General features: G+C 34.3%; 20 protein-coding genes and 1 pseudogene across 25 annotated transcripts in view; 9 read left to right on the top strand and 12 right to left on the bottom strand.

Moving 5' to 3' along the window:
- Positions 1-1,394, bottom strand: part of LOC118041841 (OVARIAN TUMOR DOMAIN-containing deubiquitinating enzyme 12) — a 4,816-nt gene extending 3,422 nt beyond the window's left edge. Inside the window, exons 1-4 of one of the 2 annotated variants that reach the window (XM_035049359.2) lie at positions 1,235-1,394; positions 783-1,015; positions 520-593; positions 27-81 (exon numbers count right to left, since the gene is read on the bottom strand). In XM_035049359.2, the coding sequence (XP_034905250.1) occupies positions 27-81; positions 520-593; positions 783-947 (294 nt within the window). In that variant the 5' untranslated portion in view covers positions 948-1,015; positions 1,235-1,394. The remainder of the gene's footprint in view (positions 1-26; positions 82-519; positions 594-782; positions 1,016-1,234) is intronic. The other variant, XM_073404180.1, reaches the window with a different exon arrangement.
- An 871-nt stretch (positions 1,395-2,265) lies between these two features.
- LOC118041839 (DEAD-box ATP-dependent RNA helicase 41) lies at positions 2,266-4,651 on the bottom strand. 3 transcript variants are annotated; one of them, XM_035049358.2, is made up of 3 exons: positions 4,530-4,651; positions 4,307-4,369; positions 2,266-4,093 (listed from the first exon to the last, which is right to left on the bottom strand). In XM_035049358.2, exons 2-3 carry the CDS (start codon positions 4,335-4,337, stop codon positions 2,547-2,549), a joined length of 1,578 nt encoding a protein of 525 aa, XP_034905249.1. In that variant the 5' UTR covers positions 4,338-4,369; positions 4,530-4,651; the 3' UTR covers positions 2,266-2,546. The 3 variants fall into 3 exon arrangements, with proteins under 3 accessions (XP_034905249.1, XP_034905248.1, XP_073260294.1); XM_035049357.2 differs by having other exon boundaries at positions 4,307-4,359; XM_073404193.1 differs by having other exon boundaries at positions 4,307-4,411; positions 4,530-4,645.
- Positions 4,652-6,433: 1,782 nt separating this feature from the next.
- LOC118041842 (uncharacterized) lies at positions 6,434-7,589 on the bottom strand. The gene has a single exon (XM_035049360.2). It carries the CDS (start codon positions 7,351-7,353, stop codon positions 6,721-6,723), a length of 633 nt encoding a protein of 210 aa, XP_034905251.1. The 5' UTR covers positions 7,354-7,589; the 3' UTR covers positions 6,434-6,720.
- A 5,479-nt stretch (positions 7,590-13,068) lies between these two features.
- Positions 13,069-14,135, top strand: LOC118041843 (uncharacterized). The gene has a single exon (XM_035049361.2). The coding sequence runs from the start codon at positions 13,242-13,244 to the stop codon at positions 13,875-13,877; it is 636 nt and encodes a 211-aa protein (XP_034905252.1). The 5' UTR covers positions 13,069-13,241; the 3' UTR covers positions 13,878-14,135.
- Positions 14,136-15,720: 1,585 nt separating this feature from the next.
- Positions 15,721-18,943, bottom strand: LOC118041846 (putative pentatricopeptide repeat-containing protein At3g05240). Its single transcript, XM_073404493.1, is given in 7 exon segments — positions 15,721-16,646; positions 16,937-17,494; positions 17,497-17,596; positions 17,599-17,744; positions 17,747-17,826; positions 17,828-18,297; positions 18,299-18,943. Coding segments are annotated over 6 exon segments (1,023 nt in total). The 5' UTR covers positions 18,377-18,943; the 3' UTR covers positions 15,721-16,646; positions 16,937-17,345.
- Positions 18,944-19,148: 205 nt separating this feature from the next.
- On the bottom strand, positions 19,149-25,055 carry LOC118041845 (probable magnesium transporter NIPA8). The gene is made up of 14 exons (XM_035049362.2): positions 24,805-25,055; positions 24,157-24,456; positions 23,161-23,248; positions 22,985-23,046; positions 22,753-22,838; positions 22,560-22,633; positions 21,618-21,720; positions 21,385-21,513; positions 21,188-21,287; positions 20,969-21,088; positions 20,354-20,444; positions 20,211-20,280; positions 19,718-19,814; positions 19,149-19,621 (listed from the first exon to the last, which is right to left on the bottom strand). Exons 2-14 carry the CDS (start codon positions 24,247-24,249, stop codon positions 19,400-19,402), a joined length of 1,335 nt encoding a protein of 444 aa, XP_034905253.1. The 5' UTR covers positions 24,250-24,456; positions 24,805-25,055; the 3' UTR covers positions 19,149-19,399.
- Positions 25,056-26,496: 1,441 nt separating this feature from the next.
- On the top strand, positions 26,497-29,589 carry LOC118041848 (DNA cross-link repair protein SNM1). 2 transcript variants are annotated; one of them, XR_012167822.1, is made up of 9 exons: positions 26,497-26,999; positions 27,085-27,265; positions 27,361-27,600; positions 27,676-27,820; positions 28,261-28,395; positions 28,482-28,548; positions 28,672-28,749; positions 28,830-29,010; positions 29,140-29,235. XR_012167822.1 is itself a non-coding variant. In XM_035049364.2 (9 exons), the coding sequence occupies exons 1-9, from the start codon at positions 26,564-26,566 to the stop codon at positions 29,236-29,238; spliced, it is 1,434 nt and encodes a 477-aa protein (XP_034905255.1). In that variant the 5' UTR covers positions 26,498-26,563; the 3' UTR covers positions 29,239-29,589. The 2 variants fall into 2 exon arrangements, 1 of the variants encoding a protein (XP_034905255.1); XM_035049364.2 differs by having other exon boundaries at positions 26,498-26,999; positions 28,958-29,010; positions 29,140-29,589.
- A 126-nt stretch (positions 29,590-29,715) lies between these two features.
- Positions 29,716-33,661, bottom strand: LOC118041847 (ATP-dependent zinc metalloprotease FTSH 2, chloroplastic). The gene is made up of 5 exons (XM_035049363.2): positions 33,537-33,661; positions 32,076-33,260; positions 31,682-31,995; positions 30,648-30,888; positions 29,716-30,255 (listed from the first exon to the last, which is right to left on the bottom strand). The coding sequence occupies exons 2-5, from the start codon at positions 33,258-33,260 to the stop codon at positions 29,914-29,916; spliced, it is 2,082 nt and encodes a 693-aa protein (XP_034905254.1). The 5' UTR covers positions 33,537-33,661; the 3' UTR covers positions 29,716-29,913.
- Positions 33,662-37,423: 3,762 nt separating this feature from the next.
- On the top strand, positions 37,424-39,488 carry LOC118041849 (uncharacterized). Its single transcript, XM_035049365.2, has 3 exons — positions 37,424-37,683; positions 37,900-37,982; positions 38,674-39,488. Exons 1-3 carry the CDS (start codon positions 37,537-37,539, stop codon positions 39,242-39,244), a joined length of 801 nt encoding a protein of 266 aa, XP_034905256.1. The 5' UTR covers positions 37,424-37,536; the 3' UTR covers positions 39,245-39,488.
- A 6,476-nt stretch (positions 39,489-45,964) lies between these two features.
- On the top strand, positions 45,965-47,502 carry LOC118041850 (adenylate isopentenyltransferase 3, chloroplastic). The gene is made up of 2 exons (XM_035049366.2): positions 45,965-46,219; positions 46,350-47,502. Exon 2 carries the CDS (start codon positions 46,354-46,356, stop codon positions 47,329-47,331), a length of 978 nt encoding a protein of 325 aa, XP_034905257.1. The 5' UTR covers positions 45,965-46,219; positions 46,350-46,353; the 3' UTR covers positions 47,332-47,502.
- An 8,326-nt stretch (positions 47,503-55,828) lies between these two features.
- On the top strand, positions 55,829-59,589 carry LOC118041851 (uncharacterized). The gene is made up of 9 exons (XM_035049367.2): positions 55,829-55,963; positions 56,150-56,225; positions 56,593-56,758; positions 56,898-57,313; positions 57,644-57,817; positions 57,934-58,050; positions 58,314-58,493; positions 58,599-58,645; positions 59,030-59,589. The coding sequence occupies exons 2-9, from the start codon at positions 56,178-56,180 to the stop codon at positions 59,301-59,303; spliced, it is 1,422 nt and encodes a 473-aa protein (XP_034905258.1). The 5' UTR covers positions 55,829-55,963; positions 56,150-56,177; the 3' UTR covers positions 59,304-59,589.
- Positions 59,590-59,939: 350 nt separating this feature from the next.
- LOC118041853 (small polypeptide DEVIL 14-like) lies at positions 59,940-60,515 on the bottom strand. Its single transcript, XM_035049368.2, has one exon. It carries the CDS (start codon positions 60,381-60,383, stop codon positions 60,246-60,248), a length of 138 nt encoding a protein of 45 aa, XP_034905259.1. The 5' UTR covers positions 60,384-60,515; the 3' UTR covers positions 59,940-60,245.
- A 4,848-nt stretch (positions 60,516-65,363) lies between these two features.
- Positions 65,364-67,535, bottom strand: LOC118041857 (probable glutathione peroxidase 4). The gene is made up of 6 exons (XM_035049373.2): positions 67,374-67,535; positions 67,189-67,265; positions 67,036-67,097; positions 66,810-66,928; positions 65,652-65,819; positions 65,364-65,568 (listed from the first exon to the last, which is right to left on the bottom strand). The coding sequence occupies exons 1-6, from the start codon at positions 67,425-67,427 to the stop codon at positions 65,536-65,538; spliced, it is 513 nt and encodes a 170-aa protein (XP_034905264.1). The 5' UTR covers positions 67,428-67,535; the 3' UTR covers positions 65,364-65,535.
- Positions 67,536-77,852: 10,317 nt separating this feature from the next.
- On the bottom strand, positions 77,853-89,591 carry LOC118041854 (protein HUA2-LIKE 2). Its single transcript, XM_035049369.2, has 12 exons — positions 89,055-89,591; positions 88,841-88,923; positions 81,743-83,890; positions 81,065-81,527; positions 80,443-80,551; positions 80,257-80,369; positions 79,987-80,174; positions 79,424-79,895; positions 78,865-79,303; positions 78,572-78,751; positions 78,341-78,391; positions 77,853-78,242 (listed from the first exon to the last, which is right to left on the bottom strand). Exons 1-11 carry the CDS (start codon positions 89,181-89,183, stop codon positions 78,366-78,368), a joined length of 4,350 nt encoding a protein of 1,449 aa, XP_034905260.1. The 5' UTR covers positions 89,184-89,591; the 3' UTR covers positions 77,853-78,242; positions 78,341-78,365.
- Positions 89,592-89,756: 165 nt separating this feature from the next.
- On the top strand, positions 89,757-93,870 carry LOC118041858 (isoamylase 2, chloroplastic-like; annotated as a pseudogene).
- Positions 93,871-94,599: 729 nt separating this feature from the next.
- LOC118041856 (protein PALE CRESS, chloroplastic) lies at positions 94,600-96,400 on the bottom strand. Its single transcript, XM_073404399.1, has 6 exons — positions 96,193-96,400; positions 96,017-96,096; positions 95,715-95,909; positions 95,533-95,619; positions 95,316-95,366; positions 94,600-94,983 (listed from the first exon to the last, which is right to left on the bottom strand). Exons 1-6 carry the CDS (start codon positions 96,305-96,307, stop codon positions 94,750-94,752), a joined length of 762 nt encoding a protein of 253 aa, XP_073260500.1. The 5' UTR covers positions 96,308-96,400; the 3' UTR covers positions 94,600-94,749.
- A 759-nt stretch (positions 96,401-97,159) lies between these two features.
- On the bottom strand, positions 97,160-106,261 carry LOC118041855 (mediator of RNA polymerase II transcription subunit 33B). 2 transcript variants are annotated; one of them, XM_035049370.2, is made up of 12 exons: positions 105,882-106,261; positions 105,686-105,796; positions 104,433-104,780; positions 103,909-104,228; positions 103,716-103,807; positions 102,792-103,140; positions 102,042-102,252; positions 100,844-100,958; positions 100,599-100,760; positions 99,548-100,199; positions 98,898-99,104; positions 97,160-98,543 (listed from the first exon to the last, which is right to left on the bottom strand). In XM_035049370.2, exons 1-12 carry the CDS (start codon positions 106,148-106,150, stop codon positions 97,429-97,431), a joined length of 3,951 nt encoding a protein of 1,316 aa, XP_034905261.1. In that variant the 5' UTR covers positions 106,151-106,261; the 3' UTR covers positions 97,160-97,428. The 2 variants fall into 2 exon arrangements, with proteins under 2 accessions (XP_034905261.1, XP_034905262.1); XM_035049371.2 differs by lacking the exon at positions 105,882-106,261 and having other exon boundaries at positions 104,433-104,671; positions 105,686-105,802.
- A 5,411-nt stretch (positions 106,262-111,672) lies between these two features.
- On the top strand, positions 111,673-118,140 carry LOC118041859 (uncharacterized). The gene is made up of 5 exons (XM_035049375.2): positions 111,673-112,084; positions 112,986-113,166; positions 113,845-114,259; positions 115,080-115,160; positions 117,612-118,140. The coding sequence occupies exons 1-5, from the start codon at positions 111,995-111,997 to the stop codon at positions 118,102-118,104; spliced, it is 1,260 nt and encodes a 419-aa protein (XP_034905266.1). The 5' UTR covers positions 111,673-111,994; the 3' UTR covers positions 118,105-118,140.
- A 745-nt stretch (positions 118,141-118,885) lies between these two features.
- Positions 118,886-123,660, bottom strand: LOC118041860 (elongation factor Tu, mitochondrial). Its single transcript, XM_035049376.2, has 12 exons — positions 123,375-123,660; positions 123,063-123,138; positions 122,886-122,978; positions 122,631-122,705; positions 122,059-122,163; positions 121,858-121,948; positions 121,554-121,759; positions 121,056-121,139; positions 120,769-120,834; positions 120,611-120,673; positions 119,807-120,047; positions 118,886-119,430 (listed from the first exon to the last, which is right to left on the bottom strand). Exons 1-12 carry the CDS (start codon positions 123,554-123,556, stop codon positions 119,360-119,362), a joined length of 1,353 nt encoding a protein of 450 aa, XP_034905267.1. The 5' UTR covers positions 123,557-123,660; the 3' UTR covers positions 118,886-119,359.
- A 4,224-nt stretch (positions 123,661-127,884) lies between these two features.
- Positions 127,885-132,294, top strand: LOC118041861 (E3 ubiquitin-protein ligase SP1). Its single transcript, XM_035049377.2, has 11 exons — positions 127,885-128,227; positions 128,307-128,359; positions 128,475-128,599; positions 128,687-128,782; positions 128,948-129,085; positions 129,171-129,236; positions 129,640-129,752; positions 129,853-129,963; positions 130,224-130,264; positions 130,342-130,450; positions 131,751-132,294. Exons 1-11 carry the CDS (start codon positions 128,151-128,153, stop codon positions 131,851-131,853), a joined length of 1,032 nt encoding a protein of 343 aa, XP_034905268.1. The 5' UTR covers positions 127,885-128,150; the 3' UTR covers positions 131,854-132,294.
- Positions 132,295-136,964: 4,670 nt separating this feature from the next.
- LOC140954505 (uncharacterized) lies at positions 136,965-138,171 on the top strand. Its single transcript, XM_073404333.1, is given in 2 exon segments — positions 136,965-137,248; positions 137,250-138,171. Coding segments are annotated over 2 exon segments (729 nt in total). The 5' UTR covers positions 136,965-137,068; the 3' UTR covers positions 137,799-138,171.
- The last annotated feature ends 369 nt before the right edge of the window (positions 138,172-138,540 follow it).

Below are 138,540 nucleotides of genomic sequence, written 5' to 3'. Positions count from 1 at the left end.
CCACGTGACTTCTAAAGTCAACATACCTGACAATTTCCATCCCCAGAAACCTTCACTTCATATAAACCATAAACATTTAGCCTGAAAGAAAAACATAAAAAACACGTTATCTCTGAGCATCTGCATAATAACAAACTCTAGCATTAGCCCATTGAGACCCCAAACTAAATAGTACTGTTTTAAAGGAAAATTCTATTCGATATCCTGAACAGTCTCCAGTGTAAAATACTAAAGGCTTGAAGGTAGTCGATGAGATTTACCGATTATTTTACCCGAGCTGAACTCTCAGAACATAAACTGGCAGTTTCTCTAAGCCTACCCCCCCCCCTCCCTCTCAGTACTATATTTAAAAGCTGTGCTTTCCTTCCAAATGAGAATCAATAACTTCTCATTAAACCTAGCAGTAAGAATTCAAACATTTCCATGCAAGTGTATGAGTGCTGTCATTTATCCTATGAACCAAAAGAAAACGACATTTTATCTGCCTTTTGGCGATTGGTTACCAAATACAGGACATACCTTTGAAGAAGCCTTTGATGATCCAAACTGGCGTCGCTCAGGTTGGGAATGTAGGAATTTATCCGCGGAACATGCTGAACATTTAATTAAAATCTTATCAAAGCCGAGAAACAGATAGATCATGCAAAATCATAAATAAGTCACGGACATTTTCTAACTCTACGAGTATTGCACAACCTCTTCTTGAAAAAAATAGATAGAGAATCATTAATTAAATATATAAAAAAGGCATTTATTAATTAATGGAAAAGTGGGTAAATTACAGGAACAGGTGCAAGGTTTGAAAGGCGTTTAGCGACTCCTCCATCTAGGTTGGCATACTCCTCGGTTAACACAAGAGCAATCATCCGATCATCCTCATTATCTTGCTGACTGCTCAAGGAAGTTGAGCTGGAAGATTCACCCACGCTCCATGTCCCATTTCTCATGTTGAAACGGCGCAAACACTAACCGTTCCTTCTTCACCCACCTTATGGCACAAGGACAACTGAACTGCCTGGTAGAAAATCATTAACATTTAACAGATTAGAAAAAAATAAAGAGGCAGTATATCTGATGAGAGAAATTTGTTTGATTTGCAAGGCATGTTGATGTTCAATTATATATATATATATATATATATATATATATATATATATATATATATATATAAAGAAGAATTGATAATGGGAGAAAGAGATGGGAGTTGTGGAGGAAGAAGAAGAAGAGAAGTTACCTGTATGTGTAGGTGAAATGATCTGGTGTTGGAAATGAAGGGAAGAGATTAGAATTAAGTGCAGATTTTCAAGCATTGACTCATTATTAAACTTTTTTGGATGGATGATATCGTACGGTTGTTGTTGTTGATGATTTTCGCGAGGGAGTTGAAACCTGAAACCAAAACACGCAAAATATCGTTTATTTTCGGGTATTCGTTTCCGGTTATTTTTAAAGTGATATTTTTTAGAAATATATTATATATTTTTATTTTTAAAAATTATTTTCAATACCAATATATTAAAACAATTTTAAAAAACACAGTAAATAAATAAAAATTATATTTTAGAGCACCATTTGAAATGTAATTTTAAACTGTCCAACAGGCTTTTTAGTTTATTAACAGAGAATTAAGTTAAGAGATTATTAAAATTTAACTATTAATTTTTGTTGTGATAATTAATTATATTAGGTAGGAAGCAACTGCTAGGAAGATTAAATCTTCCACGTAACGCGTCTGCCCGAACTGATGATTTTTATATAATTGATCTTGTGTGGACCCGCGCGCAACTGTTCTTCTTTTGGGTTACGCGGTGGCCCATTGAGTTACGCTGCTAGCACTGGATTTCAAGTATAATGGGCCATGAGCTGATTTCCCCGTCCTTCCTGCATCATCCATTTTGGCGGCTGTGTATTATTGGTTTTGCATTTTAAAAATATTTCATTTTTTTATTTTAAATTAATATTTTCATATCATTTCAATACAATATAGTAATAGTAATATTAAAAATAAATTTTAAAAAATAAAAAATATATTATTTCAACATATTTACCCAATAATTACTGCCACTGCCATTCACAGTAAATGTTCATCGATATTTTCAATTTTTTTTTTTTAAGCAGCAGAGGACATCTTGTCACCCAATTCTTAATGTCCATTGTCCTCCTAGAATTAAAAAGCTTGGACTAGGGGTGTTCAAATTTAAAAATACAACCAATGAAAAACCGAACCTAAAAAAAACCAGAAACGGATTGGACAGAAAAAAGTAATTGAGCTTGAAGACTATGGAAATAGTCGTCGACCAAAACATGTTGCATGGCTATTAGCAAATTTTATGTGGGCCACTTCTCCCTCTGCGAACATCATCCTTGAAAACTCAAGGGTAACGATTCTTGCTCCACTAAGCGGTCATGAAGTTGCTCTCAAGGTAGTGTGTTTTCCTTGGTCCATGCACTCAGCAAGGCCAGGGAATTTAGTACGCAGCAGTAGAGTAGACTTTCCATGTGTGGCAAGCAAATAGAGCCAGTTACATAACAAAGATTCTGAAAACTCATGAACCATACTTTCGCTTTCTCTGGCCCTTGACCATAGGAAAAGAACGCTTCACATACCTTGAGTTAACAAGCTCACGAGGGATCACAGCTCCAGAAGATTTTAAGACTTCAACCAAATCTGGAAATAAATTTCTGTTCTCCTCATTAACAAATACAATAGATGTACCATCCTCTCCCATTCGCGATGCCCTCCCAATCTGATGGACATACTCCTTAATGGAATTGGGCATATCAAACACTATCACCTGTCTCACGCCCAAGAGATCAACTCCCCGGCCCAAAACCCCGGTAGCCACAACCAGAGGAACCTCTCCAACCAAAAATGACTTCATTATCTCTCGTCTCTCCTTCATAGACTTCTCTCCATGAATTGATAGGGCCTTCAATCCAGTGGTGACAGTGATTGCATTAGATAGGAGATCTGCCCCGATTCGGGAACCCACGTATACAATTGATGGTGGTAGAAAATGCTGCTTGCTCATCAATATGTCAAAAAGCTTTTGCTTCTTTTGTTTTGACTCCACCCAGATAGCCAGCTGCTTCACGGCCTTACTTGGTCTGTTAGGCTGCCCAATGGAAACAAAAATTAAATCTTTTGCCATAGAGCTTGCCATCTTCTCTACCTCTTGTGACATTGTAGCCGAATACATCAACACCTGGGGTTGTGAGAGAGCCCTGAAAATCTGCATAACCTGATCTCGGAAGCCCTTTTGAAGCATGCAGTCCACCTCATCCAGGACCAGTATCATTATGTCATCTAGTTCAATATCGTGCTTTGCTAAGAGATCAATAAGCCTACCAGGAGTTCCCACAATGAGTTCCACACCCTGCTGAATGCGGTACAGTTGTCTAGGCATGGCCTCACCACCAATCACAAGGGCAGTTTTAAAAGGCAAACCCTTTCCTAGCAATTTAGCCTGTTCCTCAACCTGTATACAAAGCTCCCTGGTTGGAGTTAAAACCATCGCTAGTGGCTTTTTACTTTTAGACAAGTTCCCGTGCCGAAAAGTCGCACAACGAGAAACAACAGGAACCAGAAAGGATGCAGTTTTCCCTGAGCCAGTGTCAGCTGAAGCAAGCAGACTTTTTCCGGTCAAAGCAGCCGCAATACCTTGCATCTGTATAGGTGTCGGCATGTCATATCCTAAAGTCTGCATGTTGTGCTGGAGTTTCTCAGGAAGATCACAAGAAGAGAAAGACAAAATGGGATCTGGAACTGAGTCTCCCTTCACATGGATTTCAAGTTTCCTCCTCAGCAGTTCTGTTTGATCGCTAGTTAAAGGAAGAGATTCTGAGTCTCTAACATAAAAGCACTCATCAGTTGCAGCCAGTCGTTTAGGGAGTGGGTGGCCAACTGGAAGGTGGGTGTCAGCAGCCCTCCCTAAGAGAGTTTGTTTGCATTCCAAACTGCAAATATCAGAATCAGTCTGATCACATATATACTCACCATAGCGACCACAAACAACACATATAGGCTCCCCGGGCAGCGCTTCTCTCTGATCTCTAGAGGTCTTTTTCACATCATCTCCCGCAGCCTCAGACACTAAAGGATAAGAACACGAAATTCATTCAACCACAATCTAACAGTAGTCTAGTCTTGAAATTCAAAAAAACAAACACCCAACAAACATAAGATATTTAAATAAGAAGCAGAACACACCCGGTTATAGAAATCTGAACTCAATTTACAATTAAAAAGAAATAAAAATTGAAATCAGCAATCAGGTGAAGAAATTGCAGCTGAAAATTAAGATACCAGTGAGTCCATCAACAAGTGGTGTGCTCATTGAAGTTCGGCCCTGATTCCCTCTGTTAACGTCTCCCATGAATTGAAGAAGTAGAAAAGAAATTAGAACAACCTCTTTGGCGTAGATAGATGAATGAAACCCAAAACGTAAAAACAAATATGTAAATAAATTGCTTGCAAACCCCTTCTCTATCTCCTAAAAAACAGAAGAAAAGAGAGAATTAATGCGTACCGATTTGGATTTGTTGACCGCAGTTCGGTTTTGGCAGATGCAGAGGACAATTTATTCAAATCCTAATTGTTCCAAACCCGGAGCTTGGAGGATTAATGGAGGGTAGGTTTTAGTTTTATTTCCCTGGGTGTCTTACGCGCACCACAACTAATCTCAGGGCCTACTGAACATCCTGCAAGCCCAGTAGACAGGTTGGTACTCTTAGGATCGATTGTTGTTGACCAATGAGCTAGGAGTGTTAGTTTTATTTCTTTCTTTCCCAAAGGGAATGTTGAGGGAAAAAATAGGTTAGCTACAAAAATATCCCTCCTCTATCAGATCGTTTACAATGTTGCCCTTTATCAATTTGGAGAATCAATCAATTTTACTTTGGTTTTTTGGAGTGGATCTTGTTAGATGATTGAACCTATAAAATGATTATTTATTATTTTCTATCGTTTAAAAAAAATAATTTGCTAAAAAATTCTTTTATTTTTCTTTTTATCAAGATATACGAGCTAAGTTGCACACACTTTGTATGGTTATTAACAAAAATTAATTGGGCATCGAAAAATACCGTAGATTCGGGCTTCTTTTTATTATTCAAAGGTGTTTTTTTTTTAAATCAAATACTTTAATATTTAGGATATTTAAGTTTTTTTATATGATTGATTAATTATTAAAAAATTAATCGGGAGCGTGTGTGTGTATTTGTTAATTTTTTTAAGCACCTTGAAACCATTAAAATACTTTTAATGTTAGCAAAACCTGAGTGTCTTCTCTTTTTTTTTTAAGAAGGGTATTATGTCTAGCTTGGGCGTAATATATTAAATTTTTATTTTCTAAATAAAGCTTTTTAATAACAGAATATGCTTTTTTTGAACAGAAACCACCAAAAAAACATATAAAAAAAATATTATCTTGCCTCTTCTACTGTGTTTATTTTTAAGGTTGCAGTTTTAAAAAAAATAAATTTTAAAAAATTATGATTAGGTATGATTAGTTGGATTTAGATATTTATTTGATAAAAATTATAGTTGGAGTTTATGTACAACAAAAAACATATATAAAATATTTGGTAGTATAATGGTTGCGGTTACTTTGTAAAGTATTTTTTAATTGAAAATATATTAAAAAAATATATTTTTATTTTTGAAATTTTATTTTTGATATTAACGCATCAAAATGATCTAAAAACACACAAAAAAAATATTAATTTAAAGTAAAAAAAAATAAAAATTATCAATTTTTTTTAAAAATACTTTTAAAACCAAAAATAAATAGTATTTTACAAAACTCAATTAAAAAAATATATAAAAATATACTTTATAAAAACTACATTTTCAAACTCAATTTTTTTAGTAAATTTTTTTAATATAAAAAACAGTTTTTATAATTATCAAATATGTTACTGTATTTTATTGTAACACAAACTCAAAAGCAATGTAAAACAAACGCACTTCACCAACTCCACCATTCATTGATGGCAAAACCTAAGTCTCCCAGTGCTATAAAATTGAATAATAATGAGCGAACTTTTTTTTTTTTTTTTCTCTAAACGGAACTAATTAAAATATTTATCTGATATTAATTCTTTAAATTTTTATAAAAAGAAGAAGAAGAAGAAGAAGAAAGAAGAAGCATTCTTAACAAAGAAGAGAATGTTAAGTAAGTAAGAATGCCTTTCAATTCTGTTTACTAGAAAATTGAAAGATTATTGACAAGTAATTAAATATTAGGTTTTCTTAACATCCAATTAAACTCCATTCCCATACTTTCTTACTTCAAATTCACGGATCATCATCTTGACAATCTCTCGTTCTGTTCTTCTGATTTATTTCTGGCAAGAAACATTACTGTAACCAGCATAAAACCAATAATAAAATACAAACTGCTTTTAATTCTTTTGTAAGGGTTGAGAGAGATTGACATTAATTCTTATTAGATTTATTTTTGGAACTACTGTGTTCTATTTGAATATGATTTTGGTTGTATCCATCACAAGGAAAAGCTTCGATGTATCTGGATTTTCTGGTTTTATTATTGAGCTATAAAGCTTCAAGTACAACACTACAAGATCTACAAAAAAAAAAAAAAAAATCCATTCCCATTCCAGCACTTGGGATGTTGCAGCCATAAAAACACAGGCTGTAGTTTTACGAGTATTTTCACCATTTATGGTTCTTGACCTTCGCTGTAAGGCTTTGAAGTTTTAAGCAGTAGCCCCTTGAAGCATCTCCTGATACCTCTTCATGGATTGTTGCTTCTGCAGCCTCATCTGGTGATGGAATCTCTTGATGAACAAATCTGCCACGTGGTCTATCTCGTCTTCCAAGCTGAACGTCTCCCCTACTTGCTTTGAATTCTTTACCATATCTATCACAGACACTCCTGAATCTTCAAACTCCACACCTTCAGAGTCAAAAAGCGAGTGGGTGAGGTCTGGATACTTCTCCTCGTCATCGCCAGCTTCTTCAAAGCCATAGCCAATAACATTATCTTGGCCATCCTCTGCAACAATATTCTCCATCAACTCGGTGTGAGTAGGATTGACCAGGAGGGGCGACATAGAGTTGAAGTGGTTATGGAACTCCAAGGCCTTGTTTTGATCTAAGCATTCCAATTCCAATGCTTCTTCTTGATCTTTTTCATGTTGCCCCATCAGAGAATGGAGCTTCTCAGTAATGGAGCTCATCATGATCTTCTTGTTTCCGAGTAGAGAGAATATTATCAACCGCGTCCTCAAGGCATTGGTCTTGCTCTTCAGAGCCAGAGTTTTAGCCTTGGCCATGGATGCCAACACGGACATTACCCTCTTCAAGAAGCCACCTGCTTTCATCTTCATCGTTATTGCTCGAAAACTTTCAAGACACAACTAAACCAAGAGAGGAGGATGACTGAACAAAGCTCGCTAAAAATATACAGCAGGGCTCAAGCTTCTGGAGATATTTAGGCTGCAACCAATCTGTGCGAAAAGACTCAATGGTCTGGTTTGAAATGGCATGAAGGGGTTCGAGAGCAGGGAAGGGTTTATATAGCTGAATTAGACAATAAACAACGCCTTTCTATTTCTCCATGTTTCTATTGAGAGGGTGAGATACAGAGAGAGACAATGTGTGGGGACTATAAGAAAAGAAAAAAGAAAAAGTGCCCTGAAGTGAAAGTGAAAGTTGAAAGGGACATGGTGAAGGACACGTGTCGGCGTCCTGTAGCTTGGTGTGGTCTAAGGAAGGCACAAATTTTGGTTTATTCGTGGATATAGTGCCCAAGAGCTGGCTTCGCCTTTTCTTTTCCAGCCTCTAAAAAGCGAGCCTTGTTGTCGTAATGCTTCCTGAACTCTGGACCTTTACATATTACCCCCTGAACTTTAGAGTCTTCAAGGTTTCGCCCTTAAACTAGTTTGATTTGACAAAACGGTCCTTCTTACCGGCTAGTCACGCTAGGTTTCTGTGTGGATAATTAAAGAAAAATCATATTTAAGAGATAAAAATATCTTGTCAAGAAATTAATTATATAATCTTCAATAATTAAAGAAGAGTCTAGAAAGAAACCTTAATTCCTCTTTCATTTCACTTAATCTGTGTTTTTTTTAAAAAGAAAAAATCGATAGCATCCATAACAATAATACTCAAAGCAACAATTTCTATTATAATAATCACGAGAGGGATTTTTTTCTTTCCTTGATTAAGAGAGAGAGAGAGTAGGATATTCTTAAATTGAACACTATTATTTTTTTGAGGCCTTTTGAGTTCAAGTGTTTCCTTCGAATTACATTGTTTTTCAAGGCATTTTTTTTAAAAAAATATATAATAAAATAACATTGTATTATTAATTTTTAAAATTTAATTTTAATATTAATATATTTAAACATTTTAAAAATAAAAAAAAATTTAAAACTAAAAAAATTAAATATTTTTAAAAACACGGTTGTATCGCAATCAAATATCACTAAAAACGATGAAGGAATGGTAAAGTTGGTTAATCAATGGAGTAGATTGCAAAGAAACTAGAGTTACGGGGGTGAAATCTTGAAAAGTTATAGTATAGGGAGTGATTTGACTTAGGACCAAAGTTCAGGAATATCGTTAGAATGGACCACTCTTTAGCCCTACGGAGAACTTTTCTTCTCTTGTTTATATTTTTTTTTTTTCAAACCCCAACGTAGAGAAACCAATCTTCAAAACACGGCTCCAATTATTGATTTAAAATGTGATAAAAGAGTTTTGATCGCGAGGGGGGGGATCACCTCCATGTTCAACAACCTCCACGTACTTTCCCCCAGCAGATAATTCCTTGAAGAAACCAGAAGCATCCACCATCGCCACAAATGGCGACTGGTGATTTTACAACTTTAGCCTTGTACGTCAAACAAAAAGAAGAAGAAAAAGTAGTCTTGTAGTGGCAAGCACAGGCACAAGCACTTCGGCGCTTCAGCCAGTTGTCAGTGCTGAGAGATATTTTGTTGTGGTTGCTTAATGGAGCTGCGTTTGAGTCCACGAACAAAAGTGCTAATCATAACAACAACAGTTGCCTCTGGAGTTAGGTGGGAGTGGTCAAAAAAGGTGCTTCCTTTCACCCATCTCTATGCAGTAGCAGCACGGTATTACTTAGCCAGTAAGGCTACTAGTTTTATCCCTTTCTCTTCACATTTTTCTTTTATCCGTGCGCCTGCCTGCCTCCAGCCCATGAACCACCATGGTGTGCTTCTGCAATTTTACCATGAGGGTATGTTGATAGGCCTGGGGCCTATCACCCTGCTAGCATGGGCTTGTAATCCAGTTGTATCTGGGTTTATAACACGGCCTATAAAGGACTAGATCATTGGCCTGCGCTGTGTCGCATCTCTCTTGCTTTGTTTTATAATTAAAAAATTAATTATGAACTTAGAATAGAATATAATGTATATTGGATGATGTTTGTTTTTTAAAAAATATTGATATGATGAAATATTGCATGATCTTATTTTTTAAATATTGAGATAACAACATATTAGATCGACTAGAATTAACTTGCTAAATATATGACCTGGATTATGAGACTGAGATAACTTTGCAAAAAGCAAATTAAAAAAATTATAAAGCTCAATTCTCAAACAACCTATGATGAAATTAAAAAAAAAAAGAGTAATAGAGGGTCAAATTGAAAAAAAAAATATTAAACTAAAAATAACCAAAAAAATAAACTGAGTCAACATGTGAAATATGTTATCTGAATCATGAGATTGAAATAACCTTATAGAAAGAAAATCAAGAAAAATTAAGAAACCCAATTCAAAAAATCCAAAAAAATAAATATAATTAATTCAGGTCAACCTGCAAAATCCACAACTCTTTTTTTGAACCCGAGTTTCAAACCGGCCTAGCTTTTTTTCTGGACTCAAGTGTTCTACTCGACCCATTATAAAGTGTTTGAAGATGGGTTAAAAATTCTGTACCATGACCATTATGAGTTTGGTGCTAACAAGGGAGAAACACTGGTCACTCATAGTCAAAGAAAAATTAGTATTTAAAAAAACCCTTAAATTTATTGTTGTATTTTTATTTAGTCAACTAACCATCTAATCTCTTCGATTAAACCTTGTTTTTTTTTTCTCTTAATGTTAACTATGCATGGGAATGTGTAAGAAAAATTAAAATCAATGTTTCATTTATTTGTTAGAAAATAGTTTTTTAAGTGTTTTTCATAAAAAATAAATTTATATAAAATATATTATTTTTTGATGCGTAACAATAACATAAAAAATAAATTCAAAAATATTTTCTAAATTAATGATACAGAAGCTTTGTGAAATAAAAAGAAGTATTGTGCTATTCCCCGTAAAACGGGCCACTTTACCTGCTGGTTTTACGCCGGGCGGGTCGCTACTCAATCATGGTCCTACCTGAAATAATAGTAATGAAATACGAAGAGAGGCTCCGGTGGGTTTGCTTGAAAAAATAGTATTTTAAAAACCCTTAAATTGATTCTTGTATTTTTAATTTAGTCAATTAACCATCCAATATCTTCAATTAAACCTTGTTTTTTCTCTTAATGTTAACTATGTACGGGAATATGTAAGAAAAATTAAGATAAATGTCTCATTTATTTGCTAGAGCGTGTATTTTTATGATAAATTAATTTATATAAGGTGTATTATTTTTTTATATTTGATAGTAACATGAAAAATAAACTGAAAAATATTTTCTAGTATTTATTTATGCTATAAAAAATAAGTTGAAAAATTACTTATTAATATTTTTTTTTCAAGATTATCTTATATATATAAAACAACAAATGTAAATACTTGATCATTTTAAAAAGAAAGGAAAAAGATAAAAAAAGGTGTAATAGTGCATTTTTCTTATTATATCAATGTATTTATATATAGCTTATTTTTATAAAATATAACTATACATTTTAAAAAATATTTTAAATAAAACATTATAGACATAACCATTGGAGAACATTGAAAATATATTTTTTTTCTATTGTATTCTAATTTTATAGCATAATTTATATGATTTAAAATGTATGATTATCGTGTAATATAACATGTTTTGTATTTAAATATATTTTCTAGCAATATTATATAAATTAAAGTATTATATGCACAAATACATCAAATTAACATACATTTATACTGTATATTAATACATTTCGATATACTATTATTTGTATAAATAAATTATTAATTTATTATTTTTGAATAATATTATATTTTAAATTATTTTATTAGCACATTATTGTTTATATATGTATATAAAAACAATGAAGTATCATACTAATGAGGCTACAAAAATCACAAGGAATATTCCAGGGAAGTATTCCTTTAGATACTTATAGATTATTCACAAAGTATTCTATGACATTCACTTCCAGATTACATTAACTTTTTTTTTAATGGATTTCTTTAGAGGTTGCAATTCTTGTTTTCAGTAAATATCTGCACAATGTTTTCTAGAGACCCCTGAGGGTGTTGATGGAGGATTCTTCAAATATCAAGTTAGTACGGGGTATTTTTATGTTGCAAAATGATATTAATGAGATTTTATGATAGAGATGAAGAAGGAGAAGAAAATGTAGAAGTTAAAAAAAAAAAAAAGAATGACTGTGTTTACGTCTCAGAGCATAAGGTCTTGAATATCGTTTTTGTATACTCAGAGCATCCTTTTATATTATTTGACAATATAGGAGGGGCAAATATGTAATTTCATAATGATAAAATAATATTATTCAACGGCTCGTGCCATCACATCTAATTAATATAAGCATATACTGCCTGTTTGTATTTAATGGGATATGATGAATATTATAATTACTAGGCGGGTATGCTGCACTCAAAGAGGAGTTGAGTATCCTAGTTTAGTTGATACACTAACCCAAGCGTGATCGCAGCATGGACGGGGAGGGAAGTTCAGCCCGGAAGCGTCATGACCTAACTTAGAGTTGGATGTTGAAAAAGATATAACTACATTTTAAATTATAACTTTTGTATGATGACTTTTAAACGGGATGTTTGGAAAACCATGACCCATTATATATCACTTTAATTTTCTAAACTAGAAAATAATTTCCTCTATCTAAAAACTTGTTTTCCTTTGAATGTGAATTTTACCAATCAGTTTTTCAATAATGTAGCTAAATATGAAAAAAAATCAAGAAAATACTATTAAGAAAAATACTTTCCATCAAAATATAGAACCTTTGTGGAATATAAAGGAAGCATTGTGCTAATCCCCATAAAACGGGCCACTTTACCTGCGGGTTTTACGCCGGGCGGGTCAGTAATCAACCATGGTCCTACTTGAAATAATAGTAATGAAATGAGGAGACGCTCCGGTGGGTTTGCTTAGCCAGATAATATGCCCTTCGAGCCGTTGAAAAAAGCGAAGCATCCTCTGTCCCTCCGACCACAATGTCCCACGCAACATTCTTATATTTTTAATACCATTGTGTTAACACATGTATTTTTTGACTCTTGTCCTCTCTTAATTTCTTTTTATTTTTTAAAAATATAATAATTATTATTTTTTTTAAAGTATTTTTTAATTTATAAATATATCAAAATAATATTTTTTAAAAATTTATTTTTTAACACCATCACATCAAAATAATCTAAAAATAATAATTTTAATAAATCTCCATCATACTCCTATACTCTCAAACAAGGCGTAATGATATTCAGCTTTATACATTAAAAAGCTTTTTTTTTTCAAAACTTGATATTATACATATCTATAGTTTATATAATTCTTATGATTTATTACGGATTTCTCTAAGATTTAAATCCTTAATAAGAACAATAATAATGCGGGAAAAAGAACAGTACAACTGCAAGGCTTCAGCAAATCCTCCTTGAAATAGTAATATGAAAGCAAAGAGTTGTCGGGTCCATTTGAATGTGGTGATGTTTTTCTTAAGGCTCCCCCTCCTTTCCATTTCCCAGCTTCTAGATGGATGGATTAACCCACTTTATTTTATTTTAATTTTCTTGGTGAAAACAAATTAAAATAGAAATGTTTTTTCTCGTGTTTAATGAAATGGGAAGCTCTGCCTATAAATCGACAGCCCTCATCTTCAAGTTTTCTCACAGGGTTTTCTTTGTTTTGCGAGGTCTAGCAAACCTCGCGGAAACAAGAAAACCCACTTGCCCTCCTCCTCTCTCTCTCTCTCTCATCTCTTATCTTCACCTTTAGTGTTAATGTTACCAAGATCATACAGGCTCCCACAAAATTACAAGGAGAGTATTGTGCAATGGAGGTGCATCCAAGGGTGAACTCTATGTTAGCCAAGAGGCTATGGAATGTTTTGAGGGTTACCTTCTTTATGATAAGGAAGGGATTGGTATCAAAGAGGAAGTTGATAATGGACATGAATCTCATGATGAAGAGAGGGAAGCTCTTGAGGAAGTCCTTAAGCAACCTCATGTCCCTCCACCACCACACCCACCACCATCACTCAAAGGATTTGGCACGCTGTAGCTTCGGCTTACAAGAATATGAATTCTCATGCAGCAACAGTCCTGATCTTGTTTTTTTCCGCATGCCAAAGCGCAAACACCATTACTTCCCCTGTATCAATCTCCCGGAGGTCATAGAAGAGGAGCAGCTTCAAGCAGAGGAGAGCAAGGGCGCAGTTGTCATGGTTCCGAAGACTCCTGAGTACACTTTCAACATCCATTTTGATCACGCCTCTGAGTTCGCCCCGGGAGAGATGCGTAGCCCTCTTCTCTCCCCGTTCTCGGTAAGAGTGTCAGATTATTCATCAGAAGATGAGAATGATGGTGGGAATGTACAGGTTGACGATGAAGCTGAGGAATTCATCAGAAGGTTTTATGAGCAGCTAAGGGTACAGAGTCGCATGCAGTTGCTGCAGTATCAGGAAGCCTAAAAACGTACAGGAGATGCTCGCTGTAGTGGAAGATAGGCTAGCTATTTGGCTCACGGTCCATCTCTCCATGGTTTAATAACGGATATTAAATGGAATTAATGCAAATTAGTGTAAAGTTTTGTGAAATTGTGATTGTTTCCCCCACTCCCCTAATTGCTGTTAATATCTCTGTTGGTTGGTGTCTTGGATTTTTATGGATATACTATGAATTAAATTAAAAACATTGATAATGTGATGGATGAACTGGCATTTTGGAACGTTGGCTTGTCTTGTCTTGTCTTTTCCCTTTATTTCAATTCTGAGTGGCGAGCCATGATAAAGATGGGTTTGGTGTGAATCGATGATCTCTTTACGAAACAGTACTGTTTGCAAAAAGGAATCAAAATCATTGTTTTTTCCCTTCTGCTTTAGCTTTCTTACAGTTGTTTAGGCTTCTAATAATTAGACTCACAATTCTGCACATTTTCACCGACTCCTCCTTCACTTTAACATCATTTTTGGACCGACCCAGAATAAAAAATTGCTAATCCTTTGCCTTTTCTTCATTTATATTTGCATCTCAAGAGCATGATATCAGGCATGTGAAAAGCAGAAAGCCCACAAACCCCCCACAGGTTTCCTTTCTGGGCGATATCAGCAAAAAGTTGTAGCTAAAGCACAGTGCTACTCAAGAACAGCAGCTCATTGCATCGATCGATTAATGATTACACATTGCCATTTTAGCTGTTAGGGTGATGATTGGCTGTACTTGCAGTGCTTTCGTCAACACTTTGTATTTACAAGACTTCAACACTTGCACGCTAGCATTCAGAAAGGCGTTAATACTGTAGAAAATTGAAGAGGGAGAGGCGAAAGGGTGGCCATGAGGAGCTAGTCGTTAAAAGAGAGATTGACCTAATAAAATATATGATGACGAGCATGGGAGGTTTTTGGCATGGAGTGGGGATGGCATAATTTATTTCTTCAAGCTAGGGCTTCTCTTTGTGCTTTAATTCCAAGGAAGGATTGATTGGATTCGGAGCAAAATGTTGGTGTTTTCTTAATTGTGGTGGAGGCCAAACATCAAGTCTAAAGAATAGTTTTTTTCTTTATTCGTGGGAAAGCAAAGCATAAATAAATAAATAAAAAATACAGAAAATTTAAATACTAAGACTTAAAACATACTTCAATAAATGTGCTCGACACACAACTATTAAAACAAGGGGTGAAACATGAGAGGTATAATTTAACTGATCAAATTTTAAATTTGCTTTCTAAAAATCACCAGTTTGAATATTACAAACTTCATATAGTTATTAATTTTAAAACCTGTTGGATTAGTCGAGATATACGTAAACTGATTCGGATACTCACATTAATCAAAAAAATAAAACAAGGGGAGGTTTTTGGAAGCATGTGGTAATAATTGCTTTTTAAAGTTTTTTTTTTTATTAATACATTAAAATAATATTTTTTTAATTTATTTTTTATATTAGCACATCAAAAATATTTAAAAATAAACATAAAAATAATTTGATGTATTTTTTTTTAAAAAAATTTTTGATCAATTTCTTTTTGAGTTGCAATCCCGAACAGAGACAAAATCTATGCCTACGTATATCCAAATCTAAAATATAGTTTAAACCGAGAAACATATCTTGAAGTTCTTACAAGACTATCTATATAAAAGCCGAGTTAAATTATTTAATCTAATGTAATTAAAGTTCAAATAGAATCTAAATGTTGTTAATGCAAATCTGAATATAAGCTATTAATGATAAAGTTCAACGAATAGTACTAATCCAATTAATCAAAGTAAAGACAAATTCAAAATCAAAGTGATATTCATTCGAATCATTTATTTGAGTTTGTTTGAAAGAATTAACGAAAAATTCGAAATAAAATTAGTCATGATCAATTATGTTTCCAAAGAATCTGTGATGATTTCTCAACCTTCTGATTCAAATCCTGTATCAATATTCAAAAGAATTATTAAAATTTCCTGATTAGATCGGACCAATATAGAGATGTATCTCCAAAATTATTCAAGAAGAGATTCAGATTGAAGTAATGCATAGGCTAAGCAAGGATATGCTTATATATTGCAGGAAAAAGAGTTTGGTATCCAAGAAGTTTTCGAGGAGTCACAAGTCAAACGTTTTATCACCTCCCTGTGCTCGGTGGGTTTATTGGTGCCGCTAAGGTTGTCACAGCAGTTTTCTAGCAGCCACCAGGACAGTATGTGGTGAAGGAGTCGTTAGCTTAAGAAGGAAAAATATGGAGTTAGGTGGCTTGTCTCCCAACAGGGCATCAAAATTATGAATGGTGGTGGCATCTGGGTCATGGATGTTGACCTGAGGTTTGCCTGAAGGATCTCAGCTTTGCCGCCCTTTTTTGGCGCATTGAACTCCAAGGCGAAGAATCTACCAGCCGACGGCATCTCATCGGTGTCTACTGCACTGTGAAAATTTGACAAAGATGGTGAGTGACCAAGCAACCAGTCATGCTCCGCCCTTGAAATGGTGGAATCTACGAGCATCTCTCACAGCAATCTCCCTTCCGGTAACCTTAGAGATGAACTCAGTAGCAGTATGGCAATCCCCCGCGTACACTAGGACTTTCCCTTGTCCTAATTAATTACACTCTCAATTTAGAGACCAAACGCAATGGCCAACTTCTCGCTATGCAAGTACAGCATGTGAACTCCTTTGTCTCCTCTCCTCCACAAAATGCAATAAAGGTTTGTATCTGGTGTGTACCCTTCTTGGCGAATCCTGTCCATCAATCTATCTTTCCATAATAAAAAAGAGAAAGAAGTTAAGAATTAAAAGCGGAAAAAGCCAGAAAAAAAAGACAATTTTGAAAGAAAAAAGTTATCATTTTTATTTAATCATAAAAAATTGTTTCACATACTAAAAAAATAAAAATAAATAGTATAACCCTAAAATATCCAACTATTGAGCCCAATTTATCAATTAAAATTATCTAACATAAATAATTTAAATAAATAAAATAAACCAATAAAATAGGCTCATTATACCGTTTTATATCGTTTCCGTCCATATATTTATGTAATTTACCGTATTTCCCCGGCTGTGAACGTATTGAGCTTGTTTTTAATCTCTATAACCGCGTATCCAGCAATTATTTTAACCCCTCCGTTCTTCATTAGAGTTGTAATTGTATAAGCTTCTTCTCTTTTCCCATTGAATGGGTAAGGTTGTACAAGATGACGTATCTCCCTGGTTTCCTGGATCCAGATCAAATAATGCTCTTGCTGCTATTTCAGTAATGTCTACATTTAAATGTATTCTACATGCCCCAAGAAGTGCCCCCGAGATAGCTGCATTAGACCCTAGTGGCATTCTCTCAATAAAATCACAAGCTTCGTCTAGCTTTCCAGCTCGCCCTAGGAGATCAACCGTACATGCATACTCCAAAATCTCTAGCCATGGAATTGAAGCACTCCCATCCTCCAGCAACTAAACCTCAACGACTGCATGCTGACAATATTGACACAACTGTTATGTAATCCGGCTTTACAGAAGCCTTCATTTGATCAAAGAGATTGGGAGCTTCTCTTCCCCAGCCATGCATCCCTTAGCCTGAAATCATGGCACTCCATGTGATGATATTAATTTCTCTACTGTATCAAATAAAAAAACTTTTCTAGCTTAAGTTAAGCTTCCACATTTCACATAAAGATCAACCAGGGCAGTCTCAACCACTAGTCTTGATTGTAGAAGAACCCACAAGTTTTGATTCCATGAACAGCACGTGCGAGCTGGAAAGATGCTAGAGTAGAGCAAGCTCGGATCACACTAAGGAGGGTGATGGCATCAGTGAATATCCCTTGCAACATCATTTGTTTTAAAAGCCTTAAGCTTCAGAAGGCAAATCAGCCTTGTCATAAGCCTCCATCATTGTTGCCCATGCCTTTAAATCCTTATTCATAATGCCATCAAACAACTCTTGCAACTTCCATTCTCCCACATCGTGCATACATCCCCCCGGCCGCACTCCGGACGAACTAAACAAAATCAAGTCCATTACCTAAAACTACTCTTCAAACATCATCAGCTTCCTCATCACTACGAGCACAGGCCATCACATTCAAAACAGCACCACTGATGGTTCTAAATCCCTCACCTAACATCTGCCAAAGCAACGAGAACCCTCATTCACAGCGGTCATTCTGCGAGCAAGCGCCAATTATGGCACTCCACGAAACAAAATTTCTGTCAGGAATTTCATCAAACACGTGGCGAAAAAGATCATACTGCTCACATTTACTATACATGGAAATGAGAGAATTGGAAATAAAAACATAAGACTGGTACCCAAATTTAACAACATCTTGACGAACACGAACGCCGAATTCAAAGTTCCGAAGACAGCAGCAGGCCCTGATAACAAAAGGGAAGGTGATACGGTCGGGTTTGAATGCCCAGTTTTAGCATTTGTTGGTACAAAAGAAGGGCTCGATGGTAATAGGAATTATGAACAAAGCCGCGGATCATGACGGGAAACAGGTTCGATAGAATGGAATGGTCCAGCAAACTGAACGAAGTCCTATCTTCACTAAAGAAGAATTTTGTCCTAACAGAAGTCTCCGTCAAGCCTCTCCCCACTATTTGTTTTTATTGTGTGCAGAGACACTCTCATCACTGATTAGAAAGGAAGAGGGGTGATCCCCGAAGGGCAGAACAATATTAGAAAGTGTCTATGACGATTTAGATGAAAAGGCAAGTCGGGTTTCATTCCAGAGGAAGAGACGGGTGGATGGGGTAGAATTAGAGAAGATGGAGCGGGCATAAGAATGGAGTCCACAGAGGCGTATTGGGCAATGAAGCTGGTGGTAAGAAAGTGAAGGTCGTGGGGAAGGTGGTATTTGAGCATGGACTGTTTAGATGGAATGGAGCGAGGTTCCGTATTGCTTGATTAGTGATATATGCAAATGGTGTTTTTGCTACAGACACAGCAGAAACCAACGACTTGCGCTATTGAGGGAGGGAGGGAGGGAAATCTTCTTAGCTTACGGACAAACCTGCACGATGAATCATCATATACTTGGTTCTGTAGTATGATGCTGTTGGGCATTTTCCTTCCTACTTTAAATGCAACGAAACAGCTTAATCACGAAGCCAAGAACATCCAACGACAGCGTTTCCAAATCACAACCAATTCAACCAGCTCAAGTGTGTCTGAACAAATTAAAGGGAAGTGAATATCATAAAAAGGATTTGAGCAATGAATATGCCCAAGCTCTACTTCCTTCTCTCGAAACAAACATAAAAAGAACTATGCTCTTTCATTGAATCAAATGAGAGCAAGTATATACAACAACAATGCCACCCACACCTTTCCAAAGCTAACAAGAATGCTTCATCCTTGACATAAAATCAGTTGATCCTAAACCTCTAAACAATGCGTGCTCCTTGCAGCAATGGCATTTTTTTTTTCCCAAAAAATAATAATAATAATAAAAAAACGATTCATTCCTGGGGAACTTGCAACGTTGTTTGCTATTTGTACTACTACAATCAAAGGGTTTGAGGAAGCACGGGGTTTGTTTCTAATACATTTACACCATCATCATCCATTGAAATCTTACTCCAACCAGAATTTCTTAGGGAAAAAAACTTAGGTCGGTCAAAGACGGTTCCTCTGAAGCCAGTTATTTTTGAAGACACCATGGGCATCACAAGAACAGCAGATGCATTGATGGAATCCTCTCCGAAACCTAGTGATAATGAACAAGCAGTCTGCAAGAAAAAGCAGGGTTAGCTTCCGTGAATAATTAATTCATATTTATCCGCATAAAGTTTCAGAAGAAGAGAGAGCGTTTCAAATGGTGGCACCTTTGCCTTGGCTAACACCTCTTTAATTTTTATCACCATTGCTTGAGCGAATGATCTCGGATCTTTATTTTGTGCATCTTCAGATGAGATGACCAGCCTGTAAAAGATAAAATATGCAACAAAAACCAGTGAAAACCATATATAGACAAATATAGTGTGGCCTATATATATATATATGAAGTCCAACAATGGAACACGCGCCAAAAACTAATTCCATCTGGCGGTATACAAGTTGAAACCATGCCAAAACATAAAACTTCTACTCTAATTTGTTCACATTGCACAGTACATAAACAGAAACTGAATGAAGTTCCAAAGAAATTTAAAAAAGATTTTAAGATACAAGCGTAGAAGTATTGAAGAGAATTCCCATTATTCATTTAACTAAATTTCCCTTCCCATATTATGAACTGAGCAGAATATGGGTGGTTCAGAATAGAATCTTCATCAATATCTGAAAATGTCATTTCTATAGAATATATATGTACAGTACCTGTCTGTTTCAATTGAAATGCTTGAAGACACAACGGGAACCAAAGATGCATTATCTTTGACCTCTCCACCTGAAAATATGCAATTAAGTTCAAAATTTTGTTCTCTGTAGACAGAAACTGTCAGAAACTTTATCAAAACTACCTTTGGACTCATCTGGTGCAAGCAGAGAAATTCCAACGAATACGGATGTCATCCCTAGTATGAACATTGTTGTCCTTAGTGCATCAAATACCTGTTCCAAGTACCAATAAGTTTGCCAGGTGAACTATATCCTACTTTTTAGGCTACACGAAACCAGTTAAATAAATAACCTTCCAATGAAGGAGATACCAGCATTATACATACATTAAATACAACACAATGTACATGGACTAGCTATCTGCAAGCAGATCACACTAATCCAGGAATTCTACATATTAGGACATGAGGGTGGACACCTTCTGTGTCAGATCAGTGCTCTAACATGGGAATTGTACCAATTGACAGGTACTCAAATGAAATAAAACCGAGATAAACAGGTTGCTCAGTGTTCCATGCAGAGATGTGCTCGGCTAACTTCGATTAATGGAAAGAGGAAGGGGAAGAAAATGATCACTCAATTCACCACTAGAATTCATAGAACAGATAATTTTTTTAAAATAAATTACAAAGGATAAGCTTTTCCACTGGTTGCCAAACTCTCTTTGAGGTTCACCCTCAATACAAGCATCAATGACCAAACTACATTAACTCAACAGAGAGTGAGAGAGGGAGAACCTGGTATTCCTGAAAATATACAAATCCTGTACAAATGGAAAAGAAAGTCCAAACAATCTGAAACATCGGCACAATGAGAATTGCATCAAAGAGTGCCAATCCTTCATTCAACCTTGTCATCTGCGCAAGTAGGAAGCAGGACAGAATTAGATGACTGGTACATTGCTATCTCCACCATATTGCAAATAAGAAGAAACAAATTGACTTATATTATCTTACCCAAAATCCGGCTGTACTAAGAAATAGAAGCAGTATGGAGTAAGTAAACCAGCTGTGCAGCTGATAATCACTAGACATGGCCAATCTTAACAGATTGGAGCTGTAAGCAAAACACTTGCCATCAGAATAAAACATGAATGCCCAATTATAGTGCTCTCATCTCAGAAAAGACAGGGATATTTTACGCAAAAACTTACAGAGATTTGGCAAACAATACTGAGCACGATCCTACTGCACCCGAAACTACAGCATAGGAGAAAGGAAGCAACATTTGCCAATAAGGTCTAAGATCTTGTCCTGAAATGGCAAGTATAATTTCTCCTCTCCTGCATATTATTGCCAAGGTTAAATGTGAAAAGCAGAAAGATTGTGACTTGAAAATTCATCCCCCAAACAAATGCAAAAATGATAACCAATCTCCAAATCTCACCTGTAAATGTAGTGGTGCAAGGCAACAAGAAGTATCAATACCAGACAGTAAAAGAGGAATGTCATATTGCTGTATTTCTCTGCCAACTGCTCTGGCGTGTACACTGATAAGAAACAAATGGCAAGAAATTTAGTTTTCTAACCATAAAATAAGAACTAACCAAGTTTTATAGCTGTGGCTTGTAGGTACAGCCATGTGGATAAAGCAGAATAATGTGAATGATTTATACTTATCGATCAAGTGTGGTGGAAGAATATAAAGAACGCTGGAAATGAAAAACACACAATTAGAAGCATTGCTCTTTATCTAAGATGGGATATCCATTTTCTAAAACACTCAATTAATTAATTCTCATACTTCTACAAAAAAAAAAAACTAAAGGAAAATAAAGGGCATTATAATACATGCATATACTTAATTATGCCATTCTAGAAAACTAAAGGTGTGTTCGCTGTGGGGGTAGAAGGGGTGAATAGTTACCATAGCAACTTTCACCTTAGATATTTTTGGTACAATTATGGGGACAGGGAAAATTTTAAGAAGGTTAGGGAAGAATAAAAGATTTTTCAAGGGGATTTTTTTTTTTTTTGGTTTTCATGCCTTTTCTCTCTTTTTTGAATTTAATTCTACCTTCTCTTCTTTTTCTTTCAACCTCACATCTTGGACAATCAAATATACTATATTTTTTTTTTAATAATTGCATTTAATTTAAATTTTTTTTTCACTTATATTGGGATTTGAGACCCACTATTAGCTGCATAATTTTTTCAACTCCTGCCAAAGTCCTTAACACTTAACCCCTCAACACTTTTTACACACTTTAACATTTCACCATTGAATCTTACTCCCTTTACATTTCCCATCCAACCTTTTCACCCGATACCAAACCCAAGAGACAGTAAGGACATTAAACGTAACATGTTTCAAGAGCCAGTCAAGTACCAGGAGACTGATGGTTGCCAAAAGCAACAAGAAATATATTTCCAAGAACAATAAAGGCTGTGGCTACCAGGACTCTGAAAAAAGAAAGAAAATATCAATCAATTGGAATCAACTTAGTAATAGCAATGTGGTGACTGAAATGTTAAATTGTGCTATAATCTTCAAAATTTGTGTCACTTCTCATTTCACATACTTGACAGTGACCATTTTGTTCAACACGAAGTAAGCAAATGCAATGTTTGATACAAATTGAATAGATCCCAAGGCTGCAAGAAGTGACTGCACAGAAAGAAGAGAAGGTAAAGAAAAATAAAACGAACAACTAATAGAAAGGAGGGGAAAAAACATTTTCACAAAGTTCTAGAAAAGGAAACTCCATCATTGCATATCAGGAGGACTGTGGGAATACATGATCTGTAACTGACCTGAGCAGCATATCCAAAGGAAATGAAATTAAGGCAATTCCCAAGAAAGAAAAATAGAATACCTGCATAACACAAAGCACACATATTTAAGCTAAAGATCGCATACAAGTCATTCCCTTGTACTTCTCAGAGAAAACTCCCATGCATAACTAAAAAACAATGAGACAAGTCCATACCAACTCTCCATGTCTGGAAATATATGATAGGCTTCACAGGAACCTTCCCACTTGTTCCCACATTGTCTTGCGTGGAATGCCTCTCTCTCTGTGAATAATTTAGCCAGATTCTTTAAAGCTTTCTAAGCTATGTGAAGATGTAAAGTGAAGCTATTAAATCAGTAGTTGATGTTGGAAATTGAACCCAGCAGTTCTAGGATATTTGGAATCCAAGTCAATATGTAAGTAGGACTTGTACAATGTAATTGTCTGAATAGGAGTTCCATACTGGTTGGTTTAGGACTTTTAAGGGTCAATAACTCTAGTATAAAAATATGGGCTGGTCCTCATTTATTTGTGTCCAATCTGTGTAAAACAAAAGAAAACCATGTGTGTAGTAGTGGTATGGACAAAGAAATAGAAACTACGTAGAGTAAAATTAAGGATCCTGCCACTGTAAGTTAAGCTGTGTGCGGCAACCTGTCTGTGTGGGTTGTCTAGGTTGTGTGGCAACCATGGTGCAAGCTGTGTGGGCCACAATTTGTGTGTGTTGAGTGTGGCAGCTCAGTTCCGAGAATTAAAATTAAAATGTCAGCATTCATTTCTACTCGATAAATCAGTGTTTGTGTGTAAGCACTTTTTACTTCTCTGCAATTGGCATCAGAGCCAATTCGCAGTGCATTCAAGGAAACATAAAATTGTGATTTCCTTGAGTTCATGTCTCCAAGTGGCGCGTATCACAAGAAAGCTAAGTCAATTAATCTCCATGCTAAAATTAAAGGTTGATGACAGACTAGAACTTAACATCAAGTGAGCCTAAAATCAGTTCAGCTCATCTTCACAGTAAACTCGTACCAAAGTGAAATGCATATTATGATGGAGCTGGCCACAAAGACAGTAGATTTTATTATGTATATGTCATAGCATGCTTGAGCAGCATTGAACCCCATAAACTTTTCAGTGATGGAAAAATGATAAGTCAAAGAACGGAGATGAATTGTTACAAAATCAACATACCTCATTATGACCCAATTTAAGAAGGTTAGTCCCAAAGTTGATAGCAATGCTGCCAAAAAGATTGATAAAAGCTCCGATGACCCACTCCCCCATGGCTTACAAAATCTAAAGCAGTGAAGCAGGCAGCCCACATGCAGTTGAAATGCCAAGCAATGCAGTGCTGTGAGATTGATTATTAACTATTCAGATGCAAGGAAACCTGACAAAACTCTCTCAGGTTCGTAACTGATCCGGTATCACCCAGTTCAAGCAAACAATTTGCCTAGAACCCACATTGATGTGCTTTCAATTAATAATAACCTGAAAATATACATAGAGCAGATGATGGCATGAAAATTCAAACCCAGCACAGAAAGATCATATCTAAACCAAACCCTTTAATGTTTTTCCATAAAAAGAATCAATAAATAAATAAACACAAATGAAAGGCATGGTTGTTGAGATTTATTAGCTAACACTGATTATATGGACGATCCACCAAAACGAGAAAGAGAAAAATTGGAATAGATCTAAACTACTCCGTCGATCAGAGAAATAAATTTCCAGATCAAATAATAAATTAATCATCTTCTAGTTTAATCCTCCGATTAAAAGTAAAGAGCGGATTTTTAACCGAAAGCAGAAAAAAAGAAGATTGCGGAGCCTTACCTTGAAATGATCCAGAAAACAGCGTCTCTTTCCTTTGTTGTACGTGTTAACTAGTGTATAAAGAAAAATTATGAGAAACCAATCAACGTGTAGCTCCTCAGGTACGGTCGTGGCAAAGATGAAGATGAAGTTGAAGATGAAGAGTCAATAGCAAAATCCTGAGAACTCTGCCTCACCGACCGCTCTTCTCTTTTACCTCCGCACTCAACTGTCGGCTGAATAATCTTCCACGCGTGGTCCTGCCATTATTACCATATGTCCCTCTTTTTTTTAACATCTATGTCCTTTTTTTATGATAACAAATATTTTTTGAATTAATTTATACATCTATTAAAATTATTTTTTTCGAAGGATGTAATAATGTATCCTTTTGAATGTAATAAAATTTTAAACTTTTGAATGTAATAAATTTTTAAACTTGTAAAATTAAAAAAATAGAGCAAAATTTATCAATTACCACATATATATATATATATATTTAGATACAGTTTGGGAGCTCAGTGTAAACTGTGTTTTTCAAAAATTAATTTTTTTTTTGTTAAAAATTAATTTGTTTTATATGTTATGAATATTTTTTATACACTGATTTTAAAAATATTTTTTAAAAAAATAAAAAAATATTATTTTAATATATTTTAATATGAAAAACACTTTTAAAAAATAATCTGCAACCACACTCCCAAATATATATATATATATATATATATATATATATATAGAGAGAGAGAGAGAGAGAGAGAGAGATATGCATGAAGTACTTAAATTTTTAATTTCATATTCTTACAATAAATAAATTTTCAATCTTATAATAATCATTAAATAACTTAAAAATAATTATTTAATATTTATGAAAATTATGTAAATTTCACCATTGATAAATAGCCTCATTCTAGTATATTCATCAACAATTTTTATTAAAAAAACACCAATAAAAATAAATATTTATAAAATCAAGTAATAACAAAAATAATAGAATATTTATTGAGATTGTGATAATTTTATAAAAAAAATAAAATAAAATAAATTATCAAAATAAATCAAAAATTAAAAGATGGTATTAAAAAATTAAAAATTAATTTTAAAAACAACAAATATATATATTTTAAAAGTAGATGAATAAATATGTATTTAGCGCTAAAGTTTTAATTTCATGTTCTGACACTTAATAATTTGAATAAATAACTTTTCGATTTTATAATAATCATAAAATAACTTTAAAATGATTATTTAAAATTTAAAATTTATGATAATTGTAAATTTTTACCATTAATAAATCACCTCATTCTATTATTTTTTTCAATGATTTGACCATTCATTGTCAGAAAAGAAAAGAAAGAGGAGATAATATTGACCATTCAATTTTGCCACCCTAAGTGATGACAAAAAGGAAAAAGGAAGAAAAGTAGAAAAGAGAGAGGGAATATTGGTAGGCTAACACGAGCGTACCAACAAGCACGTGCGAGATGCAGAACGGGTGCGAGACCACTATCAAACCGGGCTCCTCCTGTTTTTTTTTAAAAAAGGTTTTGCCGCGGCATCGTTTCATCTTTAGAAAAATTTAAAATTTTTTTATTTTATTTTTATTTTTATTTTAAATTAATATATTTTTGATATTTTTAAATTATTTTAATATATTAACCTCAAAAATAATTTTTAAAAAATAAAAAGTATTATTTCCATAATTTCATGAAATTTTTTTTTGAAAAACAACACTAATCAAAATTCCAAACACCCTCGAAAACTGGCGTGGGATACGGAGATGAGCACAATCGGCGGCGCCGGAGGAGATTATGATTACAAAGAAGAATGGAACGAATTTGAATGGTCGGAAGATGCGCTCTCAATTATAGAGAATATTGAGGAGCAAAGTTACCAGATTCATCCATCGATTAAACAAGAAGAAGAAGAAGATGGAGATGGTGGTGATGGGAGTTTCTCTGCCGAATTCTATCGGTGCGGAACCGATTGGTCTTGCCTGTCGCCGGCGAATGAAGTAGTTGAACCTTCCCATTCAAGAAATCTGAAACAGGCGAATCTATGGCAGATGTGGGGCCAAAACAAACCTTCTTCCCTTTCGTCTCCGCCCCCGAAGAAGAAGCTGAAGCCAACTCAATTTTGCAGCCAAGGCAAGGCGGCTTCCTCTTCTCCTAAGCATAACCGCCCTCGCGCTTGCCCTTTCTATAAACGGATTCCAGGTAATTCCTCTGCTCTTATTTCGCTATTTTAATTTTGCTTGTTGCTTTAGAGATTTATTATTATTATTATTATACAAACAAACAGATACAGGTTTCTCAGTTGATGCATTCCGGTATGGTCCGATCCCAGGATGCTCTGCGTACTTCCTGACCCACTTCCATTATGATCATTACGGTGGCCTTACCAAAGGATGGTCTCATGGCCCTATCTATTGTACTCCTCTCACTGCTCGCCTCCTTACAATCTGTCTCTCCCTTAATTCCTTGTAATCTTCCACTCAAAATTATTTTTATTTATTTATTTATGCTTTGATTGATTGATTGAGGTTGTTTTTACTTTTAATGCTTCCGAAACGCGCAGATATATTCATCCATTGGAACTTGACACAGAATATGTTATTCAAGGAGTTAAAGTAACATTAGTAGAAGCTAATCACTGTCCCGGTGCTGCTCTCCTCCATTTCCGTCTCCCGACTGGACTCTGCTATTTGCACACTGGAGATTTCAGGGCTTCTAAACTTATGCAGGCCCATCCACTTCTAGCAAAGAACAGAGTTAACGTGCTTTACTTAGATACAACCTACTGCAATCCAAAGTACAAGTAAGATATACAAGCTTCTTTGATTTTTTTTTTTGATGTTGTTCAGATATGTTTACATTGCAATTTCTGTTTCAGGTTTCCTTCTAAGGAAGATGTGTTGAGTTATGTTGTTAGAGTTACTAAGAGTTCCCTCAAAAAGCAACCTAAAACCCTTGTTGTTGTCGGAGCGTATAGTATTGGCAAAGAGAGTGTTTATCTTGCCATTTCCAAGGCATTAGGGGTATGCTTCTTGTTTCATCAGACAACATTTTTATTTTCATTTGGTCGATCTTTTGCATTTTCAGTTTCCTAGATCAATCAGGAAGCCACTTGCTTCACAACATTTATGGCTTTTGTAGTCTGTGATTATCATATACGTAGACATCAAGTATAATTTCATCTGCGTGTTTTATGGAATATAAATGTTATTGAAAAGTTGTCATGATTGTCTGTAGCATGTGGTCGATATTTTTTTTTCAGGTTCCCCACACGAAAACCTAATTATGATATTTGGAAAACAGAACACCTTTCCTCGGCTCTAGACCATAAAGTAGCAATCGTTGGAAGGACTAAATGATAACAGAATTCATGAATTCAGTTTCCTTCATTAAGAAAAAAGAGGACCAAGAAATAAAAAAATCTTGGAATCAGTTGAATGTTAATTGTTTCAAATCATTTCAGGTTAAAATATATGCAAATAATTCAAGGAGACGGATTCTGCAATCTTTTGGTTGGCCTGATCTTTCGACGAATCTTTGTACACAAGCTACAGACACATGTCTTCATGTGCTGCCCATATCTTCCCTGCGATTTGAGGTCTGATTCCAGGCTTTTAACCTTTTTGTCTTGAGAACTACATCTTCATTGTGTTGATGCATCATCAAACTTTGTTGTTCCTTAAGACCTTGAAGGATTACTTGAAGAATCATGTAAATCAGTATGCAGCAGTTTTGGCATTCCGGCCAACAGGTGAAAATATACTGATTTTCTTATGTGTTCAGCTCTGATTTTTTCCCCTCTGTTTTGGACAGCTGCAAGAAAATTCTGCTTTACAGAAATATATGTTTTCATTTATTTGGTTCATTCCTCCAGGCTGGACTTACTCAGAAGGTTTAGGCAGACAGCTTGATCTAATTAGGCCTAGCACTAGAGGCAACATCACAATATATGGTGAGAAAATTTGGATTTGCAGCTCCTTGAACTAGCATAATATTTTACATTCTGATCCAACCTTCTGTACTTGCTTCCAGCTGTTCGAGAGGCTGATTTTTAGTCCTCTAGTGTTTCAATGTTTTAATTGAAACAAAAATCCCAGTTTCTTTGTAAGAATTTCTGTTAGCCATGATGATTATCAAGGTTTCGTTAATCACTTTTGCAGGAGTTCCATACAGTGAGCACTCTAGTTTCACAGAGCTGAGAGAGTTTGTCGAGGTCTCTCTCTTAAATCTAATCATCATATCATATCCATCTCTACATTATTAAGAAACGCCAGCTATTGTCGTCCATACTCTGCACATATTGTATGCTAATGGATCTGCCATTTTCCGTTCTGATTTCCAGTTTTTGAAGCCTGACAAGATAATTCCTACAGTCAATGTTGGGAATCCAGATACTCGAGATAAGATGCAATCTTATTTCCGGGAATGGCTTAAAGGGTAGTGCCCCTGCAGGAATCGATGATGTAAATATGTGGAATTAAAGAAATTTGGACTAGACTAAGCGAGTTCTATTGTGCATGGTAAATTTGGGTTGCCAAATGATTAGCCTTGATGTAAAGCTTCACCATTCATCTACAGGGCGTGTTCAAAGTAGTCTCTCTTACGCGTGTATATTTTGCTGGAATTTCGTAAGAAACAAAAGTGAAGTATCCATGATCCAAGCTGCTGGCTTTCCCCTTGATAGAGAGTTATAGATAATCTTGTAGTCAATGTTCATTTATCTGACTATTTAAAATTGTTGGAGAATTTATACAATGAGCAAATGAAATCCTGCTGGTTAAATTTTTTGTTATTTTTCTTATTGTTGTTCAACATTATCATCTTAATTCCAAACAGATTATTGGTGGCTGCTCCCACTTTGTCATAAATTCATTAAAAAAATGTCCAATCAAGGAAAAAATAATTTTAAGTATCAAAATAAACAACAATTCACTACTTTAATCCACTATAAATTATGAGAAATGCACAATGTATAGCGCTTGAGTGGTTTCCCCTCAGGGCTTAATTTTTTTTAATTCCTTATACAAAATCAATTATACAAATTATACATTTAACCAGCCTTTGGATGTATGGTCAAAGTTGCAGTGAACATATGGAGAGTAATAGTATGCAATAATTACACTGACACTGTGGAGGGAACTGCAGGGGCGACCCGATTTTCGGTGGGAATCTCAACAAACTCAGAGAGGATTGCTCGGAACTCATCACCGGTCATAGTTTCCTTCTCAAGGAGGACTTCCACAATCTTATCAATGGCCTCACGGTTGTTCCTTATGTGGCTCAAAGCAATTTCATATGCACCGTCTGATATCCTCTTCACAGCCGCATCAATGTCTTCTGCGAGCTTTTCTGACATCGAATTCCTTGCCATCATTCTCATGAAGACATCAGCGCTTTGAGCTGAAGCATCCATTAGTGACCATGGTCCAATTTCTGACATTCCAAACGTGGTTACCATCTGTAACCACAGGATAAAAAAAACTCCTCATTGGAATTAAATTCTTCTTGATGAAACATGCAAAAGGGCATGCAGAAATACATACAAAAAGAAGACAGATATGCCACACAAATCACCAAAAGAAGAAAGGAAAAGATATGGTAAATGTGACTTCAAATTAGGATGAAATTCTAGACTCCAGATACTGTCTTTAACTCGAGCTGATCCAGATTATGTTGACTTATCAACTAACTAAAAGAGAATCCTTCCATCTTACGGAAATTGGAATATTAAATGCACAGATCCTATTTCCTACTCCAAAAGGACATTACATAAATTGACATAGTAAAACTGATCTTCGTAGAACAAAGTGAACACTGGTCAACGCGTATAAAATTGAAATTTTTGGTTACCTGCTTAGCCAGACCCGTGATCTGCTGCAAATCACCGGCTGCCCCTGTGGTCACCTCAGGCTCACCAAATATCACTTCTTCAGCAGCTCTGCCACCTAATCCTCCAACTATTCTTGCAAAAAGTTGTTGCTTAGAGATCAATGTGGGGTCATCTGTAGGAATAAACCAGGTGAGGCCCCGTGCCTGGCCACGTGGAATTAGGGTGACTTTCTGAACCGCATCATGCCCTGGAGTCAAAGTTCTGAATAAAACAATAAAGAGTGTTATGGAAGTTTATTTTCCAAAGTAGATATCTCAACTAATGCGAACGATGATACTCTAGGTAGAGAGATGATTTTGAATGTGGAGAAGAAGGGGTGATCAAATGAGGGAAGTGGTGCAGGAGTAATAACAAGGAAAAAGGATCAGCTTCTAGTTAGTTTTCAGATTTTCAGATGTTTTACAGGGAATTTTGGGAAACAGGTTAGATGTAGAAGAGAAGTTGTGGCTTTATACTGGAGGAGACTTTTCTTGATGATTCAGTTCATCTATGTCAACTGCGACAGATTAGAATGTAGCATAGTAGAGACCAAGCATCGTAAGTTACTAAGAACATGACAGTTATTTTTTCACTTTCAGTGTAGATGCCAGTCAAAAGTTTGAAAACAAGTCAGGTTCTCTTTTCTTTGTTTGAACATGATTCTTGAACTACCCTTGGAAAATAGGGTTTTATGGTCTCTGTCCTTTCATATTCTCGATGAAATTACTTTTGAGTTTCAAATTTCTACTGATATTGAGATTTTCAGAGATTTCAAGAGTCATTTATATTGCTGCTTTCAGTTCTCTACGATCAAGTTTTTATAACAGATTGATTTGCCAGCTACATTACTGCTTCTCAACTTTAGTTTAGCATCAAATGGAGTTCCCGGAATTACTGCTCAGTTCTAAATTCCAATTTGATTTACTCCATCGAATAATTTATAAGGAAAAAAAAACTAAATCTAACTCGGAAATTTATAAAGAGACACATATTTAAAGGCTACTATCTCCCTTACCCGCAAACAGCATGCCCAACTTCATGATATGCAACGAGACTTTTACTCTTTCCATCTGTCATAACAGTTCCTTCCATTCCAGCTACAATCCTATCAATTGAATCATCAATCTCTTTAGATGAAATTGCTGTCTTTCCTCGCCGACCAGCTAGAATTGCTGCCTCATTCAAGAGATTTGCAAGATCAGCCCCACTGAAACCAGGTGTTCTCATGGATATCACATCAAGAGACACATCAGCATCAAATTTCTTATTGCCAGCATGAACTTTTAGTATCTCTGTTCTTCCTCGAATATCCGGGACATCAACAGTCACCTGCAAATTGGCATTTTTATAATGAGGAATGCCCCAAAGACCAATATGCAACCAATAAGAACATGGTAGCATATCCTTACCTGTCTGTCAAACCGTCCCGGCCTCAACAAGGCAGAGTCGAGAATGTCTGCCCTGTTAGTTGCCGCAATAACAATGATGCCAGTATTACCCTCGAAACCATCCATTTCTGTCAGAAGCTGGTTTAGTGTCTGCTCTCTTTCATCGTTTCCTCCACCGATTCCTGTTCCTCTTTGCCTTCCCACAGCATCAATTTCATCCACAAATACAATGCAAGGAGCATTCTCTTTGGCCTTCTTGAAGAGATCCCGGACTCTAGAGGCTCCAACACCGACAAACATCTCAACAAACTCCGAACCTGAAATGGAGAAAAATGGAACACCCGCTTCACCAGCAATTGCCTTGGCCAGAAGAGTTTTCCCAGTACCTGGAGGCCCAACAAGAAGAACGCCTTTTGGAATGCGAGCCCCTACTGCAGTGAATCTCTCAGGCTTCTTAAGAAACTCCACTACCTCCATGAAATCCTGCTTCGCTTCATCCACTCCAGCAACATCATCAAATGTCACACCAGTGTTTGGTTCCATTTGGAACTTTGCCTTAGATTGACCGAAAGCTAAGGGGAAACCAGGCCCGCCAGGCCCACCCATTCCTCCTGATGAACGTCGAGAAAGAAGGAACAGGCCTCCAATTAAGATTAAAGGAAATGCCAGATTCCCAATCAAGTTGAATAGCAAGGAACCTGATTCTTCCTGACCATTATGTGCTGCAAAGTCAATGTTCTTCTCTCTAAACTTCTGAAGAAGCTCTTGGCTGAGCCCTGGAAGTTGAACACGAACTCGTTGCACCCGGTTACCCAACTCAGGCGAAACAGCCTCTACGATAGCAATGGTTCCATTCTCAAACAAGTCTACCTTTTTCACCCTATCCTTATCCAAATACTCCAAAAACCTAGAATATGACATCCTGGAGGAAGAAACCCCTTGGTCATCAGCAAATGCTTTCCCACCTCCTAGCAAAGTGGATCCACCAATCCCAAGATTCCCAATCAACAGCTTCAGAAAACCCCTTCTTCCTTCATGCCGTCTCTTGTCCAAAACTGCCTTTACAGTTAAAATTCTTGAAGTCTTACATAACGGAACACTGGTAGAAACAAAAAGATGACTGCCACAGAACTCCTTCGTCAAATTCCGTTTGGCATTACTGGTCGATAAACCATTTCCTACAAGGCATGCCGACGACGCTGCCATCTGGTAGCAGACGAAAGCAAATAACAATCCCAGAAATACAAAACGAACAAAGGTCAGTATTCTAACATCCAACAACAAACAAAAGATGTCTCGATATTCAAATTGTTGACAATTTCCAAAACAGTGAACATAACAGCATAGCAAGCAGTAATATCAGTTCTTTACAGCAAAAAGTAAAACAAAAATCAAATCAATTCAATTGAATATAAAATAACAAAGTCCTAAACAATTATTTATTCCTAAGGATAACTAGAAAAGGTGAAGAAGTAAGCGTACCTTGAAGGAAGGAAGGATGGAAGGAAACGTGAGAGAGGAGAACGCAGTTAGTTGCCGCTGCTTGCTGCTAAAAGTATCAAGTGTTGTGTTGTCAGAGTCAGAGCTCCGTTGCGTGTTGGTGTGGACTGCCGTTAAAAAAAAAAAAAAAAAACTTGAATAAGTTTGGATGTGGTTTGGGAATGGTATACGTGGCGCTTTTTTAATGGCTGATTAATCACCCTCAACCCAACCCTAGATATTTCTTTTCTTTCTATTTTTTTGCTCTCGCTGTACATCCAACCACCAGCCATCTGCTATTTGTTTTTTTTTAAAACTTTTTTATTGTGTAAAATACTACAAATATAAATAGTAGTATTTTATATTCAATTTGCAAATAATGTATGATTTCAAAGGGTTTAGTGATATTATAGTCTTGGTTCCATAATGGATAGCTGGGTTTTTTATACTTATTTTAATACTTTAATCTCTCTATTCAAAATTAATGCGTGACAAAATCTAAAGAAAGATAAAATTAAGAATTAAAAAAAAAAAGAAGAAGAAAGAAGATGAAGAAAAAAAAAAGGAAAATAGGGGTTGAAAAAAAATAGAAATTTTGATTTTTTTATCAAATCATCATAATATAATTATAATTTCTAGAAAGTTACATATAAATAATAAACAATAAAGCAACCAATTATTGACCTTTCATCGTCCCCGTCAACACACACATGTGATTTGTTATATAGATTTGGTATCCCTACCAACTCTCATAGGGTTGGAGAAACCCGACTCCATCAAGTGTAGCTTTAGATACTAATAGTACTCCCAAAGATATGAATCAATCTGCTACAATGTATTTCTAGTGATCAAAATACAATTTGAATCAAGTCATCTTACCCAACGAACTAATAATCATTGACCTCGCCTTCTTTGATTAAAAAAAAAAAAAATACTTGTTCACCTAAAATAGCATAAATATATTCATGTGGTACTGACAACAAAAGAAATTAGGGTAGGGGTTTCAAGAGAATTATTCGGAGTGTTGTTGTGTGGGGTCTCAAAATGATCATTTGGAATGAGTTGTGGCCTCATGTATTCAACAAGATCTTCAATGTTAAAAGTGGAGCTAATGCTAAAATCAGGTGGTACATCATAATATAAGTATTTGAGCTAACCCGTTGTAGCACTTTGAATGACACAACACTACGTAATTGTAATTTTTTATTGGCTTGAGAAGCATACTGTTTAGATCTAATCTATATCATGACATAATCTTTAATATTAAATTTATTACGACGTCAATATAAATCAGCTTAAAGTTTGTATTACACATTGTTTGCTTAAATCTTCTTAGTGACTTCGAGATACAAATTCTAAATTCTACATGCATATGACTTAGCTTACTCAAATACCTTAGCATGGGGAGACATGGAAAGAAAGTCTAAAGGTTTTTTGGGCTTGTAACCATGGATAACTTCAAATGCACTCATGCCTATTTAGAATCAACAACCACATATATAGAATCATGTTTTTTTAAAAGTACGTGGAAGCCCAAACACAAAATTCATATTTATATCTTGCCAATGACAATTAGGTATAGGAAAAGGAGTATAAAGACCAATGTTTTGTTTCTTATATTTATCAATTGACATATTCGACATTAACTATCTAATTTGGCTACATCCTTTTTAAACAGACTAATAAATTGACGCTTCATATTTTTTATGGTATTATTTATCTTAAAATATCCTGAAATACCTTCAATACGAAACTCCTAAATTAGGTATAGGAAAAATTTATTATTTTCCCCTATATAAACAATAGTGTAGCTGAAATGAAAGGAGAAGGCCAACTATCACCATCATTATCTTCTTTTGTTAATATATTTTTATGGAAATTGATGTTCTTATGATGAAAATAAGGTTGCTAAAACCACTCGATTTACTTCAATTTCAATTTAGTAAGTTTTAACATTGATTTTTTAAAGATTGTAAATTAGGGTTCTTGAAGGATTTTAGGGGAATTGAGAATTTTTATTTAAATGTAATAGAGTAAGAATGGCTTGAATTATAAATGATTGAAGAAAAAAATACTAGGTGTTCATGCTTATAGGGTTTCAACCAAATTACATATATTTTAATTTATATGGAAGTGTTGAAAATGATTTAATATGAATGCATTCTTATATTTGAAATTGGTTAAGATGAATATGCTAGTATGTAGATGAAATGGTTATGGGTAATGCCTATGTGTTATTGTGTAAAATTAAATGATAATAATGTAAATGTTAATGAATTCAAAAGATTATGAAAAGAAAAAAGGTTAATGTTTTTAGGCTGGTAGAGCCATCTATAAAAAGAAAGAAGTGAAAACTTGAGAAATTATATAATTGTTGTCTATTGGCATGTGATTAGCAGGTGTTAGGTGATGATGATGAATTGAGATAATAAAATCTTGTGTTGATTGTAATAGAATTCTTGATATGTTTTGATTTTGACATGAATTTGGATAATGATAAGTTTTATGTTTAAAGCTATGAAAATAATATATTGATGATGTTTTAATGCATCAAGACAACTAGTTTACATGTCAAATTTGTTTTTTATATATAGTTTGGATTATTCAATTTATAACTTAATTTAAAACTTGAAAATGATGGAATTCAGACTAGATTTATTCATAAAAGTTATAAATATGTAAATTAACTTTTAAATAAAACTGGTCTTGATGAATTTCGAGTGATATAACTCCATATATAAATTAGAAATTGAGGAAAGTTCTAGACTGAACTAAACCAAGCAGTAATCTTGTTATTTAGTTGTATTTAAAAAACAAAAAAATGTAAATACTCCTGTGCCCCAGTTTTAAAAACCTTAATTCGAAGGGAAAATAATAAAATATATCTACGCTCACAGGAAATTTGCCCTCTTCCGTGGAAGTCGTTTTGTTACTCGCAAGCATTTGAGGTTGGCTTTTTTTATTTTTTAATCGAAAATGGACCAATATCAGAAGAAAGCGACGAGCGGGCCCTACCGGTTTAGGTTTCCACGCCACTTGCTTATCGAACAAGAAGAAGACAAATCTGAAATTAGAGAATTAGGTTCCTTTCTTTCCCGTTCATCTTCCCTTTTCTTCGTGTTGATAACCCCCACCAGGCCAGCATCTGTAAAGTTTGAACAGAATCATACTTTATACAGTTTTCTGATAATCGAAAGAGAAAATAGTTAGATATGTTTGTTTTTACAATTTTAAAAAAAAATTAAAATTAAATTTATTTTTTTTAATTTTAAATTAATATTTTTTTAGGTGTTTTAAAATTATTTTATGTGTTAATATCAAAAAATAACTTTTAAAAAATAAAAAAAAATATTATTTTGAATATATTTCTGACTCAAAAATATTTTCAAAAACAGCTTAGACTTTTAAATATGTATCAACAAATTAATTTGTTGTTTATTTATTTATGAAACTGTGTTTAAAATAAACTAACTATTCAGTTATAGAAAAGATAATAAAATAATTCATTCTTGTAATTCAAGAAACAAGTGAATTATAAGAGTTCCTTGCATGAATTAAATATTTTTATTAAAAAAAAAAGTAAATCATTTTGTTTTATTATTAAAAAGTGAAATGCAAAACCCAAGAAAACATGTGTTTACTTGGGAGAGTTTAATAACGATTGGTTTTTAAAGTGTATTTTGCTCAAAAATATATTAAAATAATATTTTTTAAAATTATTTTTTGATATAATATATCAAAATAATTTAAAATTTAAAATAAATACTAATTTAAAATAAATTTTTTAAAAATAATTTGAAAATATAAAAATAAAACGGAGCATAACCCTGCTTGAGTCTGACTGAGAAGGAACCAGATTCATCACATATATTCACTGGGAAAATGACATTCGAAAGGAAAAAGGAATAAAAGCTACAAGACCCATTAGAAGAACCACCGATATTTTGTTTCAAGGACAGAATTTCTGATCATCATCGTCTCCGCTGGGTGCTTGGTAGTCACCATGAACAGCAGGACCAGCAATATCACGCAAACCCCATGGTATTGGTACAGTGAACAAGACTATGATGATACCTATGCTCCCAACAACAATTATCGAAGGATGCCCACGTTTTCCCATTTCCGCCGCTCCGCCTCCCAAGCCCGTCCGGTGAGTAGTATTTATCAAGCTAGATTTAAATAGACACGAACATGCAGCAAAGAGCTTGCACGTATATACAAACACACAGTATACGGTTTTATATGTGTGTGTTGGATTAATTTGAAAGAGCATGGTTTAATGTGGCAAAAAAATTGACAAGATGCATGATTGATAGGATATGCAGTAGACGACGGCAATTAACAACGATATGTGTTTTGTGAGCAGGATCCGAATAGAGGAGGTTCACAAGATACATGGCGGCCGGCGGTGGAGGAAAGAGCCATAACAGTCCCTCTCGGTCTAGCTGGGTAACTTCTTATTTTTGCGATGTATAATGTATATCATGCATGTTTTGTTTAGTTCTGAAATACATAAATTCGAGATTTACCATGATATTTTAAAAACCATTAATTAATTCATATCATTCTTTTTAAATAAAAAAGATTAGAGTTTTTTTTTTTTGTGTGCTGTTTAAATTCCTCTTAATGATTATATATTAAATTATACCATCAAGATAAAGAAATGAATAATAAAAGAAGAAGAATTAAAAGAAATTAAAGGGACAGATTTCCGACCATCTCTATCCCAATTAAACTCCCAACCTATCGATTGCTCCAATGGATCGAGTTCCCCATCTATATATATATATTGATGCTTTGCCCATGATCTGCAAGGATCTTCTGTTCTAGTACAAAAACCAGAAACGAGGAACCCTAAAGTATTATGGAACTAAGAATCATACACAAAATGAGCTGAAACTTGTGTTTGATCATTCATTGAGTAACTTTCAGTATCAGAAGATCTTCGTCCATGAATTAGCTTCAAAATATTCTGTGACTTCTAGTTCATGTACTTTCAAAACTCTCAATCAACTACCTGCTGCTAGTGAAGCTTCGATGTGATTGTTAAATGTTTGTTTAGTGTAGCTAAATGCAAACTTTTGTTAGATTGTGTGCGCGAGGATTTCTCAAAAGTTATTTAACATTTAGAGCACGGCAGATTTTCTTTGCAGCCAGCTTCACCCATGCAAGTTCTTTACCTGAATACCAGACCGGCAAGAGAGCTTCCAGGGCCCTCACGCCACCGAAATTGGCAAGCCTCTTCATCTACGCAGGCGGATCGCTCCAGATCAACCCAAGACGAGCAAAACAAAGCATTGGCACAGCTGAAGAAAGAAACCTATAACCCTATCCCGAAAAGGATGACAACTAGATTGAGTTTGTATTACAGAGACCGTGCCATTGATGGTGTCAAAGACAGGGCACGGGAGACGGAAGATGATGGCAAAAGATGTGCGATCTGTCTAGAAGATTTTGAGCCCAAAGAGTCGGTAATGGTGACCCCTTGCAACCATATGTTTCACGAGGAATGTATTGTGCCATGGGCGAAGAGTAATGGGAAATGCCCTGTTTGCCGGTTTGTGCTCTGCGACCCCGCCGGAGGCAGTGCAGCGCCAGCGCAGAACATCGAAAGTTTCGCCAGCAATGACGTATTTGAAGGAGAGCTAATTTCAGTGATGAGGGCCATGGAAGAGGCTTACATACGGGCCAACAACATATCACGTTGGTAATCAGTGTTGATGGGAGATCAGCTTGCCCTTTTCGCTTCTTTCCTCTTCGTCTTCGTTTTTCTTTTCATGAGACTAAGTTTCCTAAGAGCCCAAATAAGTAAGGAAATTACTGATATGTATGAGCACATTAGTTATGAATCGTTGAATGTTCTCTAAGGCCTTCCAATTATGATCGACGAGCTCTAATATCTACACGAGTCTTATAAATAAAACAAACCACAACCTCTGTCTCTGTTTTGTTTCTTGTTTTTTGTGTGCGAATAAAATGTTTCATTGATGACGAGGAATAAAAAGTTGGAAGCTGTCGAATACAGGGAGGTGGTGTTTTGGAGAATATTGTTTTTTAAATTGTGTTAAAATAATTTGTTTTATTTTTTAAAAATTATTTTTCATATAAATATATTAAAATGATATAAAAATTCTAAAAAAATTATTAATTTGAAGTAAGAAAAAAAAATATTTTTTAATGTTTTTTAAAAAAACACTTTTAAAATGTAAAATTAAATAAACCAAATGTTATGTTGATATCCTCTTGGTAAGAAAATATATTATTGACAAAATTGATTTTTTTTTTAATATTTCGTTTTAGAAATAATTGATTTCTTCGGTAATTTTGATGGAACTAATTTTTAATTTCATTAAAATGCCAATTTCTATATTTTGTTTTGAGTGTGAAAACCTGGTGGTCAACTTTAAACTAAATTCCCAAATAGAGCCCATGACAAGCATCCTACATTTACACATTGATCACTTTGATGGTGGCAGGAGTGGGAGAAATCCTGCTTGCTTTATAACATCGAGTGCTTGCTTCTAACAGGGCACCGTTTCCTTCCTGAAGTTTCACCCATATTTCTTCATTTTCTTTCATTAGTTAAAATGGGTGTTTGATTTAATGTAGAAGGACCAAACAATATATTATAATTATTAATTACATGACCCGCGTGATGCAACAGGTCAATTTTTTAACATAAAAATATCAAAAAAATCTAAGATTTAAAAGTGTTAGGTCTTTCTTCAAAGTTCTATCCAAGAGTCTTGGATTTGAACTGCAACGCCTAACCTAAGAGTAATATTTATAACATTAATAATAACATTAAACTTGCATAACCCAAGTTTAAGTGGGTTTGGCTACAATACCAGACCCAATAGCCTTGGATGTAGGTATGGCTGCAAGGATTGTGTTATAAAAGTATGATAATTAAATATATTAATTAAAAAAAACCAACATAAAAAAAAACTAATGAAGAAAAAAAATTGAATTAATTGGGCTAACCCTTCAAACCAAGTTAACCCGTCAAACCTAGGATTCACGTCATGAAAGTTTGATAACTAAATCGAAGAAAAAAAATTGACGGGTTTACCCAGAATTAACTGGGTTAACTCGTCAAACCAAGTTAACCCGTCAAGCTCGGGATATGTGTCATGAAAGTCTGATAATTAAATAGAAAGAAATTTAACATTAACAAACTAAACTAAGCGGAAAAAATTAATTAAAAAGAAGAAAAAAATCCGGATTAACTTGTCAAACCAGGTTAACCCATCAACCCGTGATCCATGTCATGAAAATCTGATAACTAAATAAAAAAAAATTAACATTAACAAACTAAATCAAACAAAAAAAATCATTAAAAGATAAAAAAAAAAAGGAAGACAAGTTTCATTTACTTTTTAGTATATGCTTATAATATAATATAATTATAATTATAATAATATAATATATTAATAATGGGGAAAGTGTAAAAGGCGTGGGAAAGTTACAGTACTTTCCCCACGCCTTTTAGAATATTGTTAATATTATTATAACATGAATAAAAAAAAAACAAACCGAAAAGTTTTCCCCCTTTTCTGCACTTTTTTTAATTTATCAAATTAGCTATTGATTTCTTATAATTTATTATAAAAAGACTATTTAGTGAATATACCTAGTAATTAATCGGTTGATTATATGTAATATTGATTTTATTCATGTATAATATATTTATTATTAGTAAAGAATTTTTTTTTTTTTTTTATCTTTAATGTTCATTTATATTTCATTAATGAATTTAGAGTAAGGATAAATCCATTGGATAAAAATACTTTGTATAAAAAATTATAAAATTATTATAATTATAAATTACTATTGTATCAAATTATTGTTCTTAAATATTCTTGGTCAATATTATATTAAGATTCAATATTAATTATAGTTGTTGAGACCGATGTATATTATATTCTTTTCTTTATGAAATGAATATAATTATGAGATTAATTAGAGTTGCTCTCATAAACTGAGATATGAGGGATATATGGAAATAATATATAGGTGTTTATTAGATGATATATACATTGAACTTATTTGTAAGATAATTTTATATAGAAAGATCATTTATGTTTATGAAAAGATTCACATGATAGTTGTGTAAGTAATCATTAGACTTTAAATCACTAAGTTATCTTATATAAGGAGTGTTATATTTTGATTCTAACCGTACATTGTCTTAATCAAGAGTAATAAAGTGGTAGATATTAAACATAACATAACTATATGAAGGTATTTGAGTAATTAAGATACGATTCATCACCCTAGGTGAATTAGAAAAAAAAATATTTCATCTACTCTCAAAAGGTATTAATTGTGAAATCCTTGGTTAATGTGGAATAAGTTTTGAAAAGCATTTTAAAATCTTATTCAAATAATCAATATCTATAATGTTAAGAATAAACATGATTTAAAAAAACAGATATACACTCCATGTTATAATATTTAAATTGAAATTTTTTTTTTTATGAAGGAGTAACAATTACACTAGGAAATTAGTTACTGAAATGTTAAGTCAAACCACTTATAACTTTCATTTTCTTAATAATTGGGGCATCATGACAAGTTAATAGACATTGTATTTGATCTTCAAATAGAAATCAATTCTTTTTAAATTGATAATAAATTAAATTATCTAATCATATTTTATTTAGAATTATGATTTATATTTGGACCGACTTATTAGGGAACCTAATGGGTCACATACATAAGAATCATTGGTTAGAAATTAAAATATGATGATTAATCAAGTGTAACTTAATTGTAAATAAATTTTAGAAATTAAGAACTAGAATGTAATCAATATAAGAGATTACAATTCTAGACCTACAAAACAATCGAGTACAATACAAAAATATCTAAAACACAAAAGAAAAGAATTAGCACTATAAGGTATAACAATCTCTCTCTTCTAAAAAGGTTTAAGAGATTTTTTATTGGTGGTTCGTATGAATTACCATTAAAGACTGAATACTTTGACGGCTTGTGATTTGCGACAATTCAACCTTGAAGCAATTATTCAAAGTTGTAAACAACTTTAAATCTGTCTAATAGGATCTTTAGTACTTTCAAAAAATTTTAAATTTATTATTTCCTCTATGTGTATGTGTTTTGAAAACCCAACAAAAACACAATTAAAAGATATAAAACCAAAGTGTAAGAAATAACAAAATCTATTGACCAACAAAATTTAGCATGACAAAGTTCTTTTTTATCCCTTTATTTTCATTTTTCATCTTATTGAATACCTTTAGTTTTTTGGTATTTTTATTTTAGTTCTAATTAAACTTTATTTTTGTTATTTCTTAGTCTCTTATACAAGGAAAAGGAGAGAAGTCATTAGATTACGGTGATAGAGAAAGAAAGTTATCGATTCACCACGACCCAATGATAAAAATGAGCGATCTTTGTGTTAATGAGTCTTATTTAATGAGATGATTTTAATGGTGATGATTTTTTCTATAAAAGTGTTTAAAAATATAAATCGGATTCCACTTAGTTTTTTTGGTTCAGTTGATTTTAATTTTATAGGTTGTTTTATAGTATTTTGGGGTTAGTGAATGATTTAAATATGAGTGTTTATAAATCTAATTGGGTCCGATCTAAGCTTATAATTATACCGTCCTAACTTCTAATAAATCTTTTTATAAAATAATATATAAAAACTTCAAGTTTTCTAATACTTAATTTTCAGACTTTTTTCTATAAAAATAGATCAAAGTTAAACTCTCTTGATTTTTTTGAAACCGATGAAGGCCAATTATCATAGGATATTAAAGGGAGCACTGATTTTACCTCGAACTTGCTAACTTGAGATGAACAGATTGAATAAATTCAAGCTAGGAGGGCAAGCCAGAAACTTGGTGTGAATTATTCATCTGAAACCTTGGCAGTTCACTCAAACATGAAAGCCCCCTCTCCTTTAATCCAAAAAAAACCATCATCAGACGTATTTAGGGTTTTTTGTCGAAATTTGCTGGTCAATTTTCCCTTGTAATCTTCACATTTCTGCTGAATTTCTCGTCTCTCCTTACATGTTACGTACAGGTGCCTGTTCTTTTGCCTAATACGTATAACTGTTGAAATTCCTTGAACACCATTATTATCCAGAACCTCTTCTCTTCCACTCTACTACAAACTAGCCCTAGAGCCCCAGGCATCTGTTAGATATTGTCAGGTCTATATCAGAACTTGAAAAGAGAATTTATTTTAAAATACTGAGTGACCTGTCTGATATTCCTTGAACCAATCATGGGCTCAGAGGCCATGCTTAATTGTACTCAATCACGAGCGCTAGATTCGTTTTTCTCAGCTTGTCCCTGTATTTCCTTGTATTTTTTCAAGATTCTTTGAGCTTATTTCTCTTGGCTTGATTAGTCTTTCGGCTTTGACTTAACTTGGATTAAAATGGACGGGAGTTTTGAGTTTGAGTCCTCACTGTTTCCATCACGCAGGGTCAAACAATGAGAAATAATCTCTAAAAAACAACATAGTTTAGGTTTGGATGACCACCTTTAATTGACCTCTGTGGCCTGGGCACAAAAGAATTCAAGAAACAGAGACACACACGGTCGAAACGATGAACTTTGGCTAAGGACAGCAATGCTTTGGACCATTTACAGCTACAAGGTTGTCCCTTTTTAGGAGTAAATATGCCATCGGATAAGTCACACCGGCCAACAGAGGTGGCCAAAGAATGATAAAAGCAGCTTCTCAGTGAATCATCTCAAGCAATGGACACAGTGAAAATCAATTTCACGTCAAGACTTGAATGGTGTTTTATATATATATATATATATATCCAAGAAAAGCTCGTATATTTATTTTTTTTACTGAAAAAAATACATGAAATGTAGCGAAGTACTATAGAGCTACTAGGGGATAGCCATGCTCCCGTTATTATCACTTTACCTATATATTGAGGGAACTTGTTACTATTTATTAGTTAAGAACTATGTGAGGAGGGAAAATCATTTTCCCCTCTTCATTGAGTAATTTTTTTTTAATACTCAAGACAAAGACAAGGTTTGATGGGTTAAATCGAGTTAATTTAATTTTTTTTTTATCCTTTAAAATTTATTTATTGAGCTTTATAGTAATCTTTTTAAGACTCATGACCTGAGTCACGAGTTTTGCATTAATCCAGTTGACTTTTTTTTTTAATTAGGTTATTTCATAATATTATTTTGATTCGGTTATTTAGTCTTAGAGTCAAGGGTTTTGGGTTTTTTTTTTTGTTTTTTAATATATATTGATTTTTTTTTTAATTTTTTTATTATTTAATATTAGATTGATTGAGGTTTTTTTTTTTAATTGATTTTTTTTTCAATATGTTTTTTTTTTTCAATATTTTTTTTATTTGTTTTCTATGATGTTATCATAATCTTATGATCTAGGTCGTGGATTTTATATATGTTAATCAGGGTTGATTCGAATTGATCCAATATATTGTCATTTAATATTAAAAAAAATATTATTTTAAAATTATTTTAATGAAACTATATATATTTTTTAATTATTTAGATTATATTTAAACTTACTAGATTAACTGAGTAATATTAAATCAATTTTTATACAATTTTTTTCTTCTTCAAAACACGGTAGCAACACATAAATACTTTTTTAACAGAATTATTCCAAAAAGTAGCGTAGTGATCTTGTAAAAGCGCACACCGGCGATCAATTGGTAGAGCGAGCTAGTGTCATGAAATTGGCGGTGTCTAACCAAAGACATCACTGGTGAATGCCAAAAGCAGGCAATTCAAACAGCTGTTTCACCGATGACCACTTGTTTTCTAGGGAATCAGAGGTAAAAGCGAATTCATAGTCGGCTCCAATCAGGCTTAACATTCTCTTGTCACTGTAGGAATTTTTGTTTGTGAAGTTTCATTTTCATGGCGTACGGCCTTAGAGTCAACTTTAAGGTTGATGAAGTACCGTCCCTGCGCGTGTATATACACACATATATATAACTTTCATGTGAGAGAGCTTGAGCATCATGATTTGACTAAAGTCAACTTCCATGGCAGCTTCTTTTTTAAAGGATCCATGCATTTACTAAATATCGCCATGAAAACAGTATCTATAAAAGAAGCAACTTGTAAAACCATTAGTTGTTAAGGCATGTTTTTCCCTGGGAAGAATTTGTAATCCTATCTTGTTCTATATATCCTTCCAGGAAAGGTGGCAAAAAACGACAAACCTATACCAGTGTCAATGCAAGATAAAATTATCGTGTATTTTAATGTTAAAGCACCATGGATGAGAATCTCTTTCTTCCCATTTGATCATCCTTCCGTGTAACTGAATGGTCCAAACCTTACTTTTTCTTTTTTTTTCTTCTCTGTGAGAATATATAAGAACGCCAAGATAACATTCTCAGCGAAAAAAGAAGGTCGAGATAAACCGACAAGCTTGAAAAGTTATGAGGAACAAAGCAAGGAATTGTGCTTAATTGATCAATTTGCACAGGCCTAGCTATAAATACAGCATCTTGCGATGACTTGTACAGTAGATTAAACTTGGAAGGAAAACGATATCCATCTCCTCAACTAGCTTCTACTTTTCATTTAGAAGCGCTCACTTAACTCTCATTGCTCCAGCTGCGACAGAACTGACATCGGAGAGATAAGGGTTTGCCTGCCACTTCTTGAACTTGTAGTACTGATCAGAAGGTGGATTTTTTTATTAAAAAGAAAAAAAAAACTTTAAGATTATGCGTTATGAATGTATATCTTTTCAGATTGATGCACGTATATCTTTAACATTTAACAAGCTTTAGAACACTGTGGCTTGTGTAAGCAGGTTGATGACGAACCTTTGTATGTCCCTGTGCCCACAAACAAGTCGGATGCTTGATATCCCTCCTGGTATGCTCAGAACGGACATGCTAAGTCCCAGAAGCCGGCAAAAGGAGAAGGTTGTGATAGTAATGGGGCCTACTGGAACTGGCAAGTCTCGGCTCTCTCTTGAACTTGCAACCCAGTTCCCGGCAGAAATCATAAACTCCGACAAAATGCAGGTTTACAAAGGACTTGACATAGTCACTAACAAAGTTGCTGAGGAAGAGAAATCTGGTGTCCCTCACCATTTGTTAGGAATAGCAAATCCTACTGTAGACTTTACAGCAGCAAATTACTGTCACACGGCTTCCTTGGCGGTCGAATCAATCTCGACTCGAGGATTGCTCCCGATCATTGTTGGAGGTTCCAATTCATACATTGAGGCCTTGATGGATGATGAGGATTTTAGGTTACGGTTGAACTATGATTGTTGCTTCCTTTGGATAGATGTATCAATGCCTGTGCTGCATAAATTCATTTCGAGGCGAGTCGAGCAGATGGTTAGCGTGGGGATGATCGATGAGGTCAGAAACATCTTCGATCCCTACGCAGATTATTCTACGGGGATCAGGAGGTCAATTGGAGTTCCTGAATTCGACAAGTACTTCAGAGCTGAAGCATTTTTGGATGAAGAAAACCGTGACAGACTACTCCACGAAGCAATATGTGATGTCAAGAGGAATACATGTAAGTTAGCTTGCCGTCAACGGGAAAAGATTAACCGGCTTAGGAAGATCAAGGGGTGGGACATCCATAGGCTTGATGCCACTGAAGTATTCCAGAAGTCTGGAAAGGAAGCAGAGCATGCCTGGGAAATGCTCGTGGCCAGACCCGGCACTGCCGTTGTTGGACAGCTCCTCTGTGGTGTTCCTGCTGATAAGGTCCCCGCCCTAGCCAACGAAGCAAAAACCATGGGCTATATCCGACAATGCCTTGTGGCATAGCCGTTCAATATGGCTACTTAACGACTTTAGAAAGTGGCATCGTATACAATACTATCTAAGTAGAGGGCTGTCAATTAAGGCAGGAGTCATCAGCAATAACATTATCCCGTTACTGGGAGGTTTTGTATTGGATGTTTTTTGGGAGATTAATTACTGGAAACAATTTAATTACATCTCTTTCTTTTGCTCTTTGGATCGCTCTGACTGTATGTTCAGTATCAGATTGTCCCAGTTTCAATACCATAATCTCACAGTTAGGCTCCTCCATTAATTAATGACTGTATGTTGTCTGGGAAAAACGTCCAAAAATGCCAATAACATACAGATTTACTAAACATGCTAGCTAGAAACATGAAAAACAACATAAAAAATCACCAGAAATCATGTTTCAAGCTTTGTTCATGAAGAATCAATCACAAACTAGTAGCAGAGACAGTTCTTAATTGCCAGAACGATGATCTCAACGTAACGAAGCAAATCTAAAAGTGAGAAAGACTATCAAATCAGCAGTGATTAGAAGTGAATAGTTATAGAGGCTTTACTCTTGATCACCTCCAATCAGCAGTGATTAGATTATCAAATTGTAGTTTTTGGTTTTTATTTTTTAATATTTTTTTCTTATATTCTTTTTTTTATATATTATCATTTTACCAATTACAGATTTGGCACCAAGTTACTCAGTGGATTTCTGACAGGATCTGTGAAAGGCCTTTAGACCAGTACTGGAATCAGAAAAATGGACTCAGAGCAGGTCCATTGTGAGTAGCTAGCCCAGCTCTTTCTTTAACAAAGTGTTCTCAAAAACACGTGGCACCCATATACAGAGGAAATTTAATTATTACTCAATCATGAGAAGCATTTTACAATTTGGCATGGGCTCAGAAAATTGCAGCTACAATAATGATCTCTCTAGTTTGTGTCAGAGGTGCAACAGATTGCCAAAACTAGAAAGAGAAGTTACTGTACTCAATTATAAGAAAATGATTACGCTTTATTTTTAAGAGAAATTATTATAAGATACATGCAAGAACGAAAGCTTGAAACTCGCAATGAAAGAAAACACATATATATCTTAATTAGATCATAAATTTTGCCATAACTAATTAGAGGTTCATGATCGAAGATCATGATTGATTAGCAGTGTATATATGATGAGAAACCATATATATCTGTCACCAAATCTCAGACAAAATCCACCAGAAATATTGTATAAGGCAACAACCAGTCAGAACCTAACAAGAGTAAGAAACACTGCAAGTGTCATCAATCTTGACGGTGTATTCATGATGCTGCTTTGAAAGGAAGGGTGGCAAGCGAACCAGCAATTCACACACACATTCAGGATCCACATCACTCAGCCACCGGCAACAATTTTCTTCTAGTCCTCCGTGGCTATGCCCGTGGCGGCCTCCGGGCCGATGCCCGTTCCTGTGTCTGTGGCCATGCCCGTTCCTGTGTCTGTGGCCATGCCCGTGGTTGCTATCGTCATCTGCAGGTAAGGCAGCAGTAGCGGTGGGCAGGGAGGTAGCTGGTGGTGCTGGAAGTAGAGTTCCGCAAGCATAGTTCACCAGAGCAAGTTGAGAGACGCAGAGGGGGCGTTGAGGTAGAGGTAGAGGTAGAGGTAGAGGTCTAGGTTCCTGCAGCTGGCCATTAACATCGAACACAAGCAACAACAATACTGCGAAGAATGTAAACACAAAAACCTTGAGATTCTCCATTAGAAGTATATCTCTCTATTTGCAAGTGTACATGCACCACAAGCTTTCTGACATCTGCTCTAAATACTGTTTCCTTATATACTGATGTTGTGCAGCCATAACCTTTATTTTGTTTCGAGTAGTTAAAGTTTTGGTGCTTTAGGAGATAATTAATCAAAGGGTGATTGATCATCAGGAGAGCACTGGTTTGTTTAGGTAAAATGAGGGAGAAGAACAGCTCCTGAATAGTTAAAGAACGTGCATTCGTTATGCGTGATAACCAGTTAGGTTATATATTGCATGAGCATGTAAACGCATCCAAGCTACTGATTACCGATCTTTTTCTTACATGTGGAAAACATTTTTTTCTAGATTAACCTGGATCACCGGCCAATATTTCGATTAAATTTATAAATTTTATAAATTTTAAAATTAATAATTATACAAATCTTCATTAATTCTGAAATTCATAAAATTTAAAATATAAAAAAAATATTATTGCAATTCATTGTCAAACAGGAATCACATCACCACTACCCTAATGGTAAAGAACCTCCCTCTCTGTGGTGATCTAGTGGTAAGAGTTTAGGACCAAGAGGTTTGCTTCTTCTGTGGTCTCAGGTTCGATCCCTAGGTTGCTCATATGATGGCCATTGGAGGCTTACATGGTCGTTAACTTCAGGGCCCGTGGGATTAGTCGAGGTGCGCGTAAACTGGCCCGGACACCCACGTTAAACTAAAAAAAAAAAAGAACCTCCCTCTCTAATGTGATGATAAGTACCCAATTGATTTCCTGTAGAGAGAGTTGAAGCTCAACATGATATATGGGAAAGTCTATAATGGCGATGATTAATTTAAGCATCCGTTCAATGTCACAAGGTTTCAAGTGCATTGAATTTAAATAAAATTATAAATAAAATTTTTCATATATAAAACGAAGCCAAAATAAGCTGAGGATTACATGCGGAGAAAACAGAGAATGCTCTGTTGTTCTATCATGTCTTTTCACAAATTGGCCATGAGGGAATGACCCCAGCCATTATAATTTGCAATGGCAGTGTTGGGTTTTTTTAGGATAGTGGTTAGAATTATTTTTTAAAATATTTTTAAAATAATATTTTTTATTTTTAAAAAATTATTTTTAATATCAGTATATTAAAATGATATGAAAATACTAAAAACATATATTAATTTAAAACAAATAAAAAATTAAAAAAAATTATATATTTTTAAAAATATTTTTTAAATAAAAAATAAACAGCAATTTAAATCACCGACTCAAGAATAATTTGTTTTAAAATTTAAATTTGCTTACTTAAAGTATTGTTTTTAGAGGGGTTTCAACCTCAAGTAGGAGACAACTGAAATAAGATTTTAGTATTTCAACAAACAAATAACATTGAAATATCTAATTTTAGATTTTTTTTAATTGATTTTTTTGAATTGATTATATTATTTTTATTTTATTTTAATAAAATTATTTATATTTCACAACTAATCGTGAATTTAGCATACTAAATTGAGTCAGGTTTTTTTTTATTTTCTTTTAAAATTGATATTTTTTTCAATTTGTTTTTCAACGATGGTAATTCAACTTCAATTATTATTATTTTTTCTTTATGAAAAAACAATTTTGTTTTGTTATTAAATAAGATTGTCGAGATCTTTTAAAAATATTTAAAGGGTATTTTTTTTATAATATTAATAAGAATTCATTTTTTTTATTATTATCATTGTTATTTTTTTTATAATCTTAAAGCTTATTAAATGTATATGAGTCAATGATTTGAATTATGAATTTTTCTAACTTAGCCATGATTAACCATGTTTTGGCAGCAGCCGAACATAGAGGTGTTTTTTTTTCCTGCTTTCTGGGCTTCACCCTGTTTTAACTTAAACCTTCTTTTGAAGTGCAAGCTCTCAGCCAACTACATTAGTTAGAGAGCATAAGTTCACTCAACCTTCTATCCTTTGAGCGTGTGCATGTAAGATTGTAAATTCAATTTTTTTTTTCCTGGTATTGAGAATGAGATTCAATGATTAAATGACCAGAAAATTGCGTTGGAATACTGAGTTTACATGTAATCTCCAATTACAGTCATAATGACAGTACTATAGCAGCTTATTCATGTGCGCTAATTAGCAGACTAATGACCTTAAATTTCCTCGGCTATCGCTAAGAAATAAAGGGTTAATTAATTAGGGAGATGCAGCTTACTCTCTAACAGTTGATGAGTGAAGTTTATCGAGCTTGTATTATTAGATTACATGTAAATAACTGCAGTTGAGATGCCATGCTCCATTGGAGTTAATTACAAATGCATGCCGCAACTGTAAGTAACATTGCATGCCTCTGCAACATAGAGAGTGTACGTGTGTGCAGGCTTCGAGAGGAAAGGAGGCAGGCGATAGAGCACATCGCAGACACACTGTTCATCTAATTCTTTCAACCATTTGCAGCAATTGTCTTCTGAAGATGATCCATTGTGGCTGCCACCATGCCTTTGTCTATGCCTGTGTCTGCGCCGCCCGTGACCGTGACCATGGTCATTCCCGTCCCCGTGCCCGTGACCATGGCCATTCCCGTCCCCGTGCCCATGTCCATTCCCGTGCCCGTGCCCGTGGCCGTCATCGGAGGTAAGAGGGTGGTCTGGCAATGAGTAGCCTAGAATCACTGAGCAAGCATGGTTCACTAGAGAATACTGGGGCATGCAAAGGGAGCGTTGAGGTGGGTCGACAGGGACAGCCTTGGTCATGGGATCAAGTAAAAGAAACGCAGCGGAAAGCGCTATTGCGAGGATCTTGACTGTGTCCATCTGGGTTGCCTGCTACAGAGAAGAGCTGGTTTGAAGAACACCATAGCAGTTTCTGCTCTTTTTATAATAGGTTTTCTCACGATCTTTCTGTTTCCTCTGGTTCGGTATGCCTGTGGGGATTGCAAAGGGAGCTGCTGCTTTTTTAGTTGATATGCATTGAAGAGTACATGGTCTGCATTGTTATCGCCACTCATCTGCTTTGTGTGATCACGAGTTAGGTACAAGGCAGCCCTTGAAAGAAAACAACTTATTTTTCCCTGAGAGCTAAAATAGTGATTTATTCCTAAGAAATTCTATTTTGAAACTGAAATAAAAATCAAAATTGGAAATAATATATACAATTTGAAATTTAAAAACGAATATGGACTTGATCGGATTAGTTCTCAATGTGTTGTGTTGATTTCTTCAGAAACAGAGAAGAAAAAAGGGCTTTGTTCTTGGCCTAATCAAACCCAAATATTCCAGTAATTCCTTAATTGGGGTATTCCTTATATCACAATAGCATGGTCATCACTCATGGTGGAAGATAATCCACTAGGTTCTTGAAATACTGCTATAAAGTGATGGAACAGTTCTTAAATAGTCTTTGGAATTGGATATGGAGTCTTGAGCTTAGTCTCTTGAGCCTGAATCTACAACAATAGCTTCATGGCATTCAACATGTCTCTCTTATTTCTAAGAACTGTTATTTATAAGCAAAAATAAGATTCAAAATTAGAGATAAATACATATTGAAATTTAAAAATGAACATGGACTTGATTAGATTAGTTGTTAATATGCTGTGTTGATTTCTTCAGAACTCCAAGTTATTTCTTAATGAATGTTCATAGTTCATCAATTACTCATAATAATATTCATTCTTATCATATAATTATTGTATTGGTTCATGTACTAGGATATTTTATGAGCTAAAAAAATTTATTAATCAAATAGGGACTTAATATCAAATAATTTTCATTAACTAAATTAAGGCCTGAACTCATCAGACTATAAGTCTATTGTCCAGTCCATAAAGCAATTTTAGGTTTGAAAATTTTATTATCCAAAGATTTTTTTAGAACAATTTCTTATTTACCTTCATTTAATTTTTAAAACATGTTATATTTTATGTTAAAGCACTCAGGTTGGATTACAAATGCAAAATAGCTTTAAACTCAAATGTGAGTGAACCTCATGTATAATTTGATCTTAAAATATATATTACATGTTTTATAAATAAATTCTATAAAAATAAACATTTATAGGATTGAAGTTGAGTTTAGTTGTATGGTTTTATTAACAATTTTATAATGAGATAAGAAGAAAGATGTAACATGTTATGCAAGAGCTTTTAAAAAAAAAACAATTAAGAAAATATACAAGTATAGTTGTTTCGACCTCAAAGCTTATATTGGATATAGAGTAAATATGAAAAAACAAAAAATCATAATAACATAGCAAATAATGAAATATAAAACTTAGAAGTCCTCAAGTTTAAAATTTTAAAAACCCTAACATGAATTCCAATCAACCTAGGCGACTCCTCACTTTTTGTTTAATAAAAGATTTCTCAGATTCCCAAACAACTAACTCAATAAATGACTTTTCTTTTTTTAATTAGCCTAAATCCCTTATTTTCCAAAGAAATCCCTTTTTTTTTTTCAAGAAAGGTTCTTTATTGATGGCTAACATGGACAAACTAACAGGTTCTGACTAGGACTTGATTTAATCATAGTAAACATCAAAGAGTCGAGGTTTTATCAAAAAAAGTAAGAATTTTAACACTAAAGCATAATCTATCGCACCTCTTTTCGAGGTAACAAAAAGGGACTACCTGACTTGGTTTGTTAAGAACCTCTTTGACAACATTTGAACGGAATTTGTATTGCTTATCTCTCTCAATAATATGATTTAGTTGAGATCTTTACGCTACACAACTTTGAGGCTTGAAATGAGTTTAGAGTGGAGGTTGAATACTGGATTTATGATAGATTTTTTTATGCAAGAAGTGCTTGGTACCAATTAGTATTACAAATGGACCAGGTTTTGAAAAACATATCTACTAAATGTGACCATTCAAACCCAACTCAATCATTATTTTTTTTCAAATCTATTCTTTAATATTAGATTGTTTTAGAAATTATACTTCGTAATTTTTTTGATTTTTTTATGTTAGGTTTTTTTTTCTTGATTTCAACCTTCAACAATACATATATTGAAAGTAGAGTTATATATATATATATATATATTATATATTCAATCTTTTTTATGAAATTATCTTGATCGCATAAACCAGATTGCATATTTAACAAGTTAACTTGGGTTTGCTCATGTCTCTTTTTTTTTTTTTTTTAAATTGATTTTTTTTACCCTTCAACATTGGGTTGATTAAAAATTGAGTTTCATGATTTTTTTTAAGAAGTTATCCCTATCTCACATGGTTCATGGATTTAGCAAGTTAACGTGCCGAGGTTGACTCGATTCAAAAAGTTTTTTTTTTTAATTGAATATTTAATTTTTTTTTTTTCAATTTCACCATCCAACAACTCAATATTCTTTTATTTACTTGGTTTTTTTTTTTTAATTTCATCATTCAATATTAGGTTTTTTAAAAATTGGACTATATAATTTTTTTTCAATTTGCTTTCTTTGGAGTTTTCCTGTTTTCATATATTTAGTTTTTTTTTTTCGATTTCAATCTTCAACATTATAGATCTGTTGGAGGTGGAACTTTGTAATTTTTCTATGAAGTTATCTTAATTTTATAAGATAGGTCGTGGGTTTAACAAGTTTGCTCAAGTTGATATTTTTATTTTTAAATTTTTTTTTATTTCATCATTTAACTTTGAATTAGTTGAAAATTAAGCTTTGTAATTTTTTTATTTTTTTTTATGAGATTATTTCAATCTCGTGATCTAAGTTAATGGATTGGCAGGTGACCCGGGTAATTTTTTAAATTTAATATTTTTTTAATTTTATTATTTAATATTAAATTGATTAAAAATTAATTTTCATAATTTATTTTATTTTACTTTTTATAGTATCACGACGTTCTCATAATCAAGATCAAATATATAACAAATTAAATTCACGTCGCCGACATATAAATATTATAATTTTAAAAAACAAATATAATTCATTATACATGATATTTTATTTTCTTTATTATAAAATCATCCGACTCGGAGGACAGTGCTTGAAAATAATCTAATAGCTATTCAAAACTACAGGGCTAATTAAATTATTTTGTAAAGCCAAGAGAACGAAGTCAAATCCCAGCTCACATAGACAGCGAGAGCACTGACGGACGAAGCTCAGCCACACCACGCAAACCAGAAGCAATTCCCGGATCCACGAAATTTCCACGCACGCACACATATATAGATATAAATAAATAAATAAATAACTAATAGTACGGTAAAGGCGGTTATGTATTGTACAGTGACTCCGCGTCAGAGTCAGACTGCCTGTAATAAATAAAGGTGCAATTACAAACCTCAGATTAGTCTCTCAATTATTCACCATTTCTCAACTAAGTCCCTAGCTATTAAGTTTTCCAAATGAGTCAAAGAAGCATTAGATGTTCTCCAATTGAATCATCTCTTATATAATTTGCTAGCGTTTTCCGTCTAAAATTACGTATAATCATGCTCATTATAACACGAGAGGTTGTACTTTATATTATTATTTAATTAAAAATATTATATATCTTTGAGTATTTAGGGTCTTTTGTTAAGTGAAAGCAATTTTCATTTCAGGAAGTATAATTTGCAAATATATTTTATTTATCTTTAATATTTTTTTGTTAAATGGGGGCCGACGTAATTTCTCAAGTGGCCCTTGGCTTAAGCCGGCTCTGTTTTAATCAAGAAAGATAAGGTGCTTTTAAGGATCCAATTAAAAAACATAATATTTGGGTTTTACAGTGAGGATACTTTCATAGTATGAGGACTAATTTGATATTTTCTATTTAATTCGATAATCAGGACTTATTCTCCCGATAAAAAAGCTAACATACAGTAAACAACAAATACCCAAAGCCAATCCCTTTCTCTTCTCTTCTCCACTAAGTAAACCACACCACCTTCGCCTCTCCCTCTTCGTGTCTCTCTGTGTACCGTCCAGTTCGAAATCGCAAGGTCTGTGCTTTTGTTATAATCATGATTAAATTCAATTGAATTAACGGAATTTTGAGATTATATTCGTTGTTGATTCTTTTTAACTAGGCGGAAGAACATTAGGGTTTCTATGTTTATTATTTTGTTGTTAACGTTGGGTGTTTTACTTTGAATTAATATTTTTTCTTCTTTCTTTTTTACTCGCAGATTATTGCTGTTTAATAATAGTAATATTATGGGTTTCAATACAGTTTATAAATGCTTGACGGACGTGTTTCCTCAGGTATCTACACTATAACTCTCATCTCTTATTACTGCGGAGTGTAATTGCCCCATACCGTGTGGATTTTTTTTGTGATCGTGCGAAATGGTTGTGATTAAGGCTTTGTTTTTGTTGATGACTGTAATTTCTAACTGTTTTGAAGTTGTGTAATGTTTTAATCATAAATTGAAAATCCCATTTATGTCAAGCATCAAGAGTTTTACTTAAGTTTGATAATTGAATTTTTTTCCTTTTTGGGTTAAGTCTCCAATATTTAATAATGCTCTGTCTATGTAAATTAGTAGGGTGTCTAGTTTTTACTCCTTTATTATTATTGTTATTGTTTCCGTGTGAGGCGTTGTTGGTTTAAATTCATTCACCTGCTCAGGTCGATGCACGAATTCTGAAGGCAGTTGCCATTGAACATTCAAAAGATGTCGATGTTGCTGCTGAAGTTGTTCTTTCGGAGGTTATTCCTTCACTTTCCAGGCATTCTGCAGCTCCTAGTCCTCCCTGTGAGGATACCAGCCCAAGTCTTCTATTAGATGGACAAAGTAATATTTGAGTCCCTCAAATCACTTTAACAAATATTTAACTATGTTTATCCAAATAAAATTGGTTCCTTTATTTTTTGGTACATCCTTTTTCAATTCAATAATGAAATTGTGACTTATCAAACATCTTGATGTGCAGCTGAACAAGAGGAAGAAACTGGGCTGAGGCATCGGCAGGTTAGTTTGGTGAAAAGTGTGAGATCTTCTGAATCAGGATTGATAGCCGAAGAAGATGATGGGAAAACTGAGTTAACAAGTGGTGTCAATGATGGTGATTCAACCCATCAAGAAAATAGGCAGGATCAAGCTATAGATGTACCTTCTGGTGCAAATGCTGACACCAATCAGTTGCAAGGGCATATTGAAAGTGAGGAATTGATACTGCTGGGAGAGCCCCAACACCAAGAAGGCATTTCACAGCCTGGGTCAAGTCAGACTCTGGTACTAGTGTCAAATGATTTGCTGCTGGGAGTTGATGCTGAAAATATGAATTCCAAGCAATATAGACAAATTGAACTTCTTGAAGAGATTGTCGAAGCTGCTAAAGACAACAAGGTATTGTTGGCTTTGAATTTTTTTTCTTGGTTTTGAATCGCAAATTATTGACATTGGATCATATTTGTACAATATACTTCCACTAATCATGGAGATTATTTATTATTTCTTGTTGCTTTACTTGTATTTAAAACAGTTCATTGTGTTATATTCTTATGCTCTTGTTTAATTTAGTTGATCAAATTCACTAAACATATAGCTTTGTAATTTACATAAAGTTTGAAGATTTTTCTTTATGCGGGTTGGAGATAGAGTGAGATTTGTATTTCTTTGACTGTACAGTTCCTAATCAATTTAAATGCACTCTTCTTTTTTTTTAACTTGATACAGAAAACCTTGTTTTCGGCAATGGAGTCAGTTATGAACATGATGAAAGAGGTTGAACTTCAAGAGATATCTGCAGAACAAGCTAAAGAGGAGGCTGCTAGGGGAGGTTTGGACATTCTCGTCGAGGTGGAGAAACTCAAACTGATGCTGGTACATGCGAAAGAGGCAAATGACATGGTAGGAAAATTGCAATAATGTATTTAATCACTGGTTGTGGATTATGCTCATTTAATTTTGAATGTGTTTTTCTTTTTCTTTTTCTTTTCTTTTTTTATGATTGTTTGCTTTTGTAGCATGCTGGAGAAGTTTATGGGGAGAAGGCAATCCTGGCTACTGAAGTGAGGGAGTTGCAGGCTCGACTACTTAGCTTATCAGATGAAAGAGATAATGCTCTTACTATTCTTGATGAGGTATTGTCTTTATAATTTAATGGTGTATTTTTTTATTTAAATGTCTTTCACATAATGTATCCCCTTGAAATCTCGATGAGGAAGTATTCTATTATAACCTCACCAGACCTTTTTCTTTCCCTGTCTGTGCCTACATTTTGAACTGTAATTATTCTTATTTCCATTATTTTATGAAGGCTCTTGGTTTACTAATGTATTTTAAGTGAAAGAATGCATCATCTGTAGTCCTTATTGTTGTTAACCTGAACAAAAATTATGTATAGATGCGCCAAACCCTCGAATCACGACTAGCTGCAGCAGAGGAGCTAAGGAAAACAGCTGAGATAGAGAAGCTGGAAAAGGAGGAGACTGCACGAAATGCTCGTGCCGAGCAAGAAATAATAATGGAGAAGGTGGTGCAAGAGTCAAAAATTCTACAAAAGGAGGCAGAGGAGAATGCTAAGGTAGCAACGCATTGCCCACTATCACTCGTAGGATTCTTAGGGTCTCTTGTCAAATTAAACAATTAACTATTTGTTACTAATCCTTCTAATTTTGATATATTGCAGCTGCAGGAGTTTCTTATGGACCGTGGTTGTGTTGTTGATACATTGCAGTAAGTCTTCCTCTGATTATTTTAATTAAGTTCTGCATTTTATATTTTGCTCTTTCCTGGTGACCTGAATTTACTGAATCTGATTTCTTTTGCTGCTTATCTCTAAACTCAAGGTTTTCCATTAGTAAAATAGGTTTTTCGTTGGTAATAATGGTATCTCAAGGTTGCATATTTTTTGTAGTTCTTGCAAATCACCTCCTGTCATTTATCCTGCTATTGCTTTTTCATTCATCATTTTGTCTGTCTTGCAAATTAATTTCTTTGTAGGAAAAAATTAACTTTTCTGCTAATTCTTAGTTGATGCCTCGTGAGAACCATCATTTTTTAGGGATCTTGAAAAGATTTAAGTGATGATAATATACTTTGTAAACCCTTTTTCTGCAGAGGAGAAATATCTGTTATTTGTCAGGATGTGAGACTGCTGAAAGAGAGATTCGATGAGCGTGTACCATTGAGTAAATCTGTTTCTTCAAGCCAGACTAGTTGCATTCTAGCCTCGTCAGGTTCATCCATTAAAAGCATGGCATCCAATCTGGCTGCTGAAACAGACGAGACATCTGAGCTTCCAAAAGAGCCAATCCTTGCTTGCTCAGTGGAAAGGGATTTCTCCAATGAGAAACAGCTTCTGGATGATGGATGGGATTTCGTGGAAGAGTGACCGAGAAACATGAAGGAGCCCTTGTAAATAGTTGAATAAAGTCAACAGTTGCAGTTTATAGTTATTCTATATCAACATTGGTGATTGTGATTTTAGACTGCTAGGTTATCTCACCATTCTCTCGCTTACAGCCAATGTTGATTTCTATACAATCTATCTCGTTATTGTTGTAAGAATTTGAATATATTTTCAGAGCAACTCATATTTTCGGCCGTAGAAGCAAAAATTGTTTGGAAGAGTAAGGTACACCATTAATCAAAGCTCAGGGAAGTTTCTATGGATTCCAGATTTGTCTATAAGAGCATCATCGAAGCTAGAATTTAATTCGTAGGCTAATTGATAAATTAGAAGCAATAAGTATGGCCTGATAGTGATATATTCCTGCGTTGTTCCCTCGAGTATTAAAAAAAAGGCAATTACATGGCTTTAGGGTTCATGCTGACCAAGCACATCGGGATCTGTTCTCAGCCATCGGGTGTTGGATTCCTTGTAGAACGAATATATCGGCCTCTAATTCAATTTACAGAAACCCACCGAACATATAGAAACTCCAGTTAACGCAGAATAATAGGATCCCACCTTCGAACAACCTTACAAGGTTCCAGGAAGTGGATGATGTCGGAGATAGTGAGTTCATAAGTCAACTCAGTAGTCTTTTGTTTCTTTCTTTCATACATTTGTACACCAAGACATATCCGGATTCTAACCTCTGTGTATTGTTAACAAAAAAACAAACAGAAGAAGAACTACGTTAACTATTTGGACTCTGTATAAACTCTACATGACAGAGAACGCACAATTTCCAGCCCTTAACTTAGCCGTAGCAAAGTTACTGGTTAGTAATTGAGGATCAAACCCCAACCCAGCAACAGTGGACACTGATTGAGCCTCCATTGCCTGATGCAAGCTCGCCCATCCATCCATCAAAGGTTTAGCAGAACCCTAGTCATGCCAACATAGAAGCATCACGGTGCATCTCCATATTATGTAAAGCCGTGTTCTTTGCTCTCTGATTTGCTTTGAACACCTCTGCCTCGACCTTAGCTTCATGCTTCTCATTGACAACGCATCTGCTGCCATCTTAGAGCTTAATTAGGCAAGGAAGTGTGACTGCTGAAGGCAAGTAAAGCGAGCACTTGGATTTTGGTTTCTTGTGCAGTAGAAGTGGTGGTTTGAACTTGAAGGGCTCTCATGGATCTTGAGGCCGTTATATAGAGAGATTTGGAAGGGAAGATATGTGGGTGACAAATATGTGGTGATAGACGAATGTTGGACTGCGTTCAGGGCAATGGGCCAGGTGTTGCTGTTGATGTAAATATGACAAAGAATAATTACTACCTTGTCTCCTTTGCCCAAAACAGTCTGATTTGGACTTGTCTTCGACTTGAAAAGAGTTGGCGACAGTAATAAATGTTGACTTTTTAAAAATATATTTTTATTTCAAATTTATTAAAATATTTTTTTATTTTTAAAAATTTATTTTTGATACTAATACACCAACATAATTCAAAAATATATTTTTTTTTAACATTAATTTGTATTGATTTATTCAATTTATTTTCAATGAAGCTATTTAGATATCATGAACAAATTATAGATTTGACATGCTAATTTGCTCGGATTGTTTTTTTTCTTCTTTATCAATTTCTTTATTATGTTATGTTTTTTTTTACTCATATTCTTAAAATTATAAAACCTTATTAAACTCAATCAAGTCAATAATTCAATCTATGTCATAATTTTTTTTTGTTTTTTTTTAAATACTTGTGTTGCCTTATCATTATGTATGTGAATAATTGCAGTGAAATACACTTTAATTTCTAGATTTCTCTTTTTAAAAATTTAATCCTTATAGTTTTATATTTTTATGTTTCAGTCCTCAAATTTTATTGTCATTTTGTTTCATTCCATAGGTTGTAAGTTTCCTTCCATAGGTTGTAAGGGATGACAAAGAAAGTAAAGAACATAAAAAAAGCTAATCTTGGTATTGGTTTATTTTAGAGAGAGAATTGTAGTTTTTCCTTTTAAAATTACTAGAAAAATTAGAATGAAATTCATAAATATATTTTTATTTGATCTGATTTTTTATTTTCAGGATGATTTTAGAATGTTTTAAGATTAAAATAAAATTTTTAAAATATTTTTTGAGTTTTTAGATAAAAATAAGGTTTTATAATTCTAAAAACTCGAATCTCAATCATCAAAAATAATATATATATATATATATATATATATATATATATATATATATTAAGTAATACTTTAAAAGGTATGGGAAACTATTGTAGCTTCCCTAAGCCTTTCACTTATTAATATATTATATTATTATAATTATTATTTATAGAACTGTTTTTTTTTAGTTTGTTAATATTAAATTTTTTTTTATTTAGTTATCAGATTTTTATGATATGAATCTCAGGTTTGATGGATTAACCTGATTTGACAAGTTAACATATATATTTTTTTTAATTAATTTTTTTTATTTAGTTTAATTTGTCTAAATTTTTTATTTAATTATTAAATTTTAATGTCACATATTTAAAGTTGATGGGATATGAGTAAACGTAATGACGTGTTCCCTAGGGAACACGTTGTTCATCTTATATATGTGTGTGTGACGTGCGCACCAGGGCTTTTTTTTTTTTATTTTAGGTCAATCATGGCCCGTCCTTCCAAGCTCCTGCACTCCTTGTTTTCATGCGGCCCTTTATTTTATTTATTTAATAATATTATCTTCAGATAAAATAATTAAAATAATATTTAAAGAATTATCCAATGATATAGCTTTTAAATAATATTAGAGTTTTTTTTTTATAAATCAAAGCTGCAGTTAGAAGAGATTGGTGGGTAAAACTCGCATGTGCTTCTAATCATTAACTCACGAGTCTGCTAGGCCTCATGGATGAGGGCGATTGGCACAACATTTTTTTTTTTTTTTTTCCGATAAAAATTGATTTTTTTTTATTTTAAATTAATATATTTTTTATGTTTTTAAATTATTTTGATACATTGATTTCAAAAATAATTGTTAAAATTAAAAAATTATTATTAATATATTTTTTTAAATAAAAAACACTTTTAATAAAAACTACAATCAAACTCTCAAATTAGACTCCAACCTTCTTCGAGGTATACAGGCTCATTTTCCGTTGTATGCCCCTTCCTGAGTACAAATAACCATTGAAATATCTATCAAAGGGACCAACAGTGCCCTCACTGCGCTCCACAATCACGTGCACCATGTCTAGCTAACTTGAAACCCATGCACCCAGTCCTCCTCAATCCGACATGCCGGGCACTCATCATTGCCGGCCGAGAGAAATCAGTTCAAACCTCGAAGTCAATCATAACGTGCCTCCTGTTCTATTTCTTTGCTTTATCTTCATGGGGGCACAGAGGGGGTGTTACTTCGCTGTCCAGAAATAACCTTACATAGACGACCTCATGGTAACAGTCATAACTCAGATGGGACCACCCTGTTCGGAGTTTGTGAATCGAGACGGTGACAAGTGTTCCGTTGGGTCATCCTTTCTGGGACCTGACCAAACTGGGCCACTGTCCACGTTCTAAAGCTTGTCCTTATTGCTCATGTTGTGATAAGGTTTGGCGAATATAGGGAAGGCGCAACCTTATCTCATCGAGGATGAAAGCGAAGGCCTGTCTTTGGACACAGATTATGTGGCAAAGTTCTTGCTGTGTGGCTACTAACTAGTTTTATGGAAGCTGACAGTCAATGATCATTCTTCCTTTGGACGGAATGATGAAAAACCAGACAATTAATGGAATCGGAATGGTAATGGTGATGGCCGGAGTTGAGGGGGCTTTTTTTCTCTTACCCTTCTGAATCAGAAAATCTCAACCCTTCACCCGTGAGTTCTTGTATCCTCGCGCCCGGAGATGTCCATCGGGAATCTAGCCCGCCGGTTTCATGTTCCTTTCACCTTTGTGATAGAAAAGCCATGGCGATTAAGAGGGAAATGTACACGTGGGAAGTTGCAACAAATTAGTGCTGGCAACAAATTAAAGTGTTTGAACTACCTACGTCCTGTGGCAAGTTGCACATGCTGCATCTAACTCGATAAAAATCCAACCTGTCGGGTGGATTTTTATTGTGCCATGTGACTTGAAAGCAAATTCATGGTTGCCCATCTCATGATTCTTTATTGTATTGCCCATCTCTACCTCCTTGATTGTATTACAGAAATCCAACCTGGAGTTTTTTTTTAAGCACATTTAAAAAAAAAAAGTATAACACATCAAAGAGAATATTAAAGGATATAACATGGTTTAACAAGTTTTAATTGTTATCGAAGATACCATATACGATTTTTATTTTGTAGTTATCATTTATCACACGTGAGTTGTAAATAGCATATGTTAAGATTACTCTTCTCTGCAAATTTTTGGCCAAAATAGCCATTATCGTCACCATTGCTATCAACATTCTATATTTAAAGGTATAGTAAATATTATTATTTTTTTATCAATTTGATGTAATTTATACTACTGTGTGTTAATTTGATTTCATACAATATTAGGGTTTTGAATTTGGATTTTTTTGAAAAAAATTAGGTTTTTTAATTACATTAATTAGATAAAATTTGAGTATATGATTAGGTTATTTTTGTTAAATAATCAATGATTTTTTGTTATTGTTGATTGTGAATTAACAAAAATATTTTGTTAGAGTTGGTGTTGATTTATGTTAAATTATAGATTATATCGATTTACGTATAAAATAAGATATTTGCCTATGAAATACATGGATTTAATTGATAATTTTGTTATGGTAGTGAAATTTGATGAATGTAGATGTTCAATGATTAATTTGATGAATTTAAATTTTAGTTGATTATGTTACCATTATGTTTTTATTGATAAATTATGTACTTTGATTAACCCAAAGATATTAATAAATTAAATTTGTATTTTGTTATATTGTTTAACAAAATATTTGATAATTTAGGAATATTACACTTCCATGGTAGTATCATTATCAATACCAATAATAGTATCACTTATAATAGAGAAAGCCTTGAGTTTCTAATCTCTATTTAACGAGTTATCTAAAATGTTATGATCGACTTAACTAGAATATGTTTGAAATAAAAATTAAAATTATTTAGAGAATGTTGCAAATCAAGGTCGATTAAGCTCAAAGGATGAAAAAAAAAATACCCAAGTTAACCTGGCTAACCCGCAAAACTTAATAGTTAAGTCATGAAACCATGGTAACCCCATAAAAAGCAAATAAAAAAATTAATCATGAAACTCAATTCTCAATAACTCTATGTTAAAAGATAAAATTGAAATATAATTACTTCGAAAAAACAACAAAAAAAAAATTCAAGCCAACACGACTCACTCACAAAACTCACAACCTGAAATCATGACATCAAAAATTTTTTGTACAAAATAAATTATAATATCAATGTAAATCTAATGTTGGAGGATAATTTTTTTTAAAAAAAAAAAAATCTTCAAGACCAAAGTGAAAAAAAAAAAAAAAACCCTTGATTTTTTTATTCATGTTCATTGTTCCAGTGAAAGTGAAAAGCCAATCACTTTTAGGATATGTTAATTAATGTCAAAAGTATTAAATGTTTAACGGTACACAATGGCCTAGTGCCGAACCCATATATTTTGAGCATCGATATAATGGAGATGGCCTTTAATACTATTACACATTTGAATAAAATAGCAAATTCAGCAGCTAACAATGCCAGCAACACCTGATAAACAGTGATATGTTAGAAGCTCAAATTGATGCTACTTTGCACACCAAAATCTGCAGATCCCATGGATGCTCAGTCTCTCGCGGATAAAAATACTAGCTCAAGGCCATTTGACAGTCAAGATGATTTCTTTTGCAAGTAAACTAACAACTGGAAGTTTAAACCGCAGTTTAACGAAGCAAACACTACACAATCCATTTTGTGATCCGTGGAGGAAGTGGGTGCAAAAATTGTGTGAATTACACTAGTAATCATTTGTGATAGGCTGCCTGATTCTGTAATCCAAGTTCTTTACATGCGAGCAACCTTTTTGATGAAACACAGATAGCAAATATTTTTCTATTTATTCCAAAATATAGACATGGGAACAACCAACCAAGCAAGGGCTAGTTTCTCACAAAAAAAAAAATAATAATAAATAAAAGTTTTATAGTTTATATGTTTAAGCAACCATGGCTTGATTGATATACATGCTGTTTTTTAATCTCTCTCGCAAGTCACATCTCTCCCAGTGCTTTCTTGATATCAGCCTGTTCCCAAAAAACAAAGCAAAACTGAGTGTGAATTTTATGAATAACATGTTTGCTAGGGAGGGAGGGAGGGAGGGAGGAACCTCAATGGCCATAGGAGCAGTGATTGTGCTATAGCGACCAAGGACATGGCCGTCCTTGTCAACCAAGAACTTGGTAAAATTCCACTTTATCCTATTTCCCAGAAATCCAGGTTTACTTGCCTTGAGGAACTTGTATACAGGTGCAGCATTTGGTCCATTAACACGAACCTAGATGCAGCAGAGAGTGGAGAATCTAGTATTAAATAAGTACGTTCTGAAGAGCAAAATCAACTACTTCTAACTGAAGATCCATAGTTGGTAAGATGTTTAATTTATGGTCACATGAAAAGCACAGTTAAGTATCTCTCACAAATATGATGATTGACAAGCAATCACTTAAACATCAGGTTTAAAATCTTATTAAATCAGAAATGGACTTCTTGAATGCCAACACAATCCATTAAATTCTACTTCAACTAGCATATTCATTTTCCTTTTTGAATTTGTCGTCTTTTACTGCATCCTACACATTCTAGCGATTCTAGATAACTGTAAATTGCTACTATACTACACCCTTGTAACTACTGGTATTGAAAAAGATTAACAGCCTATACAATAAAAACATTCTCCTAATTTCTTAACATGACCCTTGTACAAATCTTGAATTCAACGAACTTCAGGAAAGAAAGAAAAAATCTAATTACTGATTAAACATCTATGTATGTCTACTTCTAGCATCATCTTATAACCAGATAGAAGATAATCACAGGCACTTGAGATCAACTTAGAAGGCAGCATTAACTACCTTCGTTGATCAACAAGTAGCAACATAATGCAAAAGACTAGCTAAAAATTCGGAGAATATAGTGCCAAATGTTCCACTCCGGTCCCTCTGGTCTAATGTCAACCCATGCATTTAAATAGCCAATGAACCTACGGCACCACTGTTGTGGGAGAAATAACGATTAGCCATGGTGGCCACAACAAATCTTCTTTTGGGGATAAATAGGAAAATTAAATATAAAAAAAGGGCTCCATTTAGGCCTGTCATAAATTAAACTGGGTGGATTGTAACTGCAGCAATGCGCTTAACACAAGGACATGGCAACTGCATGGAGCGAAATGGACATTTGGCAAACTAGAAGGGGTGAAATGTCGAGAACAACTATGGAGGAGATAACATCCTACTGCAATAACAAGTCCAAGTCCATTCATTACCTTGTGGAAAATTGGATATTCAGCCTTGTACATAGTACAAGCAAAGTTTTGAGCATCCTCGCTTGTCCCTGGCTCTTGCTTCAAAAACTGGTTACATGGAAACGCCAAGATTTCCAAACCTGACAGCATCTCAAATCATCTTATTTTATTTTTCATCACAGCAGCTTTCTCCACCAAAAAAAAAAAAATCTGGGTGAAAACATAGCATTAATTTAGAAACACAAACCTTTGTCCTTGTAATTTTTATAAAGATCAGTCAACTGGGTGTAATTTGAATCTGTAAATCCACTGTTCCAAACAACAAGAAGAAATCAATAATGAAGTTTCGAGTAATTCCATTCCCTAGAAGAAGAAGAGCAAAAAAGAAACAAAAACAAACCATTTAGAGGCGACGTTAACCACAAGAAGAACCTTCCCTTTATAGATACCAAGGTTCACGTCCTGACCTCTGCTATCCTGTGTAAGTAATTCACATCAAAATTTATTTTTTTATTTTTTAAAAAAGAAACCCATGAATCAACAAGCAATCATTCAATCTATAAACATAATATTTTATTTTATTACCTTGACAGTGAATTCATGGATTGATTTCTCTGGTACCGATGGAGAAGACCCCATTCCTCTTCACACACTCTCTCTCTCTCTGCCTCCGATGTTTATGTTTTGCTTTGCAATTTTCTTCCTCTCTTTTTTTCATACTACAAATAAATAAATAAATAATGGAATTTATTATGGTACGGTGAGTAGTTGGTTTGAAGAATTAATGGTCCAGAGTGGATTAAATAAATTATAGCAAATTTGTCTTTTTTTTCCTTTTTTTAGTTTATTATTTTTAATAAATATGTAAGTAAGTTGGCATTTTGAACGGCGATAAGGAGAGTAAGCGCGAGAGCTGGATTGACATGAAAAAAAATGCATTAGTTTTTTTTTAAAACAAATATATATTTTTTTAAAGAATATTAAATTGATATTTTTTAGTATTTTTTAATGATTTTGATGTGTTAATTTTAAAAATAAAAAATATTTATTTTGATATATTTTCAAATAAAAAATATTTTTAAAAAACATCATGAATGAAAATATCAAATATATGCAAAGTTTAAATACGAGGACAAAAATGAATTACGATTATATTTTAAGATTTTTAATTCTATTAGTTTGAGTATTTATTAAACAGTTACTCAAATGCCCTCTTGTTGAATTTGTTCTTACAATATTGGTGAAGCCAATTAAACTTGTTAGGTTAACATTGGTGATCCATTAGCTTGGTCTCTGCAACAAGTCAGGTTTCAAAATAAATTGTGTAGGAGTTAATTTAGGTGTGACCTAGTTAACCTAGTAGGTACACCTGCAACTTGATTGATTGGACCAATACTAAGTTTGTTTTTATTTATTTAAAAAAAAAAAAAACAATGTTGATTTGATTTATTTATTTTTAAATATTGGAATAACGATGTTTTGGATCAACAATAGTCAAATAATGTTAACCTACCCAACCCATGACTTAAATCATGGTCCTGATTGGGTTTAATAATCTTGTTTTTTAGAATCTATTTTTTATTTAATTAAGAGATTATAAAAATAGATATTTGCATGCAAGACAACAAATAAAATTATTTAGTAGAAATGTATTTAATCAATCTATCCATCTAGAATATTATTGCACTTTTTTTCTTTTAAAAAATACTTAAGCATATGAGAGTCCCCAAATATATAAATGTGGACCTATAGGTACCAACTGCTAACCACATTGGCCTACTAGGAATCGAGCACAAGTTACAAGCCATCTTGGCTAGGGAGAATGAATTAGATTATTAGAATTAAGAAATTAATTGATTACTTAACACATAAACCTTGCTCCTAAGCCATTTGGATTTTTTAGAACATCATCAATTGGCATTGTCTATAGGAATTATCAAAAGGCTATCAACTATTCTTTCAGAACTGGTTTTTTACATCCTTAATCACTATCAATGATAGGCAATCATGATAAGCCTAAGATGGAACGAATAATGGACCTCCCTGCAGCTATTAACATAACTATTATATCTGAACATCAACAACTTTTCAATCAGGTTTGACTCCTCATTGAGCACCAATATATCAACCAAGAGAAGCTCTACAGGGCTATAAATTCACTCAACTAGAAGAATGATGTGCATTCTTATGATTCTATTGATAGCATCAATGAAGTTCCCCTAGTAGGAAAGACTATTTTATTGATCAAGAATGTTCCAAATCAGTTTGGAAGGCTTAATATACTCTGAATATTAGAAATGCATTATTTGTAATAGTATCATAAGGCCAAGCAACATTTTTATTGATCTTAAAATCAGAACATGATTATTTCTATTGACTCGATCTCTTCAGTGTGATTTTATAACTCACCTTAATATGGATTACATAATATCTCTAGGGCAAATAACTCAAACTCACCAAGGATGAGATTGACTTGATCTCCCTAGTATGATTGCATAACTGACCTTATTAGGGATCAACATGTTCTTCCTATTGTGATTGCACAACTCACCAAAGATGGGATTGACTTGGTCTTTATATTACGATTGCACAACTCACCTTGGCAAGGATTGATATGATATTCCTAGGGCAATAGCCCCAAACTATCCAAAGAATTTGACTTGATATCCTTAGTACAATAACACCGATCTTCATGAAAAGCTTAAAGGCATCTCACCAAGTCGTTAGGGATTCATCCAAATAAGAATATACCTACAACCTCTTATTTCCTCTTGGTTCCAAACAGGGAGACAATCCTATTAAATCCTACTAAGGTTAGGCAATGTTTAAAGTTCAATTCAAGTTCAAAGAATAATTCTTGCCAAAACTTTAAATTCTAAATATTTTATTAATTGTTGAACCTACATAGACTTTAAAAAAAATCTCTAAATAGAGGCAATGGACCATGCATGGAATTTTCACTATGGATGTTAGACCCATATAGAATCCATAAGTCAACGTAGAAATAAAATATAAAGATTTAGTTTATAAAATAATAAGCATTACATAAAGACAAACCCTATATGATTGGGATTGTTTACGTGATTGAAGGGAGATTGAGATATATGGCTTAGATATTTAGGTCAGGCTTCTTAACTAGATATTTCTCGTGTTAGGTAGTTGTAGCCTTAGTAGGGAATACATTAGCCAAGTTTGGAATGAGGAATGGATGCAAAGTAACACCGAAGTCCACCTTCATTCCTCATGATTAATAAAAGAAGAACCTATTGGACATGGCAAGGGAGATTTTATCCCCAACCGTCTAAGACAAAGCTACAAACCTTCTAAAAATTCATGGAACTCCTCAGGAGAATTCCTTAAAGCCTCTAGTCACACTTGAGAGCTCTGGATTTCTTCTTTGATAGCAAGGAGCTCAACCCTCAGCCCATCTTAAATAGCCTTTATTATAAACCACCTGGAATTATTTTCTATGGAGACCAACTGAAGAATAACACTTTTAAAACTCTCTTTTAACATGTTATAACCACCTTAAGGCTCTTCAATTCATTCTCCACACTTTCTCTTCCCTTAATCGTTAGAGGGCGGTCTAATATCCCTATGTTTGTCAATGACCTCCCTTACATGGTTTCTTTCAGCCATCCAAAACCTTTTAATATAGGCACACATCGTGAAAAATTGTCAAAAACAAGATTGTTAAGAACAATGGTTTTAAAACTAAACCAAAAGGTTCAAACAAGGAAGTTCCTTACACTAAAAGCCATTTTTTCTGTAAGGGCTAGATGATGTTGTAGCGCTCATCAAACTTCATCAAATTATCTAAAGGAATAATGAGAACCCTCTTTAATTGCCTCACAACTTTGAGGGCAAACATTCCACTAACAAAAGCATCCTCAAATCTTTGTTTAGAGTCCTTAAGAACTTTTCAGGTAGATGGTCAAATAGTTGTTGCCTTTGTAGCTAAGATTACAAGTGGAGATAGAGGAATTGTGTATATGAGCCTCTATAAATGAGAACGAAATACCAATCTTTATAGGGGTGAAGGCCCTTTTTCTCTTAAAGCAACCAATAATGCCCATAATTACTTTAAGAGGAATCAGATCGGCTTGACCCCATCTTTTTATTTTCTATAGGATTTCTGGATCCCTCCATTATTTTCTCAAGAATAGTTTTCTAAGAAATAGATAGTTCATATACAATGATGGGGTCATCCTTTATCTCTTCTCTAGTATTGCCTTCATTTAAATTAAAAGATGAAAACCACCTTCTTGACCTTTCATCTACAAACTTTGTCAAAGTTTCTAATTCCCTTGCAATTGTTAATCCAACATAAAAAGAAAGTCAGTAATGATCTTAGATGGATAAAAAACAAGGGATAAGAAAGTTGCATACTTTGCAACATGGCCCAGTAATACCCTTTATCTATCTTATTAAATTCATCCTTAGTTAAACAGATGCCAAAATAGCTCATGTTTTTCATCATTCGAGCTTAGATGAGGCCTATTGTTCATATCAAGGGGAGGTACCCTCTAATAATAGGAACAACCTCACATTTGTTGCATTCCATCTTTAGGGTTGATTGACCTAGTATTTTTTATTATCAGCCACCTCCCTTTTTATTTCTTAACACATAAAGGCTTACCCTGTAAGGCTCATTTCATAGCTTTTATGGGTCTACTAACAAAGGTAAAGAACCAACACATGCCATTGTCATCATTGGTGTTGGTAACCAAATTGTAACAAATCTTAAAGACATTGATTGTAGGCTTGATTTTGACAAACCTAAGAAACTTATCAAAGGCGGATAGGGTCATCCACATATTAAGAAGCAGCTGGCTTAAACTCAGCTCATAATATCTGAGAACTTCTCTCATAAATCCTTTGAGTTAGAAAGAATACCCGATCACATATATGTACAAAGAGGCTGTTATTTCAAATTGACCATGGATAAAGCCCAAGGTCGATTAGCTTATATACCCAGCCCTGGTAGGCATTTGAGTTATGTATTCTCTGTTTTTTTTAACCGTTAATAAACACATGCCCTTATACCTAACATGTTAGACACATCATTCTTAAAGGTCTAGGCAATATTTCTCTACCCTAAGGTCCCCTGGTAATAATAGGAGAAAAACTTTCTCTATACATGAAGAACTACTTTTCCCTTTGCTAGAGTGATTAGTGGGATTCCTCTTAATTCTCAGGGCCTAGTATGATGAACCCCTTTCCTTACTACTTTCTTGAATTTTAGGTTGGAACTTGAATACCTCACTTAAGGTTACGGTAGTATTTATATCCCTAAGATCAGATCTGACTCTTTTGAACCTATTTTACTATTCAAAAAAGAAGAAGAAGAAGAAATGATATTTTGGTAGGAAATACCTATAAAGATAGTTTCTTCTTAAATTAGGGCAAAACTGGCTTAGGGAATTTTTTTAACAAAACTATTTTATAAAAGCTACAAAAGAAAAACCAAAAAAAAGATGGAAAGAATAATGAATAGGGTTATTAATGGAAAAAAATTTCACCTTCATATTTAGATGAATGCCCTTTCATATCATCTTATATCTCTAAAAATCTACTCAAATAATGCATTGAATGCACACTGCCATTTTATTTTCCAAATGATACATTTTTCAATAAGAATAAGCCACTTACTTGGCTACAATGAATCCTAACAGTTCTACAAAAGATAGATAAATCTCATGGGAAAGATATAGAATCGCTCATTGATGGGACATACAACTCTCAGGCAAAAAGACTCTTATTAAAGTTTATCACCTCTCAAATCTTTAGGTATTTAATACACAAAGACTTGAAGGGATACCAATAGATCAAAGTGTTATACAATCAAAGTGTTATATATATATATACCATGGCCAAAGGCAAGGTGATAACTCAATATCATTGGGTTCAATTACGCACTAAGCCAAGTATATATAGGCCTAACGAATGATTAGTCCCACTATCCTTGGGCTCAGCGTTGACCTAAGTATGTATGGATCTGAAAAGTTGTAACACCCAACGTCTTTGGGCTCTGCTACACGCTGAGCCCAAATATATATAGGTCTGACGAGCTATCATACCCAACATCCTTAGGCTCAATTGCGCACTAAGCCTAAAAACATATGGGTTTGGCGAGCTACCAGATCCAACACCTCTAAGCTTGGCACCATGCCAATCTCAAGTGGATATAGAACAATGATTTTTCTAGGCCCTATATTGGGCCACAAGACTTTATTTATTTACTCTTGTAACCCTTAACACAAAATACTCCTAGGTGTATAAAAGTATGTTAAGGTCAATGATACTCATCTCTAAATACCTCCAGGTGTATAAAAGTATTATAAAGACCCACCATTGTTTCATAAACATTAATGATGCGTAAAAAATATTTATCCCTCATTAATGATGTGTAAGGGATATTTTCCCCTTAATGATACTATCAGAAGGAAATCACATCCATGTTCCTTCTCTTCGTAAAAGGACAAGACTTATGGGCTTATAAATATATCATGAATTCCTTCAGTTCTATGGACACTTTTAATTCATTCTCAATATTTTTTTAACATATATATTTTAAAAGTCTATATCTTTACAATATTATTAAGCCTCCTCTCTTTACAATGATTCCTAATTAAGCGTCTGAAAGTCTTTAAATCTATAAAAGGAAACATTTTGCAGGTTCCATCCACCATTTATCTTGGCTAAGAAGAATGAATCAGATTGCTAGAATTAATAGATTAACCGATTATCCAACACATAAGTTTTGCTTTTAAGCTACTTGGATTTTTTTTGGGACATTATCACTTGGTTTTGTTCCTTTAGACTCGTGAAAACGTAGCTACCACATTTATAAGGAAGATGTCATGGTTGCCAATCTAGATGCTGAAAAACATTGGGATCTAGTTGAAAAGTAAAGGCAAACTTTACCGATTAGCTAATTATTTTGATGAAAAGGATTTTCAACATTTGGACCTATCAATATCAATGACCTATGCTAAATTAACGTGTGGAGTATCTTGATACCCTACATTATAGCTACCATAATTATTGGTATTGTCTTAGAAAAAAAATTCAACGCTCATTGTTTCCTTTAAGGAGCAGTAGTTCTAGGCTCAACAATAGAGTGGTTTATGTTATAAAATGGTTTAGGTGGAGTTTGGTTTTGTGATAGCAATTTCAAGTAGAGATTTTTGGATGACTTTTGGTGAAATTTTTTGTAGAGACTCATGGTGGCTATGGAGGTTAAGGGACTTGATGGGTAGTGATCGGGTTTGCTGTTATGAAAGAGAATGACTATCATTTTGAGAATGAGAGCAATATATAAGGGGTATTATTGCTATTTTGTTTATTTTCAAAATTTAATTTGATCCAGGCTATAAAGTGTAATGTTAAAAAACTTAATTGTGAAGTAAAAAGAATAATCAAACTATAGAATGCTCAAAATAAATTATCCTTTTTAAATTAAAAAAACATATCATAATCTTAAAAGGAATTTTTAAAAAAATATTAAAGTAATATCTCAATATAATGCATGTGATTGAAGGAAAAAAATAATTAATATAATAAATAATGTAAAAAACCATAAAAAATATAAATAAGCAATTTTTTTTTTCATTGAATACTTATGAGCAATTTTTTTTTGTTGTATATTAGGTACATAATAATTAGAGAAAAATTGGTAAAATTCCTATAAAAATACATAATTTTATTTAAGAATCAGGATAAAATTAAATAGTTATCTAGATATCATGTTAAGCCTTTTCATTATATTGCATTTCAATCAAAATCCAAAAACAAATAAAGAAAAAAATAGAAAGAGTCTAGACAATTGGGCTAAAAAAGATGGAGCACGGGTGTTAGCTCAACAGAAAGAAGGATTGGCATGCATGGGCCTTCTCTTTTTCATTGTTCAAGGATAGATGAAATGTTGATCACCTTTTTATTAAAAAAAAAAAAAAGTGGACAAGGTTTTGCTTTACTTGCTCATATTTTGGTTACCAAAGAGGTGACTATAAAATTGGACTCGGGTTTTTCAACCCAAAAAAAATTTAAATCTATTTTCACATAAAAATACGTAATAAATACCCATAGAATCTCAAAAAAAAAAAACCTCAACTCAAAACATTATTAAATCAATTCAAAAAAAACTAAACTAAACTGAAAAACAAAAACTTTTCTCAACCTCGATCTATTTTTTTTCTGCAACATGGAAGCTCAAAAATAACTTAATGACACTCTTATCATCAAAAGAAACACATTGATACTAAAATTGCTCCTTTTTGCTTATTAAATATGGACAACCAAGCAATTTCTCTCTCATTCATTATTTTTTGATGACTCTCTTTCATCTCTCATACTTAGAGACGTTAATAAAATTAAATTTTGAATCAAAACGTAAAAGTTTTAAACTAAATGACCAAAAAAGAAAACTAAAAATTTTGGGACAATGTTTTTTTTAAAAGATGCCCTATGATTATAAATCTATCTCAATAGAGTTCCTTAACAACCTGTATTTTGCCTCGCTATCAATTCTAATCCTCTCATTTTTTATTTATAACAAATAATAAAACCATATTTTTTTTTTGCAAAATCAAACATCAATTCAATGTTGGGATTTTTTTTTTTTTTGACATTGCAATAGCTGTATAGAAAGAAAATCAAAACAAATCATCAGGTCTAATTTTAAGTTAATACAATGTAAAATGATAAAATTAAAAGAAAAAAAAAGTTTATGATTTGGTTAGGAAAGTCTTAAAGAACAATAATAACAAAGAACATTGTGGCAATCTTAACACTATATGTGAACAGTGATAGCACGGTGTTTCTAAAACACCAATTAGGGTTCTTTTTAATAAAAAAAATAAAATAAAAGATTATTTTTTTTATTATTATTTGATTTCCAACTTTCATAACAATAAAACCAACAATCATTTATTTTAGAATATAGTATTATAATTATAAGATATACTAAAATGCATAGGACATTTATTGTAGCAATTTTTTTCTATCCTTAATTTTTTTTTTAATTACATCCTTTTATGTCTTAATTCATTATCAATTTGTCAAAATTTATTTAGGATGAAAAACTTTAATCATAGGGGATCAAAGAGAAAACTACAAAGAAATATAATGTCTAATATGATATTCAAAAGCAAAGTCCATTTTGGTCCAAATATTTTTTTTTCCTTTTTTTTTGGTCCTCGTAGGGGAGATGAGAAAGTGTGATTGTATTCCAATTGAAAACTAAAAAAGTCATTGATTGGAATCGATTTCAGCCATGAAAAAGGTTTATATTAATGTCAACAGGTTTCTTTAATTGAATAGACTTCAATTGAGGTGTTACTTGGCTTTCATTATGTCTAAAAAAGTAAATATGATCTTAAAAAAGTTTTGAGAATTTGATGGAGTCACAGTTTTTACATTGAGGTTTTGGATGCTTTTCGGCTACCAATTGACTTATTTGAGTGTTTATTATGTTTTTTTGTAAAAATAGATTTTTAGGTCTAAGATCTTTTTCTCTGATTTTTCGATTATCATAGCTAGACTATGACCAACAAAAACAAAGTCTTGTTTAAATCATATACTTGAGATCAAATGATTAATAATCATTTGTAGCCAAGTGGTGAAAGCTTCCGTGTATTTTTTCTATGTGCATGTTTGATTCCTCGTTTATATTTTTTTGTTAGTTTTTATTTGTTTATGGTTTATTCCTTTTTTTCACTTTTTTCATGATTTTTTTTGTTATAGGTTTTTCAAGTTTCCTATATTATTTTATTATTTACATTTTATTTTTTAAAATTAAATTTTTCTTCTGGCTATTCTTTTTATTTTCTTATTGCAATTTTATTATTATTTTGTTGAGTGGTTAAAGCGGGTTTGAAATTGTGATGAGGCGTAGGTTCAATTCTTGCTTTCAATATTTGGCCGGTTTTTTCATGGTTATATATATATATATATATATATATATATATATATATATATATATATAAAGAAAAGGGATCTTTTAGTTAAGGAATTCGTTAGGAAATTTATTTTTCCTTCCTATAAATGGTTTTTCCTTTATTAATTGGAATCTTAGTGTACCATAAATATGACCACCGGCTCCTTGGCTCTAATAAAAGATATGCCATTAATTATTCTTTATTGAAGTGTTAATTACTTGATTTAAATCTAATTAATTAAATTGATATACTTTCTTTTTATATATTATCTTATTAAAGGTACAAAGTTTAACACAAAATAACTTACAGCGTGAGACAGCCTTTAACTTTTTTTTAAAAAAAATATATTTTTTTGTTATCATATATATTTAGGTAAAAAATAAAATTTACAAAACTAATTAGTGGAGTCCCCAGATACGTTGGCGAGTGAGTTGCCCTGTCATGTGTTAATTGACAGCTTTTCTTGTGTTTTATTGATTCGTCATGGCGTTATCCACCTCACCGGATAGCGCATGAGGTGAGAGCGCTAATTTGCTTCTTTTTTTTTTGCCCCCCTCAATTCCTTTTAAAATTTTAAGTATCTATTCAATTTAGCTTTAAAAAAATTAGTTTTGATTCAAGTTAAATCAATTTCATAAACATAAATATTTTTATTTGTTTTAATATAGTTTTTTTTTTAAATGATCTTTTTTAATTTTTTACCCTTTTTTTTTCACAAGTTTAATCATAGCTTACCACAAATTAATCATAATTTACCGAGATCAAACTAATATATGAACATATAAATGTTTTTTGAAATAAATATCATTCGCTTCTACTTAATTAATTAAATAGTTTTTATTCTTACATTAGACCCCACTAATTACATTTTATATTGTAGTTTTGTTAAAATTAAAATAATTTATTTTTTGTTGATAAACACATGCTTTTTATTTATTTTAAAAGCAAAAAATATATCTTGCATTTCTTTTAACTGAACAATTTTTTAAATTTTATTTTTTAAAATCACAATTAAAAAAGAAAATTTAACCATAACCATAAAAACTACAGCAACGTCAACCATGCACCAAGGCTGAAAAATGTTTCTTGAATATCACGCACATAGAGAAATCTCCAATAAGTCTGATCTAATTTTCCTTGTATACCAGATAAAAAGTTACGAGTTCTAACCAATTGCCCTGGTAAATTTTTTTACAGAATTTCTCTTGCGGCCTTTTAATAAATAAATTATACCGACAATAAAAGAAAAATTGGGAATTGATACATGACAGCCTAATGTTAAGTTACAGCTTGCATGTCCCCTTCTTCTTGATGGCTGTCATCTACTCTCTGCATTTGCTGAAAAGTTGACAGGATACATATATACAGCCCCCATTCAGTAGGTCACACCCCAATCATCTGTTGTAAAGCCTCTTCCAGACGAAATCCATGGGGAGAAATCAATATAGAACCAGGTAGACTCACTCACTCTTTTGAACAAGCCGCAAAAAAGCAGATAAAAAATGGATCCTTCCTGGCAAATATAAAGCAGTGAGTAAATCAATAAGATGATAGCATTTATAGATACACAATAAAGAGTTGCAAAACAAAGCAGATATGATGATTACATACCACTCCCTACACTCTGATAACAATCTCATCTTGGCCGCCAAATGCTCGGAGCTGAAACACGACACAAATTCTTATAGCCTGTACTCGTATGAACTTCCATGTAGTTTTTAATAGAAAAGGATCTTCCAACTATTAATAATTCTTATAGTGTTGGGAAAACGGTGAGAGTGCACGACTTAAATACTGGTTTTATTTTCAAACTTGAAAAGATCTCATGAAAAATTAACGTACCTCTATTTGTCACTGGAATTGCACATTCAGGAGGGGGTCTAGAAGGCATAAAGTTTCTGTGATACATCCCCTGGGAGTGAAAATCCCACTCTTGATGCGGTAATCTAGTTGGCTCCTGTGGAGGGCCATCATAAGGAACAGGTGCATAGGATGCTTTGGATTTGTCAGGATATCTTGGACCTGGGTAGAGAAAAAATAGTGGATGGCAGACAATAAGATGCAACAATTATTACCACAGTAGAGAACAAAGCTTCCATTAATCCCTGCAATCTCTCATAAAATACTAAACATACCAGGAAAGGGGGCAGGAAATCTCCAGCCATCATTAAGCTCGTATGGGCCAGGTCCCATTCTTTCATGGTTATTATAAAAGTTTCCACAATCAAAATCATGTGAATGCTGGAATCTGTGGAAGTAGGAAGGGGGTGGGATTTCTCTTCGAGACTTCACATGTTGGTTTGCCTGAACATAAGAAAACTGATTCGAGGGAGGAGGGTGTTGCGGCCTTGGAGGATATGCTTTATGATGGAAGCTAGGACCATCAGTGCGATGAACATTATTTGATTGACATACAGGATAATTGCTGAAAGATCTGGTCGAGTCACAATGCTGCACCTGCATCTGATCTCTACATTCAGGTGTACGACAAATCACTGCATTGGACAATGAAGGGTTGATTCTTGGTGGAACAGAATTCTGAGTCAAAGGTTGTCTCGAGTCATCTTGCAAATCCTGCAAATTTGATCTGAATCAGAAATGAAAGCGGAGCCTAATACATTCCACCTTATATATATTAATACTGACAGTTGAACAAATATGTGAAAGAAAATGCAATCAACTATGGGCACATACATGTGAATTTGTATAATTATTTGAATCAACACCACTAGTATAAGAATCAGGCATTGCAGATGAACAGGGTGCGGCAGGAGGAGGTGGGGGAGGCGGTGGTGGTGGTGGTGATGATGGCAATGGTGGTGATGATGGCGGCACATCCTGTGGAAGAGGAGGGGCAAAGGGCTGTGGTAAGCACTGTTCAAGCTGATTGTGTGAATTACATGCAGCATCACCTCCACCAATGCCACTGGCTGAACTCATTTCAGCCTCACAAGAGGGGGCCACATCCTCCATTTCAAGCTCACCATCGACATCTTCCAAGATATGTGTATGCTTCTCTACTGCAGGAGTAAACTCCTGATATTCAGGAGCTTCAGCATAATGTTCTGGGGTGACAGCCTCAAACCCTCCATCCGAATCACTTCCGTCATCTTCATCCTTAAGCATGCGGGGCATACAAAATCCCGGAAGCTGGAAACTTGAATTGCTGAGGCAACAAGAACCATCTCAATATAAAACAGGTGTACAGATTTTGGGAACTACTCTACAAGCAAAAGATATATTAGCAGGACTCAAACCTTCCGTATTCATCCACGAGCATACCCTCCATGTCTCTAACAGGATCATCTAAAGCTCTTTCTGTTCTTGCTGAGCGACGAGAATATAGGCCAGCAGAAGATGAACCACCAAGTATATCAAGTTCCCAAATGTGATGGCGAATAATGGATTCTGAAAGAATACGTCTTTCCAGCCAAAGCCTCAAAACCTATAAAATAAATATCAAAGGGTAACACATGAATGAAAAAAGAAATCAAGGACAAAATGCACTAGAAGTTTCCAAGGCTTGCCTTCAAACACTGTCTCCGATTTTCTTGTGCAAAACTTCCAGAAGGAGCAGCAGCTGAAAGTAGGCGTGGCAGTACAGTTTGAATAGCTGATGGATATATACCACCAACATCACCTGAAAATGGAACTGGAGATCAACATCACATATACCACAAAGACATACAACTTAAAAATAACAAGCACTTCACCTTTTAAACCTCGAGAGCACTGGGCAATGGAATCCACAAGAAAGAATAAATCCACCCTTTTATGTAAATTTGACTCACTTTCCAAACTACGAGCAAGAATCTCCACCACCTAAGTTTTTTAGTAGTATTATATCAAAAGATCATCAGAAAACTGGATCACACGTTTACACTTCCATTTCAACTAAATTGTCATGAAAAGAGATACAAATAAACTTCATGGAGCCTCATCTCCAATGAAAATGAGTGAACATTCGGATTCTAACATGAACTTTGCTCAATGAAAGTGTAGAAAACAAGTAAAAATATCGTTAATGCTAACTAAATGCCTGTTAAAAAAAACTCAAGTGTCAGTATATTTTATGCATATTGACTTCAGAAATGTTTGCAAAGACGTACTGCTGTGGAAAATCCACAACTGATCTACAGACTTATTCTTGGAAGAATCAATGAAAAAGGTAAATCAGGCATCGACCCCCCCCCTTCACTTTTTAAGAAATCTCAAATCTACACGTATATTAGCCAAATTAAAATTTATTTTATTTAGTTGGCATATCATAATCTCTTAACAGAATGAGCTAACAACAAAAAATCTAAATCACATGGCTAAGCATCATCATCATACCTTAGCAGATACACCAAACTTTGCACAGTCAATAGCCATGCGTGTTGCTCGACTAATGCTCTCCTTTGTCCTTGTTAATGATCCAAGTATTGCTTCAAAGGATGACAAAGCAGCATGTGCTTCTGCACAATTATTCCATTTCCCAACTGATTTTGGTCTTTGAGGCACTGCTGACTCAATTTTATCTTCATCAGAAACCGAAGTGCTCACAATTTTCTTTGGGTGTGAAAGGGAATTGGGACTAGAAGAGCCACTGTTTTGAATAAAATTAACACTTTCTGAAGTAGACACGTGGACTGAGGCATTAGGAGTAAATACTTGTGCAGGACATTCTACTCTATCAGCTGGAGGCGGACTTGACTGGGCCAAGTCATCCTTGTCATCCAAATGATATTCAGAAAAAGAAACATGACTAGCTTCCTTCTGTGGCGGGTCACAGTTTACATCTTTTGCCACCTCACAACTAAGACAAAAAAATTACAAAACTTAAGCACAAAAATGATGAATTGAAAACAAAATAAATGACTAGGAACAGTGATGGAATCTCATGCCTTAACACCAGGGAATAAAGAACTTTTTTCGATAGAGGGTAAAAAATGCCTAGTTCTTACTGAAATTGTAACAGGTAAAAGCATACAAACACAGACAGCACAGAATCAAAAGGAAAATAGCACTTACATGCCATTAGCTTGGCTGTCAGAATCAATTTGAGGCCTAACAGTCACAGAATCCTCATAACCAACTTCCTCTGCAGTGAATCGAAGGAGATTTGCACCACTTTGAGGGGAAACTTTTGCAGTGTCATCAGCCTGAGAGATAATATTTGGACTCATCCCAGAATCTTTGGAAGTATGAAGTTCTTTATTAGCATTTCCATCCCCGAAGTCTTTTAATTCAGTGTCACCAGAATTGCCTTCATCTTTTGGAAGCAACAACGGACCTAATGAACCATGACGGGATAGCAGACTAGCTTGTCTTCTATCAAGATTAGGCATCAAATGCAATGGAGATCGGGCTTGAGTAGAAACACAAGTATTGCCAGTTTCAAAACATAATCCACTGGGATTTTTGTCAGCACCTTGGTCTGTAGCCTCTGGAAAGACCTCTTTGCAAAGCCCTGGACCCTTGATGCTTCCAGGTTCATTGCAAATTTTGACATCCAATGACGATTTATTGGATTCCTCTAAAATTTTCTTGGAGCCAGATGAGAATGAAGAAACCATGTTGCCAGGAGAGTCTACGATCTGCTCTTCTGAATCACTGTTTTCTTTACTTACAGTCACCGTATCAGAAGCACTCCTTATTGAGGAAATGGAACTACCAATGATAAATGTTTTCACGGTTGATGTTTCAATAAAAGCTTGACCTTCAGTAGCATTCGCTGACATGGCTTCCAAAGCACGATGAAGACGTTTAGATGGAGGTAAAGCAGATTCACTGTCAGCAGAACTGCAAAAGGATTGGATTTCCTTAACTCTCAAAAGCTGGGACTTATCTGCTTGAATTGGAGTGCAATTCTTTGAGGGTGAGACATTACTAAAAATTCCCCTCACCACCAACGAATCTCTATGAGCAGGAATATCACTGTTGCAATTTGAGGAGGAGCTAATCGGCTCCAATGTATTAACTCCAGCTTCAAGAGATGTTCTTTCTTCAGGTTGAAAAAAGCTATTGTCTTCCTCCATTGCATTCAAGGCAACTTCATTTGGTCTTTGTTCTTCAGCTAGAGTAAAATTATTGTGTTCCTCCTCCAAAGATGATTGTTTGCCCATTCTAACTCTAGCTCGTTTCACTAGTGGCAAGTGCTCATCTCCATCTTCTTTAATTTGAGTTATATTCAAATTTTTACATGCAAATTGGGAATTTTGGTTATTATCATGCAATCCTACATCCACATCTGCCTCTGTTTCCAGTCTGACTGTTGGCTCGGCCACTTCATCAGTTGCTCGCTTTCTGTTTTGTTTCCTTTTCTTTCTTATAACAGCCTTTATTTGGAAATCAAGCCCTCTGCTCAACTCAATATCTCCCTCCAAACATTGAACAGCAGTTTCAGAGGTCTCAAGTCTAGAACCACTATCCAGAGTGCTACCTTCATTCAAGCTAAGGGAATCAGAGTCAGCTGTGATAATTTCAGAACCATTATCTTCGATGCTGACATTAGAAACAAAAGCAGATGAATCTGCATTGTCGCACTCAGAATCATCTGGTGATTTCTTGATTTGCCTAGCGCTTCGCAAAGATCTGTCCTGGATACAATCAATTGACATATCTCCTGAACTCTTATTACCATCATCTGGTGGCATCATGAAGTTTTGAAATCTACTGGACTCCAACCGGGAAGAGCTTCTAGACCTTTCAATTGAAGGTGCCTTTTCCTGCATGATACGTTTCCTAGATCGTAAACCTCCAGATCTTTTCCTTGAAGTGTAGGTGGTGATTATAGGCTTTTCTCTAATCACCACATCATCAGGAGGTTGCTCCAATAACGCATCTTTGTGATGCAAAGAACCAATTTTTGCTTCAGCAGAAGCATCATCAATTTGAAGACTCAGATCATTTCTACCTGTAATAGTTGCTTCTGAAGTTTCTCTTTGATCCTTCACCTCAAAGTGATTTGAAGACTCTAATGAATTCCCACCATTTGCATGAGTAGGGCCATCGTCGGAGCTCAAAACAACTCGATCCTGCTTCTTTAACTTCTCATAACTATCAATGATCTCTTGCACTGCACGAACAAAATCTGCACCCCTCCCCTGGCGTTTCATCAACAGTGTTTGTTTCTTCTCTTCAGTAAATGGTTCAACATCAGCAGGGTTGCAGAAGGCTCTGTATTAACAACATATTCATCCAAACAAAACAGTCTTAATTAACTGCATTCTAAAAAAGCTCTTAAGAACAGCATTTGGGGGGAGAAATAACACATTTAGCTAAACTCAGCCCAAACAAGAAAAATATCACAAAGGAAAGATACAACCTCAAAGATCAAAAAATTGCCATCCATAAATTAGTATTTCAAGTACAAGAAGGAAGTCAGACAAGCACAATGCAATATTGTATGGCACAAAACCTAAATGCTGATATATTAACTAATTCATAGGCATATATTCAATCATGTATTTAGATATGGATGCAAGGTGATGCAGTCAAAGATAGAGAAGTTCAGAAGTTAATGTTATTCAATCTGTGATTACATATATTTTGAAATATCCTGTAAAGCTACCCTATTTGGGAATCTTAGTTTCTTTAGGAGCAAGGATGTTAATATGGATTTTTTATTCATGATTGTTTTATTTTGCCTATTTAGTTTAAGACAGCTAAGGATTTGGTGCCTGTAAAAGGAGCACCTACCTACATAACCATGGGAATTTTAATAATGGAACAATTCCACCCAAAAAACATCCTAGATCAATCCCAATTCCACATAAATCAAACCCATAATTCACCTCTAAAATCCCTAATTCTCCAAACCCCAGCACACCCAAAATCCTTCGTAGGACAGCAATCTAAATATGCCCTACATCACAAAGGCTCTTACCCTGCAAGAACAGCAAATTCAGAAAGAAATGATAACGTTACTATTGACTTTCTCTTTATTTCTCCTGCTTACTTTTAACCACAGGATAAGAAAAGGAAAATTTAAAAAGTTACCCAACTTATACTTAGATGTTCAAGACACTATTTTGTACAGGTAAATATAAACTTTCCAATAATTTTTTTCTCCACCATCCAATGTGCATCAAAATCCAAAGGAATACCTCTTTTCTGATTAAAAATGAACGTAGCATAGAAAATGTAAAAAAAAAACAAGAAACTGGATGCAGACAGACTATTGAGAGACATACCATCTGAAACCTCGCAAAGCAAAAGGAAAGAAAAAAGACAGACCATTTAGACAAGAATTGTGAGATCTGCAATTATACATTATTGAACATTTAGAAACCAAATAGCCATAGAATCAATTTACTGATAACTGCTAAGCTGTCATTAAAAATTCTAGCAATTGTCTCTTATCAAAATCAATTAGAAATGATAGGCTTGGAACAGGCTAAAAGAGAGAAGAAAGACCATTTGAACAAGGATTGCAACATAGAGAAATATGCATTCTCAAAGTTGGAAAACTAAACAGGGGATAACTGCAAAATCCCCATTGAAAGCCTACCTTCTAAGGATTGTCTCCAACAACATCGATTAGACTAGGAAGCTCTCAAAAAGAAACTGGAGAAATCAAAGAACAATAACCAACAGCAAATGACGGAGAAAATATGACCCAAAATATCCCAATAGACCGAGTATCATAACCAGGGACACAAATCAGGCTCAACAATCCTTAAAAAAAAAAATCAACCAATATGCAGTTCATATCCCTACTCATAACCCTACAGGTGAACCACATTTTCCATTGGGGAAATGGCTCCAAAACTGCCGGACTTCAATGCAGCCAAACATGAGGATGTTCACAACAGCTGTATTTTGAAGGAGCTAAGACAGTCTCATTAAGAGAAGAAAACTAACAAGAAAGGGTGGAAGCATTTCAAGCCTGATTTATGTCTAATGTTGAAAGTTGTATGAAATAAAAAAAAAATGTTAAAAACAGCTATCCCGTTCTCTTTGGCATCATCTCTGCATCATAATTCATCATTGCAAGCAAGATTGGGAGATGGAATCTTTTGCTACTCTCTTTTGACATTGTTCATCATGCAATTGTAAAGATGATGGCAAGAATCAAGCTCTTAAAAAGCCATCTAGAAGAGGATGTTTTGTGATAGATTTTTATATAAGATGCTAATAAGAGCACAACTAGAGGCTATTTATACCAACATGAAGGTTCAAAAGATGGCCATACCATCTGATATTACATTTTTTTAGGGAAATAATTTGACAATTAATAATATCTACAAATGGATATCAATAGATCTTTCTTGGTCAAAAAGTAGTGAAATCTGTTCGCCACATGCTTTTGCATTACAATTAAACTAGAGCTGCGTGAACATATCTTCTCAATTTGAGGATTTGTAGGGTAGTACTGAGATCAATTGAAAGAGACTTGTTTCCTCAATACCTATAACTATTTTTCAATGGATGGGAGTTGCATGTCTATGATTTTGAAGTGGCCAGCAAAAATATTAGCATTTGTGCATTTCCATTTATTTTACGAGTCAAGGTTGTTTCTGGAATCAGCATGAAATTAGCTGGGACAAGGATTCTATTTTACATGTAAATGCCTTACTTGTTATGAGTCCTTAACCAAGTAGTTTTTTTTTTCCTTCATCTTTTTCCTTGTTACATGGGAATAGCTGTGGTTTGTGGAATTAGGAGACTGAGTTCCCATTAAAGAAGGATACTAAGAATTTTAGTGCTACATATAGTGATCTAGTCTTTTAATGTGCCAATATTTTTCAAATAATTTTCCAGCAATCAATTTTTTTCTGTTTTTACATTGTGACACAATCAACCTTAGCCAAGATTCCATGGGTCCCTAGATGGGATTCCATCTCTTCCTTTATTTATATCTCTAACATTAAACCCTAAATTATGCTGACATAACTGTTCATAGACTCCAGAATTGCACCCAAATAACTCTAGCTTGTTGTTCTAAATCATAGTTGTGGTTATATCTTTATGATTTTGGTGTAGGAAGATATTTAAAGAAACTATGATGTACATTTATTACACATCATAGTTGGTTTAAAACTGAGACTCATCTTCACTAGCAAAAAGTTGTCCAACATGCCCTATTATCAAGGGAAACTCTTCAAAGGTTTGAGAGTAATTTCTTTCACATCCAATTCTCTTTTGCTCCACTCCTATAAAAAAACCCCAAAGAGCAAAAGGTATACAACCCCCAGATCATTTTTGCTTCTACAAAAACACCACCTATCTGAGCATGAACTTTTGATCAATTAAACTGCCACAACATAATAGAAACCCCGAGTAGAATAAACCATCCACCTTAAGCTTCTAGTCCATTAAGAATCACAAAGAAATTCTCCCCTATGTTTTCCCAAAAACCCTTCTCCGGCATCCTTTAGTCCATAAGAAATAGCACACAAAAATGGAAATAAAACAAGGAATGAATAGGGAGGTTTCAGAGTTCACCCTTTATGAGTAAACCTCCTTTAAAGTGATATATTGCCTTTTTCCACCACACAAGCTTTCTCCCAAATTTGCTATAACAAGTTCCCACTCTTTCTTGTCTTTGCACTTGGCTATCAAAGGTAGGCTCAAAAGGATAAAATTGGAAGATTCTCCATCCTACAACCCAGATATGAGTCAAGAAGTTGTCATCAACTTTTCCTCTAGCAGGAACCATTCAACCTATACAAATTAATTTTGATCCCAGATGCCATCTCAAAACATAGAAGAATGGATCTTTAAAGTAATCTTTCAGTAGGATCCATCCCAAAGAAGACTAAAGTACCATCAGCAAAGGACAAGATGCCAAGACAGTCTACCCATTTCTGCCTGAGCTAAAACCATCAAAAACCTTCCTTATTTCTTTAACTATCATCCTACTAAGAGCTTCAATAATCAGAAGAAAAGTGGAGATATGGCACATGTATGTTAATATCTATAAGCATGTATGCATAAATATTATATATATATATATATATATAAGAACAAGAAGCCAAACCACCACCACCATTTACATAACAGTTGCTTCGGCACAATCATTCAAATCAATTTTGCTGAAAGGATGATCCATTCATGTAAAGCAAAAGGCTGTGTTGTGGGGTTAAAGATGCTCATTTAGAAATTAGAATTTGTGGATTCACTTTCATGTAAATAAGGTTCTTGCTTTTCCAATTCTTAGGTCCTCTTTTATTAGAGTTTTGTTTATCAATAAAAAGAGAACAAGGAAAACCCAAAACCATATTTGACAAATATAAGAAAAAAAGACTACCAGATAAAAGTAGTGACTGATGCAATGGCCTTTATAATTTACTCAGAGGTAACAAGAATAAAAACAGAAAAGGAATAACTATAGGCAACATTGTCCCTTTTCATATACTAACAGAGAGTTCAACTCTCCACGCAAGCTTCCAAGGAACACTATTTGTCACGTCTGGGTTATGACAACTCAAACAAAGAGTTTATACAGGAAATCATTGTTCTTGTCCATACCAGAACCTAAAAATAATTCAACAACTACACCCAGAAAAAAACAGCTTTATCAACAATGAAACATGCTACAAAGGCCTATTGTTCGCCACATGATTTCAAATATACTAAGTCAATTCGCTCAACTGATTGCAATCTCCCTTCGGAAAAGAAAAAAAATATGTACTCAAAAGTAATAGTTCCCCAATACAGAAAAAGTTAGAAGTCACCATTGCATAAACATTATAATATGGACAAACAAGAAAAACCTACTAGATAAATTTCCACATACTTTCTTATCATTGCTGACAGTCAAAACAAAATAATTCACATTAAACATTCAGGCAAGATGCAGAATATCTAACTATAAAACACAATTCTAGTTGTCCCTTTCTATGTCTCCTTTAACATCTAAGTACCTTGAGTCAAGAGACCAGATAAACAACTTACTTTGTCCTATGATTCTAGTAAATGACTATAAATTACAAGAAAAAAATTGCATTAAACAAAAGATGAGACTAGACTAGACCAATTATACAAGCAAAATCATATCAAATCATAAAAACAACTTCCACAGACTCAAGATGATAGATAACCCAAAAAACCGCTCATACGCAGGAGAGAAAAACCATCAAAAGATCATATTGGACAAGGAGTATCTGCGGTAGTTACACTCACATTTGCTGGGTTCCAAAGAAATAGACGAGTATTTTCTTCCAATCAGCTGGATTCGGATAGCCCCACTTCTCCGGCTCACTTACCTGGCATCAACAATAACCCCACTTAATAAGCAGCTAATACTTAGCTTAGGCACACAAAAAAATTTAAAAGTGGCAAACAAAGCATCGGAAAATAAAGTAACATGCAACCAAAAATAAAGAGAGAAACATACTGTGGCAGGCCAAGCAGGAAAGCCTTTGACTTTGGCAAGGACGAGATCGCCCACCTTCCATTGACGGCGAGCGGCGGCGGCGGCGGCAGCTGCTTTTCCGGCGGCACCTTTCCTGCGACTGGGCGCCATCTCTCAAATCAAATTAGATATGCCAAAATCGGCCGCAAAAAGGACCACTCTGGCACTGTCTAGGGTTTTCAAGACACGATTTCGCCAAGCAATTAACAGGCATTGAAACACACAAACAGAAAGCGAGAGGCCGAGTTGCTAGTTTAACCCAGTGTATTTAATTTATTTAATTATGTTGAAACCCTAATTTCTTTGGATTTGGGAGTTTTTTTCTATTTCTATTTCGTTCTGTGGGGGAGAGAGGGTTTGGTGAGGAAGAGGAGCGGCTAAAGTGCGCTTCAAGAGTAGATTGTTTGCAGCTGTACTGGAGGTTTTAATTTAGAACGGGGAAAGTGGGCTAACGTGCGCTCGGTGCGGAAGGATGAGATGTCGAGTTTAGAGTTTATTGGTCATTGGGGAGCAGAGAATAGTGTTTGTAATCTACACGTGACCTACCAATATTATTTTTTATATATAAAAAAAAATATATTTATTTTTTATTTGCGCTATAACTTTTTTATTAACAAAAAAAGATAACTACAAATTAGTCCCTAACTTAATTTATTTTTATCATTTCAACGGATAATTCATATAAATTAATGTTCCTCTCCATTTCTTTCTCTGTTTTATTTTCTAATCATGGCAGCTCTCTACCTTACTTGCAACAGCCCCGTCATGCCTCTGTAACTCATGGAATCATCTACATCTGTTCATTATGTCTGCAGAAGAAAAGAAAAAAAAGCCACGCCCACAGTAGGGTTTGGGATGATGGATGTGGAGGGAGGTTCAAGAGTGTTTTTTTTGCTAGATCCAGAGTTTCTTCTCAGCTTGCTGATCAGATGTTGTTTCCTTCAAGCAAGCAACAAATTACTTGACCAACTGAAGAAATTATCAACTTATCTAATTGGGTGCTAGTGATAATGTTAGACTGATGCTTATTTGGGGAGGCATATACACGTCTGATTCGTCGTGTTCCATGCCTTTTGATCCATCCTCTGATGCCAGGGCCGTAAAGACCCCATTAATACAGGACTCTGTTCGTAGGCTCGCTATTGAGTTGGGGTTTGAGGCTACACAAACCCCCTTCCATCTATCGTTTTTGCTCAAACTCAAATCGAGTGACGCGGAAATCAGGAACCGTGGCAAGGCCAATTTTTGTGTTCCGGTTGGATTTGATCCCGGATACCCTGCTCCTCTGGGTGTTTCCTTTTCTACTGGTGGTTCTATGAATCTTGCTTCTTCTTCTTTTTCAGGAAATGCAGCGGGTTGCGTTCTCTGCTTGTATGGTGATAGTACATCGCCAGAGCCGGCCCTAGAGCTTGATCTAGATCCATTTGTTAAACGATCAGGTGATATCTGTCTTGCCTCACCGGAGAGTGCTTGGACTTTTATGAGCTATGGTTGTCGATGCAAAGGAGCTGCTCTTCAGGGTGACGGAGCTAAATTCGATGCAGAACGTGTTCTTTTGGATCCATATGCTAAAATTTTCATTAATTCTGTCACAGATAATATAACTCACCTATTGTTGAACTATCTGGAACTGTTATGCAATGCTTTGGAATGATGATATTTGTGGTAGGTTTCTCAAACATATAAATGCAATAGAAATAGTACATTTAAAAAAAAAAATTAAAGTCTAAGTATACTATTAAACAAATTAAGAGTGGTTTAATATCATAAATTCTCTTTTACTTTAAATAATTACTTCAAGATTAAATTATTAAAAATCATAACCAAGTATCCAATTTCTAATAATAATTTTAAAAAAAAATTCTTATAGTCTTAGGTATTGCTCTTTTCCTTATGATTAGATTTTTTGTATTGTATTGTATTGTATTATGTGCTACTTATTGTCCCATAAAAAAGGACATAGCATTCAATTTAAAAAAACTTGAAAACTCTATAAATGGTAAAATATAAATTTATCCCTTGAATAATATTACATATATCATTTCAAAATAATTTTAGAAATTTATTCAATTAAGTTCTTTCATTTTTTTAGGACTGGAATTGTAATTCATGTATAAATTACATTTTAGTTCTTAATTTCTAAAATTTATTTACAATCAAGGTCACACTTGATTGTCATTCTATTTTAATCTCTACCATTGGTTCTTATATATATAACTCATTGGGTTCCCTAGTAAATAGACTCAAAATATAAATCACAATGCTAAATAAAACAGGACTAAATAAATTAATTTATTATCAATTCAATAATTATTTGATTTATATATTGGAATCAAATACAATGTCTAGCAACATGTAATGATTCTATAACATATTAAGAAAGTTATAAGTAGTTTGACTTAATTTTTTAATGATCAATTTCTTAGTAGTAATTATTATTCACTTATCAATAATGTTTTGATTTAAACATTATAGTATGTGAAGTGTTATACTTTGTTAAATTATATTTGTTTCTCAATGTCATAATTATTGATTTTTTAAATAAAATCTAAAATTCTTTTCAAATTTCATTCCACCCGCATATGGATTTTAAGTCGATGAAATATTTTTTTCTAATTCACTTAAAATAATGAATCCTCTTATAATTATTTAAATACTTTCATATAGTTCATGTTATACTTAATATCTACTCGTTTGTTACCCTTAAATAAGTCAACATGCAAGATTAAAATATAAAATTTAATATATAAGATAATTCAGTGATTTTCTCATACAATTATTATATAAGCCTTTCTATAAACAAATAATTGCTTTATATAAAATCTCATACAGATTAGCTTGGTATACTTTTCATTTGAGAAGCAACTACATATTAATTTTAAATATTATTATATCTCAATTTATAAAAATAATCACCTACTTACACACGACTTTCAACCATTTTAATTCATATTTAATCTTAAATAATATTAGTCATTAACATTTATGAGCATTATTTTAAAATAATTTTTTATAATTATAATAATTTTATTAGAGGATTTTTATTTTATTAATTAAATATTAGATTTATATGATAATTATTAATTATAAATAATTATTTATTAATAAATAAAATATATTTATATAAATAAAATCAATATTACTGAAAACCAACTGATTGATTAGAGTTCGCTGTTAATCGGTAATGGAGAAACCAGTTGTTTATCGGGCGAATGTGATGCGTTTTACGGAAGACAGCTCTAGCCAGATCTCCAGTGATGTTGCAGGTACCTTTTCCGGTTTGACTGAGAAGTTGCCATTTTAAAGATCTTGGTGTGAACGATGTCCTCTTAGAGCCGATATTTTCCATTTGAGGAGCAAAAGGGGTCGTACTTTCCATCTCATTTCTCTTAACCATCAAACCTTTACGGAGTCGCTCTGTGGCTGCCGTTTTCTCAATAAAAGAGATGGCAAAGAAATTGCATGCCATTGGGATAGAACTTTTGCCGTAAGTTGTTTTCACCCATTCTGCTGGAGCTTTACAATGAACTGATGACTCGTCCTGCTATTACACTATCAGTGCGACGGATTTGGATCATAACATGCTTTGAACTGTGATTATCCTATTGTCCAAAGGATGATTTTAGAGTCTTCAGCACTGGGTTACTGAGTTTCACATAGATGGGTTTTGTTTCATAAATACCTCATCTCTGTTGAGGTCGTTTGGTGGTGAATATTTGTCTCTTCCTCTCTTGGTTGAAGCAATAGCCTTTGATCCATTGCTCTCAAAGACGAAGATCATCCCAGATTGTTGAGATCCCAGAGACCTGGAGCCAAAGGAAACCACCTTTCCTCATTGGAAGAGATGGGCTAAAATAAATGCGGAACTTTGTCAAGATGTAAGGAATTTTTTGAGGGGCGAAGGTCTTCTTAACAGTGACCTTGCAACACGGCTTTGTGGGAGTCGGGACATCTTTTCTAGTGGACAAGGCCCAGCTTTCTCTTTCAATTTTGGAATTCCTGTTGTTGACATGGTCAGCTTCAGTGGCAGTGAGTTAGCTCCAGAATTAAGCTGGAATTGTGGAGAAGAATGACCCAAAAAAACCACTATCCTTGAAAACGACTTGAAACAAATCATTAACTGTCTCTTTGTTTTATCTGTTTCACTAGGTGTTCCTGTTCTTAACATGGGAGTTGAATGCGGCCAATCTTCTGGAGGTTCCAGTTCATGAGGTCACAGAAAACCTTTTGATTGGTATGCGTTGTCAAATGGTTTTGGTATCCAAACTACTCAGTTCATCTCATTTTTTAGTTCGTTGAGAATGAGAAGTGACCTGAAGAAGAGGAGCTTTATGAAGGAAGAAAGTATTAACTGGCATGGAAATGACCAGAATCCACCAAGATGGGAGGATCTATCCTGCAAGTTCCTTGTCACGACATTGAAGGTTGACAAACCAGAGAACGGATTGTGCTCAGAATCTTCCCTTTTGGAGGGTGAAATGTTCATTGCAGCAGGACATTCAGAGAGCGTCCCTCTACCTGAAATCCCTGAAGGGATGGCATGGCATCGCTTGGTTGATCCAGCTCTTCCATTCTCAGGGTTCTTCTCAAATGGTGGTGAACCTGTCATTTAGCAGTCTCGCGAAATGAAATCTCACAGCTGCATACTACTTGAAGCCAACATCCATGATCGTTGAGGATCGGAGCTCGTGTGTTGTAGAGTAATTTTATATGGGATGGAAATGCGGAAAATAAGGATGTCTTTCCAACACAGCGAGTGCATACTTTTAGTTTCTTTCAATGAAAATATTTTTTGTAATTCTTTTTACCTTTCGTTAAAGAATCTAATTATGGCAACCCCCAGGCTACAACTGCATGTTCTTGTAGATCCGTTTCGCACTCACCTTTTGCTTTATTTGAAAGCAGTGAAGCCAAGAAGCTTGGCGCAAGCCTGGTGTTTTGCAAGCCAGTTCATTTTTTTATTGAGAACTATAAATTTACAAGAGATTAAGAGGAAACGTAGATAATGTAGCAAGGCTCAAAATCGATATTTAAATGGTAAGATAAAGCTTCAATTTTCAGGAAGAATCCCTACCATCATGTATATTAACTCCAAATGAATGTCTGTGTACACAAGGTTCCTTGACAAATCTTCATTCAGTACAAATATAACTATTCTTCCATTATAGTTACATCGACCTATGGATACAAGCTGTGCTTTAAGTTCTTTGATTATGGAACTCGTTATCACGTCATTGTTTTGGAGGTAGACACAATCCAAAAGGCAGGAGGTCTCGTTGTTTTTCTTTTCCCTAAGCTTTTCCAGAAAACAACAAAGTATGTGGCTACCATTTTAAACTAATGGCCAGGTCTAGCAGAGCTTCTACTTTGTGTATTGTTCTTTGCTTCTCCTGTTGCTTCAGTTTTGCTTGCAAACAGATCAGGATCAAACCCTTCTACAATCTGCTCTTTCACTTTTGTTCTTTGGCCGAACCTCTTGAAAGCAAAGCATCAAACCTCTCTTAACAAAATCTACCCTCAAGAGAATATCATCAGCTTCTAGTGGTGGTCTTACTGGCCCTGCATGCTGATGGAAAGAGAAACTGGCCATATCAATATAATTTGTTTGAAACAGAACAATCAAGTGCACTTCTAGATCGAGGAAAAAAAAGAACAACATAAACGCTAGCTGTGTCTATCATAAAATATGCAAAATCTTAACCCATGAAATTTGTATGACTTGTCGTATACCTGAATCAAATGTCAAACCCAGGTGGAGCAAGAATGCTAATGGGTCCTCCCGTGGAAAGGTGTCAATCATGCGTTTTCTGCATTCTTTCATCCATTCATCGTCATTAAATCCATCGTGCATGTTCAAAAGATCATTCAGCAGTCTCATGGCAGGAGTAGCCTCTCGTTTCAGAATCTCTGTCTAAATATCTTGTGTGATTCTTTTAGGTAAACAAGAAAGCAAGAAACTCAAAAACAGCTGAAGTTATAAGAAGGTTACAACTCCAAATCAAAAGGGAATGGAAGTGTACTGCATTTATAGACAGAAGCAGCTGATTTACTAGGCCGCTATTTGCAAATTCCTCACAATAAATCTTGCCCGTTAAGGAGCTGATTGTATAGGTGTTGATTAACCTTTAGCAATTATTTTCCGAAGTTTTCTACAGAAGTTTTTAAACCAAAAAAATCACTTGCACAATTCCACATCGGAACCAATCCCTTCAGCTATTACATGCTTTACGAAAAATTGCATACCTCAACTCTTCTGTACAAAAGATCAAGACTTCGAATAACATCCTTTTCATCCTAGAAAAGCAGATCAATAACTTTATCAATATTGATCTCGCACACACAGGCTTATACAGCAGGCATGGAGTATGTAATTGTAACGATCACACCATTCACCAAGGTCACTCTTTACGCGAAAAGATTATAAACCAAAGAAATATATGTAGAATATATAACCACTCACATCGCGCCGAGCAAGATCAAGGCGATTCCATATGACCATTAGAACAAGTTCAGTGAGTTCTCCTTTCTCAGCAGCTTCCTCAATTTTCTGCATAAAATCAGATTAACCAACAGCCATCAAACATTAATTACCAACGAGAATGCTATCCCTCAAAGAAATGCACACAGACGGTCTTTAATTACCTCTTCTACTTCTTCTTCAGCTCTGATAAAGCTTGAAACCAGTTTCTTTGCTTTCTTAAACATCTTCTTCAGGATACCCCTCAACCGTATACCAATTTTCACGATAGTTTCAACCATCCTTTCTTCTTCATCATCTTCTTGTTTACGTAGTCTTTCTAACTCCTTGGTCTTTTCTCGTTGTTGGGCTTGCCATTCCTACCCAGTTAACTTTTTAATCACTAAAATTCCAACCTTTTGCGCTAATCTAATTGACCCACGTCAAGAAATTATCAAACTTAAAGGATAAAAAGGTAGGTACGTACCTCATCATAATACTCCTTCGGCATTCCGTCAAGAAGCTGCTCTTCTTTTTCTTTGGTCTTGGCTGTGCTCTTTCTCATAGCTTTTCATTGTTATTACAAGAAAGAAACTACATCAAAACTAAACCCAAAACTTGGAATCTTTAACCTGAGCAGATAATAGGAAGATCAAGACTAACCTGCGCAGCAGCTTAGGCTTCTGGGCTTGAAGTAGACAGTGCGCGTATTAGCTTGAAACGGAATAGATGGCAAGAGAGGCGGCGTGCATGTTAGCGGGAACACCTTGGTCTCCATCCCTTTGTTAGAATCAGACAGACAACACAGTTGGGCTCAAGAGGATAAAGTGAGAACACAGATGATTAAATTACACGCGTCTCCGAAGTTTCTGTTTTTTTTTTTTCCTTTTTACACTGATTTTAATATTTTCGATCAATCCACTAGAATTCTAAACATACCAGTCCTTGCACTTTTATCTCTTGGTTATTTAGGCCCCTCTATCCACTTGAATGTGTGCATTTGGGTAAGATTTTGAGTTTACAATCAAGAAATAAATTTAAAATTTGGATAGCACAAGTAATTTATCTAAAATCAAACAGATTTTGTTGATATATTTTCTTTTCAAATTGTCTCCCAACTTTTTTTATATTTTGACTAACCAGTAGCTTACACTCTTGAACACATAGATGAAAATAATCATTCTACAATTACATAATTTAGAGTGAGGAATGACATGGGACAGAAACAATATTAGGGGGACTAAATCAAGACAAAATTCAGAATAGAGAGACCAAATGTACCACCAACCCATGTACTTGATGGCACTGCTCTGCAGTGTCTTTTAAGTTATTTTCTTTGAGTTGTTTTTGTTCATTTTGGCTTAGATGGTTAGTAATATTTTATGTCAATTTTTATATATCGAGATTAAAATATTAAATTCCTTCTCACAACCAATAAAACGGCACACGATTATAAATTAATTACATGAAAAAATAACTATATGATTGATGCCATGACTCAGCTAACAAATAGATTAAGCAGATCCAAAAGGGTAATTAAGATTAGAAGAAGCTTCTAAATCTAAGAATTACTACTTAAATAGAAAAGATAACAATTAAGATAATTGGTACGCAAACATAGACTGGGGTATCGAGAGTAAAACAAAGTTTAGAAATTTATATATATATATATATATAAAGGGTAATATCCCTTATCACGAATGTACATCAGCATCAATCCTAATATCCTACGGAACTTGTTTGAAAAAGAGCTGAGAAACAGAACCAAAGATGTTAGTAGCTTTAAAGATTCTTCTCTTGGACTGAACTGAACCCAGGAACACCCACCTGGCTCTACCAGAGAAGGATCCCAAAAATAAGTTCTAACTAGCGTTCAAGCTTATATGCTTTTTGCAAAATTTACAATCCGGTTTCAATAATCAGTTCGGCTGCGGCGCCCATTGTACCAACTCCACCTAGTCTCAGCAAGGCCACAGACAGTTCTTCCTCATTCCATTGCCTCAACCCCTTGCTCACCCTCTTCAATACATCCACATCAACCTCAAGCACCCATTTTGGTGTGCAAGCCACCATCAAGCACACAAACCCGGATGCATACGCCCATGCAGTAGCCCAATCACAACCAAGCGATATTTTCCCCTCTAGAGCACTTGCCAGATATTCTAAGTGGGTCCCGAGCACCTTCGGCCGTTTTTTTGATGCTGCTGATTCTGAGTCCACACCCCATGCAAATGTCCCACAAAACATTGCAAAGTATGCAAGTGCATAACCCCTTAGCATTGCAACCATACCTCCAGATTCTCCACCTTCCTGCTCAGACCCATGGACTGATATAAACCAAGAGGGTAAGGTTTCATTAATCAAAGATTGAACCAAACTTAATCCACCAGAAACCCAAACTAAAGAAGCTCCAAGGGAAGCTGCAAGCTTGACACGCTTCATTGCTGCAGCAAGAGAAACTTCCCCGTATCGCATCCCATGTTTGCTTTTCTTCAATTTCTCCATTGCCCCTTTAGGCAACGCACTACTTGCAATATCTCTAACAGAACGCATTAGAAGCGAGAGAATTTCTTCTGCCATAAACATGACATCTCGGACAGATCGGTGCACTCGCAAGTAGAGAATTCCAGGGGCAACAGGAGAGATCCCACCAGAAAAGTGGGGGCCAAACCCGTGACCTAAAAGGGCACCCACACCACCATTGCTGGAAATGTGTGAGGGGCTTAAACCAAGAGTGGATGTGAAGCAGCTCTTCAGAAGCTGAACTACAGCATCACTATTATGGTGGAATACAGTACGAGAAGCAGAGAACACAAGGTGGTCACTCCAACGCTTAACCTTCTGTGCCCATAAAGCGGCTATAATGGGCATGCATGGCCAGCAACCAGCAGCAAGGGCATTCACGGCTGGGCCAATCAGGGTGAGGAACCTTTCAGACATTTTGTCCAATTTATAAGTAATTGTGAGGCTTACTAGGGCAGCTAATGGCAAAGGAAGTGTAGCCAGAGTACCCCCTGCAAGGACAAGTTTTGAGACCTTGTTAATGGATTTTGTTTTTCTAAAAATTCCCCTGTAAAAATTTAAACGCAACTCTTGTATACTCATTCTTCCTGCTTCATCATGATATGAGGATCTCTAGGTCAAACACATGAATGGCCTTGACAATTGACATCTAATAGAAGGATAAGAAATCCCAAACCTAAAACTGTAAGAGTGTAGCTATTGATCTACAAAATACAGGTCACTGTGGTTTGTTTTAACTAAGCATTCAAAGGAATGTACATGAAGAATTTTACCTCTATCAAGAACTGAAAACCCTCATAGGCTTAAAAAAAAAAGGAACAGTAATCAGTATGACAAAGGATTACCTACAGAAAGGCTTGGGACATCAACACCAGTGGCAGCCAGTATTTTCTTTATCTGTTGCTCAACAGAGGATAAATTTGCAGCTGGGCTTGGCCAATCAGTTCCATTCATAGAAGCTGGCTTCCATATGCCCCGTGTAACTTCAGCTGAAAAATAGCTTACAATGGTGGCCAAAGACGCTGGCAGAAAATCAGCAAGATCTTTAAGCCCTATCATAAGTCATAACAAGAGCAGGCGTAAATAGATTTGAATGGGCAAATGGTAATTAGGGATGATTTATTTTTGAAGTTTTAGTACAGCTAAACTTTAGTTTTTTCACATCCAAACCAACAATATAATCATTTGATGATTTATGATAATGTGAAACTAAATCCCTCTATACCATCCTCTGCTCTAATATGCCCCATTAGCCATAAAGAGATTACAGAGTTGAGTTTTAAAAGATTAGGGGAAAAGTTAAACCATTTTAAGATCTCAGTAACATCAACTCTCCTACTTATAAAGCTTGTTCACATTTATTTCTCACATATAGCAAAACAGTACTCTATATTTTCCCTCAAGACACCGACTTCTTCCTCACATGCTTGCCAACTGATCTCAAACCATATAGACTTAAATTGACAGAATGAAACATTGAGCAAAGTGTGCAAACCTGTAGCCAGTTCACGGGGAGAGAGTCTTCCATGGGCACAGGCTGTCAGAGCAGCATCAAGTGCAAATGGAGTTGCTTCTAAGATATCCCATGCGGGTATTTTAAGTCTAGCTTGAGCATCTTCAGCACCGGGGCCAGAAGAAAGACTGCTTCCAGAAGTCGAAGGCTGAATGCCTCTATTTATCCTTCTGAACATCAAATTGAGGAGTGCATCAACAATCTGGTGAACAGGAGTCCCATGTACAAGGCCAGAAAAGGTAGAAGCAATACATTCCAGATGTTTTCTGTACCAGAGTTTCAACTTCGGGAAAGAATCCATGAATATTGGTTCTACAGACAGACTCAAGATTTTTGAGTATCTCCTAAGTGTGAGTTGACTCCTAGTTGAAGTTCCAAAGGACGCTAATAGGGAATTCCGTACAAGTAAGAGGTATTCAGGGCTTAGATGGGATCCCACAGGTGGTATGTCTCCCAACACATGATCGATAGGTGAATGATCAAATCTCCACAATCTCAGCAGAAGTGTAAATGCATTAGAAAACACCGCATGACAAGAAAGTTCTTCCCCTGTTGAAAGAGTCCATGAGACCTCAGGAACAGCGGAGCCAAAGGCCTCACAGATGGGCATCAATGCACCAGCAAGTAGTGGAACCTGCCAACAGATTTTGAACATCAATTCATAGACAAATAACTACAATTTTCCATTTATTTTCCCAGTTTGGTTCTTCTCTTTAATTCCTATTAAACTTTTGCACTAATTTCTTCGATTTCAGTTAGGCTTTTTGCATTGATTTTCTTTTCCATGCATTCTGACCGGCATCATGATTTATTAGTTCACAAAATCAAATAAAGGCATAATTTCTTAGTTTCCATGGATATTGGAACCCTCTATATTCCATACTGACAAACTCTTCATTAGATGACCTCTTCAAGAACTTCATAAATTTCTCCTCTATGTGAAAAAGGACACAAGGGCACCAGTCAGCAAATGACATGCATTACACACACAGACACTAGACAGCAAAAGATGTGTTGTTAAAATTCAACCCACCAAACCATGTAAGGACAAAATCTGCACGCAATCCACAGATGATATTCCAACGAGAAGAACATTTAAAAGTGGAGCATAATTTATCAAGTGACTCTCACTCCCAGAGTGATCAGCAGGAACTGGAGGCAACAGCAAATTTATAATGAAAAGAATTGTATGTTCCTGTAAACAAAAGTAGAAATAATTAATAATTTCAACTGGAGAGGGGGCTATGGTGGGGTGGGGGTGGGCTTCCAGATCATTACCTGTATATTCCAACCACGAACAAAAGAGGCTCCACAAAGAATAGCAGCAGCAGATATCTTCTCATCGCCAGAACCATTGACTGCAATCTCATATATTTTCTCGACCTCTGGTAAGCTTCCATCAAATCCATCTTAAACTCAGTTTCCATATCACTAGGTAAATACAAGAGAGAGAGAGAGAGAATGGCATAACTGAGGAAAAAGAATGGGTAAATACAAGGGTATGGCATGCCTGGCTTCAGGAAAAAGAATGGCATAACTGAGGACCAGTTTAGGAGATTAGGGGGGAATTGCATTTTGAACAAGACAGCTAAGACCTTTATGGTATACACATACAGCAGTTTGAATCTTTCCTAGTGTGAAATAACAACATTATGGAGGACAATTCATAAATCATAAAAGCTCTCAACTTAATTGTACGAAGGACATGCCAAACTTCAAATACCTCCAATATGGCATCTGTCAACATAATAAAACACAAGGCACATCTTGGACCAGCCTCTTTCTAGGCATTCATAGAATAGCATCACCAGTCAATAATATAATGACATCAAGAGCTAATTTCTACACGCTAATTACTAAGTTTAGACAACAACAAATAGTGATATTGATTCTCCAAAAATCTGGCGCCTGAAGAGAAACACCACCTAAGGATTCAACATACACATTCTCTCAACTATAATTTTTCTGACTACTAACATAACAGCATGAAAATTATGAAGCTGGTTGGATCAAGTTCACTATAACCATACAATATGAATAACATTTAAAAAAGTCCAAACACTTGTAGAACAAAAATGAAATAAAACAAACAATTCCATACAAAAACACTGCAGCTTTGAAGAATCACAATTTTGCTCAAAAGAAAAAAGTCTAGAATCTCGAGTTGGGTCTGGTTTAGACTACAAAGAAATCAATGTGAGAGCTTTTATGAGAAACAAAACCAATGGAAAGTGTGCTATCTTGAAATAAGTCAAAACATTATGATGATTTATATTATTTAATTTGACCCATTGTGCAAAATTTCCAGTCTTCTTGTGGAAAGAAGGTAGGAAACTCCTGTTGTTTCATTTATAATGATAGTACTATATTATGTTCACCATGCATGCAATAAAGCAAAAAAAAAAAAAGCAAAGGGGAAAAAAATAGGAATCAAAATATAGTGATAGTTGTTAAGAGTATACCACTGGCAGCATACCTGGAAGCTGGAGTTGAAACCAAAATGTTTTTCATTGAAGGGGTTAAAGGTGACCCGTTCATCAATGATGACCAGCCAGTTGTTTGACTGGGAACACCCCTAGGTACTTGGTTGGGACGAGCATTCACATAGCCTGGCCATAAATATGCTGACGTGTCCAACATATTTCTTGCAATAAAAGCCTCAACAATCAGATGCCTCAAGTTTCCAGCTGCAAAGCAATTAAAAGGAAAAGAAGACTACATTTCAGAGCCTCACATAAAAACAATAAAGACTGGCATGGAAGGTCAGCAGGTTGAGAAAAAAAGAAAAGAAAAGACCTAGAAGAGAAGCAGATGGGTAAGCATATTTTTCGGAAGACAACAGATACAAGACCTATTAAAAATTAAAGAAAAAAAAATTGTTCAAATTAAAGAAATGTACTATTTGTGCTGTTTTTGTGACACTCGAAAATCTGAAGTGAGGAAAAAGAAACAGCGAACAGCAATTGAAAAGAGTGATAAAAAAAGATAAAAAAAAGTTGAAAGGTTCAATTAGTTCATGTAATGTTTTTTAAAAGAAACCCCCATATACAAGGGAACTTTCTAAGAAATACAGAAATAAAAAATCAGGCTGCCAATTCAAGTGAAAACATTTTGGTAGCAGGGGAAGTTAAACATGTTTGTCGACAGTATTGGAACTGTCTTGTTTCTGCACCAAACACAACCTTCAGCAATATGAACTGCAATGTTAATGAATGTAATCACTTACAACAGTTGACTGGCATGTCATTGATACTCATGCTATAACCATTTCTGACAGTGAGGCCCGAGATGAACATTGTAGCTTTTGCAGCAGCTTGATTAGCTATTGAGCTAACTGACTGAGGCGGAGTCAACAAACCCTCATAATCACCCAATAGCTGTAGGGAAGTAATTAGACCCTTCTGAAGCTTCCCCAGTTTTTCTTTTCTTTGATTGGCAGGGTTCTGCTGCGTTTCATCAATCAATTCACTTTCCTCTTCCTCGATAAGATTAGTCACTACAAGGGTTGTAATAGACAATAACATGGACAAGCTTGTATCAACGCGAGGCATTAGACCCTCACTAGTATTCCTTTCCTGAAAGATTGCAAATAGTTTAAGTACTAAGAAAGATGCATAAATCAATAAAAGTTAAAAACAGGTTGATGCAAACCTTGCACCAAAAAAAGTTACAATTCCATTGGAAGAAAGAGAACAACGCTTCTGGAAAATTAATATCATATGATTCTCTCATTCAAGCTAGTATATTAAAAATGTTGCAATTGTCTTCAACCAGTTTATATTAAAAAAGATACAATTTTCATGCAAACCTTTGCCTTCTTTCCCTGTTTGTGATTCACCGCATACTATATCTCATACTTGAGGGAGTTCTTTGTCATGTATATTCTCATTTGGGTTTGTGTTTAAAGACATTACACATTTCAGAAGCACTGGTTTAAGCCCTTGTTCAGCATCAAATATACTAAATTGTTGTTTATGAAAAAAGATGTACTTATGACAATATTCGCAGCTGCATAACAATTAGTGCTCTGGGGATTCCTCAGTTCTTTCTCTACTTTCATAACAAAGGGAGTGATATTAAAGTTATTTGCAAATTGAAAAAAATTACATGACACCTATAGTTCCTTTATCAAGTTAGCACAAGTACCCACCCTTTGAACAAGCCGTAACGCTGCAGTCCACAGGCCTAGAAAAGTATCATGCCAAGTGGTATGATTGATTGCTTGCAGAGCTTTGACCAAACCTGCAACATAAAACTGGAACAATAAATTATCTTTCATCACCTACAGTTCTACACTACACGTTCATAAAAGATTTCAGCATAACACAAGAAATGGCTCGTACTGATAAGATTTTCTACTGCACTAGTTGTTGTCACTAGTGACCCATCCATAGTGTCTTCTAAAAATAGGTCAATAGGTAGCCAAACCGCAGAGTGACTTGCCCCATGGCATTGACCAACAGAAGATTTGAGTGACCCAGAAAACATGACTGCGTGAAACTCATGGTGTGATATTGTTTTTCCCTCTCGAGACAACACCCTGTGGGTGTCAGATGTCAACTGCAGAAAGGCATCTGGAGTTGTGTGTTTTGAGTTTCTCAAAGCTGTGGAATGCACTACAAGCAGTTGCAATCGCTCAATGAAGCCTCCCCAATGTGAGGGCCTAAAAGGATAAGAGAAGATCTTCATTAATCATGTTTCATTCAATAAGATTCTCCAATTTCTATCAGCAACTACCCCACAGTTCACAAGACCGTACCAGGCCAGGCATCATTTATATTGAGCATAGCAAATCACTTTAATGGCTTGTTTCACTTTTTCCTATTAAACACAAGTAAAAAATATCATAACACAGCATATATCTTACATGTTTTGACGTGCCAAGTAAAGTATACTTGAGGTTACTTTGTTTTTCAAAAACTCTTCAATTAGCTCGATAGCCATTGTAGTATTCACTTTGTGCAACCCCTCATGGTGCTCATTTCTCTTCTCACTGAAGTTCTCATTGCCATCTATTTCCATATCCTGCAGTCTGGACAGCCATCTAGAATTCTTTTCCAAGCTTTGTTCCAGCAACCCTTCATCATCCAAGGAAGCATCAAGTAGCTGCCACACAATTGAAAAGACAAATTCAACCAGAAGAATCCCAGGTTCACACAATTGCACGCCAAATATTTGGGAAAGATGAACAACATCATCTATTGATTTCATGATCCTGTTATCGCAACACAATGAAATTAATATTTATTATAGAAGTTTAGAAGCATACCAAAAAAATATATAATAACTAAAATTGCAAGATTAACATGGTCTGTCATGATTTTTGTTACTTGTTAGGTAGAAAATGAAAGATCATTTATTGCAAAAGTTATTTCTAGAGATTCTGCTGAAGAGAAAAAATAAAAAAGAAAAGTTTATAATTCCACAGTTGAGGCATTCACAACTGGCAGGATTGTGAGGATCTAAGAGTATCCATAGTAAGTACATTCAAAGTCTGGGTCCAAGAGTGAACATCAATGAAGCATCTGCTTAACAATGCAAGCACGGACCAATTGCAAAACAATAAATTTTTTTCCTAATTATTTCTTTAAGACATCCTACCGGTTTCAAACATTGCATTACGTTACTGTTTTATAAAAGATATATAGTACATCAGGAAACCACTTGAAGAGCCATTATGTGTCCACTTCAAGTGCTAAGACTGAAATCACCACTGTCTATGGCGATCACCAAGTTCAACCAACTCATTATGAAAGAGAATGGCTGAGAAACTACTCTCATTCCCACTTTCACGTTTTTAACCCAAATGAGAGTAAAATCAAGCATGGTATTGATGCAGAATCCTCTTTAATCCAAAAACGAAGCCTACTATTACTAAGTCTCCTACCATTTCGTCATTATCTCTCTTTCATTAGTACATTTTGGTTTCATCAACAAAAGTCACCCTGCATGACTACACAATTTAAGACTTGCTATATCTACCTATCCCAAACAACAATATCAAGTTCTAAAGAAAAGCCAGTGTTTGGAATCATATAAAGAAGTAGCAGAAAATGCACCGCATAGAACCATAATTAGCAATGCATTCATAGAAACAAAGAAATCCAAAAACAAACTCACATTTGGTAGTTTTGGGCATTGATTAGTGCTGAAAAAGAAAAGGCATGTCTCTTAACAAGTTCCATATACAGCCTATAAGCTGCTGGGTGGAGCTTTCGATTCGGAACAACCCTGTTGATAACATCAAGAATTAAACAAAAAAAAACCACCCTTTTAACATAAAATTAAACTATTATTATTGAAGGTGATGGGTTGCCTGGTAGAAAGAAGTGCGAGGACGAGCAAGGGAGGGGCGAGGTTGAGGGAGAGGGCCTTCTCGAGGAGCTTCCACGTGATAGGCACGTGATTATCGAAGCAGATGTGAGAGACTAATAGGTGAGCCAGCTCCAATGAGGGCAAATCAACGCCTGCAGAGTTGAGACTGGAGCTGAGTTGAATCGCCCATAGGTGCGGCTCACTGTTCTTGACCTGAGCTGACATGGTGTGTTCAAGAACCGAGTCCCATACACTACTACTCACCGCCATAGCTCAACTCAACTCGAATCAATTGCTTTCTAGAACAAAGATCTACGCTATTCTTTCCTTTATCATAAGGAGAGGGAGAGGGAGAGGGAGAGAAAATCAAGAAAGAACTTCGGGGATTTTAAATTGAAATTTAATGGATATCACGAATATTATATGTCTTTTCTTTTTCTTTTTCTTTTTTAGAAATTAGAATATTTAGATATGCTTCTTTATTTCTATTAAAGAGATAAAAAACACCTCCTTTGACCATAAGTGAAGTGAAATAAATACGATATAAAAGGAAAAATACAAATTATAGTTTTGTCCTTAGAGACTCATCGCTGCTCTAATTTTATCCTTTTTTTTTAATACGTTCCGATTATACCCTTTTTCATACTTAGCCTTCGACGCACTTTTTTCACATTCTAATTTTAGTTTTTCTTATTAATGGAACTTTGCGGCCGCTAGAGGGGTATCATTGAGATATTTTAAACTATAAGAGTAGAAGTGAAAGAATAAAACAATCTTCTGTCCTGCTCTGTTCCCACAAACAAACAAATCCTTTCTTCTCTAGAAGGGGTTCTTTTCAATGCACCTCAAGGCTCCAGTATGAAACGGTCTTCTTATAAAAACAGGGACCACGATGGTCAACATTGACGGCCTGATGGCTAATCTTCCAAATATCTCTCTCATTAGTCATTACAACTTACAAGACGGTTCAACAGAGAAAAAATCTCTTTCCATGGAAATTATGGGCGCCTCCTCTTCCATGTGTTTCAAACATGGTTTTTAAATATGGTCTAGTTTAAAATTTAGGATTTGAAATTTTGATCGAGTGAATTAGATTTTAACCAACTAACAAAATGTTTTTTAAAAAAAAATTTAAAATAATATTATTTTAATAAAAAAAATAAAAATCAATAAATAACAACTAGGTTTTTTGACGGATCTTATCTGGTTACCCTGAAATTTTATATTTTTCTATTTCTTTTTAAAATTCCTAGTTGCAGTTACGTGTCAGCCGGGTTTCAAAGGATGATTCTCTTTTTTTATATTAATTTATTAAAATAATTTAAAAATATAAAAAAAAATAATTTTTTTTATTAAAAAATCAGGTTAAATTGCAGCCGAAAAAAAACGGAACCTACCATAGAGGAGGATCAGGAGACTTTTCGGGTCGTGGTTGATAAAAATCAAGAAACCATCCCGTTTGCTTTGGATTTCAAGAAATGTATGGACAACTAGAATGATTATTATAATAAAAATACAAAAAATACCCTGTTATCATATAGTTTACTCTGTTTTACTTTCAAAAAATTATACAAAACATCATCAAGAAATTTAAATAGCTCGAAATGATCAAAATAATCACTTATATATTATATTAAAAAACTCTATGAAGCAACAAACAACAACCTGATTTTTTTCTCTCTCGTAAGCTTACGGTTTATTTTCTATCTATCTATAGAAAATAAAAAATAAAATTTTTTTTTCTTGTTAAAATCTAAATTAGATCATATTTATTTTTGTATTTCAAAAACATTTTAAAAAAATTAAATATTTTTTTATTTTTTTACTTCAAATTAATATTTTTTAATATTTTTAAATTATTTTCAGTTCGATTCGATTTTTATAAAAAAAAAAAAAGGTAACCAAACCGAAATTTAAAAAAAAAAAAACAAGGAACCAAGCATTTATTATATTATAAATTAATACAATAAATTTACCTGGACAATATTATTTTCAATTGACAATATCTTCAGGAATTCTAGAGCCGTGTATTAATTGTTAATCAAATATTAAAACCTGTATAATTTTCACTTCTATTTTTGTTTATTATTTTTATTTGTCTATAATGTGTGGTGGGGTACTCCTTGAATGAATGATAAGAGACATTTCTCGATTTTTCAACTTTATACTACTTGACTTGTGATAAAAAAAAAAAAGTTAATTCTAACACGTGTTTTGATGTTTCATAAATACAAATATTATTCAAAACATTAACAACAGGAATTTTATTACGATGGTTTCTATAGTCATATTAGATCTTAGCCATATTTTTACAACAACAAAAAAAGTCCTTTTTACTGAATAAATCATTACTATATTATGCCGAAATAAGAAGAAATTACAAAAAAAATATAAAAAAATTGGACACGAATGAAATAACTTATATCTTAAAAATCGTCGGTGAATAAAAAGATTTCTTGGAGTGCCGTGATGAATAAGAAGAAAACGAAAAAGACTTAGTTTAGTGACTATATTGTAGTTGGCTAATAGTTGAGGGGTTTTAAACCAACTAGCCTTCCATTGATGGTCCGACTTGTAGCAGAGTAGAGGTGAGCTTTATTCGTCTAAACTGAAAAATCGAATCAACTGAATATTTACATTTGTTTTTGCTAGTTTTCTTTTAATTTTCTTTTTTGAAATCTAACCGAATTTAATTCATTTTTTAAGTTTGAGTTGTAAGTTTTTATTTTTCATTTTTTTTATAACCAAACACAAAATAGAATATATATATATATATATATATACAATACATGCATTTATACACATATACGTGTACATAATATAATATGTGCAATTATTAGTATGAAATAGTCCTGCTGCTTGCACTCAATTGCAAGTATGGATCCGGGATGTCCAGGTCATGTGGATTTTTTTTTTTTGTAGTGTCAAGTTTAATCTGATGGATTAATTTTGAAATCTCTTGGTTCGACTTATTGCATGGAATAAGTTTTGAGGTAATCTTGCGGACATTGTCATGATGTAATTGGTAAACTTGATAAATCTAAAAATAATTCGAATTAATAGTAAAAACATTATTGATTTCTAAAAAAAAATTAAGATGACATTTAAAAAAAAAAATGGCGATGACATATTGGATCTACTTCAGTTAATTCAGGTTAACTCATTAAATTCATAATCCGCATTATAGACACTGTTATTATGGGTTGACAGGGTTGAACCATTTGTCTTTTTATTTGTTCTCGCCTTTTTTTTTCCCGATTAGTTCTTCATTGGGCTCGGGTGAGGTCAAATTCAAGATTAAATTGAAAAATTATTATAAAATTAAAGATTAAACTCTACAAAGATAACAAAAGGTGGTGTGTGTAATATACACTTGTATACGAGGAAGAGCGTCACATAGGAAAGACAAGTGTGGTTCCCTTCGAGTTTCAACGGTGACTTTCATTGTTGATGTTGGAATAATTTTAAAGGGGGCTCCTTTTTGCGCTAGCACTTTATGATAATGTAGTTCTGATGTGTTTTTAATGAGCTATTTTTTTATTTTTTTTATTTTCCTTTCTTCTCCTCAGTCGTGTCTAATTTCTCCTCTTCTTCCAGGAACCAAAAAGACTGAATTTTTTTTCTAATTTTGTATTATAATCCTTTTATTTTCAATATTTTGAAAAAAAAAATTATTTTTGGTAAAATCAAGTGTCAATCCAATAACAATAACTTTATTCACCTTCACGAAAACCTCGCATCGAGTCTATCAAAATGAATTATCAAGACCAGTCTAAAAAAAATCAATGTGAAAATATCGAATTAAAAAAAATTTGACTACAAAAAAAATGAAGGCAGAAATGAATAATATTTAATATAATAATGTTTTAAATATAAATTAAATTTATTTATTTATTTATATTGAGTTTTAGTTAAAAATTATGAGAAAAGAAAAATAGAGGGTTGTCTAAAAATAGACCAAACACTTGTACCCAATAGACCAACATGTCAGGTCCTATACAAAGAATCTTGGGCTTGAGCAGGCCTGTTAGGCCATGTTGCAACCCAACCCCTCTCTCTCTCTCTCTAACAGGGCAGAGAACGTGTTGTATTTTGTGGTAGAGAATGCTTTGTCAACTAGTATAGATTTTGGCCATCAAGGATGTTGAAAAGGTTGGGATAAGAGATTCTAGACGAAAAAACCAAGTTAAAAAACCCAAATTTAAATTGAATTAAAAAAACTACTAGCCCCATCTACCTTTTTATAACAAGAAAAAGGTCAAAAAACACATCGGTGATATTCTCTTCCCAATCAGAACCTAATAAAACCAATTTCAACTTTTCTAATATTAAAATGTGTTTAACTAAACACTCTCTCTCCTCTCTTTACGATCATTTTTCATTTATTCTCTCAAAACTAAGAAGCTAAAGCATAACAAAATAAAATTGATGACCTAAATGAAAAATCTTAAAATTAAAGGTACAAAAAATAACTAAATGGAGAATTTATGGACCAAAATCAACCTTTTCACATGAATCCAAGCAAAGCTTCTTTGGTTTTATCTTGGTTCTCATTTTTTTAATTATTTTTTACATTACAAAGTTCAATCTCATTTCATAAAATATGTTTCTAATTCAATTATAATTTTTTATCCAACACCTTGAAGAAGTCCCAGCAATACACAAAGAGAAGAAAATATTTACGCATAAAATATCATAAGCATCAAATGAAATGATTTGATTAAAATAAATAAATTTCCACGATCAAAATAAGAAAAAATACATTGTTCAACGAACAATGCTGTAAACGATATGATGTATTTGACTGTGTAGAAATCAATAATTAAATAATGTTTTTTTTTAAAAAAAAAACTATACTGTATAATTCGAGAATGTATGGGCTATATTATCTGACTATTTTGTATTTGAATGGAATTTTGAAATGATACTTATCACTTTCTTTAAAATAATTTGATAAGAAAGACTAAAAATTAATCAATAGTGTTCAAAGAATAAAAAATTATAACATTATTTTTTATATTTTAAAAGAATCAGTTTTTTGAAGAAATCAAAATTTTAATTCCATTCATGGAATTTATCGGTAAAAAAATGGAATCAAATCTATCAAAATCAAAACCGAATAACCGAGAATATTATAACTGCTTATATAGTGTAAAAAACCACATCGTGGTTTTACGGAAATCCCAAGGGCTCTTTGATTGGGTAGCGGAGATACATCGTGGGATTTAGACCATGTATAAATATTTTTATAAAATTATTTATTTTGTTTTAAATTATTTTTTTTTTAATTTTTTTATATTATTTTGATATACAGATTTTAATAATAAATTTTAAAAAATAAAAAAAAATATATTTATGTTCAATATATTTTCAAAAACTTTACAACTAAAATATCTATTATTTCCCATTTCAATATTAAAAGATTTGGGATTTATTTCCAGATGCTTTAGTATTTATTGAAACTCCCCTTTTTATATATATTTTTTATTAATTACATAGTTTTATGAATATATTGAGAGAAGAGTGAGTAATTTTCGATTACAAACACAAGATAAATTTGATCAAATCTTTTCATAAAAGTTTGTTCATGGAGTTAATACAAATACAGAAATAAAAACAAGATTTCATCTTTATATTCTGTATATATTATATCAATTTAATATGATTATCAAAATTTTAATATAAGTTTAATTTAACACGATTACAATTTTATTTATTTCCCTTGATTTAAAAAGTGTTATGCAGTGAAGGAGAGAAAGTTCTAGAGAAGCCATCTCCGAGACACAACAAAACAAAACAAAACAAAACAAAACAGATTAATTGATATTATTTTGTCTGCTTGAGTGTCCTAAACCTAGCTGGATTCTCGAGGCAGAGGCAAGCCATCTTGTGTCTCTCTGTCTGCCACAGATTTTTGGCCCAGAAGATTTTCTATCCAATTTCATTCCACAGAAATATATTTTCATCTTATCAATGTCTCTTCTTTATCTGTGGGCATGGTGCTCCTAAAAAAGAAAGTTAAGAGTCTTTTTTGTTTCTGATTTTGAGGTCTATGGTATGGATGGATAAGTATATGGTGCTGTGACTCTCAGAGGTGGAGGAGAGATTTCTTCTATGATGGTTAAGCTTTGTCTGATGGCTTCTCATGGCTATCCTTCTGCCCCTGCTATTGTTTTTCACCAAGATCAGAAAAGGGTTTTCAGGGTATGATTGTTATTCTGCCCGCTGTTGATTGTTTTTTCTGGATGATTCATCTGGAATGGTTCTTGAAATTGGTTTGTTTTGCTTCAGTTTCATGCTTGCTTTGAATCTGTGGTTCTATTGTGTCCGTTGAGAGCTGTGCTTGGAAGCTGTTGTTGGCTCCAGAGATAAAAAGCCTTTACTATCTGCCCATCTGCAAAGTAGATAACACTTAATTTTAGCTGCTTAACGAGAGTGAGGGTTTTTTTCCTGCAATTTGAGTCTTGAGCAGCCTACAGCTACTTCCCTTGATATTCTTCTTCTTAGAAAAAAATTACGCGGTACAGATTGTGATGTATGCATAACAAATTAAGTAAAACCTGATCTTATTAGGTGAGCCAGACCCATCTGGAGTAAGAGATGCAACCCCTCGATTTCTTGCCTCCGCCACCGGGCTCCATTAAGAATCTGCTACCTATCGAATAAAATTGAACCCTCAAATTAGCTTGTACCAAATTGCCTCTCCTCTTTCATTTCCATAATCTTTTCAGTTTATCTGTGACTTGAAAATAGTCTTTTCATTTTGTTGTTAATTTTAGTGCAAATTATGAAATCAATATACTGATATCTATTTATTATTTTACTCAATGTTTTGATTATTGACTTATCTGTATGCTTCTGTTAAGATTGTACTTGTATAATAGTGGAGATATCTTAGTCTCCTCCACAATCCCCTTCCAATCTTTCCCAGATCCAATAAAAACCAAAACTATTATATTTAGAAGATTTTATCATCCTAGGAAAACATTCTAATTGGGTGCTTAGTTGATGATAAGCCAATGTTATTATTCTCGGTTTTTGTTCCATCTCATGACAGATTGTGTCTGTTCAACAATAAATGATAGTTAACATTTCATTGATGCAGGATTGTCAGCCCTATTTACCTAGTCAGGGAACAAGACAAGAGATAACAAGATCGAATTCTCTTGTGCTGAAATTACACCAGCACGAGGAACCATGGAGACCCATGAATAGGTTCTGTGAATCTAATCTGTTTACTGAGATTGACTCAACAGTTAGAACACCTACACTCCTTAATGTGCAAGGTTTGCAACCCTGTGGACTCCTTTTCTGGATGGATAATCTTAAACATTGTTTTCAAGTCCTTTTGTTTTGTTCTTGTCTTCCTTTATTTGAAGAGCTTGGTATTGAGGTTACTTATCTTTTGTCATTTTTTCTGTAAAAAAAATCCATGTCAGAACTGATCCGAGAAGGTGATCCATGCAGCAGACCCTACTAGTTTGGAATTGAGACTTAGTTTAGTTGAATTTTAGTAAAAGTACCATGAGAACTTCTATTTCTTAATTAACTCATTCCATTATTTTTTATTGTAATGCGCGCGTGTAAACTTAAGCAACAAAAGAAATGAAAGGCGATATAATTTTTGAGTGTGTTGCTTCTGGTGACATAACACCCTGATAAAGAATGTAGTAGTAGCTCCCATAGATTTAGAGGATAACTGTAGTGATTTTGGAAAGCGTGGTCAATAGAACAAGAGTTTGTTTTTGATCGGTCAATGGAATGGGAAATCTATGATGATCAAAACAATTAGAAGGCTATGGAAGAGGTCGAAGTTGGTGTGTGTTTTCTGTGACAATTAATGGGATGATATGGCAAGGGATTTGTACATCATCCTTTTTTATGTAATGCGTGAAGCTTAAATCTATATTATATTGTTGCACAGCGCTCAAGTATTCTAAGTAGCATTCTTGTTTTGCTGTCAGATGCTCTCCCAGACTCAATACTTTTCAGCTTTGGAATAGTTGAAAAATGCACAAGACAGGAAAAAATCTTGCAGTTTCTTATGTCCGAGTCAAATAAATTAGAAAGAGATGGATTGGATTTATCTTTGCTATCTGAGTTGATGGGGCTTCAAACAGTGATGTTTGATGCGCAACAGCTGTCACATTCTCCTCTTATTTATCCAAGTGGTCAACTTGATGCCCCAAAATCTCTAGTTGACTTTGTGGCAGATATGGCCTGTAGTTCAAAGCTTACAGTTCTTCCAGATGGTCGAGTGTTGCTAACGGGTAGTGGGACAGAGATGAAGGATGTCCTCTCTACTGTTGCTGAGTTTTACTTGCCAAAAAACTCAACTATGTTGAAAAAACAGTCGATGCTCATCCCAAAACTTACAAGGTATTGATATTTAGACCTGGTTCTATTTAACTCAGAAGCACGAGGCAGCTTTTCTAGTTATGCTATTGAAAAATTCTCAAGGTTCAACTAGAGTTAATTCCTTGTTCGCCTTTTCATTTTTATATTTTAAGTGGAATAATAAATCCTAATTTATGATCTTGACTGATTGACTCGATTAGTAAACTTGCTGATTGCTTCTAGAGTCTAAGTTGCTCCAAATAGAAACCACATCTTCTGAAGTCCTTATTAAGAAAGAAAAACTCTCTTGTTCCCGCAAAGGATGCCTTGCACTCCGTGCTATTTTTTTCTAAAATTTGTATCTAGTGTCTAAAATTCCTTCTAATGGTCATTTACTTCTAGACATTAACCATTTCCTAAAACATTTTGGACTGTGATTTATTTTTGGAACAAACATTGCCTAGTATGAGAAACTAATCACTACGACATGTGCATTTCTCCACGAGATCTTTATATACCAGTCTTCATTTTTAAAACCATATTGTATACCATTGAGTGAAAAATCATCCACTCTACTTGGAGTGCCCATGACCCACCTCCATTCACAAAAACTGATTCCACATATCCAAAACTACTAAATAGTGCCTGAAAAGATGGTTTTGAGTCTTTCTACAGTTATGACTGGTTACACAAGTATTAGGATTAGGTGATAGTGCTCTGTATGGTCTGCTAATCTCCATTTTTGCAATAAGACTTGCTGTTGCTAATTTTTCATGCTATGTTATACCTGTTTTCTATTTCCTTCTCACTATTGTCAAGTTATAGTTCTAAGACTTTTCTCAGCAATCGTTTGATTGACCAGGTTTGATACAAGTAAAGTAGATGCTAATATTACTGGGTCATCTTTCAAGGCCAGAGATGCCTCATCTGCTACTTTGAAGAGGTAGGAATCTATTCATTGCAAAAGCACTTCATTTGTCATTTTCTCTTTGCCAATCTCTTATGATAAGTCAGCATGAAAATGCCCAAAATGAGAGACTTTGTCCTGTTTTTTATTATCTTAAATTATATTGCGTTCATTCAAAATTTTAGTCTAGTGTTTGAAATATTTAGGTATAGATTAGGATTGCTTTTAGGTGGGTTTCACATGGGTGAAGGGAGGCCAAATTTTTTGGAATGTGCTATGTTTGCAATACTCTTTTGTGTTTTAATGGATTGAAATTCAATAGTTTCAAGATGAGCATTTATCATTTTATTTTTGCTCCAAAATTATTTTATTGGCCTTCTTATGGGGCTCCACAACATTATCTTTAGAGATTAAAGAACTTTGTTGGATTAAACTTTTTTCTTCCCTGTTATTGGGATCTTCTTTCACATTTCTGAAAAGAATTTTGGGAAAATTATTTTGAGCATCCAATGGTTTTTTTTTTTTCACACTTTACAACCAAGTTTTTGAATATTACACTTTGCAACCAGGGTCAAAGCAGATTTTGAAAATCAACGAAGTGATAATAGTACCCCCACATATATTAAAGTGTTGAAAGTAACCATTACCACACAACTCATTCTCTCTCTCTTCATGCTAACCTTCTCCAAACCAACAATCATTCTCTCACCACGAGTCCCCACCAGAAATTTCACTAAAAGTCATCCAAAAATCCCAACTTTTCTTTTCTCTCACCCATAAGCAAAGTCCTAACGAAAGAAACAAGGTCAATTCTATCTTTTAGGAAGGCTCCCACATGCCATTGATTTAGAGATGATACTAGGTTCTTGATGGTGGAGCTGGATTTACTGGTGTAGATCTATTGGGTTCTTGATGGTGGAATTGGATTTGTTGGTGGGGGAGATGGGGCAACATTGTTATGTGGGGAGACTGGTGCATAACTTTGGAGAAGAATTGATGGTGGAGTTGGATTTGGTACCATCAACTAGCTTTTACATAATTTTAAATGTCAAAGTGTAAGAATTAAATCAATTTAAATAAATTAATGGTAGTGGAAGAATAAATGACATATTTGATGTTATGATCCGAGCAATTTCAAAGTGTGGTCATGTGGTGAGATGGAAACATCACCCCTGACACCTTGAAGCTTTCTCCCACTACAAGTTTTCTCGTTTAATAAATTGTGATGGACCTAAAGAGCAAGATGTGATTGCTAGGAAAGATATTCTAAAGACACCATTAAAAGACCCAAAGACCCAAATTATATGGTAATGTGGGGAGATTGGTGCATAACTTTGGAGAAGGATCGATGGTGGAGCTGGATTTGGTACCAAAGATGGGAGAGAAGAGTTGCCTTTTTTTCTTTTCTTTTTTCTTTTTTCCTTTTGCTTTATCCCTGTCTATATTTTTTTCCAAGTCTTTCAGTGGTACTTCTGTTATTTTTAGGCTTAGGGGTTTTAGTTATTATTTCAAATGGCAGTCATGTAAATAAATTCACATTTTTTTTTTACTTTTTTTCTGACAACAACTTCTAAGGATGTAAAGTGTTATCTGCTTTTAAATTTTAGGTTGCAAATTATAATATTAAAAAATTTGCTGCAAAGTGAAAAACAAACAAACGATAGGATGCTCAGAGTAATTTTTTATTTATTTAATTAACAAAAAAGAAAGAAAACAAAAGGAGAGAGAAAAAGAGGAACAAAAACAGCTTGCTATAGACAAGCTTGATTAGAAAGAAATGCATGGTAGCAAATTAGTTTAAAAAACAAGATTAAAATTGGGCATAAATTAAAAACCCCATTATATCGATTGCAGGATATAGCCATAGATAGAGATGCTTGCAAGAAATCTATCATTTGGACAACTAAAGTAATATGATGCAAATGGTTTGGCAGAGTTAATAATAATATATAGTTGCTAAGCAAGAGTCTGTACCCATGAAAGCATGGAGAAAGGGCCAGAGCCTACAATGTGATTGGCACTTTCATTCAGGATCAAGCATTATAAAAAAAAAAAAGCTGCATTGGCATGGTTCTTCTATCAATTAGCAAACATCTTTACCATTCATCCTATGAGAATTACAATAAGTTAATGACTGACATTGTCAAACAGCTTGTGTTTGGTATTATCTGATGAAGGGAACTTTACGCTGTGAGAGCTTATTATTGTCTTAATGCCGATGGTTATGGTCCATTGGTAAACATGACTGGACTTATTGGGTTTGTACAAGGGGGAAAGGAGTCTAAATAATGAAGTGTTTGCACAGGGTAAATAAATGAGTAGCTGGCTCAAATTTATTTACGCAAGTCTTGATAAAATTTGATAATGGTTTTACTTGTGCTGCTGTGCACATACAGTACAGGCATGCCTTCTGTAAATTTGGTTTTCTAGATGCTTACATTTATTTATTTTTGCTCTCATTTAATATAGTGTTATTTCTTTTGGCAGCCCTGTAAAAATCAAGCCATCCCGAAAAAAGAAGAATAATAGAAAGGGAGGCAGAGAGAGGGATCTCTACAAAAGGAACTACTTCCATGCATGCGAGAGCCTTCTATCCTTGATGATGGACAAGCGACGTGGGAAATCAGCTGTCTTGTTGCTGAAGAAATCTGGCCCTGAACTTCCTGAGCTTCTGAACCAGTTCTCTGTTGGCATTGCTGGGGCTGGCCTTGCCATTCTTTTTTCCATCATCTGCAGGGTAGCTTGCGGGAGGGTATCCTTCTGTGCATCTAAACTGTTCAACACCAGTGTTGGTCTTGGGCTGGTCTGGCTCTCTTGGGCAGTGAGTAAATTGAAGGACACAGTTGTTTACATTAGCAAGCATGCAAGCAAGTTAGGTCTCAAGGATGAGGAAATAATGGGGATTGTGAATAAAAGCTTTCGTGACATATACTTCAGAGCTGTAACAGTGATGGCAGTAGCAGTACTGAGGCTTGTATGAGCATCAAGTGATTGAAGTTGTGAAACATGACGCCAAAATGTAATATTTTCGTACGACTGGGTAGAGACTGGAACTGCAAATGTGTACTGGCAGAGCGCAGATGTTTGAATGGGCAGACTCGAGTCAAACAGCTGCTGCATCTGAGCTTGGGTGGTTAATACAGGGATGGCGGATGGGTCTTACATGACCAGAGGTCACGAGTCATATCTCATAATCATTCAGGTCGTTCTTGTAGATTCTATGATCGGTTTTGTAAATGAATGAGAAGTGTGAACTTTAACAGAGAACCTATATTTTTTTCATCTGAGAAAACCTATAAAAGCCTCCGTACAAATTTGTTAATGGCATTAAAGAGGTCATTTTCAACACTCCTGTTAGGTATTAAGTCCAGTGCAAATATTGGTAAACAGGATAAGTCATATTTTTTGGAAATATATTAAACTGATATATATATATAATATATATATATATATATATATATATATTATTTTAAATTTTATTTTTAATATAGCACATTAAAACAATAAAACAAAATTAATTTGAAAAAAAAAAAAAAACATTTTAATGAAAGACAGTTTCTTAATTTTATTTATTCAGCAGCTGGCTTTAGAATCTCTCTCCGTGGGGACATGAAAAAATAAGGTTTCTGAAGCTTCATCATGAATATTCTGGATTTTGACAGTGGAAATCATGCAAATGTAAACTCTTGAAAAACTTTAGAGGGAATCATGCAAATGTTCTTATGCACATTCCAGTTACGGGCACAAATCCTGCAATAGACTTTCACTGTTAAAGCATAGAGAAATTAGAATAGACTCGGTAATTTTACACTGATTGTAATTTCGACATTCAGACAGTTCCTGTAATGAACTTTTACAGTCTCAGCCAGCCGTTTAGACACCTTATTCCAACAATTCACTCCAGAAAAAATTGGGAAAGAAGAATTTTCAAACAAAAATGATTTCCCGTGGTGTATGAGTCCAAAACCATTGCTATTTTGACAGGGATATTATTAAAAAAAACGAGACAAGACAAAATGATCAAACCACGTTGATCAATTGTACGGCAATGGACGGGGTTGAAGACAATAACCTCTTAAATTTACTCCATTTCAGACCGCTAACAATCTCTCTTTAGCAGCACCTAGGAAAACATTGCATGGAAGCAGTCCAAGAACTCACCACATGGCATTTCTTTTAATCAAATAATAATCTGTCCTTACCACCCCTTTTTTAGTGTCCACCATCACAAACACTCAATCAAGCACTTTTGAGACTACCCCCGCTCCAACTGTTCTGCCCCCCTCCCTCAAGGCAAACCTTTGTCCTGTCATATCAAGAACATGCAGTATATTAATCCCACAATAACAAAGCTACAGCTCCTAGTCAACATTAACGACGGAAATAAAATGTGCAGAATTTGGCACATGAGTACTTCAAGTACACTCAAGTTACCATTTGAAAATCAGAAATAAATTCAGTGCATGGTTGATCACTTATTTTCAGATTTAAGAAACAACACCAAGTTTCTTCATTCAGTCATGCAACTGTCATTCTCACATGTGATATGCTAAAAAACTTAACACAGTGATAATAACAATCAAAGGGTTTGCATGACAGGAGCAAACAGGTTATTGTGTCCAAGGAAGATCAATCGAAGACTTGCACCAGAAAGTCAGAATTAGGGTTCTAGCAGAACACACCTGTTTCAAGAGGAACTGGTAAGATCAGCTCAAAGACTGCAGTCACGTTGTCCCCAGGCATGACCATCTTAACATTCTCTGGCAACTCTACTTTTCCAGTGATATCTGCAGTTCGCAAGTAAAACTGAGGTCTGTAGTTGGAGAAAAAGGCAGTATGACGACCTCCTTCATCCTTCGTGAGGGAGTATATCTCTGCCTCAAACCTCTTGGATGTCTTCACAGTTCCAGGCTTGGCAATAACCTACATAACAAGTGGGAACAAAGATAGTAAAGCAAACCTAAATTCAAACATCAATACAAGCCATAACTTTTTTTTTTAGATTCTTCTTTAATTCATTGATCAACAACGATCATAATGATTCCAACTGAAGTGGATATTAAATGAAAGGCTAAATTTGCAGATTATCAATGCAAATTGAAGCGGATAATATTAAATGAAATGCCAAATTTACAGAGTATAAACCACAATGATCAAATATTTTTTTGTTTGAAATCACAGATTCAGTAATAAGAAAGAGTGCACTTTATAAATTTGATAAAATGAATCTGCAAACCATAAAAACAGTGTTTCAGTTTTGTCTCTTAGAGTTTGTTTGTTTTTGTGTTTCAAAAACGCTTTTGCAAAAAATTATTTTTTATTTTTACCTTTTTCTTTGTGTTTTTAGATTGTTTTGATGTACTGGTGTCAAAAAAAAGTTTAAAATATAAAAAAATATTATTTTAATGTATTTTCAAGCGAAAAACACTTTGAAAAATAACCGTTACCACAATACTAAATGACCCTTAATCCTGCCTGCTGCTTACCTGTCCACGTTGCACATCTTCTCGTTTCAAGCCACGAAGAAGAAGACCTACATTGTCTCCAGCCTAGGAAAATAAACATACCCATCAATCGTTCAATAACTGCTGCATAGAAGACTCTTTGGCCTAAATTGTAAATAGTGCTTAACCTGTAGTCTTACCTGTCCTTGATCCAACAATTTCTTGAACATCTCAACACCAGTTACAGTGGTTTTCTTGGGACCATCCTGCAAAAAAAAAAAAACACCCAAGTATTAGGAGCACAATAATATCCAGAGCACTCCTTAAATTTCATATCCAGATTAAACTGAAAGCACAATCACCTCCAAAATTGTTGGTTAATATTCAAATGAAAAGTACAGTAAATCACAGCTACACTAGTTTTCAAACAGAAGTAAATGAAATTCTTTACAGGCAATAAAAAATAAATAGTCAAGTTAGATTTTACTTTTGATAATCCCAAAATTTCAACTTCTTCGCCAACTTTGATGGTCCCTTGTTCAACACGGCCAGTCGCAACAGTTCCACGTCCCTTCAATAAAAATAAAAATTGAAATTAAAGTTGGATTCCAGAGAGCACAACTTTTTTCATGAGCAAGCAAAAGATATCTTACAGCAATACCAAGTGAAGAATGAGACAGTAATTATGCACAGTTTACCGCAAATATCGCATGACATGAAGAAAAAAGGAAATCCAAAGTCAAAACATCTTAAACATACAACCATGAGTTTTATACAAAGAAAAGAAGGAAATTTACAGCACCATCAATGCAAGGTTACCCAGTAGTTCACCAGCCTATTTCAGATTTGGAAAGAGCTTCAAAGACAAACTAAGGAAATGAAATCCCAAAACAACAAAGAGAACACTAAAAGCTTGCTGCAGTCATGCATTTAGTTCTTGTGAGCAAATAATCTAAACAAAGTATGCTAAATGTCCCTTCTTTACCTGAATCGAGAAAACATCTTCTATTGGCATCAAGAAAGGCTTGTCAAGTTGACGTACAGGGTCAGGAATGTATTCGTCCACAGCATCCATTAATTTTAAAATGGCATTCTTGCCTATTTCCTCATTTGTACCCTGTAAAGCAGACAATGCCGATCCCTGAACAATAGGGATTTCATCTCCAGGAAACTTGTAGAAATTAAGAAGTTCTGTCACAAACAAATGTCTAGTGAAGAACTTGTGGCAAATAAAATAAAACAGAAGCAGGAAATAACTTTCCATGAACACAATCTAAATAGGACAATACCTCGCACTTCCATTTCCACAAGCTCTATTAACTCTGGATCTGATACAACATCAACTTTATTCAGGAAGCATACAAGTGATGGTACACCAACCTAGCCAAAACATTCGGGAAAAAAAGAAGAAGAAAGTTCAAGGTTGGATTATCAGACAAGAGTCAAAGGAAAAACTAAATATGCTTTAAATTCTAATAGAAGATGCCAACCTGGCGGGCAAGCAAAATATGTTCCTTAGTTTGTGGCATGGGTCCATCAGCGGCAGATACAACCAGAATTCCACCATCCATTTGAGCAGCTCCAGTAATCATATTCTGCAAATAAATTAGAATCATTACTGGATGCATCAATAATAGAGTTTAAGGGAATTCAATTACTTAACCAGTAAACTCTGAAGAACTGTTAAAAAAATCTTAAATAGTTCTCCAATAAATACGAGTCTGTCAAATCAGAAATAACTTCTCAATCCACTTTTCATAAATGACTAACATTTTCTTCACCAGTATTTCTAATGTATAACTGCCAGCATTTTACATGGGTTTATCAAAACATTAGTTACAACAGTTTTTCGTGGATGTAAGGTTCCTGCAAAGAATATGAAAGTATTCTTGTCATGTGCCCATCACTCTTGCTACAAGTTTCCAGAACCTCCTGCAGCTTTAAGTCTTTATATGTAATCATCGCAATAAATTGAACCTAGCATGGTATGCTGCCAAAGACTGCAAAAAATTGAAATGTATCTTCATTGTTCATCCAAGACGAAACTAAATTCATGACATACTTTAACATAATCTGCATGTCCAGGGCAGTCCACATGAGCATAGTGACGCTTAGTAGTTTCATACTCCACATGGGCCTGCAACATCATATTAAAAAAACAAATATTTTTATTAAAAAGTAAAAAAAGACCGTGAAATAGTAATCCATTTTTGGCATATCTAAAATGACTAAACGCAGTGCTCATTAAAGTGTTTAAAAAATGGAATTGGTATATGAAATGCATGCAGGAAATTGGGGGGGGGGGAGCAATTCCAACCGTAGCAATAGTAATTCCTCTCTTTTTCTCTTCAGGGGCCTTGTCAATTTCATCAAAAGCAATGGCCTTGGCTTTCCCTTCTTCTGCTAACACCTAAACACAAAGAAACACTTAAGCTCCTACCCAGTTGAATGCTCAACGCTTTCAAGACCCAGAAAATGCATGAAAAAGGCAAACCTTTGTAATAGCGGCAGTCAAAGTAGTTTTTCCGTGATCAACATGTCCAATTGTTCCCACATTCACATGAGGTTTACTGTAATCACAAAAACATGAGGTCATACAATTGACAACCTATTCAAGTCGCCCTTTTTTCCGTTCTTTCACCATTCACCCCTTTCCTTCATCATTTTTTTTCCCTTTATTCTCTATGGGTTACCGTAAGATTCTATTTTTACCCAGTTAAACTACGATTTTAAAAAATCAATATTTAAAACAAAAGAGAAAACAGAAATAATAAGAGAAATAAGAGAAGATATAAAGAGAACATACGTTCTCGTGAAGGTGGCCATGGATCTCCACCAAGGAGAAGACGAGGTTCTGTCATTTGAAGAATAAAGAGATTCGGAAATTGAGGAATGAGTGGAAGCCGATCCTCGGCAGCAGCAGTGGATTTGTGAGGAGAATGGCAAGAGGCGCTTCGAATTAGGGTTTCTAAGAACCACCGAAGCCATTTAGGTTTCGATTCAGAAATGAAATGTCTGTTGGACGGAGAGAGATGGGGGGCGGAGAGGAGAGCAAGAGCTGTTTTAGCCTTTGGGGTTTTAGCCTTTAGGGGTTTTAGTTTTCACTTCAGTTGATCCATACGAGTCAAGATTCTCGACCCGACTGTAAGTTTTGCGACCCGGTTCAGGCTTCGGCCTCATGCTCTCCCATGGGCTGGACTTATTTTTGGACCGACTATATTGGAGCACTTGCCAATCATTCTGTTCTCGTGATTAAAAAATTGATTTAGAATTGTTGGAAACATTTTGCATTTTACTCGTACGTATGAAAATAATACATTAAGCACTTGGAACTTACAATATTTTCATGAATGAGCTTAATTGGATAGAAATATTTTATTTTTATAAAAAATTTAGTAGTGAGACTCTTTAAAAAAACCATGAGAATTTATTGAATGAGTTTTTTTTTTTTTTTTACAATTTTAACCAACTTTTCAAAAAACTTTTTTGTATTATTCCACCAGCTGAGTTAACTTTTTTTAATACAAAAATGAAATGCTTATGCTATGATAAGTCGAGTTAATTTGAGTTAAGTTGACTAACACATGATTCAAAATATGAGATTAAGATAACCCTGGAAAAAAAAAACTTCACCGCAAAAAAGGAGGCTAATGTGATCCCGACGACATATGATCTAATAATTTAATGTCAAATGAATAAGATTGAAAAAAAATTTAAAAAAATATCCAAGAAAAAAACTTGAGTTAATCCTAAGTTAATTTTCTAGCCAGTCACACACGATATGAGGTAAGAATAAAAAAAAAAAATAGATGTTTTTTATATAAAAAAAATGAATTTAAATCTATAAAAAAAGTAAATCCATTATTCTAATTTACAAAGTTTTATGTCCTGGGTACAATACATTCCTAATCTTTTTTAGATTTTTTTTATAATAATTATCTATGATTACAAGGCTGGCTTGAGATTAAGATGATTATTATTATTATTATTATAAAAGAGTCATTATATCTATATCTCTTTCATAACATATTTGTTGACTCTGCTTTCCAGCTAAGTCAAGAAATTTGGAGGGTCATTATAGCTACCCCCGTCTTTCTGGTCACTTGCCATGGCTATTAAATTTTCTGCCATCCAAACAATATTGGCCTTCATTTTCTCATTCGTGCCTGTTGCTATCCCTTTGAATTTCAGCTATCCTGCAGTTTTCAATTTCGGTGATTGAATGTGTTTAGCGTTCATAAACTCAAATTTAACAGGTTTAAAAACAATTTTAAAATACCTATAAAATCACTAAGACCTTAAAAATATATCTTTACAAGCTCGGGCTACCACACTCGAGCTCAACTGCTACTAAGGTGCATGGACTCGAGCATGGTAGCTTGAACCCGTACTGGACGCACGCTTGATGTTGGGTGTGGTGTTATAGCTAGTGCTGGGCATGCATCCCAACATCCTTATAGACTTGAATTACCATATTTGAGTTTAACATACTTGAATCTAGATTAGAGTCTATTTTTCATCTCTAATAGGTTTTAATAGTTTGTCCGAGCCCAATACTTCATTAAGAACTTTTTTAGAATCCCATGTGGATCTGTTAATATTTTACATTGATCAAATACATATTATTTTAAGTAGAATACAACTCAAAATATCATAATGATGAAATTACACTTTAGCTCATTCTCTCTATAAAAAGTCAAGACTCACATACTATAAATACACCATAAATCCTTCAAATGAAAATGTTTCACAATCTTGTCATTTTTAATATTTTCAGCGTATTTATTTTCAGAGTTCATCTTTTTAAATTATCATTGTATTTTCTCTATATACACTAACTTAAACATTTGAGAGTCCCCACATTCATAAAAAAAATATCTTTTGCATATATTAGCCACTAATAACCTGAACTTTTCATATCAAGCTACTGGAACACCTTAACTAGAAAAAATAAGAATAAATTATTTAAACTAAAAAATTAACAAATTATTCAATAAATATATTTTATTTATTAGCATTTTTAATTTTAAAACTTCATCAACCCTCATCCTAGTGTACAAACCTACTTCCATGAGCCACCAGGGCGGTTCTGAATGGCCGCTTGATTATCGGATTCTCAAGTAATGTATCAATCTCATCATCAACCTCTTGAATTCATCATAATTTCCCGCAATCTCATGATCAAATCATTTCTTGAAACTTGTTGCAGTGGATGCAATGAACCGACCGCTTCAGAACCCATACTTGGATTCTGCGGGGAGCCCCTAATTTTCATTTGGAATTCAGGTGGCTCAATTTGTTCGTTTCAAGGACCGAGCTCTTAAATTGCGAGCCAAGTTTTTTTTTTCCCCAAATCTTTCAATGATTTTAGTATTTGCTGGAAATGGTTTTTGCTAACAAGGAAATTAATTGCTCTAGACAAGAAATTTCATAAGCAGTTGCCTCTAGAAGATTATTTCAAGCAAGGCCCTTGCATGTTCGATGCGGCTCAGAATGATGTCGATGGCGTATTTAATTCGTAACCGGAGGGCCGTGTGATAGCTTCTTTTCCAGCCACTTTATCAGACTTTGAGGTTATTTTTTTTTTTTAAAGTGATTTTAAAAAATTATTTTTTAAAATTTTTTAAAATTTATTTATTATTAAAAAAATTGATCAACGAAAAATATTTTTCAGTTAAAGAAAAATTTAGCTTGATTTCTAGAAAAAGTATTTTCCTGAAAAATTTAGGCAGAAAATATTTTATGAAAGTTGTGAAAAAATTAGAAATGTCATATTATTTGCTGATTATATCAAATTTTGTCCTCAAACTTTTGATTGCTATATATATTTTGTTTTGAATATTTATTTTTTAATTTCATCTTTTAAAATTTAATTTTTATATTAACTTTGGTCTTTATTTTTATAATTATTATTTGCTTTTTTTCTTATTATTGTTTTATTGAAATTTTTTATCTATCAAATTTGCTCCTCATTTTTTTTTATTGTTAGTTATTTTATTTGAAAAAAATCATGAAATGTTAATTATTATTATTTTAATTTCTTTATTTTTTAATTTTTTTTATTTTTTAGATTTGATCTTTATTATTTTGATTATTATTTATTTTATTTAAGATAATTTATGAAATTATTATTTTTTTCAATTTCATTCTCATTTAACTTTTTAATTTGTAAGATTTGTTCTTCATTATTTTAATAAACTTGAGAAAAATAAAACATTAATAAGTTATTTTTCAGCTTATTTTTCATGACATAACCAAACACTGAAAAGTGTTTTCTAATTTATTTTTCATTACACTACCAAATTTTTCTTTGACTGAAAAATGTTTTTCATTGATTAATTTTTCTAATGGCAAACAAACACAAGAAAATTTGAAAAATAATTTTTTGAAAATCAATTTCAAAAAAACAAATGCAGCCTAAATATAACAATAAGTTATTGTATCCTGGAACAGAAGGAATAAAACTTCAAGAAAGATAAAGTAAAAAACAAGATATAGATAAAATTATGTTTGGTAATAGTATACAAAACAAAATAAAATATAAAAAATTTATTTTTTTGTTAATATCATAGTTTTAAGACCCGGCCCAGTGGTCGGTCCGGTCCAAGGCCCGGGTTCTGAGTTTTGACCGGGTCACTGGGTTTCGACCGGGTCGGGCGGGTCAAAATTTATTTTTTTAAAAAAAATCAAAACGACGTCGTTTTAGTAAAAAAAAAAAAAAGTCAACGGGTTTGTGGCCTGGTCTTGACCGGGTCTTGCTGGGTCAACCGGGTCCCGGGTCGATTCGCCTGATCAACCAGGTCTGGCCGGGCCAATTCCCAAGCGGGTTTTGGCCTCCACCCGGACCGGTCCCATGCCCGGGTCGGTTGGGTCCCGGGTCGGCCGGGTCCCGGGTTGACCCGCCGGGCCGATCCGGGTTTTAAAACTATGGTTAATATGTATTATTATCAAATTTATATATTTTAAAAAATAATTACATGGTGGAGGGTTACTGTATTTTTTTTTCTTCCCTATAACCAAAGTTTTTTTCCGGCAGGAGGGAGATGGAGAGTTATTGTATTTTGCGGTGTGAGTTATATGTATTTTAAATTAAATGGTGAATATAAATGACATGTGATACAGACTATAAAGTACTGAAATAAAATGATGAGTATAAGGTTGATAAATGGTACAGATTATAAATACAGGGTGAAATTAATTAATCTTCAATTAAAATTAAATCGTCGGAAAAATAAATAAATTTGAGGACAAAAATAATTTTTTAACAAATATACAATGTAGCACGCTGTCATCCACATTTATAGATTTCTACGGCAAAAAAAAAACCCAAGCGTTTTAAGTTAACAGTATAATGCCCTAGGACCATTAGGATATCACGAAGAAGAAAGACACGGCCAAAAAAAAAGCTGTTAAAAATCTCTTCCTTTCCTTGTCCCTCTCCTTCACTCCTCGCATCGCATCTAATTCTCTTCTGTCTCCGCCTAATAATAATCTTCCACCAAGTCTCGCATTTCCTTGCCTTTGATACGGAAATGATTTTAGCTAGTTAGTTTGGGTTTTTCTTTGAGGCAGGCGATTGAAGATGATGATCCCATGGGGTGGAATCAGTTGCTGTTTGAGCGGAGCTGCTCTCTATTTACTTGGCAGGAGCAGCGGCAGGTACCTCCCTTCTTTGATTCCTCTTTTTTTTTTTTCCTTATTATATGCTGTTAATAATTAATTATGTGCGTGCTTACAGGGATGCGGAGGCTCTTAAGTCAGTTGCAAAAGTCAATCAGCTGAAGGAATTGGGTATGTCTTATGCGCCACTAACTGATTTAATTCTCTTAATTTTTTCTTATAGAATGTTTAGGGAATGCCCATTTGCATCTGCAATGATGGGTTTTTGAAATCTTTCATCTTTCAGCAAAGTTGCTGGATATTGAAAGTAAAGTCTTACCACTGGTTGTTGCAATCTCTGGAAGAGTTGGTGCTGAGTCTCCAATAAGTTGCGAGTTTAGTGGGCTGAGAGGTGTTATAGTAGAGGAGACGGTAATGTTAAATAATCATTATTTGAAAGGGTACAACTGCTCAATTGACGTTTTTTTTTTAATGTTCTTATTTGTGTTATAATTTCAGGCTGAACAACATTTCCTCAAGCACAATGATGCTGGATCTTGGATTCAGGACTCAGCATTAATGCTATCAATGAGTAAAGAGGTCCCATGGTACCTGGTAAGAGATAGTTTCTTGTGCCTTTAGCCCTCGATCAAGCATGATTGTTTAACTATATTGTTGCTTATGGAAACAAGATGACAGCCTAAATGTTGGAATAAGTATCATCTGGAGTATCATTGATAGGGAAAATCTGTTCATGCTGTTTTGGATTTCCATTATTAGGATGACGGCACTGACCGAGTGTATGTTGTGGGGGCCCGGGGTGCTTCTGGTTTTGTGTTGACTGTTGGAAGTGAAGTGTTTGAAGAGTCAGGACGATCACTTGTACGAGGAACATTAGACTATCTCCAAGGCCTCAAGGTCTGCCCTGTTCTATGTTTTTCTATTTATGCATCAGAACTTGTACTGTTGGGTCAAGTTTGTTTTATCGTGATTGTTATTTCAGATGCTTGGAGTTAAGCGAATTGAAAGGGTACTTCCAACTGGTACTTCATTGACTGTGGTTGGCGAGGTACGGTTGCTCACTACTAAAATTATCTACACACGTGTTGTTATTGCAATAAGTGGTGTCAAATATTTCCAGCAGCGTGCAGTATGGTAATGTGAAAATGATTATGGTAGCTAAGACAATACATCCGATATAATCGTTCATGAGGTTTCCCTCTGTTGTTACTGGTGAATATTAGAATTGCTGGATATTCAGCTTCTATGATGAAAATATGCATTGATGTTGAGGATCAATAGTTATCATGTGAATGTGGATTTTGATGGCCTGCTGTATTGAAAATATCCTTTACTTATAGTTTTGAAGTGTCTGAGCGTTTGATTTAAAAACCAGTCATGTTATATATGCAACGTATCTTGTTATTTTGTTTACTGTCAGCTAATTTTTTAGTTCTTCATTTTATGGTCAGGCTGTCAAAGATGATATTGGAACAGTCCGGATTCAGCGTCCTCATAAAGGACCTTTTTATGTATCCCCAAAGTCAATTGATGAACTCATTGGGAATTTGGGGAAGTGGGCAAGGTTGCCTGCACTCTTAACTGCTCATAATGCTTTATCTTTTTATATTTACGTTAATTATGCATTAAACCATTGAAAAAAAGAACTTATATTTCTGTACCAGGTGGTATAAGTACGCCTCATTGGGTTTGACAGTTTTTGGTGCTTTCCTGATCACCAAGCATGTTATACTGTATATCATGGAGAGAAGGCGCCATTGGGAATTGCAGAGCAGGTATGTTTCTTTGGTGGAAGGCATTAATGACAAAATGTTTCAAGGGAAGGGACGAGCTAGTTGTCTGAATATTTATATGCATGCAATTCCCAAATAGAAATTTTGTCCTTTTCCTTGCCAGATTCTAGCCTGAATGGTGCTCAGGGTGATATACACATTGCCTTATTCAAATTATATCTGAAACATACTTAGAATGAATTATCATATGGACTTCTCCTTGTGATTGTAACAAATAGAGCTGAAAAGCATGGTTCTTGCAGGGTTCTTGCCGCTGCTAAGAGATCAGGCCAAGATAACGAGGGTAAGTTGCTCATAATTTCCATTTTTGAATGAAAAATAGTTTGCATGCGATATCTTTTTCTTAATTTTTTTTTTCAGGTTCAAATGGTAAGGCTGAGAACGGTTCAGATGGTGCCAAGAGAGAACGTCCAATTCCAGATCTATGTGTGATATGCCTTGAGAAGGAGTACAATGCTGTTTTTCTCCCGTAAGTACATTATTGATTTGTCTGCATGTGTGTGTCTCAAAGAATAGACAGTGAGCATACATGCATGGAGGAGCAATACTACATGCATAGAGCAATACTAAGTTAAAGTTCCACATATAAGCGTAGTTCAAACTAACTTTTGAAAACAAAGTAAAAAAGCAAAACCAGTTGGTGAATGGATCTCATTTAGTACCTCAATCAACTTGTTAACACTGGTCCAACATTATATTCAAGATCTGTAGTCTGGTAATCTTGTAAAGATTATGGTACCTATTGCAATATTTTTAACATTCTTATATAAGTGCCAACACGAAAATTTTTGTCAAGGCAGATCAGAGCATTTGAATATGTGTACTAACAAAGCATCTCAATAATAAATGATTGTTGTTATTGGTAACTGGACTAGGAATACCCCCACTCAATGAAGAGATTTTTTCACATTTTATAGGTATATTCTCTTCCTCACTAAATTCTCTCACCAAAACTTAGCACTTCAAGCCAACAGCTACACCATTCGCTAAATGCACATGCACCCCCGAACCAAGTACCGCTCCTTATATACAACTCACCCCTCTCTCACCTGCCATGCAGCTTGAGCTGCCCAGGTGTTTCTTATTCATCTCTCAACCTTCTCAATTTTTATCTTATTACTTGTATAAAATGCTGCATTTTCCCAATTACTTATTCATAAAAAAAACCATGCATCTGTATAAAGTGCTGCATTTTCCCAATTACTTATTCATCAAAAAAACCATGCATCTGCAGATTGCAAATTATATAACTTGATGGAAATAATGGATTTTTCATACCAAACTGTATTTTTCTCACACGTAATTGCAATCTAGTTGTGTCTGAAACTCATGGACACTTATTTGGTTTTTCTCATGCTATTGGAGATTGCTAGCTGCATGCACTTCAACACAGTTCTTGGTGCCTGATTATATGATCTTTATTATTTTGTTGGTAGTATAACATCTTTGTGTGAGTGTGACATGCATTGGAGGTATTGCATCATAAATTGTACATCACCATACAAGACACCTGTGATTGAGAAATTGCCTAACTGATAGCCATAGCTTTCTTTTTTTCTGGGAGGTTTTAAATTCAGATCTCCTTCCCCCAAAAAAACTATACCAAAATAAAATAAAATAAAAGGCTCTTACTTATTTACAAGCCTGTTTTTTGTTGCATGTCGGGAGTCAGGGAAAGAGGAACAAGGGGCATTCTTTTTTCGCTGTAGTAGACATCCATTTTTTCAATTTCAGAGCGATTGAGTTTTCAAATTCATTATGATCTGTAGGTGTGGTCATATGTGCTGTTGTATAACATGTTGTTCGCAATTGAGCAACTGTCCTCTTTGTCGAAGACGGATAGAGCAGGTAGTGAAGACTTTCCGCCATTGAAGTATTCCTTCCAAGATTAATAGCACGAGTACTATGGGGACACTTGCATGGTTGGGACTCGGGAGATGAATTCTCTGCGCATGCAAAGATTTCGAAGTTGTAAAAAAAATCCTCTTCTTCACAGCAATGTCTTCTAGTTGTATATTCCTTGCCATCCAAACGACGTGCTGCAGCTGGCAGTGTACATGTACATGTTTAGAAAATGTACTCATTCATCCTCTGGAGAAATTTTCAAGACAGCTGGTCGTTGGGTTATGTAGACAAAATCTCTTCTAGAAAGAAGATTAACATGCTGATTTCCTTTGTAATCCAACGTGATTCTTAGCCAGTTCTGTATACTATGGTGTCCAAATATTGAACAAATGTTTCAGTTTGTATCATCGCTGCTGCCATTTTTATTTCTACCAGTGCTAATAACCAAATAACAATACGTTTCTGTCAGTGTAAGGATCTAATCCAAAAATGCTCATGGCAAGCATCTAGTCCAAAATATAAAAACGCAATTCTCAGTTGGGATTTTGCTTAGAAGTCTGCCACTCTATAGCAATAGTTACACATCAAATAATTAAAACTTGATTGGGGATTGCTTCGGTTGATCCCTAAACTTGGTTTGGAATGCGAGTGCATGAAAGCATGTTTTAGGGATTGGAACAAGGTGAGGAGTGAGGATTGATTTTTTTGAGAAATAGAAATATACTAGATACTCTATCCATGATACTTGATCCATGCTATATTGTGGGTTCATTTATATCAATTTATAACTGATTCACCTTATCTTATGTCCATACTAGTTTATTTTACACACTAGCTAGTACACTTTAAGCATAGAAAGATACCTTCTCAAGCTCCTCAATTATCTTCTTACAACTAGTCACTTTTCCTTTGGTCTCCATCATGACAATACAAAGAGATATAAGCTTTGTATGAAAAGTATTTCTTTTTATATGCAAGAAATGATAGGTTGATTTTAGCTCACGAAAACTCTCCTCTTTCTAAGTTTGTTTCTTCTTGCAAGTTGTAATTTCCTGATTAACAAATATTAAAAATCTAGTTTTATGCTTATGTTCTCCTTGTCATCTTGAAGAGTTAATATCTATATTTGAAAATTCTTAAAAGAAAAAAATCTATTAGTAGTGGAAAGATAATAAATGATAATAAAAAGATCAATGAATTTCATACTCACATGAAAAGCTTTGTTCAAGTTGTTGGTTAATTAATGAGATAGACTCTCACCTCTATATCATTAATTTAAAACTGAGTTATTCTAGCAAAAATATTTATATTTTGGCTATTACCATCCACAGAGGAAGGATGATCCCTAAATATAAAAGTTGTAAAATCCCTCTTTATGAGTATGAGTTTAGACTACCTCTCCAAGAGGTTGGAATCCTATCAAGGACCAATAACACAAGGAGCTATATAGTTTATAGATTTAAGGTGGATGGACAACAAAACCAAAGAAAATGAGGAAAAGAAGTGTTAAACATGGTACTACCATATAGTTTTACATCTTTCAAAATGCTAGTAGGACTTGTTGCAATATGCGCAAAACTTGGTGCAATAGGATTTGGGGTAATAACATGTGCAAAAGCTTAATACCAAACTTGGGTGCTATTTTCATAAAATAACTAGAAGTTATAGGTTGTTAATTACACCTTTTTTTTTTACTTCTTTGACGTAAAGCATATCTACTTCCAGCTATTTTCATGTCAATATTGGTGTTTATTTCACCATTCTTATGTTGAGTTTCTTCTATTATCTCTGCTTCAAATTCTTTTGTTGTAGTCTCTTCCTCTTTATAAGCTTCCTTATCCTTATATTTCTCCTCATGAAATTCATCCTCCTAAGACTCTTCCTCCTCTTGCATTTATTTAGAGAATAATGATGGTGATGAGGAATTTGAAGCTTATTTTTTTATTCTTCTTCCATTGTCTATAAAAGTAGAGCCCTCTTGTAAATAACATATTCAAACATCAATATAACAATTATATTGTCAAAAAGCAAGGAAGATTGCAACTATCTCTCGTACCATAAATAATATTATCTAGAGAATATCCTTTAGTCGGCTGAAAAAGATAGTATTGATATTTATCACCAAGATTTTTTTAATGCATTCTCCTCGTTTGGGCTTAAAAAAACAAAAGCATTGTTATTTATAACAAACTCTCCAAACTGAAGAACATCTCCATATTTTTATAGCAGAGGTTATAGAAATATTATAACATGTTATGACCTAATTACTTCTCTAATTATTCATTGACAATGATTTACATTGAAAAATGTATTTCAATGAATTTTGTGTCCTTTTATTATAAAAAGTATAAAACCATATTATACTTTTCTTAACCTCAGGAAAACTACACAAGCTATAACAAAATTTAAACAATTCAATAATGGGAACTTGACCCTTAATTTTTAAATACTTGTTAAAAGTTGCTACAGTCATCCAGTAATTTAGGTGTAATTGACTCACGGATAGATTATAATAGGAAAATACATATTTAACAAAACAGACAATGAAAAGAAGTACCTAAATTTAAACATTCATATTTATGATCTCTAAATTTTCAATTGTTGTATCTGGTGTTCTACTTATTCTTTCATGAGGAAGTGGAATCCTAATGTTATACCTTATTTTCATGCTTAAGGTTAATTAAGTAACAACATCAGTAGTTACAATGCTTCTATTAGAATCATGGGGTTGAGGTTGGCTAGGTACAGGTATGGAGGACAAATGTCCCTGATGAGAAGATTTAGTGTCTTTACTCTCGCCAACATGACGGGAAGTATTGGCTTCCCTACTTTCACTGGTAAAAGTATCAGCTTTGGAGTCTTATTTACCAAAAGATTTTCTTTTCTAGCCAAACATATTTAAAAGCAAATAGAAATGAAGAAAAGAAGAGCAAGTTCATCACCTGTCTCTGCACACTATGGGTAGAGGAAATATGTATTTGTTATAATAATTCCACTGATAACCATGATAATAATGAAATAGTTTTGGCACAACCATGTGAAAGGTGGGCCAAGTTTCGTAACATGACTACAACAAAACTAAGATTCTCTAGTATATTCATGTACACAAGTATATGGAAAGCTTTTAAGATACCTAACATAGCCATATGCTTTTACTCCTAAAATTATTAAGTTTGAATGTCACAATATCAATCAACATGCCAACACATGTCAACAACATTCACATGTTTACATTAAGTTCATACTTGCATATATTTGAATATGTGTTTTCCCCCATCGTATTTGGTTTTCTAATAAAGTTTTATTTTAACAATATAAATATTAAAAATTTACTTAGAAAAAAATAATAATGTTGATAATAAATAAATAATACTCAATAGAGCCTCCCAAAATTGGTTAGGCTGCGACTCAATCAGGCCTCCAATGACTTGTTTATATTAAGCCCTAACTAAGCTTTATTGGATTCGTTCACTTGACCCATCATTTTTTTTTCTCTTCTTCTGTTTCTCCTCATGTTTTATCACTTGTTTCTTTTCTTTTTTTCTATTTTTCCATCAAGTCGAGCTATACAAGTTATAGCTTCATTTATGCTTCAACTATAATCACCACCTACTATAGGGCTCATGCTATATCATAATGATAGGGTAAACTATGTAGTAGACTAGTTGTTGCCTTCCAGGTAATTACCTTCAGGATTGGAGGGGTTTTTTTCTCATCTCAAGACAAAAAAAAAAAAAAAAAAAACCAACTCTCTCTACCCATTGTTTTTACATAATATCTACATAAAAAAGCCCTAAATTAACTTTAGCAATGGAAGATTTTTTCTTACAAGTAACACCCAATAAAACTTGTTATTGTTTGTAAAGAAAGTCCAAATACAGTGAAGGTTTTTTGAACTTCATCGTTTACCGACGGGGTCGACTAGTTTAAGAAAAGAATCGCAGGTGCTTGCAAAAATGCATTTTTTACTGAATGGAAAAGGAACTTTTATGAAACACGTTACCCACCCGACATTATAGCTTCTAAGATGGAGGTTCGTCGAGCTTCTTTTGTAGCTTTGGAAGCATATTCCTTCTAGTAATGAGAGTTTATCTCTCAACTTTCTCCTGTAAGACAAAAAAGATTATCAAGAAACCAGAGGCATGAGAACCAATGGAAGAAAGATGCCTAAGTTACTGTAGATCGAGAGCATCAAGATTACAGCAAAATAAATAAAATAAAAATTGTCGTCTGAAGGGCGTCCAATGGGTACCCAACCACAGCAAGCTTTGTATCAAGGCAGCCATGAAAAGCATGAGGGTAACAGAGAACGACGGGACAAGGAAAGCTCTTAACATGAGTTTTTCCCTTTTCTTCTTCTCCACTTCCAAGTAGCGCCTGTATGTTAAGCAGGTCTGTGATCGTGTGTTCAAAAAGTCAACATATTAATTGGTGCGTGTGTACTGATCATGCTAATTGCTACAGCAACAGACATTTTAATGCAAACTTGGGCATACATGTGAACTGACTCAGAAGAATTTTCACCTGGTTCAAAAATTGTGGGTTTTGTGAGAAACCATGAACTTTCAAGGAAGTCTAAAACGTTGATTCTGATTTTTCACACAATACTTATGGCTATTTTTGTCATCGAATTTGAATAAATATAATAAAAGATTCACTGGATTCAAATCCAATGGCCATTAGACCATAGACATATTGCAGAGATGCAAGGAGCTTCGGCATTGTAGCAGTCCTGAACTTGCAAGCAAAGTTAAGAAATGGACATCAAGCTGAATCTGATGCCTTGCTTGTTGCTTCTGAAGTCCTCGAACTGCACTTTCATTATCGGAATGTGTGGAACAGCTAGAAAGTCTAAAATAAGCTGTGCCAGTCAGATTCTAGCTTTGTATAGAAAAAAATGAGAGCAAAAAAGAAGGGAATATGATCCCTCACCATCACATCATTTTGAAAAATTTAGAAAGTTCTCTCTCTTTGTAATTGATAGGAATCTCTGGCCTCGAATTTTCTTACAAGCGCAGCATGTTTTCACACGAGAATCACAAGGATAGGGCTCTCTGGATATTATTATTTGCATACCAAACTAAAGTGCTTCAAGCCCTCAATTTCTCCTTCAGATTCCAGTTTATGATGATATAAAATCCAACCCATTCGACCCACCTAAACTGCAGTTGTCTCGAGACATTTTAACTCATACCTGTGGACAGAAACCTTAATTCTTTATTTGGTATCTTTCACAAACACCATGGAAAGGAACAGCAACAGCAACAGCAACAGCTGCCCCAAGGTTGTGTATGAAAAAATATACAAAGCTGTTACTGTCTCTCCAGCTTTCCAAGCAATTCGCCGCATCTCAAGTCGCCCAAGAGATCCTAGGCCTGATAGCCCTGCTCCAAATTCTTCACCACCACCACCACCACCACCACCACCACCTCTTTCCTAAGAAAATCATTGATAACCAACTCCAGACAAATTCTCCAAAAAAACATCGCAAGTCAGCAGAGAGTGCCAAAAGGCATGACACGCCAAGAAATAGAGAAGCAGCAGAAACAGTTCCTGTCAACTTCGATTTTCAAAGCCAGAGTATTCCAGGAAATGGGAAATCCAATCCAACCACTCCACATGCTCCCATTCCAAAGACCACCCGAGTCGCTTCCAGGGTTCTTGAACCTGAAGCTAAAACATCAAGCATGGCTGTTGTACAAAGTCCAAGCCAAGGAAACAAGGCCAATCATCCCAAGCTTGAATCACCTCAACATAATAAGGTGGAAGAAGGTAATGATAAACGAGGGATGCACATTGAAGAGAGGTTCACTGACTACATCAAACGCGCAAGGATTAAGATGAGGACTTTTTCAAATGCTGGGCATGAAAAACAACATGCTAATCCAGAAAAAGATAAGTTCACGGATTACATTAACAGTGCCAAGGTTAAGCTTAGAACTACATCAAGTATTGGCGGTGGAAAGTCTTAACTCTTTTTAGTGAAGATCAAGATGGAGACTTGGGCAACTTGACTTTCGTTTAAGAGTATGGTGGGATGAATAAATTGAGACGGGTTTCGTAATTGTGAGAGAATTACCTATATATGTTGTGCAGGCCTGCATAAGCACCTGTTTCTATGCAGGCCATGTTTGTTTTCTTCTATTGTGTTGCGTTGCATTTCAAGCTCCCAAGTATTCTTGGTGCAAGAGGATCAACGACACAGGGCATACCCTATTCTGTTTGCTATTATGAGGTGATGGTTGTGTTACTAAATCAAATAGACTTTCTGAAGTCTACGTTGTTGCATAAGTTCCTATTTTTCAATTGTGAAGCGAATATATATTTGTTTAATCTTCGTGCCTCTTTTATTATTTGTTTCAGTATTGATTCCATTCTTCTTTCTTTTTCTTCTTCTTCTTCTTACCAACAATTAATGGCATTCCCAGCAGTGCTTGGTGCCTAGGGGAACCTGGTTTTTTGTTTTGAAGCTTAACATGCATTGAGTTGTCTGAGAATGCTATCCTCTCTTCCATTTCCACTCTGACTGAATGGTTACTGCTCTCCCGATCTGCCAAGGCAGAGGCAACAAAAGCTCGAGGAGGTTTATGGAGGAAACACTCTGAACGCTGATCATGTCAAATACATACTACAAGTGAGCAGAAAGAATTGAGGAGGAAGTATGCCTTGCTCACTGCCACCTTGCTATTGCTGCTGGGTTGGCCGTTGGATTTG

This window comes from Populus alba, chromosome 14 (assembly GCF_005239225.2).
Source record: "Populus alba chromosome 14, ASM523922v2, whole genome shotgun sequence".
In the NCBI taxonomy this organism is placed as follows: Eukaryota; Viridiplantae; Streptophyta; class Magnoliopsida; order Malpighiales; family Salicaceae; genus Populus; species Populus alba.
This window is presented reverse-complemented; position numbering and strand designations above follow the sequence as displayed.

What these genes read in the sequence shown, in the direction of transcription:
- LOC118041847 (XM_035049363.2), bottom strand. Translation starts at nt 33,260, where the DNA reads ATGGCAGCGTCGTCGGCATGCCTTGTAGGAAATGGTTTATCGACCAGT. An exon ending in GTTGGGCATGCTGTTTGCGG is followed by an intron (nt 30,889 to 31,681) that starts GTAAGGGAGATA and finishes TGTTTTATTCAG; the next exon opens with AACTTTGACTCCAGGGCATG. An exon ending in TCACGGGTCTGGCTAAGCAG is followed by an intron (nt 30,256 to 30,647) that starts GTAACCAAAAAT and finishes CTGTGGTTACAG; the next exon opens with ATGGTAACCACGTTTGGAAT.
- LOC118041842 (XM_035049360.2), bottom strand. Translation starts at nt 7,353, where the DNA reads ATGAAGATGAAAGCAGGTGGCTTCTTGAAGAGGGTAATGTCCGTGTTG.
- LOC118041861 (XM_035049377.2), top strand. Translation starts at nt 128,151, where the DNA reads ATGATGATCCCATGGGGTGGAATCAGTTGCTGTTTGAGCGGAGCTGCT. An exon ending in AAGAGGTCCCATGGTACCTG is followed by an intron (nt 128,783 to 128,947) that starts GTAAGAGATAGT and finishes TTCCATTATTAG; the next exon opens with GATGACGGCACTGACCGAGT. An exon ending in TACAATGCTGTTTTTCTCCC is followed by an intron (nt 130,451 to 131,750) that starts GTAAGTACATTA and finishes TATGATCTGTAG; the next exon opens with GTGTGGTCATATGTGCTGTT.
- LOC118041860 (XM_035049376.2), bottom strand. Translation starts at nt 123,556, where the DNA reads ATGGCTTCGGTGGTTCTTAGAAACCCTAATTCGAAGCGCCTCTTGCCA. An exon ending in AATTGTTGGATCAAGGACAG is followed by an intron (nt 120,674 to 120,768) that starts GTAAGACTACAG and finishes TTATTTTCCTAG; the next exon opens with GCTGGAGACAATGTAGGTCT. An exon ending in ACCAGTTCCTCTTGAAACAG is followed by an intron (nt 119,431 to 119,806) that starts GTGTGTTCTGCT and finishes TTGATATGACAG; the next exon opens with GACAAAGGTTTGCCTTGAGG.
- LOC118041859 (XM_035049375.2), top strand. Translation starts at nt 111,995, where the DNA reads ATGATGGTTAAGCTTTGTCTGATGGCTTCTCATGGCTATCCTTCTGCC. An exon ending in ATCAGAAAAGGGTTTTCAGG is followed by an intron (nt 112,085 to 112,985) that starts GTATGATTGTTA and finishes TCATTGATGCAG; the next exon opens with GATTGTCAGCCCTATTTACC. An exon ending in CTCATCCCAAAACTTACAAG is followed by an intron (nt 114,260 to 115,079) that starts GTATTGATATTT and finishes TTGATTGACCAG; the next exon opens with GTTTGATACAAGTAAAGTAG.
- LOC118041851 (XM_035049367.2), top strand. Translation starts at nt 56,178, where the DNA reads ATGGGTTTCAATACAGTTTATAAATGCTTGACGGACGTGTTTCCTCAG. An exon ending in TCTTCTATTAGATGGACAAA is followed by an intron (nt 56,759 to 56,897) that starts GTAATATTTGAG and finishes CTTGATGTGCAG; the next exon opens with CTGAACAAGAGGAAGAAACT. An exon ending in TGTGTTGTTGATACATTGCA is followed by an intron (nt 58,646 to 59,029) that starts GTAAGTCTTCCT and finishes CTTTTTCTGCAG; the next exon opens with AGGAGAAATATCTGTTATTT.
- LOC118041854 (XM_035049369.2), bottom strand. Translation starts at nt 89,183, where the DNA reads ATGGCGCCCAGTCGCAGGAAAGGTGCCGCCGGAAAAGCAGCTGCCGCC. An exon ending in GACAGCCAAGCTAATGGCAT is followed by an intron (nt 81,528 to 81,742) that starts GTAAGTGCTATT and finishes TTTTTGTCTTAG; the next exon opens with TTGTGAGGTGGCAAAAGATG. An exon ending in CTCGTGGATGAATACGGAAG is followed by an intron (nt 79,896 to 79,986) that starts GTTTGAGTCCTG and finishes TTGTTGCCTCAG; the next exon opens with CAATTCAAGTTTCCAGCTTC.
- LOC118041839 (XM_073404193.1), bottom strand. Translation starts at nt 4,376, where the DNA reads ATGGGAGACGTTAACAGAGGGAATCAGGGCCGAACTTCAATGAGCACA. An exon ending in ACTTGTTGATGGACTCACTG is followed by an intron (nt 4,094 to 4,306) that starts GTATCTTAATTT and finishes CTTATCCTTTAG; the next exon opens with TGTCTGAGGCTGCGGGAGAT.
- LOC118041849 (XM_035049365.2), top strand. Translation starts at nt 37,537, where the DNA reads ATGAACAGCAGGACCAGCAATATCACGCAAACCCCATGGTATTGGTAC. An exon ending in CCGCCTCCCAAGCCCGTCCG is followed by an intron (nt 37,684 to 37,899) that starts GTGAGTAGTATT and finishes TTTTGTGAGCAG; the next exon opens with GATCCGAATAGAGGAGGTTC. An exon ending in GTCCCTCTCGGTCTAGCTGG is followed by an intron (nt 37,983 to 38,673) that starts GTAACTTCTTAT and finishes AGAGCACGGCAG; the next exon opens with ATTTTCTTTGCAGCCAGCTT.
- LOC118041845 (XM_035049362.2), bottom strand. Translation starts at nt 24,249, where the DNA reads ATGGGGGAGTGGGTCATCGGAGCTTTTATCAATCTTTTTGGCAGCATT. An exon ending in TGGCAACCATCAGTCTCCTG is followed by an intron (nt 21,721 to 22,559) that starts GTACTTGACTGG and finishes GTTTCTTATCAG; the next exon opens with TGTACACGCCAGAGCAGTTG. An exon ending in GTATTGTTTGCCAAATCTCT is followed by an intron (nt 21,288 to 21,384) that starts GTAAGTTTTTGC and finishes TTTTGCTTACAG; the next exon opens with CTCCAATCTGTTAAGATTGG.
- LOC118041850 (XM_035049366.2), top strand. Translation starts at nt 46,354, where the DNA reads ATGACGAACCTTTGTATGTCCCTGTGCCCACAAACAAGTCGGATGCTT.
- LOC118041855 (XM_035049370.2), bottom strand. Translation starts at nt 106,150, where the DNA reads ATGGCGGTGAGTAGTAGTGTATGGGACTCGGTTCTTGAACACACCATG. An exon ending in CGTTACGGCTTGTTCAAAGG is followed by an intron (nt 103,141 to 103,715) that starts GTGGGTACTTGT and finishes GCAATCTTTCAG; the next exon opens with GAAAGGAATACTAGTGAGGG. An exon ending in GTTTCAACTCCAGCTTCCAG is followed by an intron (nt 100,959 to 102,041) that starts GTATGCTGCCAG and finishes ATTTGATGGAAG; the next exon opens with CTTACCAGAGGTCGAGAAAA.
- LOC118041853 (XM_035049368.2), bottom strand. Translation starts at nt 60,383, where the DNA reads ATGGCAGCAGATGCGTTGTCAATGAGAAGCATGAAGCTAAGGTCGAGG.
- LOC118041857 (XM_035049373.2), bottom strand. Translation starts at nt 67,427, where the DNA reads ATGGGGTCTTCTCCATCGGTACCAGAGAAATCAATCCATGAATTCACT. An exon ending in TCCATGAATTCACTGTCAAG is followed by an intron (nt 67,266 to 67,373) that starts GTAATAAAATAA and finishes TTACTTACACAG; the next exon opens with GATAGCAGAGGTCAGGACGT. An exon ending in TAAAAATTACAAGGACAAAG is followed by an intron (nt 66,929 to 67,035) that starts GTTTGTGTTTCT and finishes AGATGCTGTCAG; the next exon opens with GTTTGGAAATCTTGGCGTTT.
- LOC118041843 (XM_035049361.2), top strand. Translation starts at nt 13,242, where the DNA reads ATGGAGGTGCATCCAAGGGTGAACTCTATGTTAGCCAAGAGGCTATGG.
- LOC118041848 (XM_035049364.2), top strand. Translation starts at nt 26,564, where the DNA reads ATGAGCACAATCGGCGGCGCCGGAGGAGATTATGATTACAAAGAAGAA. An exon ending in TGTCTCTCCCTTAATTCCTT is followed by an intron (nt 27,266 to 27,360) that starts GTAATCTTCCAC and finishes CGAAACGCGCAG; the next exon opens with ATATATTCATCCATTGGAAC. An exon ending in CCATTTCCAAGGCATTAGGG is followed by an intron (nt 27,821 to 28,260) that starts GTATGCTTCTTG and finishes AAATCATTTCAG; the next exon opens with GTTAAAATATATGCAAATAA.
- LOC118041856 (XM_073404399.1), bottom strand. Translation starts at nt 96,307, where the DNA reads ATGGAGACCAAGGTGTTCCCGCTAACATGCACGCCGCCTCTCTTGCCA. An exon ending in CTGAAGAAGAAGTAGAAGAG is followed by an intron (nt 95,620 to 95,714) that starts GTAATTAAAGAC and finishes GATTTTATGCAG; the next exon opens with AAAATTGAGGAAGCTGCTGA. An exon ending in TTTTGTACAGAAGAGTTGAG is followed by an intron (nt 94,984 to 95,315) that starts GTATGCAATTTT and finishes CAAGATATTTAG; the next exon opens with ACAGAGATTCTGAAACGAGA.